General features: G+C 40.6%; 1 protein-coding gene across 2 annotated transcripts; it reads left to right on the forward strand.

Annotated features, from left to right (window-relative positions):
- Positions 1-34,682: 34,682 nt before the first annotated feature.
- On the forward strand, positions 34,683-111,097 carry HMG20A (high mobility group 20A). Of its 2 annotated transcripts, none has more exons than XM_023195967.1 (10): positions 34,683-35,036; positions 83,499-83,591; positions 89,276-89,423; positions 92,083-92,295; positions 95,921-96,053; positions 96,802-96,833; positions 102,996-103,071; positions 103,784-103,999; positions 104,665-104,807; positions 108,486-111,097. In XM_023195967.1, the coding sequence occupies exons 2-9, from the start codon at positions 83,503-83,505 to the stop codon at positions 104,799-104,801; spliced, it is 1,044 nt and encodes a 347-aa protein (XP_023051735.1). In that variant the 5' UTR covers positions 34,683-35,036; positions 83,499-83,502; the 3' UTR covers positions 104,802-104,807; positions 108,486-111,097. The 2 variants fall into 2 exon arrangements, with proteins under 2 accessions (XP_023051735.1, XP_023051736.1); XM_023195968.2 differs by lacking the exon at positions 34,683-35,036 and adding an exon at positions 82,822-82,971.
- The last annotated feature ends 33,082 nt before the right edge of the window (positions 111,098-144,179 follow it).

Raw genomic sequence — 144,179 nt, forward strand, 5'->3', positions numbered from 1 at the left:
TTATTAAATTCTCTCTTCCTGGAAACAAATACATCAATAGATTTTTTAAATGGTAAGTTATCTGATGCTTTCCTCTCTTCAAAGACTGGCTGTTCATTGCCCAGGTGTAAATATAATTAGCCTGCTCCCAAAATAATTTTGTAGGGTAAGAATTCCCTTATACTAGGTTACAAAAATACTTGTCTTCATGCATATCTTACCTTTTGTTTAAGGTAAAACAGATGGATTTGTTGTTCAAATTCAAAACAATCACATAAGCAAAGTGATTTGCTAACAGCTGATGTTTTCAACTCCTTTTATGACAACCCTAACTAATGTGTATGATCTCCTCTCTTAGCAGAACTGAGAATTACATTCCCAAGAGGGAAGTAGCTCTCCAGTGACACACCTAAGCAGCCAAATAAGGTTATATAACTAAATTAAGCAAAAATGAAAAAGCATTATCCAGGAAAATGTATTAAAAAATTACTTGAGACAGTTATGAGAATTCCCAAAAAACAAGCAATAATTATCTTTCCCTCTATAGCAAAAAGAATCAAAAATTAAAAATAAATAAAATAGTGACAGTGAAGGGAAAGGAACAAGCTACATACTCCAAAGGAAGAACTACTAGACTTGGTCAGATATAAAAATAAAGCACTCAATGAATAAAAAGTGACCTCAGCATTTTGGTATCTGGCCAACTATGTGGATGGCAGCCTTGTTGACAAACCTAGAAGTCAGAGGAGAGCCGGTTGGTAAGGAGGGGAGGTAAGGCCAGTTTTATCCTGTTGAAGTGAATGTTAGCAAGTTGGTATACTTTGTATGTTCTAAGTATATATACCTGAAATTAGCAGGGTGTGGTGGTGCACACCTGTGGTTCCACCTACTTGTGGAGCTGAGGCAGGAGGATCGCTTGAGCCCGGGAGGTAAAAGCTGCAGTAAGCCATGGTAGCATCACTACACTCTAGCCTAGGCAACAGAGCAAGATCCTGTCTCAAAAATATAAAAAGAATTTGAAAAGTATATGCAACTGGATCATGCGTAAATTGAAGGTACAAAACTTGAGTGTCTTGTAGAAGTTTAAACATGTGAAAATGTTTAATTATCAATGTTGGCTTCATAGGTAAAAGGTAAAGCCTCAGAGTGACAGATATGACATGCTAACATGCAGCTAATGAAATTTGTATCCGAACTTTTAGTGTATTACAACACTTCCTCAGATAGGTGCAGTAGCTATTCATTGTCTGCCTTCTTTTCCCCTGCTTAAACACTCCAAATAAAAGAAGCCTCACATTGGCATCTCATTTACAGAAAAATATAATATAATACTATGGCAACTAATTCAGGAATTAACTCCAGAATACTTACCTGAATCAAAAGGTAATGCAAATCAAATAATACATGCAATTTACCTTCTCTGAACCATATCTACATACAGCTATCATTTAGAACATGTATCTTCAACATTTCATGTTGATCATTGTTTTCTGTTAAATATACATAATGGTTCTATTTCTACATTTTCCTTTCAACTGCTAATATTGTCTTCATCCTCTCTTCTACAGTTTCAAGTTTGAATTCTGAGTCTCCAAGTTAAAACTTCACACTACAAAAAAAAAAAAAAAAAAAAAAGGCCTCCAACGAACAGGCCTTATATGAATTGTTTACCAGAGATGCTTGAATAAATTTGTTTCCATCCTATCTTTTATGTTCCACATTTATTAACTTAACTTTCTTCATACCTTCTTTCTGCCTGTTTACCTTCTTTTGCTTATTCTTTTTTTTTTCTTTCTTTTTTGAGATAGTGTCTTGTTCTGTTGCCCAGGCTGGAGTGCAGTGGTGCTACCTTGGCTCACTGCAACCTCTGCTTCCTGGGCTTAAACGATCCTCCCACCTCAGCCTCAGCTAAGACTATAGACGTGCACCACTAACTTTGGCTAATTTTTAAATTTTTTGTAGACACAAGGTTTCACTATATTGCCTAGGCTGATCTTGAACTCCTGGGCTCAAGGTGATTCTCTTGTCTTGGTCTCCCAAAGTGTTGGGATTACAGGCATAAGCCACTGCATCCATTCTCTTTTTCCAGTTGTATCATTTACAAGTTTTTATAGGAAAAATTTTGACCCTAATTTTGGGATTCAGCTTTCTAATTCTGAGCAAAAAGGAAAAAGCTGTAGAGTGAATCAACTCTGTGTGTCACTAGACAGGTGTGCAACTTTAGGCAAATTATTTGACCTTTCTAAGTCTTGCTTTCCTGATTCGTAAATGGGAGATAATACCATCTCTAATGGAGGGATGTTTTGCAAGTCAAAGAAAAAGAAACATAACAAAGCTAGTATGATAACTTGTGGTTATACATGAAAGTTTGTAGGTTATTATGAAAGTAATTATCTTAGAGGCCATTTCAGAACTTTGCTACCAAACGTACTGGATGCATTTCCTAATTCTGTCTTCAATTCCAGGACAGAGTACAAATTAGATTACTGCAGTTTTACTGGAGGAGGCATCAAGGGGTGCGTGTAATAGAAATCTAGGTTACTACCTTTGGGTAGCAAGGCTAGAATACAAAGACAGGAAAGCCAAATCTGAAGGTTTACCATGTTCCACCATCTCTGTATACCCTAGAAGGTAGTAAAATCCTGACTGTAATTGGAAGATTTACAGTATATTTCAAGCAGGGAACTGCTATATTTCATTTAGACTCACAATTCCAAGCAGAAATGGGATTAGTGTAGTCTGTATTTCATTGTTGATTTGAAACAGAATGACGATAATGGATATATTAACTTTACAACTAATATTACATGCCAGGTACTATGTTAAGTGTTTTGTATTCATTACTAATCCTCACAACAACCGTATGAGGTGGATACTTTTATCCCATTTGACAAATGAAAGAAAACTGAAGCCTGGGAAAGCTGGGATTCAAACCCAGATAACAGTAAAAATTTCAAAACAGTGAAAATTTCAATAACACTGCAAGAAGTTATGTGCTGACAGTAAGATACCAATATTTCAGCAGTCAGAGCTATTTGGGTATCTGTGTGGGAAGTGGAGCATCATATTCACCTAACTGCATAAGTAAAAGCCGGAGAGAGGAAGAAGAAAAAGAAAGGATTACATCCAGAGTAGCAATTCTGGAATTTTCACATATTAAAAATCATGACACTGTCAAATTGAGCATGGTCTGCTTTGAGGATAATTAGAGCTTTCCAGAGCTAAAGTTCTCACCTCCTTTCCACCTGACACATGGTGATGGATGACAGCATTAGAAGCTGATGTTATGTGCTATTATATGCTCAACACACCTCAATGGGCACAGGTAGGCCCCTGTCAAATTCCCAGAACATCGGCTGCACCTCTGTGACTTCTCATCTTCCTCAAGAAGCATATTAGAATGAAAATGAGTAAAAGAGGTATGAATTTTTTCTGTATCAAATATGTAAATGTTAATAACTACTGAATATTGGTACTGTGTGCCAGGCATGTTCTAAGCCCTTTGCCTATATTAAACCACAAATTCGACTATAAATTGGTACTATTTTCATTTTAGAGATGAGATAACTAAGAAATAAAATAAGCAATTTGCTGAAGATCATAATAAGGGAAATCACAGTGCCAAGATTTCAACAAGGTGGTCTGGTTGCAGATCCCCAGTTCTTAAACAGGACAATAAACTGTCAACTTTTCCTGGGGCACAATCCGGTAGACAGATGCCCTGGGAATTCCAGGAACTCCTTGCAAGATGACACAACCAAAAAGGTAAGAACTTTTGCCTCTGCAGAATAAGTTCAAAGGGCTCCCTAGGACTGTGAGGGTACACTGTCCCCATCAGGATTTCAGTTTAAAGTCACAGAGACCTTGAATCCCAGCCCCACAGACTTAGAAGACTCCATTTATGACTCTCCTTATACCTGGGTAAGCTGGGCAGTAGGAATCTTCTTAGTTACCCCAGCAAATGATACTGATTGAGGCAGCCCAGACCCATGGTGCTACTGCTGAGCTACACAGTATCCACACAGTTTCACATAAAGAATAGAAATACAACTCCTTGCTCTGAAACAAGAACTGCGCATTAAAGATTCAGTCTTCTGGGCAGCACTGTTCACATACCATTCATTCAACAGTATTTACTGCAAGCTGCTACAGACCAGGCACTATTCTAAGTGCTATAATACCTCTGTGAACAAGACGACCCCTGCTCACAAAGTTTATATTCTAGCAGGACAGAAATATAAAGGTCAGATTCAAATACAAAAGAAAAGGGTACTGGCACCAACCTAACTCAGGGCAAAAAAAAAAAAAAAAAAAAGAGATACCAGGGAAAGGGGGCACTATTTACTCTCTATGGTACAAATGCTAGAATCCTTTCAACTTGAGAACACCAAGCCAGACTACTGCACTGCTATTAAAGATGCTTCCAAATTGAAATGAAAAGCAATATGATTGGATGGCACTATTTCTGGTTCAGGCTAAGATAACAGTACTCACCAGCAAGTATCCAAAAGAAAAAGTGTAAAGCACAAAGATACAGAAGTTTGAATCACTGTTTTTTAGTATCCCTTCCCAAAAAAGGGAAGAGAAATCACTATCAAAGGATCCTAAATTCTGCCAACTCTTGACATTGTATACTAACAGTGTGCAAACTGTTAGTTATACAAGGAAATAAGACAGCAAATAAGTTAAAGAGTTCTCTTTCCAGCAGCAAGTGGAAGCTGAGGTTAGGGAGCAATCCACAGACCAAGAAATTAAAGAGAGGAGAAGAGATGATCACATGCATACTAATATCCAATTATTCACCTGGAAGTTCTTAAAAAGTGATAATACCAGAATGTGAAGTGTGATGAACCATTAGAAATAATTTAAACTCTTAGCCTATAAACTGTCTCTAGATAAGAATGGTCAAATTAACACCAAAGTGCAAAATTATGGTCCTGTATACACCCCTATAATTGTGCTTGACATGTAGCACTGAAATCATCTTCCTGGGCAGTAAGATACAGGAAGGCCAGACTGTAGTTCATTCATTTTTGTACCCGCAGCATTCAGCACCAGGCTTGTCACAAAGAAGGCACTCAGAAAATGCTTGTTAAACTGAACTTAAAATGAGAATCTTCAATATGGAAATAATAGAACCACTGGTGGGATACACACTAAACAATATTCATCATAGTTGTTCACTCTGAATGGTGTGGCCAAAGTTACCTGTGTAGCTTAGATCATAACTTAGATAATGATAATCTATGTGAAAAAAGAGTAATACCTCTAATAGAATAAAGTAAAATACAGCAAAAGAATAAAAGAACTCAAATGTCTGATAATTTATCAAAGAGCTTAACTGCTCAGTATTACAGATGTATTAACACCAGTGCAATTCAAGGCAATCTCTGCAGCCTTAACTGCCAGGGTATTTTCAACTCATGGCCTAAAGATTAATATGCATCATATATATGGCATTTATACATTCATCTATTCCTACATCTTCATGTCTGTGCCATATGAGATATAAAGAGAGGTACAGGGGATCTAACTTTGAATAGGAAAACAAGTTTTCTACCCTCATGGATGGTCTTTACTGCTCTCATTCATCAAAAAAGATCCAGGTTTTGTTGCGGAAGAGGCAGAGTAAGATGGCCAAATAGAAGCATCCACAATCGTCCTCCCTGCAGGAACACCAAATTGAACAACTATCCACACAAAAGAGCACCTTCATAACAAGCAAAAATCATCTGATTTTTTAACTTCTTATCACTGAAAGAGGCACTGAAGAGGGTAGGAAAGACAGTGTTTAATTGCCGACACCACCCCCTCCCTCCTTCCCCATCCTGTATGGCGTGGAGAGGGAAGCTGTGCACTTGCAGGGAAAGAGAGCACACCGCTTGTGGGACTTTCCTTTGGACATCAGTGCTGCCCGGTCACAGTGGAAAGCAATACCAGGCAGAACTCAGCTGGTGCCCACAGAGGGAGCATTTAGAGCAGCCCTAGCCAGAGGGGAATTGCCCAGCCCCGCAGTTGGAACCTGAGTTCCAGAGAGCCTTACTGCCATGGGCTAAAGTGCTCTGGGGTTCTAAATAAACTTGAAAGGCAGTCCAAGCCACAAGGACTGCAATTCCTGGGCAAGTCCTGGTGTGGTGCTGGGTTTGGAGCCAGTGGACTTTGGGGACTACACAATCTAGTGAGACACGAGCCAGGGCCACCAAGGCAGTGCTTGAACTCCAATCCCCACACTGCCCCCACAACCCCAGGCAGTGCAGCTTGCAGTTTGGGGAAAGGCTCCTTCCCTCCTTCTGAGGAGAAGAGAGGGAAGAGTAAAGAGGACTTAGTCTTGCAACTCGGATATCAGCTCAGCCACAGTAGGACAGGCCACCAAGCAGGCTCCTATTCCAGGCCCTAGTTCCTGGATCACATTTCTAGGCACACTCTGGGCCAGAAGGGAACCCACTGCCTTGAAGGGAAGGACCCAGTAATAGCAGGATGCATCACCTGCTGACTAAAGGACCCCTGGGCCCTGAATAACCAGCAGTGTTAGCTAGGTAGCACTTGCCAAGGGCCTTGGGTGAGACTTGGCTTCAGGCAAGACCTAACACCTCACACATTCCCAGCTGTGGTAGCTACAAGGAGAGACTCCTTCTGCTAAAGGAGAGGGAAGAGTAAAGGAGACTTTGTCTTATAGCTTACCAGTGCAGCCACAGTGGGATACAGCACCAAGGGGGATCTTGTGGGGTTCCCAATTTCAGACGTTGGCACTTAGATGGCATTTTCAGATATGCCCTGAGCCAGAGGGGAGCCCACTGCTCTGAAGGGAGAGTCCTGGGCCTGAAAGCATTCATCACAAGCTGACTGAAGGGTACTTGAGCCTGAGTGAACACCAGCAGTAGCCAGTCAGTACTCACCATGGGCCTGGGACAATGGGGGCTATGGGGACAGAATTCTCTGCTTGTGGAAAGGGGAGGGAAGAGTAGGAAGGACTTTGTCTTGTGGCTTGAGTGCCAGCTCAGCTGCATTAGAATAGAACACCAGCTAGATTCCTAAGGTTTCCAACTCCAGGCCTTGGCTCCTGGATGGCATCTCTGGACCTACCCAGGGCTAGGAAGACCTTGACACCCTGAAGGGAAAGACATAAACTTGGCTGGCTTTGCTATCTGCTGATTGTAGAGCTCTAGTATCTTGAGCAAACATAGTAAATAGGCAGGCAGTGGTTACCATGGGCCTTGAGTGGGACCCGGTGCCATGCTGATTGCAGGTCTGACCCAGCACAATCCCAGTGATGGTGGCCACAGGAATGCTTGTGTCACCCCTCCTCCACTTCCAGGCAGCTCAGCGCAGAAAGAGATTCCATTTGTTTGGGAAAAAGTAAGGGAAGTGAACAAGAGTCTTGGCCTAGTAACCCAGAGACTTCTTCCGGATCTTATCCAAGACCACCAAGGCAGCACCTCTACTGAGTCTGCAAAAGCCAGTGTTACCGGCCCAGGGTGCCCTCTAATGCAGACATGGCTGCAGGAACTAAAAACTTAGATTACAATACCCAAGTCCCTTCAAATACCTAGAAAGTCTTCTCAAAAAGAACGAGTACAAATAAGCCCAGACTGCAAAGATGACAATAAATACCTAACACTTCAATGACCAAACACCAATGGACATCCAGAAGCATCAAGACCATCCAGGAAAATATAACCTAATTAAAACAAACTGAATAAGGCACCAGGAACCAATTCTGGAGAGACAGAGATAATGTGATGTTTCAGACATGTAATTTAAAATAGCTGTTTCAAAGGATAAATGTTTGAGGGGGTGAATACCCCATTCTCCATGATGTGACTATTACTCATTCCATTCCCGTATCAAAACATTTACTGTACCCCATAAATACATATAACTCCTATGTACCCACAAAAATTAAAAGTTAAAAATTTAAACAAACTAAAATTGCTATTTTTGAGGAACACAATAAAATTCAAGATAAAATAGAGGAGGAATTCAGAATCCTATCAGATAAATTGAACTAACAGACTAAAATAATTAAAAAGAATCAGGCAGAAATTCCGAAGTTGAAAAATGTAACTGACATATTGAAGAATGCATCAGAGTTTCTTAACAACAGAAGAAAGAGTCAGTAAGCTTGAAGACAAGCTCTTTGAAAATACACAGTCAGAGGAGAGCAAAGAAAAAAGAATAAAAGACAATGAGGTACACTTATAAGATCTAGAAAATAGCCTCAAAAGACCAAATCCAAGAATTATTGGACTTAAAGGGCGGGGGCGGGGGCGGGCAGGGATAGAAAGTTTATTCAAAGGGATAACAGAAAACGTCCCAAACCTAGAGAAAGGTATCAATATTCAAGTACAAGAATGTTATATAACACTAAGAAGATTTAACCTATATAAGACTGTCTCAAGAGATTTAATCATCAAACTTTCAAAGGTCAAGGATAAAGAAAGGATCCTAAAGCAGCAAGAGAAAGATAACAAATAACATATAATGTAGCTCCAATAAGACTGACAGGAGACTTTTTAGTGGAAACTTTACAGGCCAGGAGACAAGAGGCATAACATATTTAAAGTGCTTAAGGAAAAAAAAAACTTTATCCTAGAGTAGTTTGTATCTAATGAAAGTATCCTTCAAACATTAAGGAGAAATAAGGGCTTTCCCAGACAAACAAAAGTCAAACAATAGGGATTTTATCAACAACAGACCTGTCTTATGAGAAATGCTAAGGAGTTCTTGAATCTGAAAGAAAAGGACTTTAATGAGTAAAAATAAATAATCTGAAGGTACAAAACTCACTGCTAATAGTATAGAGAAAAGCACATACTATTACAACACTGTAATTGTGGTGTTTACTCATATTTTGAGTAGAAAGACTAAAAGATAAACTGATCAAAAATAATAACTACAACTTTTAAAAACACAGTACAATAAAATATAAACAGAAACAACAAAAAGTTAAAAAGCAGGTGGGATGACAATAAAGTGTAGAGTTTTTATTAGTTGTTTTCTTTGCTTGTTTGTTTATGCAATCAGTGTTATCATCAGTTTAAAATAATGGGTTATTTAAAACCCATTATCAAACGTCTATCTATAGATAGGTAAGTAGGTCGCTAGATAGATATTATTTGCAAGCCTAATAGTAGCCTCAAACCAGAAAACATACAACAAATACACAAAAAATTAAAAGCAAGTAATTAAAACATAACACCAGAGAAAAATTACCTTCACTAAAAGGAAGACAGAAAGGAAGGAAAGAAGGAAGCAAAGACCACACCAGGAAACAAATAAAAATATGGTAGGAGTAAGTTACTTACTTACCAATAAGAATATCGACAGTAAATGAACAAAACTCTCCTATCAAAAGACATAGAGTGGCAGAAAGGATTTAAAAAGAAAAAAAACCACAAAGTCCCTTCTATCCGTTGCCTATAAGAAACACACTTCATCTATAAAGACACACATACTGAAAATAAAGAAATGGAAAAAGATATTCCATGCCAATGGAAACCAAACAAGAGCAGGGGTAGCTATACTTATTTCAGACAAAATAGATTTCAAGACAAAAACTATAGACAAATAAAGTGATTAAATAATGATGAAGGGGTCAATTCAGCAAGAGGATATAACAATTGTAAATATATATGTACCCAACACTGGAGGACTCAGATATATAAAGCAATATTATTAGAGCTAAAGAGTGAGAGTGAGAGAGAGAGAGAGAGAGAGAGAAAGTAGAGTTAAAGAGAGATCTAGATCCCAAGATGATAATAGTTGGAAACTTCAACATCCCATTTTCAGCACTGGACAGATCATCTAGACAGAAAAGAAACATCAGAATTAATCTCACTTCTATAACAAATGGACCTAAAAGATATTTACAGAACATTTTATTCAATGGCTGCTGCATACACATTCTTCTCCTCAGCACATGGATCATTCTCAAGGATAGGTCATACATTAGGCCACAAAACCACTCTTTAAAATTCAAAAAAAAAAAAAAGAAATTATATCAAGTATCTTATCTAACCACAATGGGATAAAACCAGAAATCAATAACAAGAGGAATTTTGTAAACTATATAAACACATAGAAATTAAACAATATGCTCCTGAATGACCAGTGGGTCAATGAGGGAATTAAGAAAATTTTTTTTTTTTTTTTTTTTTTTTTGAGACGGAGTCTTGCTCTGTCGCCCGGGCTGGAGTGCGGTGGCCGGATCTCAGCTCACTGCAAGCTCCGCCTCCCGGGTTTACGCCATTCTCCTGCCTCAGCCTCCCGAGTAGCTGGGACTACAGGCGCCCGCCACCTCGCCTGGCTAGTTTTTTGTATTTTTAGTAGAGACGGGGTTTCACCGTGTTAGCCAGGATGGTCTCGATTTCCTGACCTCGTGATCCGCCCGTCTCGGCCTCCCAAAGTGCTGGGATTACAGGCTTGAGCCACCGCGCCTGGCCAAGAAAAATTTTAAAACTAATTGAAACAAATAATAGAAACACAACATAACCAAAAATCTATAGAATATAGCGAAAGCAGTACCAAAAGGAAGATGTATAGCTATAATCACCTATATAAAAACAACAGAAAAATTTCAAATCCTCAAGCTAACAATGCAACTTAAAGAACTAGAAAAGCAAGAGCAAACCAAACCCAAAATTAGTAGAAGAAATAATAAAGATCAGAGAAGAAATAAAATATAAACAAAAAATGATTAATGTAATGAAATGTTGGTTTTTTCAAAAGATAAAATTGACAAACCTTTAGAAGACTAAGAAAAAAAGAAAGAAGACTCAAATAAAATCAAAGATGAAAAAGAAATTAAAACTAATACTGCAGAAATTCAAAGGATTATTAGAGGCTACTATGAGTAACTATTTGTCAATAAATTGGAAAATCTAGAATGGACACATTCTAACACACATACAACCTACAAAGACTGAATCATGAAGAAACCCAAAACCTGAACAGACCAATAACAAATTATGAGATTAAGGCCAGGCACAGTGGCTCACGACTGTAATCCCAGCACTTTAGGAGGCCAAGGTGGGTGAACTCCTGAGGTCAGGAGTTCGAGACCAGCCTGACCAACACAGAGAAACCCTGTCTCTACCAAAAATACAAATAAATAAATAAATAAATAAATAAATAAATAAATAAATAAATAATTAGCCGGGCATGGTGGCACATGCCTGTAATCCCAGCTACTCAGGAGGCTGAGGCAGGAGAATCACTTGAACCCAGGAGGCGGAGGTTGCAGTGAGCCAAGATCATGCCATTGCACTCCAGCCTGGGCAACAAGAGCAAAACTCCATCTCAAAAAAATAAATAAAATAAAACAAATAATGAGATCAATGCCATAACAAAAAGTCATCCAGCAAAAAAAAAGCTCAGGACTCAACAGCTTCACTGCTGAATTCTACAAAATATTTAAAGAAGAACTAATACAAATGCTACTCAAACTATTCTTTTTTTTTTTTTTTTTTGAGACGGAGTCTCGCTCTGTCGGCATGATCTCAGCTCACTGCAAGCTCTGCCCCCCCAGGTTCACGCCATTCTCCTGCCTCAGCCTCCCGAGTAGCTGGGACTACAGGCGCCTACCACCATGGCCGGCTAATTTTTTGTAGACGGAGTTTCACCGTGTTAGCCAGGATGGTCTTGATCTCCTGACCTCGTGATCTGCCCATCTTGGCCTCCCAAAGTGCTGGGATTACAGGCATGAGCCACCGCGCCCGGCCTGCTACTCAAACTATTCTAAAAGATAGAGGAGGAGGGAATGCTTCCAAACTCAGTCTTTGAGGCCAGTATTACCTTGATACCAAAACCATACAAAGACACATTTTAAAAAAAGAAAAAGAAAAGATACAGGCCAACATCTCTGATGAATATTTACGCAAAAATTTTCAACAAAATACTAGCAAACTGAATCCAAGAACACATTAAAAAGACCATTCATCATGATCAAGTGGGATTTAACCCAAAGATGCAAGGATGGCTTGACATATGAAAATCAATCAATGTGATACATCATATTAACAGAATGAAGGACAAAAACTACATGATCATTTCAATGGACGCTGAAACAGCATTTGCTAAAATTAAACATTCCTTCATGATAAAAAACATTCAAAAAACTAGGTACAGAAGGAACATACCTCAATACAGTAAAAGCCATATATGATGGAACCACATCTAGTATCATACTGAACGGAGAACAACTGAAAACCTTTCCTCTAAGGTCTGGAATACACAGATGCCCACTTTCACCACTGTTATTCAAAATAATACTGAAAGTCCTAGTTACAGCAATCAGACAAGAGAAAGAAATAAAGAATATCCAAATTGGAAAGAAAGAAGTCAAATTATCACTGTTTGTAGATGACATGATCTTATATTTGGAAAACCTAAAGATTCTACCAAAAAACTATTATAACTAATAAACAAATTCAGTAAAGTTGTAGAATGCAAAACCAACATACAAAAAAATCAGTAGGATTTCTACATGCCAACAGCAAAAAATCTGAAAAAAAATCAAGAAAGCAATCCCATTTACAATAGCTACAAATAAATAAAATACCTAGGACTTGACTTAACCAAAGTGAAAGATCCTTACAATGAAAACTATAAAACAATGATGAAATAAGTGGAAGAAGACACTAAAAAATGGGAAGATATACCATGTTCATGGATTGGAAGAATCAATGCTGTTAAAATGTCTACACAACCTAAAGCAACCTATAGATTCTTCATGGACTGGAAGAATCAATATTGTTAAAATGTCCATACTACCGAAAGCGATAGACAATTCAATGTCTATCAATATACCAATGACATTATTCACAGAAACAGAAAAAACAATTCTAAAATTTACACAGAACCACAAAGACCCAAAATGGCCAAAGCTATCCTGAGAAAAAAGAACATAACTGGAGGAATCACATTACCTGACTTCAAATTATACTACAATGCTATAGTAACTAAAACAGCATGGTACTAGCATAAAAAATAGACTCACAGACCAATGGAACAAAATAAGGAACCCAAAAACAAATACATACATCTACAGTGAACTCATTTTTAACAAAGGTGCCAAGAACATACACTGGGACAGTCTCTTCAGTAAATGGTGCTGAGGAGACTGGCTATCCATATGCAGAAGAATGAAACTAGACCCCTATCTGTCACCATATACAAAAAAAATCAAATCAAAATGAATTAGAGACTTAAATCTGAGACCTCACACTATAAAACTACTACAAGGAAACATTGGGAAAACTCTTCAGGGCATTGGACTGGGAAAATATTTCTTGAATAATACCCCATAAGCACAGGCAACCAAAGCAAAAGGGGACAAATGGGATCACATCAAGTTTAACAGCTTCTGCACAGCAAAGAAAACAATCAATAAAGTGAAGAGACAACCCACAGAATGGGAGAAAATATCTGCAAACTACCCATCTGGCAAGTGATTAACAACCAGAATATATAAGGAGCTCAAACAACTCTATAGGAAAAAAATATAATAATCTGATTTTAAAATGGGCAAAAGATCTTATTAGACATTTCTCAAAAGACATGCAAATGGAAAATAGGTCTATGAAAAGGTGCTCAACATCACTGATCATCAGAGAAATGCAAAATCAATCAGATATCATCTCACTCCAGTTAAAATCGCTTTTATCCAAAAGACAGGCAATAATAAATGCCAGCAAGATTGTGGAGAAAAGGGAACCCATATACATTGTTTGGGGAAATGTAAATTAATTAGTACGATCACTATGGAGAACAGTTTTTGGACGTTCCTCAAAAAAACTAAAAACGGAGCTACCATATGATCCAGCAATCCCACTCTCAGGTATATACTCGTAACAAAGGAAATCGTATATCAAAGAGATATCTCCACTTCCATGTTTACTGCAGCATTATTCACGATAGCTAAGATTTGGAAGCAACCTATGTCCATCAACAGAAACAGATAAAGAAAATGTGGTACATATACACAATGGAGTACTATGCAGCCATAAAAAAGAATGAGATCCTGACATATGCAACAACATGGATGGAAAGGGAGGTCATTATGTTATGTGAAATAAGCCAAGCAGAGAAAGACAAACTTTGTATGCTTTCACTTATTTGTGGAATCTAAAAATTAAAACAACTGAACTCATGGGGATGAATTTTTAGGATATAATCCCATTATAAGTTGAGGAGCATCTATATTTAATATTGAGATGGGAGGTAAAATGTAGAACAACATATGCAATATGTTAAACATACAGACACAAAATAAAACTACATATATACACTACAATGCTTGGAAAGATATCAGGCTGACTGCAATGATTACCTCTGGAAGGTAAATAGAAAAATATTGAAGGAAGATTTCTCCTATTTTTCAATATATTGTTTGGATTTTTCTGAGATATTATTCGTCTATCACTTGCTCAATTTAAAACATTTTTCTAATGTCTAAAATGAAATAAATAATCAAGATTCTGCATTTGGTCCTTACTATTTCAAACACTACATAACAATCTTGTGTATTGTTTATGTCAGAATAACTGACGAAACATTTAGATCCAACAAAACCCAATATACACAATAAATGGCATGAACTTATAAATTTTAAATTTTAAAAGGGGTATGTCAGAAGAAAAAAAAAACTTACACTTTCAAAACTCACATTCTACCCACTAGAAGTAGGCTGGATACTATAAAAACTGCTTTTGTACATACCCTGTAATTCACTTATAATAAATGTGTTTTACAGATTAATGGTTCACAATAATATCATCAAACTGCAAACTACCTCCAAAATAATCACCATATAAATGAGCAACTTTTCTTCTCCCTTGGTTTTGCTATACATACGATCTCCTTTCCTGATAAATGTCTAATTTGCTGGCAATTTAAGCAGCAGTTTAATTTTAGCACTAATTAAAAATATATTTTTCTTGCTCTTTCAACATTTTTCTAGAAATGATACCCAAGGACCAGACACCATGAAAGTCAATCTGCACCGGTCATAATACAATTGTTAAGAGTATAAGAAGCACAATACTTACCTAAAATCACATTTCTTTTGTTTCTTAAAAAACTCAACACAAAAATTGTAGCTCATAGCTCAATCAAATTCCCAAATCAGCTACAAACATATCTTTGATTTTCCACAGATTATTATTATTCATCAGAACTTCATTGGACATTGCCACAAAAGAACTCAAAATTAATACACAGCAAAATGTCAAATGCAAGAAATGCAATTTGGCATACATTAAAGGTGCCAGTTTTACTTTCTTAGAGAGCTTTTGCTGATTTGTATTGGAATTTTAAAGTTCCAATAATAAAAAATAAAAAAAAAATTTTTTTTCCAAAAAAAAAAAAATTACATTTACAACATAATTACAAGTAGTCATTAGGTACATCTTGCTTTATTATATTTTCTATGCTAAGAATGAGCAGAATCAAGATACAGAAGTAGCAAGACTAAAGAAAAGGAGGGCTGGGGGCGGTGACTCACGCCTATAATCCCAGCACTTTGGGAGGCTGAGTTGGGCAGATGACCTGAGGTCAGGAGTTCAAGACCAATCTGGCCAACATGGTGAAACCCCAGCTCTACTAAAAATACAAAGATTAACCAGGTGTGGAGGCACACACCTGTGGCTGAGACAGGAGAATTGCTTCAACTCGGGAGGCGGAGGTTGTAGTGAGCCGAGAGGGACACTCCATCTCAAAAAAAAAAAAAAAAAAAAAAAAAAACAGATTTCAATCCTCTTCCCCTGTGCCTAAGCACAACAACAAACAGTAAAATTCAGAATGGAACAGAAATAAGCCGAGGATTTTCAGTAATAGAATTGCCTTAAAATACGTATCTAGACATCAGGGAGAAAAGAAGATCAAGGGAATAAATCAAGGGAAAAAAGGCAAGTTCCCTCTTCTCCTCTTTAAATGAGACCAATTATTTCATTCAATCAACATATCACCCATTTATTTAGCCAAATGGTCTTCAATGTCACCGTATGTCTTTTAGTAACATGCTATATTATCTCAATATTTAAAATATTACATATTAAAATTATTAGTATATAATTATCATGTAAAGAAAAATAGGAAAAAAATAAAGTTTAATCTGATTATCTTTTAGTCATCAAATACTGAAAGTTATGCTCCAGTTTTGAGTGAAGGTACAAGTGGGGGAATATAATGAAAACAGAAAACTGCCAACTACTCCCAGAGTGTATCATTTAGTTTAATGGTTCCTAGTACACTGATAATATTCAACTGCTTCCTAAAGTTCTTCATTTATTCCCAGGAAACAATAAAGCAGACTTTCATACTGCACATGCCATTTTATATGAATCTTGCTTGCTTCATTCAGGATAGATAAAAGCCACATTGTATGAAAAAAATACCCTAACAAATGGGAAATATCTAAACTTTCAATTGCTATAGATGACTCAGTGAGTGGGCAGTTGCAGAAACTCATAGCTGAGGCTAGAAAAAGCTAATGTTTTCATGAAGATCACTTTGAAATGCAGTTCTGGGTATACATTATTTGCTCCTGCATTATGATTTTGTTATACTTCCACCCTAAGTAATGATGAAATGTTGCATCCCATTGCAGAAGAAAAAGATGGAGTTTTTCTCATCATTATAGAAATAAGAAATCCTTTCTAAATTGGAGCCTTTTCTGGTTACTAGAACCATATTCCAGTATTTAAAATATTGCTACTTTGCCTCTATCATCTTGGCCTCCAATGACATTGTATTTGTCTCTCAAATACTGCTGATTGGGTATGGTGAAAGCAGTCGTCTATCTCCCAATACCAACAACAAGATTTTAAATTGTTTACTCTGAAGAAAAGCAGAGACATTTATTTTAAGTATGAAACATCTTTTAAAATAAGATACTAACATATTTTTAGAAATATATTTATCTACAGATAAGATTCAATGAATAAAATATTACAGGTAAGTAAAAATACAACCACAATAGGCAACCTTACTTACTGATTGTACGGGCAAATAATTATTAAAGAGTTATCATATTCCAGTAAAGAATTTAAATAATAAGAAATAGTGCAAATCAAGTACAGTAATAACAGCTTCCACTGGTAGCATATTTATTTTGAAAGTTCTTCAATATATATTCAGCCTCTGAGTCCAATATTTATTGGATGTTCACATATCGAACTCTATACTAAGTCCTGGGGACATGAAGATGAATAAAACACATCCCTTTAGTTTCCATTCATCTCATTCGACAATCAAAATCATATTAAGAAAAAAGGGCAGGATTATCTCCATCTTACAGAACAAAATAAAGCCTAAGATGTTAAGGAATATTTTTCACATGACCACAAACTCAATTAAAAACAAAGCTTATTCAATTCTATTCTATTACATTCAGTTTATATCACTAACCTTTATGACCATGCCACATATTTATTACAATGCCACAAATTCATTTCAGAAACAGAATGACTTTTTTTTTCATTTCCGGTTTTTAGGTTCAGAGGTACATGTACAAGTTGGTTACACGGGTAAACTGCATGTCACAGGGGTTTGGTGTACAGATTATTTTATCACCCAGGTAATGAGCATAGTACCTGGTAGTTAAAAACAGAACTTTAGAATATAGAATCAATTTTACTGACCATTCTAAGAGTTACTGCAAATAATATGTCCAGTAGGCCTTTAGACAACTACAAATTTAACACTTGCTTGACATGAAGACCCATAAATACAGAAATATCTAATTTTATTGAGGCAAAGGTTTAACATCTTATGAGACAGCAAAGTGAATGTTCAGGATCCATGGTGTAACTTGGCTTTGCTGTTTTCTTCTCATATAACTCTCCAGAATACCTGCAAAATGATATTTTACTGCATCTTCTGGGGGGAAATTCTATGTTCTAGGACTGTGCTAATACTAGCCACCTATGGCTACTAAGCATCTGAAATGCAGCTAGTCTGAAGTGAAATGTGCTTTAAGTGGAAAATATACATTGGATTTGGAGGATAGAAAAAATAGAACGTAAAATATCTCAATAATTCATTATATTGATGGCATGTTGCAATATACTATTTATACTAGAATAAAATATATCATTAAAATTAATTTCACCTGCTTCTTTGTACTTTTTAAATTGTGGCTACTAGAAAATTTGAAACTACATATGTGGTTTGCACTATTTCTATTGGACAGCACTGCTGTAAGATATACCCAAATATTTGAGACATATTCTTTGAGACTATAGAGAGTCTGCTCTACTAATATATTCTATATGATTGCCAGTTCTCAATACACTGGAGAATGATCACAGGAGGAGGTAGGATTTATTAATGATAAAGTCTGTGATACATTATCAGAAAAGAAAACAGGCTATCAGATTATTAAAGGTACGTACGCTGCTTCAATATGTATTCAACTTATCGAATGTGCTTAGCAACATGAAACAAAGAAAAACGCCAGTTCCTGCAGTGAACATAAACCTGCTCTCTCCACAGTCAGTCTCAGCTCCTCTATGCCTTTCACAGTGTGATCACTTTACTGCATTTATTATAACTGATAAACTATATCCCTATTATAAGTAGTATGAGGTCAATTAGATTTTTTTTTTTTTGAGATGGAGTCTTACTCTGTCACTAGGCTGGAGTGCAGTGGCGCAATCTCGGCTCACTGCAACCTCCTCCTCCCAGGTTCAAGCAATTCTCCTGCCTCAGCCCCCTGGGTAGCTGGGACTACAGGTGCACGCCACCACTCCCAACTAAGTTTTTGTACTTTAGTAGAGATGGGGTTTCACCATGTTGGCCAGCATGGTCTCAATCTCCTGACCTCGTGATCTGCCCCCCTCAACCTCCCAAAGTGCTGGGATTACAGGCGTGAGCCACTGCGCCCGGCCGAGGTCAATTAGATATTTTCAGATGTATATATACACAACAAGACTGAGGAGAAGGGCACTACGTTATTAGCACTAGTTATGTCTGGATGGTAGCATGACAGATTTTCTCCTTTTTACCTATTCTACGTTTTCCAACTTTTCAACAATAAAAATGAACTATATTCTTATCATAAAAGCTATTAATTTTCAAAAGATGTGTTGTATAATATGTAACATTCAACTCCACTTGAGCTCTTCAGCCAAAAAGGACAGAGAAAATTAGAGGGAAATCGTTGCATATAGCAGGAATCAGTCTCCTAGTAAGACAGCAAGCCCATAAAAATCCAGATGATACAGGCCCATAGAAGATAAGAAAAGATCAGCATTCACACCTTAATAAAGCTCTGCCATTGCCTTTTACAAAAGAATACAAAACATATCCTTTCCTAGATGACAAGATTTTTTGCTAGACATTTGGAATACAAAACTGACAACTACAAGTTGCATTTATAAGATTCAAACTTTATTTATATATATTTAATTTTAAAATATGTGAAATAAAATCTAAGTCAATAATTAAGGAATTCAGAAGTCTAACTCCCTAAATTAGAAACCATTGTATCTATAAATTATTTCAATGCTGCTGATGGTGTGATTTACATATTCACTGATAATATCATTTCACAAGCTGCATTTGTATGGGCAGAGGTATATAAGAACCATTTAAATTTGCTGTTATACTGTATAGAATAAAATAGGTTTTTCATTTTTCTCATCACTCTTAGATTATAATACCTTCCTCACTGAATCTGGAAATGAACAAGCTCTTTTAACGTCAGAACCAATAGCTGAATTAAGACCCAGCAGTTTACTTGAAGTATCTAGTTTTGAGGTTTAGCACTATGGATGCAGCCAGATTCCGAAAGGCAAACAATGAAAAACAGCCTAGCCTAGCCAGAGCAACCAGATAAGAGAAAGAAATAAAGGGCATCCAAATTGGTAAAGTGGAAGTGAAACTGTCACTGTTCACTGATGATATAATTGTACACCTGGAAAACCCTAAAGACTCATCCGAAAAGCTCCTAGGTCTGATAAATGAATTCAGTAACATTTCAGGATACAAAATAAATGTACACAAATCACTAACACTGCTATACACCAACAGCGGCCAAGCTGAGAATCAAATCAAGAACTCAACCCCTTTTATAATAGCTGCAAAAAATAAAATAAAATACTTAGGAATATACCTAACCAAGGAGGTGAAAGTCCTCTACAAGGAAAACTATAAAACGCTGCCGAAAGAAACCATAGATGACACAAACAAATGGAAACACATCCCATGCCTGTGGATGGGCAGATCAATATTGTGAAAATGACCATAGTGCCAAATGCAATCAACAAATTAAATGCAATTTCCATCAAAATACCACCATCATTCTTCATAGAACTAGAAAAAATGATCCTAAAATTCATATGGAAACAAAAAAGAGCCCAGAGAGCCAAAGCAAGACTAAGCAAAAAGAACAAATCTGGAGGTGTCATGTCATATTACCCAACTTCAAACTATCCTATAGGGCTACAGTCATCAAAACAGCCTGGTATTGGTGTAAAAACAGGCACACAGACCAATTTGAACAGAACAGAGAATCCAGAAATAAAGCCAAATACTATAGCCAACTGATCTTCGACAAAGCAAATAAAAACACAAAGTGGAAAGAGGACACCCTATTCAACAAATGATGCTGGGATAATTAGCTAGCCACATGTAGAAGAATGAAACTGGATCCTCATTTCACCTTACACAAAAATCAACTCCAGATGAATCAAAGATGTACATCTAAGACCTGAAACGATAAAAATTCTAAAAGATAACATCAGAAAAAGGCTTCTAGATATTGGCTTAGGCAAAGACTTCATGTCCAAGAACCCAAAAGCAAATGCAACAAAAACAAAGATAAATAGGTTGAACTTAAATAAACTAAAAAGTTTCTGCTTAGCAAAATAAATAACCAGTAGAGTAAACAGACAACCCACAGAGTAGGAGAAAATCTTCACAAACTATGCATCTGACAAAAGACTAATATCCAGAATCTACATGGAACTCAAACAAATCAGCAAGAAAAAAAACAAATAATCCCATCAAAAGTGGGCTAAGGACATGAATAGACAATTTGCAAAAGAAGATATACAAATGGCCATCAAACATATGAAAAAATGCTCAACATCACTAATCAGGGAAATGCAAATCAAAACCACAAAGGAATACCACCTTATTCCCCCAAGAATGGCCATAATCAAAAAATCAAAAAATATTAGATGTTGGCACGGATGTGGTGAAAGGGAACACTTTTACACTGCTGGTGGGAATGTAAATTAGTACAACCACTATGGAAAACAGTATGGAGATTCCTTAAAGAACTAAAAGTAGATTTACCATTCGATCCAGCAATCCCACTCCTGAGTATCTACCCAGAGGAGAAGTCATCATGTGAAAAAGACACTTGCATGTGCATGTTTATAGCAGCACAATTCACAATTGCAAAAAAAAAAATGGAGCCAGCTCAAATGCCCATCAATCAAGTAGATAAAGAAAGTGTGAAATATATATATACACTAAAAATATATATATACTCTAAAAATATATCTATACACACTAAAAATATATATATATACACACACACACCCTGGAATATTACTCAGCCATAAAAAAGAACAAAATAATGGCATTTGCAGCAACCTGGATGGAACTGGAGACCATTATTCTAAATGAAGTAACTCAGGAATGGAAAACCTGAGAACTTACAAGTTTTCACTTCTAAGTGGGAGCTAAGTTATTAGGATGCATAGGTATTTGAATGATAAAATGGACCTTGGGGATACAGGGGGAAGAGTGGGAGGGGGTGAGGGGTACACATTGGGTACAGCATACACTGCTCGGTGATGGGTGCACCGAAATCTCAGAAATCACTACTAAAGAACTTATCTGTGTAACCAACAACCACCTGCTCCCTGAAAACCTATTGAAATAAAAATAAATAATTTTTTTTAAGAAAACAGTCTAGGAATACCGCTGCAGAAACAGTTTTTCAAATGAAGGAGAGAACTGGCATTAGGAAGATACTTTCTCCTGTTTCTCCAATGCCTTAACTCTTCTTTCACACAAACCTCCACAATTAAAAAACTACTTCATACCCATATAAAATCTACAAATACTGTAGCACGCCTAGAAAGAAGGCAGTTTTTCAGCATTTGAAATATTCAACTAATTATTCCAAAATATTTAAGAGTTGAAGCAGGATGTGGTGGCTCATGCCTGCAACCGCAGCACTTTGGGAGGCTGAGGCAGGAGGATCACCTGAGCCCAGGAGTTTGTGATCATCCTGGGCAACACAGGGAAACTGTCTCCAAAAAATAATTCTAAAAATTAGCCAGATATGGTGGCATGCAACTGTGGTCCCAGCTACTAAGGAGGCTTAGGTGGGAGGATCATTTGAGCCTGGGAGGTCAAGTCTTCAGTGAGCCATGATCATGCCACTGCACTCCAGCCTAAGTAATGGAGTGAGACCGCATCTCAAAAACAAACACAAAAATATTTTAAGAGTGGTACCATGGCATCTTCCCTTGCAATAACAAAACTGAATCTACTTTGAAAATTAAGGGGGGATTCTAACTTTAAACAATAAAAGTGCTTCTGTCAATGTGGGTGAAAGTATAAATATACTGGAAAATTAAAATCTTTATTTATTTATTTATTTATTTATTTATTTATTTATTTTTTATTTTTTGAGATGGAGTCTCGCCCTGTCACCCAGGCTGGAGTACAGTGATGCGATCTCGGCTCACTGCAAGCTCCGCCTCCTTGGTTTACGCCATTCTCCTGCCTCAGCCTCCCTAAAATCTTTATTTTTAAATGATGTAATATTTCTATCATCTTTTATATTATTTAGCACACACATGATACTATGCTTCAAGCATTACTTTAACTACTTTTCAAATATGAGCTCATTAAAAACCCTCTGAGGTTGATGATATCACTTCCCTCATTTTACAGATAAGAAAACAAAGGCACCAAGAAAGAAAGTGATTTTCCCAAGGCCACACAGCTAGTAAGTGGTAAAAATGAGATTCAACTCCAGGCAGGCTGGGTCCCAAACCCATGCTCTTAACCACAATATTGCTTACTCTCAGAAAGTAATATGCTTATTAAAGCCCAGTGTTTGACTCATAGTTGAGTATTTAATAAAAATCTGCTCAACAGGGCCGGGCGCAGTGACTCACGCCTATAATCCCAGCACTTTGGGAGGCCGAGGCAGGTGAATCACAAGGTCAGGAGATCGAGACCATCCTGGCCAACATGGTGAAACCCCATCTCTACTAAAAATACAAAAAATTAGCTGGGCATGGTGGCAGGCACCTGTAGTCCCAGCTACTCGGGAGGCTGAGGCAGAAGAATGGCGTGAACCCGGGAGGCGGAGCTTGCAGTGAGCCGAGATCGTGCCACTGCACTCCAGCCTGGGCGACAGAGTTAGACTGCGTCTCAAAAAAAAAAAAACAAAAAAAATCTGCTCAACAAATAAAAGAAAAAGTGAAGATGGCGAAAAGCAGAAAACCCATTATTCACTGTCTCAACATATCATTATGAGTATACTGGTATACTTTCTGTCAGTGTTTTTTCTTGTTCACAGAGGGATTTGTTTTCCTTTAACACTCAGTATATGCAATTTTGAGAAAATAAAAAACTCTAAGATACTAGCCTCTTAGCATTTTTAGAATAACAGTTAAAAACTGAACACTTGTATATATGCGTGACATATATTCTAATTTCATCTTACAACCCCATAAAGTAAGTACAAGTATTATCCTTAATTTACAAATGAGGAAACTGACGCACAGTTAAGAAACTAACATAAAGTCGCATGGCCAAGAAGTGGCTGAGTTGGTAAATTCAAATTCATGTAGTGTGACTTCTGAACTAGAATTCTTGACTATTCTTGGAGGGCAGGTTTATGAGTTACCTGAAAGACAGTAATCATGGTTTGTGTTTTCGTTTGTTTGTTTGTTTGTTTTTTTGAGACAGAGTTTCGCTCTTTGTGCCCAGGCTGGAGTGCAATGGCACGATCTCAGCTCACCACGATCTTGGCTCACTGCAACCTCCACCTCCCAGGTTCAAGTTATTCTCCTGCCTCAGCCTCCCAGGTGATTCTCCTACCTCAGCCTCCTGGGATTACAGGCATGCACCACCATGCCCAGCTAATTTTGTATTTTTAGTAGAGACAGGCTTTCTCCATGTTAGTCAGGCTGATCTCGAACTCTCGACCTCAGGTGATCCGCCCACCTTGGCCTCCCAAAGTGCTGGGATTACAGGTGTGAGCCACCGCACCCGTCCGTGATAACGTTTTTACAGAGTGGTATGATTTGTTTGGCTTGGCCTAAAATGAGGATGTTACCTTACAGATTTATTTTGTTTTGCACTAACTCTGACTTAAACAATGAAAATTTTTAATATCTTGAGTTTTCTTTAACAAGCTAAACAAATCTTCATGTCTTAAATTTTATAAGGGTCAAGTACCTTATTGAAATCTTTCATTCAACAAACATTTGAATATTCACTACTTGTTGGGAAGTGTGCTAGTAAGATACAGTCTTTGCACTCAATGCATAGGCTCTTTCCACTCAGCATATAAATATGCTCAGATTTCTCACAACTAATAAATACAACACACTGGTCCATAAACATGGATAATAGCTTTGTCAACCATTCGGAGGTAGGAATAAGAATGGAATCCTCTAATTATCTGCCCCCATCCTACAAAGTAGGTACACCTGTTATTTTTCTTGTAGTTCCTAAAGAGTGACTGACACTTAAATAATTACTAGATAGGTGCTATTTGCCTGCCTCATGCCATACTACCACCTCTTATCAGCTGGCAATGAAAGTCTACCTATTTTTAATGCAAAGTGGTTGAAATTAAAATGTTTTACTAAAACATTGGCTTACCAGGGTACATGTTTTAACTGTTTTTAAAATTCTAAAATTGTTATTTTGGGTTTGACTTTAATAACCAGATGATAAATGTGAATGTCTAAGACCACATGTGAAAGAAATAGTTAAAAAAAAAAGGGGGGGGGGGCATATTCACAGAAGATGGTAAGGCCAATCCTGCTTGATTTACAACCCTGCTTGTAAATGGAAACATTTGATTGTATGCAGTCCCAAGTCAAATCCTATTGATTGTGAAAAGGTAGCAGAGAGCCAAGTTAAAAAGTCGAGGGCAGCAGAAACACTCCTCGCCAGTTCACTGAGTGGCTTAATTGATAGCCAATGACTACAGGTACAATTACCAACTCAAGACCTAATAATGGAAAGGGAGCAAGAACAGAAACAACCTCCAAAACCAAGGTTAACATATGGAGAAACTTCTACTGGTTGACAATTACTAGTGTGTACATAAAGCCTTGACAAGTTTCTTGGCTGACACATGCTTACATCAGCATTTAAATATAGCTGGCACATATTTGAGTTATAGTTTCTTACATCCACATTCTCTAATAAGCTTCATTAGTACTTCATACCTTTTTTTTTTTTTAATAGAGACAGTCTTGCGATGTCACCCAGGTTAGAGAACAGTGGTGCGATCATAGCTCACTGCAGGCTTGAACTCCTGGACTCAAGTAAACCTCCTGCCTCAGTCACTTGAATAGCTAAAACAGGCATGGGCCAGCACACTCAGCTAATATTTTTTTACTTTTTGTAGAGATGTGGGATAGGGGTGGGTCTCACTATATTGCCCAGGGTGGTCTCAAATTCCTGGCCTCAAGTAATCCTCCTGCCTCATCCTCCAAAAGAGCTGGGATTACAGGCATGAGCCACCACACCCAGCCCCTAGTACTTTATATCTTTTTCAGGTATGTGGCCTTCTACTGCTATTCTCAAGTCTGTAATTTGTCTTATAAATTTATGGAGGGAGTGATGTTAACCCCAAACACAACTTGGTATCTTGCAAACAATAGATACTAAAGTGTTTATTAATGATATGAAATCCACCCTATAACTAGCCCTTAACATTATGTAGAACTGCTCCTCCTTATCTCTCTGACTGGAATGCCCCATGGGCCAGTCCTTAAATCTCTTCTCTTCTCTAGCTATCCTCACTCCTCAGGTGATCTAATCTACACTGACAAGTTCCAAATGTAACCTGGACCATTCTTCTCTGAACTCTAGATTCCCATGTTCAACTGCTGACTTAATATCTCTATTACTTAGCATGTCTATTAGACATCTCAAAAACTTAACCAGTTTAGAACAGAACTCCTAAACTCTCCCCAGAAACCTGCTCTGCACTGTCCTCAAGTCTTCCTCATTTCTATTAATGACAATTCTATCCTTCCAGTTGCTCAAATCAAAAACCTTGGAGTGATCCATTACTCTTTTCTTTTCCCATTCTACATCCAATCCATCAGCAAATCTATTTGTAACAAAACATATCCAGTTAGAGTCACAATCAGTATATTTATATTTTTATACACAGAAATACAGATTTTAACGTAATTATACGTGGATACATGGATTAGTATACATACATGCATTTCCTAGTTCTTTCCACTGAGAAAGCCTAGGAGCAATGACACTCCACAGCAATGAGCACACTTAGCATTCAGATCCTGGCTTCAAAATACCATCCTCCATTGAAAGGAACCAAGGTTCCTTAGAGAAATAATTGATTCTAGTGCTAAGGCCGGAAAAAAACCAAGATGAACCCGAAGCATGTGGTAATGTCAGAAAGTAAGGAAGTGTGCATGTACATACCTATAAAAAAAGAATAGATATATGCCAAAAGGACACAGAAGTAGACCTAAAAGAGATCCCAAGGCCCAAAACTGGAATAATTCGAGCAACAAAATAATGATAGCTTTTAATTCTAACACTAAGAATTAAATAAATATCTATGAATTTGAACTGAGATAAATTATTAGATAGAAGAGAAGGGACAAACCTTCCTTATACAGTTAATAAATGTAGAAAGAATGAGGAAGAAAAAAAAAAGTAGCTTCAGAACCCATAGCAATAATTGCTGCAGGCAAGATCCACTAATGAATGCTGAAATTAGTGGGCAGAAACAGGATACTGGCAAAGCCTCAAATATCTCTCAAAATATTTACCAATTACTGTGGTGGTTTTAATATATGTCCACAAATTCTTTTATACTTCTCCCTCCAGGAAGCGGAGTTTAATTTCCATCCCTTTAAGTGTGGGCTAAACTTAGTAACCTGTTTCTAGTGCACAGAGTACGGGAAATGAAAAATGGTAACTTCACAGTGGACAAACCTGGCAGAAAGCACCTTAACAGAGTGATCACAACTGATAAATTATTTGATATCATGTACCTCCTATATGAAATAATAAGGGCACCTCACCTCTATGGTACTCTCCTCCAAAATCCATAACCCCAATCTAATCATGAGAAAACATCAGACAAACCTAAACTGAAGAACATTCTACAAAATACTTGTGTCGGCCGGGCGCGGTGGCTCAAGCCTGTAATCCCAGCACTTTGGGAGGCCGAGACGGGCGGATCACGAGGTCAGGAGATCGAGACCATCCTGGCTAACACGGTGAAACCCTGTCTCTACTAAAAAAATACAAAAAACGAGCCGGGCGAGGTGGCGGGCGCCTGTAGTCCCAGCTACTCCGGAGGCTGAGGCCGGAGAATGGCGTAAACCCAGGAGGCGGAACTTGCAGTGAGCTGAGAGCCGGCCACTGTACTCCAGCCTGGGCAACAGAGCGAGACTCCGTCTCAAAAAAAAAAAAAATACCTGTGTCAAGGTTATAAAAGATAAGAAAAGACCAAGAAACCGCCACACATTGGAAGAGACAAGACAACTAAAGCAATGTAGTATGGTTTGGATAACAGAATGCAAAAATAATATTAGAAAAACTGGTAAAATATAAAAGAAGTTTGAAGCTTGGTTGAAGCATCGTACCAATACTAATTTTTTAGCTTGATGAATGTACCATGGTTATGCAGGATGTCAACATTAGAGGAACCCAGGTGAAGAGTACATAGCAGCAATTTTTCTGTTTGTTTTTTGAGACAGGGTCTTACTCTGTTGCCCAGACTGGGGTGCAGTGGTGCAATCATGGCTCACTACAGCCTCTACCATCCAGGCTCAAGTGATCCTCCAACCTCAGCTTCCTAAGTAGCTGGGCCCACAGGCACATGCCACCACGTCCGGCTAATTTATTATTGTTTTGAGAGATGAGGCCTCCCTATGTTGCCTAGGCTGGTCTTAAACTCCTGGGCTCAGACGATCTTCCCACTTCAGCCTCCCATAGTGCTGCGATTACAGGAATAAGCCACCACACCCGGCCTGCATTATCTTTCTTTCTTTCTTTCTTCTTTTTGAGACAGGGTCTTGCTCTATCACCCAGGTTGGAGTGCAGTGGCGCAATCACAGTTCACTGCAGATTCAACCTTCCAGACTCAAGTGATCCTCCCACCTCAGCCTCCTGAGTAGGTGAGACTACAGGTGTGCACCACCATGCCCAGCTAATTTTTTGTATTTTTTTTTTTTTTTGTAAGAGACAGGGTTTCACCACGTTGCCCAGGCTGATGTTAATGTCCTGACCTCAAACCACCTTGGCCTCCCAAAGTGGTGGGATTACAGGTGTGAGCCACTACGCCAGGCCCAATTACTGTATGTTCTATCTTATCCTCTGACTTGAAATGAACACGGTTTGGACAAGAAAGAATGAAACAAACATGGTTTGGACAAGAAAGAATGAAACGAACATGGTTTGGACAAAAAAGAATGGGCTTTGAATCCTGGTTCCATCACCTGACAGGGTGTGTCTGGATATGTTATTTAACCTTTCTAATCCTCAGTTTCTTCATCGGAAGGAGAAAAAAGGAAATAATATAAGGTAAATAACAACATTGTTGAGTTAGTGTTAGGGTCAGAATTAGGTATTAAAGTGTATAGCACATAGGAGATACTCCATAAATAGAAGCTAGTATTATTTGCTCTTCATTTGCTCTTCAGCTTCATACTGACTTCTAGCATTTCATGCTCCTCATTTTCTCCCAACTGGATCACCTCCTTACAGGCTTCCAGCTCGTGATCCAGAAGGACTCCACAGTTCTTCAGCAGTGTTGTAATACTCAATATCATTAATTCCCTCAACCAACTGTCCTTCAGATATCTCTACCAAACAGATATCTACAAAGCAGTGGATAACAGTCTGGGCAGGATTTAAACCTGAGCTGTTCATCTTACAAACAAGGAGAGTAACAGTAACAATATGTATTAACTCATAAGGTTCTTGTGAGTATTAAATAGTTTCTTCAGATAATCTGATCACTCATTGCTGGAGAAAAATCAACCATGCAAATTGGTGGTACTGCTACAAATATGAGGTCTACAATCTGAAATAAACAAGTCCTCAATGCTTAACTAACAATCCTTCTTCAGTTTCCTAGTCATGTGTCTGTCTGTCTACCTCTCTCTCCCTTACCTCCACCCCTATCCCCTCTAGCCATTCCTTGGAAGCTGTTTACAAAGAGTATGTATAAACTACAGACTGTCTTTTTTTCCATTCCTTTCACAGGGGTGGATTAATTTTACCTGGCTTTTTTGTTTGTGTGTGTGTTTTCTAAGAGATAGGGTCTCCTTATGTTGCCCAGGCTGGCCTTCAACTTCTGGGTTCAAGAGATCCTCCTGCCTCTGCCTACTGAGTAGATGGGACTACAGGTACATGCCACAGCACTTGGGCTCACATATTGTTTGAAAACCTCTATTCTACCACGTTCCCTTCACTCTTAGCAGATGATTAAAAATTATACAAGACATGTCATCAACTCTTCCTTCCTGCCCTGTCAGTTACAAACTTTTACACCGCCATCCATCTCCTTCCTTTCTGCTCACTGGAAAAGTGAGACTACCTTCTACTTAAGGCCAACTTCTCTACCTACACCCTGGATCTCATTCCCTATTACCTTCAAATCCTTGCCTCCATCCACCAGTCAGTTTCCCAAGCCCATCAAACACACACATATACACTCTTCTTCAGTTTCTCCTCTCTACTGGCTCTTTCCAGGCTTACATTAAGCATGTCCAAGATTCCATTTGTAAAAAAGGTAAACTTCTCTAAAGTATCTCCCCCTACTTACAGACTCCTTCAGAGTCCTTGGTTGAAAACATTGTATCCCTCTCAATTAGCTACACTTACAGTTGTTATTCACTTTTCAACACGCACCCCCATGCATTACAATGTAGCTAAGTGCTCTAGCAGAAGTTACAAAAGACATCTTAATCACCAAGTCTCAGAGACTTTATTCAGTCTTTATCTTACTTTTCCTTTTGGAGGCAGGATACAGTGTTGACCACTCCTAGGCCTTGAAAGAATATTCTCCCTCAGCTTTCATGACAAATCTCTATTTCCTTTTTTCATCTTTGGTCTGTCTGGCACAGATGGTTGGCTTCTCTTCCGCTGCTTGCCCAATCTACTCAGCAGATCACAACAGAAATGTAGGAATCATCCAAAATCTTCAATCTTGCTCAATTCTATAATCTAAATAGATTTTTCCTGTCCCGTTAATAATACTTCCTAAATCTCTCATAGAGCCACTCCCTCTTCTACACTCTTCATCATTTCTCACCAGGAATAGCTTCCTAACTGGTCCTTGCTTCCAGTTTTGTTTCTAATTCAATATTCACTTTACTGTCAAAATGACGGGTCTAAAATACAAATCTGATTCTACCACAGCATAGCTTAATTTTTTCCCCCACTAAATTTCCACAAACTTCAGAATTAAGTTAAAGTTCCTTAACTTGGTTCACAAGACAATCACTGATTTGGCTTATTACTTCATCCACCCCTGTTCTAAAGCTGTGTTGTTGCTGTCCACTCACCTGCAGTTATCGAGTATGTGACTCTAGTTGTCCAAATTGAGATGTGCCATAAGTGTAAATTACATACCAGATTCTGAAGACAGTAGAAAATTATGCACGGGATTCTGAAGACAGTATGAAAATGGAAAAGTCGTATTTCAATATTACTTTTTATACTGAATGCATGTTGAAATGATATCTTGGATATACCAAGTTTATATTATTAAAATTAATTTCACTTTTTACTTTTTCAAATGTGGTTACTAGAAAATTTTAAGTTGTATATATGACTTATATTTGTGGCTTGTATTAAATTTCTACAGGACAGCACTGGTATAAGCTGTATTTCCCTCTTTCTGGACCCAGTTAACTTTTACCTATTATTGAAAACTAGCCCAGGTAACACTCTAAGATGCATTCTAGACACCCTCCCCCCATCCCCCAAGTCTGAGTCAGCTACCCTTCCTCTGTGCTTCCATCCATAGGAATGTGTGCACAGCCCTGTCATACCATAATTATTGGTTATCACCTATCTTTTCCTCCTCAACTGTAACCTCCTTGCAAAAAGGAATATCATATTCTATAATACTCAGGTACTATCTACTACCATGCCTGGCACTTAAAAGGTACTCAAACATTTGTCAAACAAATGTAAACTATCTATTCCTGGCCTAAAGATTACTAGAATTTACAGTTCACCAAGGAAAACAAACCAGCCTTGAGGGAACCTAGACTGTACCAGGAGTTTCAGTAATGAAAAGATTGGGAAGGAGAGTGGGGTGGGGGGTGCGGGGGATGGGGAAGATTGTAGGAATCACAGTAAAGAGATCAGCAAATGACAGAACAATGCTCATCATACACATCTGCCTCTTACAGTGAAAACAGCGATTTGCAACACTGATATGGAGCCTTGTACTCACACTTGGCATGCCAGGGGTCACAGTTTGGTTCCTAAATTACTTAACCCATCCAACAAAAGGGTGTTGATTTGGCAGGTATCAACACAAATGGCTAGGGCCCAGCACCTGCTCCACTTAAACAGCACATCAGTACAGTTAAAAAGAACAACAAATCTCTCTCACGAAGCAAATGCTAATTTCATGATGCTTCACCACGGAACAATTTAGAAGAGTTATTACATGAAATGTGCCAAAGCATGAATTTATTGCTGATGCTTATTTGGCAAATACGGTTGGCACTGTTAGACGTTGAAAAACATGTATGCAAATAAGCAAATAAAAGTTTTTAAGCTCTCAGGCTTAAATATTTACATTACCATAAATGTACAAAGATAAATGTTTATATGAGTACACGTATAATGCATTCCAGGAACACATTTTTTAATGCGATTGTCGGGAAACAGTTATGAAATGGCATTATTTCTTAATGGGCCTTCAGGGTAGACTCCTAAAAATGAATTTTGAATGTTAACAGGCTACAAACATTATTGTGAAAGTTTCTGTGTAGTATCAACTGGATAAAACGAATAGTTGAGGTATAATAGTTCAAAGTGATCTTATCTTTTTCACCAAAACATTTCTCTTCCAACCCTAGAATACAGTCACACATAAATTTTAGTCCCTAAATTGGGGCGGGAGTGGGGGGTAGTGAGGGAAGAGAAGGACCACACATTAAAAAGCCTTAAAGAAAATAATTTGACATTTTTCCCACATAATATAGTCATGTTAGAGAATCCAAAACAAAGACATAATAAAATATTCCCCCTTTCCTCCCTGACAGCAATGAAAAGGGGATGTTTGTTTTTTCACATAGTTTGTGAGTTGGTCATATCCAAAATTCACTAGCAGTGCTATGAATTCTACTTACATTGTTCATCTCCGAGCTGAGGCTATAACCCTCAACTTTGAAGCCAAGAAAATGTACCATATCTGCCATTATAGTTTACTAAACAAGTCACCAAAGAGAAGTCCCAGGCAAGTCAGAAAGTAATTAGGGTAGTCAGTGAATTGAGCTATCTAGAAATGCTCTGAGATTACGGGAGAAGCCATCATGAAGTGAGTATCCAAGATTGCTCATGGAAAGTTTTACCCCTGTGGATAATTCACGTTTTTCACTTCCATACTGCAGAGAGCAGTATGGGTTCTCTGACTACACACATCACTACATCACTTCATTTATCGGGAAAAGAAGACGCTGTGGCTGAACAAAAATCAGTAGCTAGGCCCCAAAACAGAATCCTCAAGGCAATCCCTGTTCAGGTGAAAAGCTGTTCTCGTACATCATCCAGTGACCTAAAAATAGTCTTTTATGTAAGTCTCTAAGTATTTAATTCAGCGTATGATCTTACCACACTCAATAGAGGCAGAAAAAAAAATGAATTAGGTTTTCTATAGCAAGGCCAATAAAGATGAAATCATAGTTTTCCTCTAGCTCATCACTACCCCCTCAACGCCAGCCTTCCAATAACTCCATTCCACAGCTCTCAAATTCCTGAACTTGGATCTTTAAAAAACAACGAAATGCAAAAAGTAACCTTTAACACGCCAGAGGCAGGCGGGGTAGGAGGGTCGCTCCCGGTGCTCTCAGCAATCTTTAAAGCAGCCAAAGGAGGAAAAAATGAAATCAAGCTCCCAGACGGATGGTGCATACGAGGGGGAAGGGGGCAGACGCGGTTCAGACGGCAAGTCCCCATCGAGGGAGGAAAGAAAAGTTGCAAGAACGGATGAGTCAAAGGGCAGAGAAGAAAAAAACTGAGCAGCCGAACCACTCACAACCCCCAAACGACCCCGCCAGCCCACACGTTCGCAAGCTCCCCAGCCGCGGCGCTAAGGGAGCAGGCAGGGAGCCACCCGGTTCCGTCCCGACGCTGCCGGCAAGGCTGCAACGACGCTCCCGGGTGTGGGAGCGGGCTGACCGTGTGGACCCGGCAGGAGCCAGAGAAGTCCTTTCTGCCCCGGCCTCCCAGCATCCAGCTCCTCCAGGCTTCACTTTACCCCGCAGCCTCCCTGCCGCGCCGGGGGGCGTCCCTCGCGGCGGGTCCCAACTTTCCTTCCTCTGGGGGGCGCCGCGCTCCCTGGGCCGCCGCCGAGGGAGGGGGCAGGGGAGGCGGGGGGCGCGCGGCACCAGCGGGGCGCGGGGGTGGCCGGAGAGCCAGAGCCCGCGCCCGGCTGGACGCACTGGCCGCCAGAGCCCCGGCGGCGGCGCCACCCAGAACCCGCGCCGCCCCGCCCGGATTCCCCCGGGTCGGCGCCCTCAACCCGCGGCAACCCTGGTCCCACAGCCGGCGGGTGAGTAAAAGGCAACCGAGGGGACACGGACAGCCTGGCCGCTGTTACCTAAGGGGCGCACACGCCGCCGCGGCGACCACCATCGCCGTCCGTCCCGTCCCTTTCCTGGTGACCACGGCCGCCGCCGCCGCCGCCGAGCAACTGACACTGACTAAGAACAACTAACTAACTACTCGCCGCGGCCGAGTCCACCGCGCGCTCCCGGCCGCTCGCCGCCCGCCCAGCCCACCAGCCTGCCCGCCTCCTCTCGGCCCCGCGCACCGCCCCTCCGCGCGCGCCCTCGCCCGCTCGCCGCGCTCCTGGAGCCGTGAGCACGCGCGCGCGCGCGCACGGGCTCCAGTTGTCTCCCCCGTCTCTCTCAGCCCAGCGGGAGGAGTCGCCGCCAGGCCCCTCCTCTCTGCGTTCCAAGCTCCAGAGGACGAGACCTAAAGTGCGCCTGATTGGCTGTGGAGGGCGGGGCCAAAATAAGGGGCGGGGCTGCCGAGACCTTGGGCCCGCGAGAGCGAAAATTTGGGTTCGATTAAGCCCCATAGGAAAAGACCAGGCAAGTCTGGGCCCATCTGGGCGTCGGAGCCCGCTAGGTCAGCCGTCATCGAATACAGAATATGTTTTCGACGAAGCTAATATATAGTCATGACCAATTTCAGTTCCTCTACTTTCTGCGGGCCTTCGCAATAAAAAAAAAAACTACATCTCCCAGAAACCTCCACGAAAATAAGGCTCACCTTGCGTAACCACGTAGTCCTTCGCCGCATTGGGGCAAAATAATCCCTTCATTTTTCTGAAGGGACCGTGGAAAATATTTCATTTTTCTCCTCACCGGAGCAATTGTAAATGCTGTGCGGTAAGAGGAGTTACCTGTGCAAAGGTGGTTAAGAGATTAGGTAAAGAAAAGGAAAGGACACCAAAATAAAGTGCTGCGGAAGAATTTTTGTCCAGCTGTGAGACGACGAGCGCGTGAAGTGAAGGCGATTGAGAGAGGCTAAGGGAATTGTCCTCTGTGCAAGGGACTTTCTTTAGGCCACAGGCCCCTTCCTGCCCCTGTCGTCAGCAGGTCAGTAAGCAAGGCGAGCTTGGGGATGGCCCCAGTCGAGCTGCCTTTCACCACTTGAAGATCACCCCTCTTTTGGTGGTGGTGGTATTGGTTTGTCTTGGTTGGAGGCCGGCTGAATGGGGGCGCCTCAACTTCCGGTTGGGGGAGGGGAGGAAGGCCGTCCTGGGGGAGGGGGGACACCCTCACTTCCTGTGGGGGGTGGTGATGTTTTGGGGGTGTCCAACCCACTTCAGTGCTGGTGAGGGCTTGAAAAGGTAGTGCTTGGTGCCATTCGCGGAGACCGTATCTTGCCGCTTGGGGGTTGTGTTTTATGTGAAAAGTTAGGTTATTCCAAGTTGTGCTGAATACCAACCTGCAGTCAGAATTTATGAGTTTGTTTCCACGTGGAAGATGAAGCATTTCCTCCCCAGCAAAATTGTCGCAGCGTTTTCTTCAAAGAATTGGAAAGCCCTTGTTAAAAAAATCTCTATTCACCTCTGCAAGACCACGTAGCTTGTGTGACTGATGAATTGCTAACACCTGCACCCCCTACTCAAGTCCAGCCTTGGATTGGTGAAGTGTGGTGCCCTCTGCCTTGACATGCAACGGGAAATCTAGCTTCTCTTTTAAGGAGATAACTTTTTATTTAGGGAACTGAATATTTTACAGAAAATCCGGGGCGTTTTCTTCTTAGCAGAATGAAAATATCACACTGAAGTACTCAAATTTGATGTTAACTGATAAAATTGACATCTTAAATTATTAGGCCTGTTGATTTTGGGCTACAGGTTTTGCCCCGTGCCTGAGAACAACTTCCTCAGCCTTAAAAATTGTTATGCGTAGCTTACACGTAACATTTGTGAAAGTTGCATTTTATTACATTTTCCTCCTTTGTAATTTAATTCATCACTGATTTTTAAATGGTATCTGTTATTTGTGGTATTAAAGTATAGCGCAAGGGTCATGAGACTCAGCTCCGATTCTAAACAGGAAAAAGTTGGCTCACAAAGGACAAAAGATCAATAAGAACTTTCTGGTTTTCAATATCTCGTTTGTAATAAACTATATGTGAGGTGGTAATAAACACTCAATAATTTTGATTCCTTGGCTTCTGTTGTCAGATAACACAATACTTAGAGGGGTGTGTGTCCGTGTGTTGAAGGAATCGATCTATTTGAAGCTTGCTTTGTGAAATCTGAATAATGTTGGTAATTTTAGGTTATGTATCAGTGAACCTAGAACTGTATTGTCTTTCAAGAATTTTTGAAGTAATAAGGCCTGTGTACTTTTTCTTTTGGGATTGTACTTAATCTAGCCTCAGACTCTGCAATTATTTTAATTCTATAGTAGTTTTTTTAAAAAGCTGTTTGGTCACGCCTCTAATCCCAGCACTTTGGGAGGCCAAGGCTGGCACATCACGAGGTCAGGAGTTGGAGACCAGCCTGGCCAGCATGGTGAAACCCCGTCTCTTCTAAAAATGCAAAAATTAGCTGGACATGGTGGTGTGCACCTGTAGTCCCAGCTACTCAGGAGGCTGAGGCAGGAGAATTGCTTGAACCTGGGAGGCGTAGGTTGCAATGAGCCAAGATCCCGCCACTGCACTCCAGCCTGGGCTGACAAAGCGAGACTCCGTCTCAAAAATAAATAAATAAATAAATAGCTGTTTGATTTGGAGTTCATTAGAAAATATGTTTTAAACCAAATATTACAGTTCAAAAAAAAAAAATACACGTTTTGACCTTCTGTTGTCACTTTAAAAAAAAAAGTCTAAGACCTTAAAATCAAGTATGATTTATATTTTGAAAGACCACACAATTGCAGTAGTTGACTGAAAAGACAAAATATTGTCTTCGTGGTTATTAATAGGTTAGGAACATGTAGACTGCCCCAAGTATTAATTGATTAAAGAAAAAGTGTTCACTAACTTCTGTATTAATGTAGTACAGAAGAAAATATAGTCACTCTGGCAAATGAAACTATAGTGTTAGGAAATATTGAAGTATGGAAAGATTGTAGAACTAAATGGAAAAAATAGAGAATATCATGTTAAAATACTGATTGAGGTAGAGTAATATTGCCTTTTGGAAACTATCTTTATTAAATTGGTCTTTATGATACTCCATGGAAGAAATACAGTATAATAGAAATAAGAAAAATTGCTGCAGCTGAAAGACTTGAGCAGCTTGAAGAACTGTCTGTTTAGAAGAAAGCAATATATAAAGTACATATCTGAAAGAAGGTATTTTGTGATAAGTGGCAGTTATTTATTGGTTCCATCAAAGAAGAAATATTAGAAAAGCCTGTGAAAAATAGAGAGGGAAGTCCATAGAACCTGTTTTTATTCTTTTTAAAAATGTTTCTTCGGAGAGGCTTGCTGTCCTCCAAAGTTTTGGTTTTTTTTTCTTTTTTTTTCCTTTTTCATCAATGCCGTTTGTGCAGTTTTCTTTGCATGTTTAATAGAAATATAGTATCAAAATTTAAAGAATTAAGGTTTTTGTACATGTACTGTTACTTCAAGTTAATGAATTTGAGATTTCATTCCATTACTTGCCAGCTATATAATAAAGAAATTGTCAGTTTTTTTTTTCAAATACTTGGATTAGATAACCATTTTGTTTCTCAAAGACAGTCATTGGATACACTGCTCACAGCAGTTTGAAATATTAAAACCGTAGGTCACAATTCTGGCTTCCATCTGACTGAAATTCGATTATCCACAGAGATGTTAATACATAATACAGAAGTGTCTTTTCATTCTTTCATCTACTTTTCTTTGTAAAATCAAGCTAATGTTTTGCAACTATTGCTTTCTTTGTTTGTCGTTTTGATGGTGGTTTGTTTTTGTTGTTGTTTTTGCCATAGGGTTGAGGATTAAAGGAAGTATCTTAAGAACCTAAATGGTTTTTCAGCTTACTGCTTTGCTGTCTTTATTTCATAGACTTCATGGGTGTTCAAATGAGAATACCCCTTACATAACTTTTCATTATTTCGGCAAAAGTTTAGAGTGTCTACTATGTGCCAGTCACTGTTCTCAGGTCTATGAATACGGTAATTACGGCCAAATATTCGTATTCTCTTGTAGTTTACTCTCTAATTTACAAATTAAAACTGGAATTTTGCTCACTTGGTATTCCTAGATAAGATCTATGTTATGATCCGTGTTCAAACTGGATAAAGAAGCAGCCCTAAACTTGATCTCTCCTGGTCTTAATCTCTAAGCCATTCTAAACCCAGATTTGAATGTTTCATGCTAATTTTTCTCCAGACCATAGAAGCCCCTGTGTTAAATATTCAGCCCCTTTCATTGAAATATGTATCATTTTCCTACCATTCTAGCTTCGTTTGTATTGTGAAAACAAGTAAGAGTGAACAACGGGGAAAATATGGGATCAGATAGGCCCAAATTCAGCAGTGGTTTCTACATTTTACTAGCTGCGCTTACTAGCTTGGTAACCATGAGCAATTTATTTGACCTCCCTAAGCCTCCCTTTCCTAAATCCAAATGGGCTTGTTTGGTGGAATCAGAATGTTATATGTAAATCTCCTGGCCCAATGCCTGGTGCTTACCCCCAATCTTGCTTCTGCTTTTCTGGCTATTGTGATTTGCCCACATGTCTGTTTTAAGCTGTACATTTTCCCCACAGTATGGGATGCAGTGGTAGACTGATTGAGCTTCAGCCTTGCCCCCCTATCAGCATGCTCACATAGTTGTCAAGATTTAATTTTTTTTCCTTGTGGGAAGGATAAATCACTAATTTCCATGATTAGGAGATATACAAAATAGAAAAGTTTCAAGGAAAGATTAAGAAATCTTAATCTTGGCACAAATCACTAAAGTAATTTGAATTGTTACAGGCAGACTTTCAACTCATTCTCCTAAACTTATTTAAATACTAAGACCAACAATGAAGACCTTTCACATTGTGGTCATACTTCTCATTACTCATCTACACATCCAAAAGGGACAGCCTCTGGAAGGAAAAAAGAATCTGTACTGCACCCAGCTTTAATATTTTTGCTCATGCTATTTTCTGCCTGAAACACTCTTTTTTCCTTGGAATCCCCATTTATCAACATGCCACTTTCTTTGAGGTTGTTTCTCAGGTACCACATTGAAGAAATATTTTCTGATATCCATCCTCTTCTACACTCTCCCAAACTGTACATGTTGTGTCCATTAGCTCTCCAGAGCATTATACCTTTCTTACAGCATTTACTGTCCGGTGCTCCTCTTGTTTGTTTTTATTGCGTTATTGTGGTAGGTAGAGTTTATGCCTTCCCTAAAAGGCTGCAGATTAGATCTTATTCCACTCTCTGCTGTCATACCTGGCACAAGACCATTCACATCATAGGTATTCAGTAAATATTTGTGGAGGTGAGCTGGTTCTTGGAGTATGATGAAACTGATCAATAACTTTTGTCCACAATTATGCCCAGCATCAGCACAATGGCTACCATACATTAAACACTCAACTATCTATAAAATGAAAGAGTAAATAGTCATCATTCTCTCATTTGGGAGCTTCTTAGGGTGTCAGATAAGCATATATTAAGCACCTACTATATAACTGGAGCCATAAGAACTGATCTCTGCTCCTCAATTTAATTGGAAAAAAGTAAATTGTTACTAATATCTGCAGACTTTGAAGATGGTAGGTGTTTGAGTAGGGATGGCATGGAGAGCTCAATATAGAGTTGTTTGCATTGTGAGAGATATCCTCTGTTACCTGAACTCAGAAACCAAATAGATTTTGATATCAGGTATTTAGACACTTAACTTGTATTTCCACTCCTAGGTATATGTCCAAGAGAACTGAAAACATGTTCACACAAAAACTTGCACACAAATATTTGTAGCAGCTTTATTTGTAAAAGGCAAACTAGAATGTCCATTAATTATTGAATGACTAAACAAAATGTGATATAGCCATGCAATGGAATATTATTCAGCAACAAAGAGAAACAAAGTAGCAATACCTGCTGTAACATGGATAAATCTTGAAAATATTAAAGTGAAAGAAGTCACATACAAAAGGCAACATATTGTGTGATTCCATTTATTTGAGATGTCTAGATTAGGCAAAACTAATAGAGACAGAAAGCACATTAGTGGATGGGAATGGGAGTGACTGCTAGTATGGAGTTTCCTTTGGAAGTGATGAAAATGTGCTAGAATTAGATAGTGGTGGTGGTTGCATAACCTTATATACTAAAATATCTTGTGTACTAATGTACAGTTGACACCTGAACAACGAGGGGGCTAGGGGTGCTAACCCCTGTGTTGTCAAAAATCCATGGATAACTTTTGACTCTCCAAAAAGTTAACTATGTAAATAGCCTACTGTTGATTGGAAGCCTTACCAATAGCATAAATAGTTGATTAACACATGTATGTTACATGTACTGTGTACTGTATTCTTACAATAAAGTAAGCTAGAGAAAAAATGTTACTAAAAAAATCATAAGGAAGAAAAAATATGTTTACTATTTATTATTCATTAAGTGGTGGTGGATTATCATAAAGGTATTCATCTTTGTCATCTTCACATTGAGTAGGCTGAGAAGGAGGAAGAGGAAGGATTGGTCTTACAGTCTCAGGTCGTGGAGGCAGAAGAAAATCAGCATATAAGTGGACTCATGCAATTCATCCCATGTTGTTCAAGGGTCAACTGTACAAAAAAAAAAATCCTGAAGTGTACACTAAAGGGGTCAGTTTTATGGTATGTGAATTATATCTAAAAGAGAGATACTTAGACTTGAAGAATAGGGGATTTTGAATGGGGCCAGAAGAAAGAAGCAAGAGGTATGAAAGCAAGGAAATGATCGTTCTTTCTCAGATCCTAGAGAGAAATGTAAGCAGCTAGGTACAGGGCTAAAGATATGTTAAGGATCAAGTGAGGATGGATTTGAGGATAGCTTCATGGCTTTTTGTCTTAATGTAGCAGGGATTGTGGTAAATGCTTAGACTACAGAGGTATTAACAAAGGAGAAAGACATCTTATGACCTTGAAGGAAGCTTCAGATTTCTTCTTGACTAGGTCAAGGATGTGGTATATAGTCTTTTTGGTTTCTGTGTTACAGTCAGCTGAGTTTAAAGAGTGGAAGTATTCTAAGGTAAGGAGTCTAGTAGCAATCAAAACAAAGTTACTGGGGAAGATGGGAGAACAGGGACTAGACAAAGATGTTAGAATTTGATTCTAAAGCTCTCCCCAGGTAATGAAAATAGATAAATCTTAATGAGGAGGAACCAAGAGCAGTAATTTGGAGAAGTCAGTACAAATAAAGGTATTCATTTGGAGAAATATTTGAATGCCTTGTATGTGCCAGGCACTATTAAATAAAACTATAGCTATTTTCCTTATTTGACTTTTTTTCTGAAAATAAAATCTTATGAGTGTGATTAATGGTTCTACAAGCATGGGTAGTTCTAGATATGATACCTACATTTCCCTAAAAGATCGTACTGATTTTTGATGATACCAGCAATGTATAAGGATGTTGTTTTCACCACGATTTTACCAGCAAAGTTTTTTGGCTAATTGAACAGACATAAAATTATTCTTCTCTTTGCTTATAATCTGATAAGTGTTTCCGTATCATGGAGCCTGGATCTGTTGGAACATGAAGGAATCCAAGCCCCTTATACGTGTTACCCCATATGGCTTCTTTAAAGGATATGGATTTTTAAGGATCCTAGAAATCAAAATTCTCTGATTTTATTCAGCTCAAAAAAATACTTTTATTCAGTGCTGCTGTCCTTATTTTCTGAATAATACTCAGATTCAGACCACACTGAGCCATAATTCCAATTTCCACTTGACTAACATTTATTTAGTATTGTGCTGGGCACTACATATTATCTTAATTCAAATAGTTTGGCATTTTTCCATGTGAGAAAAAAAAAGTTTAGAGAGATTAGGTTACTTGCCCAAAATCACTTAACCAGTAAGTGGTAGAGACAGGATTTGAATGCCGATCCTCTAAGGCCAATGTTTATTCTCATACTCCTTCAGTATTACCACTAAAATTTACTGGAGGATAATGGAAGTTGGAAAATAAATCTGAACTGAAACTTGGGCCAATCAAGCACTGACTTACCTCTGTACATAATGAAGCATTTAGCAGAGATGTTGTTTGTTGTTTTGTTTTGTTTTGTTTTGTTTTTACTGGGGAGGCTATAGTACATAAACAGAGCAAAAGATCTTGGTATAGTTAAACCCACATTTTCAAGGCGTTCTGTATTTTCCCTGATGATCAGGTACCTACTACCCCAAAATCTGTGATGGTAAGAAGAAGGAAGGCAGTGGTAGAAAAGCAACTGCCTTTGGGTATACACAGTAAGATTTATGTGATTGTAGAAAGAGCAGGCAAATGATGTGGCCTTAAGAGAATCCCACAAAGTAACCTTTTAAAATAGTAACTTAAAGTCTGACACAAGATTCATAACAGGATGTTCATCACAAGATAAGATACTCAAAGCATAGCATGTAAGATATTCAAAGCATATCAGCAAAAAAGGAGAGATTCCTTCATTTTTATTCGGGTGTGGTATACTCACAAAGCAAATTTAATATCAGGAATATAAAACAAGAGATACCATGTTCCAATTCTGGCTTTAGTCAGATATTATAAAATTTAATCCCAATTTACAGATAAGGCAATTCAGGGCTCAAGATTACACACCAAATAAGTGGACTGTAGGCTGGGCGTGGTGGCTTCTGTAATCCCAACACTTTGGGAAGCCAAGGCAGAAGGATCGCCTTAGCCCAGGAGTTTGAGACCGGCTTGGGCAACATAGTGAGATGCTGTCTCAACAAAAAATAAAAAATAACCAGACATGGTGGTGTATACACATGTAGTCACAGCTACTCAGGAGGCTGAGGCCAGAGGATTGCTTAAGCCTGGGAGTTGAAGGCTGTGAGCTGTTATCGAGCCACTGCACTCCAACCTGGGTGCAGAGCAAGACTCTGTCTCAAAAAAAAAAAAAAAAAGGATTCGGGGGGCGCTGTAGAACATAGGTCTTTAATCTGTGTGGTTGTTTTGCAGTTTATAGGTATAATTTTTAAATAATATGTTGGCCAGGCACAGTGGCTTGTATCTATAATCTCAACATTTTGGGAGGCTGAGACAGGAGGATTGCTTGAGACCAGGAGTTTGAGAGTAACGCAGGCAACATAGCAAGACCCCATCTCTATTAAACAAAATAATAATAATTTAAAAGGATTTTGTTTGTTTGTTTGTTTTGTTTTTTTGAGATGGAGTCTTGCTCTGTCTCCCGGGCTGGAGTGCAGTGGCACTAGTGAGCTCACACGATTCTCCTGCCTCAGCCTCCCAAGTAGCTGGGATTATAAGCACCTGCCTGTTTCAAAAGAAATGATATCCAGCACTCCATTTTTTCTTTTTCAGCCTCAAAATTCATATCTCCTTTTTTTCCCCATGTCCATATGTCCTTCATTCCTATACTTCGTAGCTTTAATTCCTATTCTTTTGACACAAACCTTCATTTTGGTTGCTGGTGGCATCGTAATTACCATAACTTTTTGGCGTAATAACAGTAGCAGTTATATCAACAAATAATAACATGTTCATAAACTCTTAAGCCAATAATTCCACATGTAAAACTTTATTCTGAGAAAGTATTTTAAAGAAGAAAAATAATTAAAGGTACAAAATGTTAATAGCACTGATATCTATACTATACTGTCTAAAGACTTGAAATCTTCTAAGCATTCAACAATATAATCATGCTTAAGCAAATTATTGCCTGTCTACTCAGTGGGCTATAGGACATTCATTTTTCACAATAGTGTCTTTAAGAATACGTTGAAAGATGTTGTAAGAATGTTTTTGCAAAAATGAAAAGGAGAAACAAATCAGAAGGAAACAAAGTAGAAAAACTAATGTGATTGGTGTCTATTTCTAAAGCATTTATATTTTCTATATAATAATAATTTACATTTATTGACAACTTACTGGTGTCAGGAACAATACTCAAGCAACATAGAAGTAACATTGTGTAGTTATTGAAAACTAGTGTTCTAGAGTCAAATCTTAGCTTCATCACTTACTAATATGTGATCTTGAAAAGGAAATGGAAGATAACTATGTCTACATTAAATTATTAAATCTGTATAAAGTATTTGGCACATAGAAAACCTGCAATAAGAATGTTTTTGTTATCAGACATTTTATAAATATGTCTCATTTAATCTTCACATCCTCACAATAATCTCATTAGATAATGTTATGTTCATTTTACATGAAAGAAAATTGAAACTTCAAATGTTTAAATACTCTAGGTTAAATAACTTGCCAAATCACTTAACTAATAAGCAGTAGAGTTTTGATTCAGAGCCCAAGCTGTGATTTCCACTTAGGACTCTGAGAGATGAGGTTGCTGCAGACTAATGCTTTTGCTAAGAACAAGAAAGATGAGATTTAAAAAGAAAAGTGAGGTCATCAAAGACCTGCTGAGGCATCCAGGACTTAAGAAACCACAATCATAGAACCAAAGGAGCTTCAGAGAAGTGGGCTGATGCTCCATGCTTCTCTTTTTTCCTGGGAATTTGCTAATTCTTAAGAGCATGACAAGATGCTATGAAACTTAGCAGAGGGTTTCTTCTAAAAGCAGAGAAGCTGTTAGTTTTATGGGGCTGAGCAGACAGAACTTGGATTTTAGAGATCTCCAGGTAGCTAGTACTTAGAGAAGGATGGTACCAAGAAACTATTTTTTAAAACTTGTTTTCCCCTCACAATGTTTGCTACACTGGTCTATAACTGTAAGAAAGTTAATTTGTATTGCTTTAAGCCAATAGCTTTAAATAACTTGTTACAGCAACAATATGAAACTATTACAGAGACATGAGGAAATGATGAGGAAGTCTAACATATATATGACTGAAGGAGAGAAAGTTAGAAGCAGTAATATATATGTACACATATATACATGTATACACACATATATACATATATATACACATGTATATATGTGTATATATATTTTGTTTATATATGTATATATATTTTGTTTATATATATGTGTATATATATTTTGTTTATATATATATGTATATATATATATTTTGAGACAGAGTCTCACTCTATCTCCCAGGCTGGAGTGCAGTGGCGCCATCTCGGCTCACTGCAAGCTCCGCCTCTCGGGTTCACACTATTCTCCTGCCTCAGCCTCTGGAGTAGCTGGGACCACAGGCACCCGCCACCACACCAGCTAATTTTTTTGTGTGTTTTTAGTAGAGATGGGGTTTCACCATGTTAACCACAATGGTCTCGATCTCCTGACCTCATGATCTGCCCACCTTGGCCTCCCGAACTGCTGGGATCATAGGCATGAGCCGCCACGCCCAGCCTAGAAGGAGTAATATTTTAAGAGACAGTGATTGAGAATTTTCCAAAATCGATGAAAATATCAAGACGTGGATTTGAAAAGTGCAAGAAATGCCAAGCAAAATAAATACAAGGAGTACCACACTTTCATTCTTCATAGTAAAAATAAAACTGCTGAAAGTAACCAGAGGAAAAAAAGACACGTCATCTTCAGAGGAACAATTAGACTGACATCTGACTTGTCAGTAGAAATAATGGGGGCCAGAAAACAATACAATGTAACTTTTTTTTTTTTTGCTTTTACCTACTTGGTTTATTTATTTATTTATTTATTTATTTATTTTTTGAGATAGAGTCTCCCTCTGTCACCCAGGCTGGAGTGCAGTGGCGTGATCTCATCTCACTGCAGCCTTTGCCTCTTGTGTTCAAATGATTTTCCCGCCTCAGCCTTCCAAGTAGCTGGGATTACAGGTGCATGCTACCACACCCAGCTAGTTTTTGTATTTTTAGTAGAGACGAGGTTTCACCATGTTGGCCAGGCTGGTCTCGAACTCCTGACCTCAGGTGATTTGCCTGCCTTGGCCTCCCAAAGTGCTAGGATTTCAGACATGAGCTACCACGCCCGGCTGCCTTTTTTTTTTTTTTTTCTAATTGACAAAAATTATATGTATTATGTACAGCATGGTGTTTTGAAATATGTATATATTGTGGAATAGCTAAATTGAGCTAATTAACATGTATTACCTCACACAATTTATGTGGTAAGAACACTGAACATCTACTGTCTTAGCAGTTTTTGAGAATATAATACATTGTTATTAACTATAGTCAATATGTTGTACAATAGCTATCTCAAACTTATACCTCCTGTCAAACTGAAATTTTGTGTCCTTTGACCAACATCTTCCCAGCCCCACCCCACGTATGAGATCATGTGGTATTTGTCCGTACCAGGCTAATTTCACTTAACAGATAATGCCCTCCAGGTTCATTAATTTTGATGCAAATGACAGGATTTCCTTCCTCTTTAAAGCTGAATAGTATTCCATTGTGTATATATACCATATTTTCTGTGTTCATCTGTTGATGGATACTGAGGCTGATTCTGTATCTTGGCTATTGTAAATAATGTGGCAATAACCCTGGGAGTGCAGATATCTTTTCAACATAGTAATTTCATTTCCCTTGGATATATTCTCAGAGAATGCAACCTTTAAGTTCTTTAAAGAAAATAACTGCCAATCTAGAAATCATGATGGCAATTAGAATACATTTGCAACAGAATAATGAAAATACATATGAAAATGTGTGAATCAGTTAAAGCTATACGCAATGAAAAATGTGTAGTCTTAAATGCATATATTAGAATAGAAAAAAGGAAAAATCAGTTATCTAAATACCCATCAAGGTAGGAAAAGAACAGCAAATTAAACCCAAAGTAAGTAGAAGAAAGGAAATAATAGAAAATAGAAATCAATGAAATAGAAAACAAATTGTCGGCCAGGCACAGTGGCTCATGCCTGTAATCTCAGCACTTTGGGAGGCTGAGGTGGGTGGATCACCTGAGGTCAGGAGTTTGAGACCAGCTTGGCCAACATGGCAAAACCCCATCTCTATTAAAAATACAAAAATTAGCTGTGCATAGTGGCGGGCACCTGCAATCCCAGCTACTCGGGAGGCTGAGGCAGGAGCATCACTTGAACCAGGGAGGCAGAGGTTGCAGTAAGCCGAGATCATGCCGTTGCATTCCAACCTGGGTGACAAGAGCGAAACTCTGTCTCAAAAAAAAAAAAAAGACAACAAATTGGCAGTAGGAAATAACAAGACCAAAAGTTGGTTCCTTAAAAAAATTAGTAAAATGCGTAGACCTCTAGCAATATTGATAAAGAAAGAAAAAAAAAGAGCATAAATTACCAATATCAGGAATGAAAAGGGAACATTTCTTTACAGATTCTACAGATGTCAAAAAGGTAGGAAGATATCACGAACAATCTTAAATAGACAGATTTGAAATTTCAGATGAAATGGACAAATTATTAAATACTTTATTTAAATTGGCATAAAAAATTGACTTGAAGAAATACAGTATCTGAATACTGTTTTTATCTGTTAAGTAAATTGAATTCAGTATTTAAAATTTTTGCTGGGCATGGTGGCTCATGCCTGTAACATCAGCACTTCAGGAGGCCAAGGCCAGAGAATCATTTAAGGCCAGGAGTTCAAGACCCTGTCTCTACAAGAAAATTTTAAAAATTAGCCAGGCATCGTGGTGTGCACCTATAGTCCTAGCTACTCGGGAGGTAGGAGGATCGGTTGAGCCTAGGAGTTCGAGGTTGCAGTGGGCTGTGATTGTGCCACTGCACTCCAGCCTGGGTGATAGAGAATTCTGTCTTAAAAAAAAAAAAAAATTCTACAAAGAAAACCAGGTCTACCTGACTTCACTGATGAATTCTTACAAATATTTAAAGAAGAAATAACCCCAGTGTTACTCAAACTCTTCAATAGAATACAAGTTGTTTTATGAGATCATCTAAGCCTTAATGCCAAGACCTGGCAGCTATATTTTGAGAGGAGATATTTATAGAGCAGTATCTTTCATGAACCTAAATGTGTTACTTGGGAATATAGGAACTCTCAAAGAATCTATAGACAAACTATTAGAATTAATAAGCAAACTTATACGAGCAACCAACAGTTAGAAAGTGAAATATTTTAAATACCATTTACAATAGAATCAAACAAATCAAATTTAAGTCTTGTAAGATCTTTACACAGGAAACTATAAAACAGACAGAGAAGCAAGATGTAATAGGTAGTCATAGATTGGAAGACTTGGTATTGTAAAGATACCATTTCTCTCCAAATTGATCTATAGATTAAATGGAATCCTAATAAAATCTCGGGATTTGTGTACATGATGGAAGGAGGGACTAACAAGTTGATTTTAAAATTCACATAGACATGAAAAGGACTAAATAGTCAAGGCAATCTTGAAGAACAAAGTTGTAAGACTTTATCAGATAACAGGATTTATTATAAAGCTACGGTAATTACAGTGTGGTAATGGCGCAAGGATGGACAGATCTGTGGAACATAATTGAGAGCCCAGAAGCAATCCCATATGTATATAATTAATTAATGACAACAGCAACATCCACCACAGTAGGTGAGGGATGGATTTTTCATTGAATGGTGCCTGTTGTGTGTGGAAGGGGCAGGGAATGAATCCTTGACCCCTTACCTCACAACATATACACAAAAATCACTTCTAATAAGTTTCTAGTTGGATTATAGAGCACTAAATGTGAAAGAAAAATTTAAGGAGAAACCGGAAAACACCTTTATGATCTTGGAGTAGGTAATGATCTGAAAAGGAAGGAGAAGGTTGAATAAATTGGAGTTTATGAAATTAAAAACTTCTCTTCATTAAAAGACATTATCATGAGAATGAAAAGACTAGTTGCAGAGTGAGAATACATATTTGTAATACATGTATTCAACAAGGGACTTGTAGAGCTCTTACAGATCAATAGGAAAAAACAAATAATAAAATTTCAAAAAGGACAAAATACTTCAATAGGCACTCCACAAAAGAAACTATCCAAAGGCCAATATGCATCCACCGATTTTATTTACATCAAATGAGTGCAAATTAAAGCCACAATGAGATACTGGAGACCTCTCAGTATCTTGAGACCCCTCCCTACATCCCCACTGAAATGGCTAAAACTAAAAAGATTGAGAATATCAAGTATTGATGATGTGAAGACACTGAAACTCGTATGTTTCTGGTAGGTGTGTATATTTTTACAGCTGTTTTGGAAATCAGTTTGGCTGTATATTCCAAAAGGTGATTATACACCCTCTGAACCTCTGACCCAGCTGTTCCTAGGTAAACACCCAACAGAAATTTATATATATGTTCACCAAAAGACACAAATGGACAAGAATATTCGTAGTAGCATCGTTCTTTTTTTGTTGTTGTTTTTTGGTTTTTTTTTTTTTTTTTGAGACAGAGTCTCGCTCTGTCTCCCAGACTGGAGTGCAGTGGCGGATGGATCTCTGCTCACTGCAAGCTCCGCCTCCCAGGTTTACGCCATTCTCCTGCCTCAGCCTCCCTAGTAGCTCGGACTACAGGCGCCCGCCACCTCGCCCAGCTATTTTTTTGTATTTTTTAGTGGAGACGGGGTTTCACTGTGTTAGCCAGGATGGTCTCCATCTCCTGACCTCGTGATCCGCCCGTCTCGGCCTCCCAAAGTGCTGGGATTACAGGCTTGAGCCACCGCGCCCGGCCGTAGCATCATTCTTAATAGCCCAAATGTCCATCGAAATAGAACGGGTAAACAAATGTTTCTTATATCTACATGGATGATCATATATCGAGCATAATATCGAGCAAAAGAAGCCAGATAAGTGCATGTAAGTACAAATAATTACATAGTATTTGAATAAAGTTCAAAAACAAGCAGAACAAATCTTAGAAGTCATAGTAATTACTTTTACTGGGATAGCGAATGGGAAGGGGCATAAGGTGGGGGACTTCTGCTTGTTGTAATAATCTGTTTATTCTGATAGGGCTGCAGGTGATACAGTCTATGAAAAGTTGTCAAGATGTACACTTACAATTTGCATAGTTTTTGTTGTATGCTCTATTTTGGAGACAGTCTTCTCTGTCACCCAGGCTGGAGTGCTGTGGCACGATCTTGGCTGACTACAGCCTCCGCCTACTGGGCTCAAGCAGTTCTGCCTCAGCCTCCCAAGCAATCCCATGTGTATATAATTAATTAATGACAACAGTGGCATCCACCACAGTAGGTGAGGGATGGATTTTTCATTGAATGGTGCCTGGTTGTTTGTGAATGTGCCTGGGACTACAGACACATGCCACCATGCCTGGCTGAATTTTTTTCTTGTATTTTTTTTTAAGTAGAGATGGGGTTTCACCATGTTGGCCAGGCTGCTCTCAAACTCCTGACCTTAAGTGGTCCACCCACCTCAGCCTCCCAAAGTGCCAGGATTACAGGTGTGAGCCACTGCACCCAGCCATTTGTTTTGTACTTTAAGTTTACTTAAGCCCTTCACTCCCTCAACGACCTGAAGGACTGTATTATTTTTCTCTACATTCCCTATACGCAAACCATATAGATGGTATGCTTCTACCCCCGCCACTCTATCAAAAGGGCTCTACTAGGTCACTAATAACTTCCATGTTGTCAAAAAACTTGGGCATCTTTTACTTTCTCATTTAATCCCAGTAATATATAGGTGCATCTTTTTTTTTTTTTTTTTTTCTTGAAATAGTCTGACACCATGCACTCCTGGCTCTCTGCCTACCTGTGTTCATGTCCTCTTTGCAATCTCCTCCTCTACTCATCTTCTAACTGTTGAGTTCCTCAGGACACAATTCTAACTCCTTTTAACCTGTTATCTCTCCCTAGGTTATACCTTATATTCATGCTTTAAAATACTATCTACTATACTTGCTGGAAACTCTACTATACTTGCTGGAAACTCCTAAACTCCTATCTCCATCTCAGACTTTTCTTCTGTATACAGAGTACAACTTGATATTTTATCTCAAAGCCATCTTAAAATGAACATGCCTAATCTTAATACTTTTTCTACTTCTACATTTCGAGTATTCCTTATCTCCATAAATGACGACTCAATCTACTGATTTCTTCGTTAAAAATCTTGGGCTCATTCTTGAGACCTCTTACTACTACCCTTACCCTTCAACACATACCCCTATCCAGACCACTGCACGATTCTATTGATTCTACCTCCTAAATATATCTCGGATTCACCCTCTTTGCTACATCTCCACTGTTGTTATCTTTTTCTAAGCCACCGTCATGCTAAGGAGGACTGGTGGACTATTGGAGTAACTTCCCTACTGATCTTTATAGATCCATTCTCTTTTTTTCTCCCCCCCCCCCGCCAAGACAGAGAGTCTCACTCTGCTGCCCAGGCTGGAGTGCAGTGGCATGTTCTCGGCTCATTGCATCCTCTGCCTCCCAGGTTCAAGCAATTCTCCTACCTCAGCCTCCCACAAAGCTGGGGCCATGGGTGTGCACCACCATGCCCAGCTAATTTTTGTATTTTTAGTAGAGACGGGATCTCACCATGTTGGCCAGGCTTGTCTCGAACTCCCAATCTCAAGTGATCCACCTGCCTCAGCCGCCTAAAGTGCTGGGATTCAGGTGTGAGCCACCACGCCTGGCCTCTAGATCCATTCTTACACATTGATTCTTTACACAGAAGTCAGAATGACCCTTTAGAAAGCATAAATTTCACATCATGTCCCTCCTTAAAATTCCTCCTTAAAATTCCTCAGAGGTTTACTCTTATACTTTGGGGAAAACCTGGATTTCTGACATAGCCCTAATTCTGTTCAGGATTTGGTTCCTGTCTACCTGCATTTGTTGCTTTCCTCTCTGGGTCATTTTTCTCCAGCCGCAAGCTGCCTTTCACTTCCTCCAAAGCATCAAGTTCTCTCTCACCCCTGGGCCTAATAAGCTAGTTCCTCAGTATGCAACGTACCTGCTTAACATTTAGCTCACAGGTTATGTGTTCCTTCTTCAAAGAGGTCCCCTGTCTAAATGAACTCTCCCCTGTTATTCTATAGCTTTCTGTTCTTTTCCTTCAGGGCATTTTAAACAAATTTAAAGTTTATTTATTAGTATATTTGCTGAACATCTTTCACCTCCAACTCTAGCTTTTCATGAGGGAAGAGACAATTTGTTCACCATTGTATTGCTGGTATCCTAACCATGTACCTGGTACATATTATTGAAAATATGTAATGGCACTTCCGGATATCTGGAGCAAGATGGCCGAATAGGAACAGCTCCAGTCTCCAACTCCCAGCGCGAGCGACAAAGAAGACTGGTGATTTCTGCATTTTCAACTGAGGTACTGGGGTCGTCTCACTAGGGAGTGCCGGACAATCGGTGCTGGTCAGCTGCTGCAGCCCGACCAGTGAGAGCTGAAGCAGGGCGAGGCATCGCCTCACCTGGGAAGCGCAAGGGGGAAGGGAATCCCTTTTCCTAGCCAGGGGAACTGAGACACACAACACCTGGAAAATCGGGTAACTCCCACCCCAATACTGCGCTTTAAGCAAACGGGTACACCAGGAGATTATATCCCACACCTGGCTGGGAAGGTCCCACGGCCACGGAGCCTCCCTCATTGCTAGCACAGCAGTCTGTGATCTAACCGCAAGGCAGCAGCGAGGCTAGGGGAGGGGCGCCCGCCATTGCTGAGGCTTAAGTAGGTAAACAAAGCTGCTGGGAAGCTCGAACTGGGTGGAGCTCACAGCAGCTGAAGGAAACCTGCCTGTCTCTGTAGACTCCACCTCTGGGGACAGGGCACAGCTAAACAACAACAACAAAAAAAGCAGCAGAAACCTTTGCAGACGCAAACGACTCTGACAGTTTTGAAGAGAGCAGTGGATCTCCCCACATGGAGGTTGAGATCTGAGAAGGGACAGACTGCCTGCTCAAGTGGGTCCCTGACCCCTGAGTAGCCTAACTGGGAGACATCCCCGACTAAGGGCAGTCTGACACCCCACACCTCACAGGGTGGAGTACACCCCTGAGAGGAAGCTTCCAAAGTAAGAATCAGACAGGTACACTCGCTGTTCAGCAATATTCTATCTTCTGCAACCTCTGCTGCTGATACCCAGGCAAACGGTCTGGAGTGGACCTCAAGCAATCTCCAACAGACCTGCAGCTGAGGGTCCTGACTGTTAGGAGGAAAACTATCAAACAGGAAAGACACTTATACCAAAACCCCATCAGTACGTCACCATCATCAAAGACCAGAGGCAGATAAAACCACAAAGATGGGGAAAAAGCAGGGCAGAAAAGCTGGAAATTCGAAAAATAAAAGCACATCTCCCCCTGCAAAGGAGCACAGTTCATCGCCAGCAACAGATCAAAGCTGGTCAGAGAATGACTTTGACGAATGAGAGAAGAAGGCTTCAGTCCATCAAACTTCTCAGAGCTAAAGGAGGAATTACGTACCCAGCGCAAAGAAACTAAAAATCTTGAAAAAAGAGTGGAAGAATTGACAGCTAGAATAATTAATGCAGAGAAGGTCATAAATGAAATTACAGAGATGAAAACCATGACACGAGAAATACATGACAAATGCACAAGCTTCAGTAACCGACTTGATCAACTGGAAGAAAGAGTATCAGCCATTGAGGATCAAATGAATGAAACGAAGCGAGAAGAGAAACCAAAAGAAAAAAGAAGAAAAAGAAATGAACAAAGCCTGCAAGAAGTATGGGATTATGTAAAAAGACCAAATCTACGTCTGATTGGGGTGCCTGAAAGTGAGGGGAAAATGGAACCAAGTTGGAAAACACTCTTCAGGATATCATCCAAGAGAACTTCCCCAACCGAGTAGGGCAGGCCAACATTTAAATTCAGGAAATACAGAGAACGCCACAAAGATACTCCTCGAGAAGAGCAACTCCAAGACACATAATTGCCAGATTCACCAAAGTTGAAATGAAGGAAAAAATCTTAAGGGCAGCCAGACGGAAATATCGGGTTATCCACAAAGGGAAGCCCATCAGACTAACAGCAGATCTCTCGGCAGAAACTCTCCAAGCCAGAAGAGAGTGGGGGCCAATATTCAACATTCTTAAACAAAAGAATTTTCAACCCAGAATTTCATATCCAGCCAAACTAAGTTTCATAAGTGAAGGAGAAATAAAATCCTTTACAGACAAGCAAATGCTTAGAGATTTTGTCACCACCAGGCCTGCCTTACAAGAGATCCTGAAGCAAGCACTAAACATGGAAAGGAACAACCGGTACCAGCCATTGCAGAAACATGCCAAAATGTAAAGACCATCGAGGCTAGGAAGAAACTGCATCAACTAACGAGCAAAATAACCAGTTAATATCATAATGGCAGGATCAAGTTCACACATAACAATATTAACCTTAAATGTAAATGGACTAAATGCTCCAATTTAAAGACACAGACTGGCAAACTGGATAAAGAGTCAAGACCCATCAGTCCGCTATATTCAGGAGACCCATCTCACATGCAGAGACATACATAGGCTCAAAATAAAGGGATGGAGGAAGATCTACCAAGCAAATGGAGAACAAAAAAAAGCAGGGGTTGCAATCCTAGTCTCTGATAAAATAGACTTTAAACCATCAAAGATCAAAAGAGACAAAGAAGGCCATTACATAATGGTAAAGGGATCAATTCAACAGGAAGAGCTAACTATCCTAAATATGTATGCACCTAATACAGGAGCACCCAGATTCATAAAGCAAGTCCTTAGAGACTTACAAAGAGACGTAGACTCCCATACAATAATAATGGGAGACTTCAACACTTCACTGTCAACATTAGACAGATCAACGAGACAGAAAGTTAACAAGGATATCCAGGAATTGAACTCATCTCTGCACCAAGTGGACCTAATAGACATCTATAGAACTCTCCACCCCAAATCAACAGAATATACATTCTTCTCAGCACCACATCACACTTATTCCAAAATTGACCACATAATTGGAAGTAAAGCACTCCTCAGCAAATGTAAAAGAACAGAAATTATAACAAACTGTCTCTCAGACCACAGTGCAATCAAACTAGAACTCAGGACTAAGAAACTCAATCAAAACCGCTCAACTACATGGCAACTGAACAACCTGCTCCTGAATGACTACTGGGTACATAACGAAATGAAGGCAGAAATAAAGATGTTCTTTGAAACCAATGAGAACAAAGATACAACATACCAGAATCTCTAGGACACATTTAAAGCAGTGTGTAGAGGGAAATTTATAGCACTAAATGCCCACAAGAGAAAGCAGGAAAGATCTAAAATTGACACTCTAACATCACAATTAAAAGAACTAGAGAGGCAAGAGCAAACAAATTCAAAAGCTAGCAGAAGGCAAGAAATAACTAAGATCAGAGCAGAACTGAAGGAGATAGAGACACAAAAAACCCTCCAAAAAATCAATGAATCCAGGAGTTGGTTTTTTGAAAAGATCAACAAAATTGACAGACCACTAGCAAGACTAATAAAGAAGAAAAGAGAGAGGAATCAAATAGACGCAATAAAAAATGATAAAGGGGATATCACCACTGACCCCACAGAAATACAAACTACCATCAGAGAATACTATAAACACCTCTACGCAAATAAACTAGAAAATCTAGAAGAAATGGATAATTTCCTGGACACTTACACTCTTCCAAGACTAAACCAGGAAGAAGTTGAATCCCTGAATAGACCAATAGCAGGCTCTGAAATTGAGGCAATAATTAATAGCCTACCAACCGAAAGAAGTCCGGGACCAGATGGATTCACAGCTGAATTCTACCAGAGGTACAAGGAGGAGCTGGTACCATTCCTTCTGAAACTATTCCAATCAATAGAAAAAGAGGGAATCCTCCCTAACTCATTTTATGAGGCCAACATCATCCTGATACCAAAGCCTGGCAGAGACACAACAAAAAAAGAGAATTTTAGACCAATCTCCCTGATGAACATCGATGCAAAAATCCTCAATAAAATACTGGCAAACCGGATTCAGCAGCACATCAAAAAGCTTATCCACCATGATCAAGTGGGCTTCATCCCTGGGATGCAAGGCTGGTTCAACATATGCAAATCAATAAAGGTAATCCAGCATATAAACAGAACCAAAGACAAGAACCACATGATTATCTCAATAGATTCAGAAAAGGCTTTTGACAAAATTCAACAGCCCTTCATGCTAAAAACGCTCAATAAATTCGGTATTGATGGAACGTACCTCAAAATAATAAGAGCTATTTATGACAAACCCACAGCCAATATCATACTGAATGGGCAAAAACTGGAAAAATTCCCTTTGAAAACTGGCACAAGACAGGGATGCCCTCTCTCACCACTCCTATTCAACATAGTGTTGGACGTTCTGGCTAGAGCAGTCAGGCAAGAGAAAGAAAGAAAGGGTATTCAGTTAGGAAAAGAAGAAGTCAAATTGTCCCTGTTTGCAGATGACATGATTGTATATTTAGAAAACCCCATTGTCTCAGTCCAAAATCTCCTTAAGCTGATAGCAACTTCAGCAAAGTCTCAGGATACAAAATTAATGTGCAAAAATCACAAGCATTCTTATACACCAGTAACAGACAAACAGAGAGTCAAATCATGAATGAATTTCCATTCACAATTGCTTCAAAGAGAATCAAATACCTAGGAATCCAACTTACAAGGGATGTAAAGGACCTCTTCAAGGAGAACTACAAACCACTCCTCAGTGAAATAAAAGAGGACACAAACAAATGGAAGAACATACCATGCTCATGGATTGGAAGAATCAATATCGTGAAAATGGCCATACTGCCCAAGGTTATTTATAGATTCAATGCCATCCCCATCAAGCTACCAATGAGTTTCTTCACAGAATTGGAAAAAACTGCTTTAAAGTTCATATGGAACCAAAAAAGAGCCCGCATTGCCAAGACAATCCTAAGTCAAAAGGACAAAGCTGGAGGCGTCACGCTACCTGACTTCAAACTATACTACAAGGCTACAGTAACCAAAACAGCATGGTACTGGTACCAAAACAGAGATATAGACCAGTGGAACAGAACAGAGTCCTCAGAAATAATACCACACATCTACAGCCATCTGATCTTTGACAAACCTGAGAGAAACAAGAAATGGGGAAAGGATTCCCTATTTAATAAATGGTGCTGGGAAAATTGGCTAGCCATAAGTAGAAAGCTGAAACTGGATCCTTTCCTTACTCCTTATACGAAAATTAATTCAAGATGGATTAGAGACTTAAATGTTAGACCGAATACCATAAAAACCCTAGAAGAAAACCTAGGTAGTACCATTCAGGACATAGGCATGGGCAAGGACTTCATGTCTAAAACACCAAAAGCAACGGCAACAGAAGCCAAAATGGACAAATGGGATCTAATTAAACTAAAGAGCTTCTGCACAGCAAAAGAAACTACCATCAGAGTGAACAGGCAACCTACAGAATGGGAGAAAATTTTTGCAATCTACTCATCTGACAAAGGGCTGATATCCAGAACCTACAAAGAACTCAAACAAATTTACAAGAAAAAAGCAAACAACCCCATCAAAAAGTAGGCAAAGGATATGAACAGACACTTCTCAAAAGAAGACATTCATACAGCCAACAGACACATGAAAAAATGCTCATCATCACTCGCCATCAGAGAAATGCAAATCAAAACCACAATGAGATACCGTCTCACACCAGTTAGAATGGCAATCATTAAAAAGTCAGGAAACAACAGGTGCTGGAGAGGATATGGAGAAATAGGAACACTTTTACACTGTTGGTGGGATTGTAAACTAGTTCAACCATTATGGACAACAGTATGGCAATTCCTCAAGGATCTAGAACTAGAAATACCATATGACCCAGCCATCCCATTACTGGGTATATACCCAAAGGATTATAAATCATGCTGCTATAAAGACACATGCACACGTATGTTTATTGCGGCACTATTCGCAATAGCAAAGACTTGGAATCAACCCAAATGTCCATCAGTGACAGACTGGATTAAGAAAATGTGGCACATATACACCATGGAATACTATGCAGTCATAAAAAAGGATGAGTTTGCATCCTTTGTAGGGACATGGATGCAGCTGGAAACCATCATTCTTAGCAAACTGTCACAAGAACAGAAAACCAAACACCGCATGTTCTCACTCGTGGGTGGGAACTGAACAATGAGATCACTTGGACTCGGGAAGGGGAACATCACACACCGGGGCCTATCTTGGTTGGGGGGGGGGGATTGCATTGGGAGTTATACCTGATATAAATGACGATTTGATGGGTGCTGACGAGTTGATGGAAAAAAAAGGAAAAAAAAAGAAAATATGTAATGAGTAAGAAAATAGATCATGCCATCCTAGGTAAACTACAAATAGGGGAGTACTTCATAGGTGTGTCCTGTGCCCTGAGAGCATGAAGGAGTTGCTTGTTTCCTCTGGTTTGGTACTTTATTCTTAAAAATTCCTCTCTGAAAAAGGGACCAAGTGATCACTGTACTGCCTGGAGACAAGTTTTTGATGATTAGTCAGTCTTCTCAGTGCTAAGCTAAATTGGCCATGTGTACAGATTTTATTTAAGCCCCCAGAGAGGAATGCACCTGCCTATATTTTTTAGATTGAAACTTTTTTTTTTCTTTTTTTTGAGATGGAGTTTCACTCTTGTTGCCCAGGCTGGAGTGTAGTGGCGCGATCTCGGCTCACTGCAACCCCTGCCTCCCGGGTTCAAGAGATTCTCCTGCCTCAGCCTCCTGGGTAGCTGGGATTACAGGCATCCACCACCATGCCTGGCTAATGTTTGTATTTTTCTAGTAGAGATGGGGTTTCACCATGTTGGCCAAGCTGCTCTTGAACTCCTGACCTCAGATGATCTGCCCGCCTCAGCCTCCCAAAGTGTTGGGATTACATGCGTGAGCCACTGTGTGCAGCCCTAGATTGAAACTCTTTACAAGTAAAGGTAGAGAGTTCTCAGTAGCAGTCTTGAATAACTTGTCTTCTTTTCTAGAACTGCAATTTTGTTCATTTTTTTGAGACAGGATCTTGCTCTGTGGCCCAAGCTGGAGTGCAGTGGCACGATAACTCACTGCAGCCTTGAACTCCTAGGCAAAAATGATCCTCCCACCTCAGCTTCCCGAGTAGCTTAAGACTGCAAGCACATACCACCACACTAAGCTAGGTTTTTAGTTTTAATTTTTTTTTTTTTTTTAGAGACAGGATCTTGCTGTGTTGTCCAGGCCAGTCTCAAACTCCTGGGCTCAAGTCATCCTCCCACCTTAGCCTCCCAGAGAGCTGGGATTATAGGTGTGAGCCACTGCACCCAGCCAAACTGCAATTTTAAAAAAACATATAAGGGCCCTACAAAGGAAAGGTAGTCTAATCGCATTTGGTTACTCCTAAGATTTACAATATTGTTTGTAAATATTACTAGCTATTTTAGTCACATAAATATGCCATAATGCAACCATAGTATGTATATGACGTGCCTTTTAATCAGAATAATCAGAATAACACAAAAAATGACCATACTTCTCAATATTAATGTATTCACGTGTTTTATAAGTTATACACATCTATTATGATTTGATATTACAAGATACTCTGCATTTTCTTATATAGCTTATGTTTGCTTTCTTCATCCTAGGTATAGTTTTTAATTAAATTATTGTTTTTGAAGCAGATTTTAGTACAATAAGATGTTTAATTGCACATTTGATAGAAAATTATAAACACAACAATTTGAAACAGCTTTCAGGCTACTAGGATTTCCCAAAACCCATAAAAAAATGTTTGTTTACTGCCAAATTTAAACCAGATAAATTTCATTTCAAGAGAAAATGTTTTCGAGGTTCTTTTTTTTTTTGAGACGGAGTCTCCTCTGTCTTACAGGCTGGAGTACAGTGGCGCGATCTCGGCTCACTGCAAGCTCCACCTCCCGGGTTCACGCCATTCTCCTGCCTCAGCCTCCCAAGTAGCTGGGACCATAGGCACCCGCCACCACACTGGCTAATTTTTTTGTTTTTTTAGTAGAGACAGGGTTTCACCATGTTAGCCAGGATGGTCTTGATCTCCTGACCTCGTGATCCACCCACCTCGGCCTCCCAAAGTTCTGGGATTATAGGCGTGTGCCACCACGCCCAGCTGTAGGTTTGGAGTTCATTATAAAGAAAAACTTTCCAATTGTCAGAGCTATTGAGAAGTGGGAGTAGACATTCCCAAGAGACTTTCAGGTTGGGGGCTGAGCCTCGGTTGTATGGTTGGATTCAGTGGTCTTTATGGGACCTTCTAATCCTGGAATTCTCATCTTAATCAATGCTGCTTTTTTTAATTTTACTTTCTAAAACTGTGGCATATGCAGTAAAGTATAAAAATCAATGAATATTTACATAGATATATATATACAGAGTGAATATTTTCATCACTCTGGGAGGCTCTTCAGTCATTACCTTCTCTCTCCCCACCAGAGATAACCACTATTCTGATTTCTGTCACTATACAGTTGTTTTACTTGTTATTGAGCTTCATATAAATGTATTCATAGAATATTTATTCTCGTGGGTCTGGCTTCTTTTGCTCATGATTATATCTATGAGCTTCATCCGTGTTGCATGTAGCAGTAGTTCAATCTATACAGTATTCCATTGATTTCATTGTAAGACTATATCATAACATATCCATGCTACTGTTGATGGACACATGGGTTGGTTCCACTTTGAGGTTATTATTTAAAAAGCTGCCGTGAACATTCTCATACATGTCTTCTGTTGGTTATATACACTCATTTCTCACTAGGAATGGAGTTGCTGGTTCATAGGATAGGTGTGTTTTAACAGGTATTGCTAAATAGTTTTCCAAAGTGATTGTCCCCATTTAGATTCCCAGTAGCATCCTAAGAGAATTTCTGTTCTTCTTCATCCTTGGTACCTCTGTGTATTGTCATTTTTTTTTTTTATTTTAGCCATTCTGGTGGGTATATAATACTAACTCTTTTTCTATAGCTATTTATAATTTGGATAGTCTCTTTATGAAGTGCTTGCTTTGTATTTAACCCCCCTTTTTTAAAAAAATGGATAATTTATTTTTAATCTTAGTGATATTTAGGAGTTCTTTGTATATTCTAAATATGAGTCTTTAGGGAATATATGTATTACAAATATAATTTCCCAGTCTGTGACTTGCCTTTTTACTCCTTTAACATAATCTTTTGATGAACAGACATTCTTAACTGTAGTGGACTCCAATTTGTCACTTTTCTCTAATGTGGTTAGTGCTTTGTCCTCTTCAAGAAATCTTTGCCTAGCCTAAGATCATGAAGACATTTAGACCGATAATTCTTAAATTGTAGTATTAAACTAGATAATAGCGAACTTTTGTTGGTTTACACAAAAAGAACTAAATGGATAGAAATGTACTATTTTCTTCCATAATTTATTTTGAAACTTTGGGTATTAACTATAAATAAGTAGATAATGATACTTAAATCTGAAATTTATTAACTGAGAAAGTGTCAGTTAGGATAGGCTAAGTTATTGCTATTTATATTGCTGTGGTAATAAAACAACCCACAAAATCTCAGTGGCTTTCTTTTCTCACTTACGCTATTTGTCCAAAGTGGGTCAACATGGAGCTATGCTATTTGTGGTCACTTAGACAACCAGGCTAATGTAAACTCCATCACAATATATACTTTCACAGTCACTGAATTCAGAGGAGGGAAACATGGCAAATTGCTTATAGACTCAGATTTTCTGCCCAGAGGAATCATATGTCACTCACTGTCATTGCCCATGAGTTACATGGGCCTTGTATCTTCTCTGAGGCAGTGAGGAAGTTTCCTCTTATGTTTCTGAAAGGAGATCTAAATATTTTTGAATAGCCATAGTGACTATTACAGTTAAACATGAGTAAGTTACTTAACCCCTCTGTGGATCAGTTTGTTCACTATAAAATAGGAGCTAATGATAATATCTACTTGATATGGTGGATGTGAGGATTAAGTGGGATCATACATGTATAGCTCTTAAAATAGTGCCTGGTACTTAGTAAGCAATAAATTCTTGCTACAATTATTGCTATCATTGTTGTTATTAGGCTCTTACTATATGATGACACCATACTACCTGCTTTATTTACACAGATTAGTTCTTGAGATAACTTCTTTATAGTATATACTATTGCTCTTCTCATTTATAGGATAAGAAAACATTGGTTCAGAGCTTTTGACTAGCTTGCCCAAGTTCCACAGCTAAAAAGTAAAATACTAGATTTGAATCTAGGCAGTCGGACTCCAGAGCCCTCAATATAAACTGAGACTCCCTCCCAGATAGCAAATAAATATGAACAGAATTCAGAAATGCATACCATGCTTAGAGAACTCTGTGTTTGTGTACATATATGTTTATGGTTGTGATTTTATATTGAATTTTTAATATATTCCTATTTTCTGCTAGTTTGTTAGTGTTTCTAGTTCATATAATTAAATACACTGTTTCTCGGTATTCTATGTAGTCTGACAACTAAACAAATTTGAAGTTGATTTTGTTCTTCATCAACAGGTGAAAAAACTTGAGCCAGAGTCGTTTAGTGATCCCAGAAACCGGTTAGTTGGTAGCATATCCTGAACTCAAAGTCAGATTTCCTGACTTCGATTCAGAGCTCTTCCTACTGCCTCAGGTTGTCTCCTTATAGTTTATACTGCACATCATCCTTTATCAAATATTTGAGGGGCTTTTTCTCCCCAAATTTTGAGTGAATTTGTTGTAGAAATCACAGGTAAGCTATTTTTCTTCATAGCTCACATTACTACGTCATGATTGTAATTTATCAATTTTGTCTTTTAAATATTCTAATGTTACTAAACACCCAGGGCCAAATTAAATATTTGGAGAGAGTTTCTAGTAAGAATAAATGCCTCCAGAGAAGAGTCTGTGGAAAAATGTTGTCATGATGAGCTTAAGAGTACCAATAACTTTTCTTTTTCATGTAAGGCAATTTAGAGTCCAATTTCTGAAGGCACAGAGATGCCACTGGAATTAGAAATGAATCGAACACATTACATTTTAGGTTTATCTTAAGGTATATTGGCAAGAAGTAGAACAACAACTTAGCAAAAGCTTGTTACTTTTCCTTCCAGTGGCATAAGAATGTACAAATAACAATCTCAGATGTATTGTAATTTTCAGAGTTAAACCTCTTAAGGAAATGCTCATTTTCATGGTCTGTTTTCCCATAATTAAATGGTATTCTTGTTTGGTAATTTCAGTGTATTTTCATGTAACTTATCTGGAAAGTTAACAGGATATAAATTGAGTTACAACTTCTCAATCTATTGCTATATAGTGGAGATATTCAATAAGGAAGTCACAACACTTTTTTCCCCTCAGTATCAAAATATGTTGGTTATCTGTCAAGAAAATGAACTGAATCTGTGCTGTGTGTTATTGCATTCATGGGGAAATAATTGTTTTGAGGCTACATGATCCTTGTTCTGGCCTCATGCAATTTAAAACATTAATTTTTGTTAAAATACTGCTTTATAAAACTGAATGCAGAATTTAAGGGAATTTTTAATATAAAGCATGAGGTTTATAAATTGTGCCCTTACTCTGCCTGTTAAACATGCTTACTCTTCTCTGCCCCATAGTGCTAATTCTGATGAGAAAGAGAAAGAATATATCATTAGCAACTATCTTTAAGGCATTTTTTCAGCTATAAGCTAGAAACTCTTCTGTTTGTTTGTTTGTTTGTTTTTGAGATGGTGTCTTGCTCAGTCACCCAGGCTGGAGTTAGAAACCCTTCTAATGGTGTTTGTCTGGAAAGGGGAGTATGGAGAGTCTGGCAAAAAGGGAATTTTAGCTCTACGTGTAGCCATATTTTTTTGAAAAGGAAACTATCCAAGTATTGCATGTGAAATTAAAATTTAATTTTAAAACATCTGTGATCCTTGATGGTACTTTTCCTCTTTCTTTAAAGTAACATAACCATACTGCTGAAGGTTGAGTTTAAAACAAAGATTGGAAAGTAATTATTCATAATTTCACCACCCTGACGTAACTACTTTGAACTTTTTTGTTTTTGTTTTTGTTTTCGAGACAGAGTCTTGCTCTGCCACCCAGGCTGGAGTGCAGTGGTGCGATCCCAGATCACTGCAACCTCCACCTCCTGACTTTAATCGATTCTCGTGCCTCAGCCTCCAGAGTAGCTGGGATTATAGACTCCTGCCACCACACCCGGCTAATTTTTGTATTTTTTGTAGAGACAGGGTTTCACCATGTTGGCCAGACTGGTTTTGAACTCCTGACTTTAAGTGATCTGCCCACCTCAGCCTCCCAACACTTTGAACATTTTGATGTTTTTCCTTCCAATCTTTTTTCTTATGTATCTGTTGTTGTTGTTGTTGTTATTATTATTTAGGGTCTCACTCTGTCACCCACACTGGAGTGCAGTGGCATGATCTCAGCTCACTACAACCTGCACCTCCCAGGTTCAAGCCATTCTCCTGCCTCAGCTTCCAGAGCACCTGGGATTACAGGCGCCCACGACCACGCCTGGCTAATTTGTATTTTCAGTAGAGACAGAGTTTCACCATGTTGGCCAGGCTCGTCTTGAACACCTGACCTCAAGTGATCCACCCATCTCTGCTTCCCAATACTTTGAATATTTTGATGTATTTCCTTCCAATCTTTTTTCTTACGTATTTATTTGTGATGATGATGATGATGATGATGATGACGACGACGACGACGACAAGGTCTCACTCTGTCACCTAGGCTGGAATGCAGTGGCACTGTCATGGCTCACTGAAGCCTCGACTTCCCGGGCTCCAGCAATCCTCCCACCTCAGCCCAGCCTCCCTAGCAGCTGGGACCACAGGCACATGCCACCATGCCCAGCTAATTTTTGTATTTTTGGTAGAGATGAGGTTTTGCCATGTTGCCCCAGCTGGGCTCAAATTCCTAAGATCAAGTAATTCACCTGCCTCAGCCTCCCAAAGTGTTGGGATTACAAGTATAGCCAACATGTCCGGCCTGTATCTGTTCTTTTAATATAATCCATATACTTTCTCATAAATATTTCATTGATAACTTTGTAATATAATTTTTAAAATAGCTTTCACATACTTTTATTGTTTGTAGAGCTTGTAAAGAAATATTTGATCCTCACAGTATCCCTTTGAGGTAAATAGAATAAGTTTTAGCCCCATTTTGCATATAAGGATATTGAAGCAGATGCTCCTATAATGCCTCTACTTGGTACTGTAGTAGACTTCTGTTCATGACAGAAGTACTTGCTAACACAGGCAAGTGAGTGCATTTAATGTTGAAAGAAGAAAACAAATCGTTCTGTAGACTCTTATTCCCTGGACTTAGTCCTTCCTTCCTGGGCTAAGTGAACCTTTGAACAGCAGTAGGCAATGCTGAAAATACAGATTTTGTCAGATTTTAGTAAGTGCTGTAAACACCCAAGAATCTTGAAGTGATATAATGAAAGTTACAGCTAATGTGGTTTTAAACTTTTTTCTTTTTTGTTTCACCTTGAAAAAAAAGAAACAATCAGTAGCTTTTAAACATAAAATATTGAATCTGGCCAGGCGCGGTGGCTCAAGCCTGTAATCCCAGCACTTTGGGAGGCCGAGGCAGGTGGATCACGAGGTCAGGAGATCGAGACCATCCTGGCTAACACGGTGAAATCCCGTCTCTACTAAAAAAATATAAAAAACTAGCCGGGCGAGGTGGCGGGCGCCTGTAGTCCCAGCTACTCCAGAGGCTGAGGCAGGAGAGTGGCGTAAACCCGGGAGGCGGAGCTTGCAGTGAGCTGAGATCTGGCCACTGCACTCCAGCCTGGGCGGCAGAGCGAGACTCCATCTCAAAAAAAAAAAAAAAGATTAAATCTAACTACCCTATGGTAGGGTGAGAACTGAGACTCTGTGTATGAAAGCTGAAGTCTTATCATATTGAGTAGGTTATCAGTGGAGAAATGTTCCTAGGAAACTGTCTTGTAGAACTTAAATGTGTCAAATTTGAATTCTGTGGCTATTTGTAACTTTCTGAAGTCCTGAGCTTTGTTACTAGGTTTCAAAGGCAAAATATAGCAAAATAATTCTGAGTTTTTAAATTTCTTTCAGTTTAAACTATAAGGCATGTTACAATTGTGCCTATTCATCTTGTGAGGAAAGCTCTAAATTTCATCTTACTGTTCAGAGTAGTAAAGACCACTAGCTGCTTTGCCTCCCTGTGACTACAGTTTTCTGTCTTCAGCTTTTGGCTGAGGAAATTTCTCTGCCATCGAGTGAGTGTCCTGTTTTTCTTTTAGGAAATCTTCTTGGAAGAAAATTTAATTTATAAGTCAGTTGATGAAAATGAAAAACACTTTGATGGGATTAATTTCCGTTTATTATATTATAGTTTTTTATAAATGTTCTTCAATTTTCCTTCTCAAACATGTTGTCTTTTACTTGCAGTCTTCATTGGCTTTTGAGAGGGTAAACGATTTAGGATTTATTGCCTGTAAAAGAAAGAAATATTCTTTCTACCTCCTCTCTTCAGTGTTGTCTCCCAGCTGCAGGTTTGAGCTGAAGAGCCATGTAAAATGTAAGAAAATAGAGGAGCAGTGTTCCTTGAACTAATAAGGACCCTTTCCCTGAAATTGTTAACTATGAATTTTATGTTTGAGTTCAGATACTAGGGACCTTTGTTACTTCTGCTTTCTCATACAGTAGTTCCCCTTTATCCATGGGGATACATCCCAAGACCCCCAGTAGGATGCCTGAAACCATGGATAGTAACAAATCCTATACATATGGTATACATGAATTTCTCTTTCTTCACAATTTCACAGATTTATCTTTACCGTAGATCTTAGCAACCTCAGCATTTGTATTTTTTTCCTGTTGTTAAGTCGGGAACTTTTACCTTTTTGCTTGAAGAAGCACTTTACAGCTTCTCTTTGGCATATCCAAATCAGCAGCCTTACTGCTCTTCTGCTTTGGGACCATTGTGAAGTAAAATAACACCAGCCCTGTGATACTGCCACAGTCGATCCGATAACCTAGAAGGCTGCTAAGTAACTAATGGGCAGGTAGTGTATACAGCATGGATATGCTGGACAAGGGGAGGATTCCCATCCTGGGTGGGATGGAGCAGGACAGCATGGGATTTCATCACACCACTCCAAACAGTATACAACTTAAAATTTATGAATTGTTTATTTCTGAAACTTACCATTTAATATTTTTGGACTATAGTTGACCACAAGTTAACACACCTGGCAAAGCAAAACCACAGATAAGGGGGGACTACCATGTATGCTGATTACGTTGCTTTTCGCACACTCCAGCCTTGAATTATATTGTTTTAGAGCTACCTACCTTAGTATGAATCTGGATTTCCAAACGTGTATGGACCCAGAGCTGTGTGGTCCTTCTCAGGTGTTTTCTCGGATGGTGTTTTCTGTTACCTTCAGCTTTCTAGTGCATCTATGAATTTATTAGGATAATGAACAGTTACTTTAGCTGGTTACCCCACCCATTCAATTCCTGTTTCTCTGTTTTTCTCGTGTATTTAAATAAATACCATTACACACATCAGCCATCACCCTCTTTCCACGTCCCCTACTAGATTATGAACTGTAAAATAATAAGGGTTGCTGGGTTTTTTAAATCTTATTTACCTCTGTATCTTTGATGCGTAACATAGTGACACGTGATAAACTGAAAAACATTGTTTTTCGGCTTTAAAAAAAAAAACTCGTATCTCCTCTTGATAAATACATAAATTCCCTTTTCTGATATACCCTGCATGATATACCTTTCATGATATACCTTGGTGTGGTTTTACTCACACCAAGATGTGAGTAAAAAGTATACATATGTATCTTTACCAAACAAGAACATTAACTTTTTGTACTTTGTGTACTTAACAAGCTTGGTTATGTTTTTTGCTTTTTCTCCAAATACAAAATTGACTGTCACTGAAAACACCTTTTCATATATCACATGGCTTCCTAGAGGGAATAAGGCTTTACTGGCATTCCCTATCCCAGCTTATATGTACCCACCTTTTTACTGTTTCATAGTATACCCATGTCCCAGGAAACTGGGGAAGTACTTTACACTAAGGAAATAATTCCAGGTTTTACTGGATTACTTTAACTCTTAGTTCAGGCACTGGTCCAGAAGTCATCTTACTTGGGCAATCACCTTCTTGTTTACTAATAATAAAAGCAGTGCTTAGATTGCCTCTGTAGGAAGGGCAACTTGTGACCAACAGGCACCATGAAAAAGCCAACGAGGTGGACTGTGACCTCAAAAGGCAACACTCTGGTTGTAAAACGACAACTTTTGCTTTGGAAGAGAAAGTGTTTTTTAATTTCCCTGTGTTATCACCGTGCTTTACAAAAACTGATATAAAATACTATTCCTAGATATTTTGGTTTTGTGGAGTTTTTTTCTTCACAACACATTTTGTGTCCTAATATTGACAGTTCTCCATCAAGGTTCCATTGAGGGGGCAAACGGCATATACAGTGATCCAGTTGCCTAGCAAAATATCTGAACTGTACCAGTTTCTCTTTTGATGATCTAGTACTTCTGTGATTTGTAAGAAAACATCTGATTTAAGTTTCTAAAATTTTTACTTCAAAAAAATCATATACCTTCACATAAGGAATTTGGAGAAGAAAATCACAAAGATAGAAGATTAATTTTTGTTTCTAATTCTGGCCTCTTTTTCTCACTTTTTATTTTTCAAAAACAGAGTCTCTATAAGGAAGATAACAGACTGTAAAATTCTATAAAGCAAACCTCCACATCACTTAACACCAAACATCATCTTGGTTACATAATGAAGGTGATCAACAAATGTTTGTTGAAATATAAACTCTCTGGGCATTTGCGTTAGATGGAGGCTGGATTATTTCTTTTGTGGCCAAAATCCCCCACTATATTTAGCTTCAAAAAATTTGCAAGTAGTATATTGTTAGTACAACTCACCCTTTTTTACTAAACTGATTATACGACTACAGTTAAAGTATATGCAGGCCACAGTGTATAGATTCTAGTCCTGGTGTTTTTCCCAGTTATTTTGAACTTAGAAACTAGCTTTACCTTCAAAATATATTAAGAATCTGATCGCTTCTCACCATCTCTACTACTGCTATTCTGATCTAATTCTTTCAGCTGTTTTGTTGCAGTCGCTTCCCAAATAATTTCCTTACTTTCCCTTTTCCCTCACCACCTTCATCCAGTCTGTTTTCAAAATAGCAGCCAGAATGATCCTATAAACTTGTTAAATTTTATGCCTTATCTGCTGAAAACCTTCCAGTAGCCCTAGTTAGCTTTCAGATCTCATCTCCTTTTGCCACTAGTTTAGTCCAGCCACATTTGCCACCTCCTCAGTCACACCAGGTGGACTCCTTTGCTCTAGTTGTTTCCTCTACTAGGGCCACTCTTTCTCCACATACATGCATAGTTCTTTCATCTCCTTCAGGGCTTTCCTCAAAGATTACCTCAGTGAAGCCTTTCATGGCCTCTGTATATAAAATTGCAGACACCCCCTTTCCTTGAACTGTTCCTAACCTCTTTCCCTGCTCTGTTTTTTCTTGGTACTTCAAACTATGTATCATTATTCATTTTACTTATTTTATCTTGTTTTTTGTCTATTTCAGTACACTGTGAGCTCTATGAGTGCAAGGATCTTTGCCTGTTTTGATCATTACTGTATTCCCAATGCATAGAAAATGCCCAGGATGGTAGATAATATTTGTTGAATGAATGGATCCGTTTCTCTATAGTTTGGTTCCTAGGGTAGCCTACCAACATTTTAAAATAAATAATAAGGCTGGGCGTGGTAGCTCACGCCTGTAATCCCAGCACTTCGGGAGGCTGAGGTGGGTGGATCATGATGTCAGGAGTTCAAGACCAGCCTGGCCATGATGGTGAAACTCCATCTCTACTTAAAAAAAAAAAAAAAAAATAGCTGGGCGTGGTGGCAGGTACCTGTAATCCCAGCCACTTGGGAGGCTTGAACCAGGAGGTGGGGGTTGCGGTAAGCAGAGGTCAAGCCATTGCACTTCAGCCTGGGCAACAGAGCGAGACTCATCTCAAAAATAAATAAATAAAATAAAATAAAATAAAAATCAATAATAGTCATAGTTATAGGAGTCTGGGCTATCAATTTTAGGTCTAGAGAGCCGTATTTTCTGTCCACCCCCACCCTAGTGCCCAGCCAAACACACCCCTCCCTATGCCCTTCTCTTGAAGCAGCAAGCCTTATATTTAGACCTTAATTGTCTCTCCCTACCCCAATCCTCCCCCAAAACCTAAGTACTTAATTACTCCCAAATTGCCTCTTCTCTCTCCTCATCTTTTTCCCTCTCATCTCTCATATAAAAACCTACGGTGAAAGAGTTTTTAACTGAACCCCAGTTAACTGCCTGGCAGGATTAGCCAGTGTTCTCATTACCACTGTAAAAATTCCCACTGTAAAACATATTGATTAATGTCCACAGCCTACTGATTGCTTTTAGCTAAACGTTCACAGCTGGTAGACTACTCTCTAGTAAGCCTCTTTTCCTTTCTCCAGTTAAATTGTATGCATATCAAAGTCAGTTGTGTTTATTCCCAAACCTCTTTATACCAGTTCTCTGGCATAATAAAATATATAATTATAATATTCTAAATATATAATATGGTAATTTTAAAATGAATGAATGTTATATTTTAGAGCGCTTTTAGATTCACAACAAAAGTGAGCAGAAAGTACAGAGACTTCCCATATATTCCCTGTCCCCCCGCACACACACAGCCTCCCCCACTATCAATATCCCTGGCACCAGAATGCTGCATTTGTTAAAATCAATGAACTGGTATTGACACATCGTCACCATAGTTTACATAGTGTCCGTCACTCTTGGTGTTGGACAATCTGTGACTTTTGACAGATTTATAATGACATGTATCCACCATTGTATCACATAGAAAGTTTCACTGCCCTAAAAATCCGGAGTTCCACCTATTCATCCTACTCCCCTGGCAACCACTAATCTTTTTACTGTCTCCATAGTTTTGCCTTATCCAGGATGTCAGATAGGTAGATGGATTCACAACATGTGGGGTGGGGTTTTCCTTATCCAAAATGCCTGGGACCAGAAGTGTTTCAGGCTTCAGATTTTTTCAGATTTTTGAGTATTTGCATACACATAATCAGATAATGTTGGGAATGAGACCCAAGTCTAAACAGGAAATCCATTTATGTTTTATCTATTTACCTTACACATGGCTTGAAGGTAATTTTATAACAATGATTTTATTAATTTTGTATATGAAACAAAGTTTGTGTACATTGAACCATGAGAAAGCAAAGGTGTCACTCAGCTACCCACATGTACAGTCTGATTGTTTGGCATCACCATTATTCCTGATTCTGAATTCATGTGCTACCAATAAGCAAATCATTTTTTTACACTGATTTGCACATGAGCACTTAACAGTAAAAAATGTGACATACCATTATTATAGTGAAAAATAATGTGTTCGGGGTAAGCAGCACAGTAGTATCACCAGTGCTCCTGTGCCAGCTGTTAACAACAAACAATGGCAAGTTGAATAAACTAAATATCATGTGCCAGTGTTTTTATTGTGACCCATGACGTGAAGTCCCATGTGGAATTTTTGTGTTTTGTATTTTCATACAATGAAAGAGAGCTCTTGTTCCACATCCTTGCCAGCATTTGGTGGTATCAGTGTTTGGGATTTAGGGCATTCCAATAGGTGTGTAGTGGTAGCTCGTTATTATTTTAATTTCCTCTTGGGTCATCAAGTGGGCACTCAGGAAATTTCAGATTTTGGAGCATTTTGAATTTCTGATTTTCAGATTAGGGATGCTCAATTTATATAGTCTTTTCAGATTGACTTCTTTCACTTAGTAATATGCACTAAGTTTCCTCCATGTCTTTTCATGGCTTCATAACTCATGTCTTTTTAGCAGTGAATAATATTCTGTTATCTGAATGTATCACAGTTTAGCACTCACTTACTGAAGGACATCTTGGTTATGCCCAAGTTTTGGCAATTATGAATAAAGCTACTCTAAACATCTGTGTGCAGGTTTTTGTGTGGACATACGTTTTCCATTCATTTGGGTAAATACTAAGCTAAGAAGTGCAATTGCTGGATTGTATGGCAAGAGTGTGTTTAATTTTGTAAGAAACTGCCAAACTGTTTTTTGAAATGTCTATACTGTTTTGTATTCCCACATAACGAAGGAGAGTTCCTGTTGCTCCACATCATTGTCAGCATTTAGTGGTGTCAGTGTTTGGGATTTTGGCCATTCTAATAGGTGTGGAGTGGTAGCTCATTATTGTTTTAATTTGCAGTTATAGTTGGCCCTATGTATCCTTGGGTTCTGCATCCACAAATTCAATCAATTTGGGGTGGAAAATACAATATTCGAGAGACACAGAACCTGTGGGTACAGGGCCGACTTTTTGTAGTCATGGGTTCTGCAGGGCCAATTGTGGGACTTAAGCATCTACAAATTTTGGTATACACTGGAGTCCTGGAATCAATCCCACATGGGTATTAAGGGACAACTATACCTAATGACATATGATGTTGAACATCTTTTCATATGCATAATTACTATCTGTATATCTTCCCTTTTTTTGAAACAGTGTCTCACTCTGTCACCCAGGATAGAGTGCAGTAGCGCAATCACGGCTCACTGTAGCCTCAGCCTCCCAACCTCCTGGGCTTAAGTGATCTTCTCACCTCAGTCTCTCTAATAGCTGGGACTACAGATGCATGCTACCATGCCTCGCTAATTTTTGTGTTTTTTGTAGAGATGGAGTTTCACCATGTTGCCCAGGCTGGTCTCACGACCCTGGGCTCTGCCTGGGCCCTGGGCTCCCTCACCTCCACCTCCGAAAGTGCTGGGACTACCGGCATGAGCCGTCACACCCAGCCCAAGTGTCTGTATGTCTTCTTTGGCGAAGTCTGTTCAGGGCTTTGGCCCATTTTGGGTTATTCATTTTTTTTGTCTAGATTTAAGCATCCTTTGTACATTTTGGATAACAATTATTTATCAGCTGTGTCTTTTGCAAATATTTTCTCTCAGTATGTGGCTTATCTTCTCATTTCTTGATGTTGTCTTTCTCACAGCAACATTTTTTAATTGTAATGAAGTCTAATTTATCAATGATTTTTTTCATGGATTGTTCCTTTGTTGTCATATCTAAAATAACATTGACATAATCATCTAGGTTATCTCCTATATTATTATGTTATCATCTAGGATCTTATAGTTTTGTGGTTAACATTTAGGTCTGTGATTCATTTTTAGTTAATTTCTGTGAAGTGGGTAAGGTCTGTGTCTAAATTCATTTTTTTGCATATAGATGTCCAGTCATTCCAGCACCATTTGTTGAAAAGACCATCTTTGCTCAATTGTATTGCCTTTATATTTGCTCCTTTGTCAAAGATCAGTTGCCTATATATATGTGGGTCTACTTCTGGGCTTTCTATTCTGTTCTATTAATCTATTAACATTTTCTTTCACTAATACTACATTATCGTGATTATAGTATGGTATGTCTTTAAGTCAGGTGGTGTCAGTCCTCCAACTTTGTTCTTCTCCTTCAGTATCAAATTGATTATGCTGAGTCTTTTGCTGCTCCATGTAAACTTTAGCATCTGTTGTTTATCAGTAGCCACAAAATAACTTGCAGGGATTTTGATTGGTATTACATTGAATTGTTATTGCATTGAATTGAATTGATAGATTAAGGTGATGAGAACTGACATCTTGACAATATTGAGTCTTCCTACCCATCAGCATGGAATGTCTCCACTTATTTAGTTCTTCTTTGATATCTTTCAACAGAGTTTTGTAGTTTTTGTTATATAGATCTTGTATATATTTTGTTAGTTTATATATAAGTATTTCATTTTGGGAGGTGCTAATGTAAATGGTAATATGTTTTTAATTTCAAATTTCACTTGTTCATTGCTGGTATATAAGAAAGCAGTTGACTTTTATACCTTAAACTTTTATCCTGCAACCTTGCTATAATTGTTTATTAGTTCTAGGAAGTTTTGTTTTGTTTTTTTTCCCCCCAATACTTTTAGTATTTCTCCATATAAACTCATGTCATTTGCAAGCAAAGTGAGTTTTCTGTGTTTCCAATCTGTATACTTTTTATTTCTTTTTCTTTTTTCTTTTTCTTTTTCTTTTTTTGAGACGGAGTTTTCGCTCTTATTGCCCAGGTTGGAGTGCAGTGGCGCTACTTCAGCTCACTGCAACCTCCACCTCCCAGGTTCGAGCAATTCTTCCACCTCAGCCTTCCGAGTAGCTGGGATTACAGGTGACTGCCACCACGTCCAGCTAATTTTTTATATCTTTAGTAGACACGGGGTTTCTCATGTTGGCCAGACTGGTCTCGAACTCCTGACCTCAGGTGATCTACCTGCCTCAGCCTCCCAAAATACAGGGATTACAGGCATGAGCCTGGCCTTTTATTTCCTCTTCTTATCTTACTGGATCAGCTAGTACTTCCAGTACAATGTTGAAAAGCAGTGGTAGGAGGGGACATTCTTGCCTTAATGGAAAAGCTTTGAATTTCTTGCCATTAAGTATGATGTTAGCTAGAGATTTTTTGTATAGATTCTTCATCAAATTGAGAAAGTTCTCTTTTCCTAGTGTGCTCAAGTTTGTCTGTTTTTAATGAATGGGTGTTGATTTTTGTCAAATGTTTTTTCTGCATCTGTTGATACGGTCGTGTGACTTTTTTTCTTTAGCCTATTGATGTGATGTATTACATTACTTGAATTGTAAAATATTATAGGAAAAAAAATCCTAGAAAGATTCTGCACTCAGATTGCTTTTTAAGTTCTTGTCATATTTTAAAAATCTGAAACTAGAAATTATAGGCAGGACATTCTGGATGTGGAAAATGCAATGTTATAGGACTCCGGTTAGTGGCTGAATATGCGAAGGAAACTTTGGACCTACATAAAAAGATTGGTGAATGGAAAAATATTAATGTTTTCAATTAAAATATTTAAGTGCATTTTTTTTTTTCTGATTCCTTCAATCAGCTTTTTCAGTTAACCAGCAGCTAATTGTTTGGCTAAGTGAATTTCTACTTTACTTCCTCCTATCCAGATGGATCTCTGATATTGGATGTCTACTTGGTTGAACTTCTGGGTTTTTGCTTTCAAAGAGTTTGCTAGTAAGGCAGTAGAATCTTAGTTGATGAAATGTTTAGGCAGTATAAAGAAGTGAAAAGAAAACTTTCGACTAAAAGCAAAAACAATTGCAGGGAAAGATTCTGGGGACTCACTGAGAAGACTTGCCTTACCAAGGAGTCTTTCACAAAAGTCTCTTCCTTCTCTTTCTGCTTAGAGTGTTCTCCTGTCCCCAACCATTCCTTTTTGCTTAACCTACTACTACTCCTATTCTTAGAAGAGATCCCAATCTTATATGTCTATTAAACAACACAGGTAATGTAAATGAGTGAAGCGAGCAGAGTGGAGACTATGTTAGAGACAGCTGTTACTCAGGACCAACCAAATGTTGCCTTTGTTTGATGTAGGCTGGTTTGGGCAGATTTTTTTAATAAAGGAATTCAAAGATTTGTCTTATAACTGCCCATTTTTCTATATTGGCAACTTATTCAAATATTTTAAAAAATACATTGCAGACTCCCCCAAAAATGTGCATGTTGAATGTGGCCTGTGGGCTTCCAGTTTATAGACTCTACTTTTTAAAGCACTCTCAGGCAGCTTTTTCCTGTCGTAGTATTTGTGTATATTTGTGTACGTCAGTATTGCATTTAGCATGTTTTTTAATGATTATTTCCCATCTACTGAAAGTGAATTATACCTTGAGGGCAGGATCCATATAGACAACATACTACTCATATTTAAATTTCCAGCCCTAGTATAGTGACTAGTATTTGGTTAATTTCAATCAGTGTTTGGGTAAATGAACAAGCAGACACATTTGTTAGTTTTCCTCTTTTTTTTTTTTCTTTTTTTGAGACGGAGTTTCGCTCTTGTTGCCCAGGCTGGAGTGCAATGGCACAGTCTCAGCTCACCACAACCTCTGCCTCCCAGGTTCAGGAGATTCTCCTGCCTCAGCCTCCCGAGTAGCTGAGATTACAGTCATGTACCACCATGCCAGGTTAATTTTCTATTTTTAGCAGGGTTTCTCCATTTTGTTCAGGCTGGTCTCAAACTCCCGACCTCAGGTGATCCACCCGCCTCGGCCTCCCAAAGTGCTGGGATTATAGGCGTGAGCCACCGCGCCTGGCCCAGTTTTCCCTTTTTTTTTTTTTTCTTTGAGGCATAGTCTCTCTCTGTCGCCCAGGCTGGAGTGCAGTGGCCTGATCTTGGCTCACTGCAAGCTCCGCCTCCTGGGTTCGTGCTATTTTCCTGCCTCAGCCTCCTGAGTAGCTGGGACTACAGGCGCCTGCTACCACGCCCAGTTAATTTTTTGTATTTTTAGTAGAGACGGGGTTTCACCGTGTTAGCCAGGATGGTCTCAATCTACTGACCTCGTGATCCGCCTGCCTCGGCCTCCCAAAGTGCTGAGATTACAAGCGTGAGCCACCGCACCCGGCCCAGTTTTCCCTTTTTTACTGGGTAAGAGATTGAAGTCACTTGAGTAAATGTAGAGCAAAATTGATGTGAAAGATTCAATAATTAGACATGAATATCTAACATAAATGGAAAGTTGAAAATTCCAGTACAGAATATACATCAATTAGCCATGTTCACTAAAGTAGACATGAACACTGACTCCATTTTTTGAAGATAGTCTCGCTCCTTACAAATAATAAAGGTAAATGTATATATGAGGAAACATTTAGAGAATGTATTGAGTGTCCCCCAGTTTCAGAGTTAATCCATTTAAAAGATACATAATCTGCACAAGTGCCTGCTTGAGCAATAAATAAATACTAATTGAATGAGGAGCCTCCTTCAGTTGAGGGGTAAGGTGTGGCTTTAGGCAAAGTCTGGCCACAATATTATGATGAAGCTATGAAATACGTAATTGTATTTGCTCATCAAATGTATATTTAACGAACGCCCATGATATGCTCAAAACCGGAGTGGGGAAAATTTAAAGGTAAACAAGGCACTGTTCATAACGTAACAAAACATAAAACTAAGGTTTAGAAAAGGTAAGTGTAGTACAGTGAGTCAAGTATTATGATGGGTGTTTAGTACAGAATGCTCTGGTAGTACATAAAAGGGGCATGTGATACATTCTTGATTGATCCAAGAACACATGCTGAAAGAAGACACATCTAAGGTGAGATGTGAAGGATAAGAAAGTATAATTGGCCAGACAAGAGAGACTGGGGTACTAGGAAGTATTCCAACCAAAGACAACAAGTGGCAGTTGCAGATGTAGAGGTCAGAGAATATGGTGCATTTTCTCAGAATGAATCAAAGACATAAATGTAAGAGCTGAAATTATAAAGCTCTCAGAAAAACACATAAGGGTAAATCTTCACAACCTTTGATTAGGCACTAGTTTCTTAAATATGACACCTAAAGCACAAGCAACCAAAGAAAGAAAAATAATTTGTACTTTAAAGTTAAAAACGTTTGTACTTCAAAGAACACTATCAAAGTGAAAAGACAACCCAGAGAATGGGAGAAAATATTTGAAAATAGTATATCTGGGCCGGGCGCGGTGGCTCAAGCCTGTAATCCCAGCACTTTGGGAGGCCGAGACGGGCGGATCACGAGGTCAGGAGATCGAGACCATCCTGGCTAACACAGTGAAACCCCGTCTCTACTAAAAAATACAAAAAATGAGCCGGGCGAGGTGGCGGGCGCCTGTAGTCCCAGCTACTCGGGAGGGTGAGGCAGGAGAATGGCGTATACCCGGGAGGCGGGGCTTGCAGTGAGCTGAGATCAGGCCACTGCACTCCATCCTGGGCGACAGAGCTAGACTCCGTCTCAAAAAAAAAAAAAAAAAAGAAAATAGTATATCTGATACGTGTCTAGTATCTACAATATAAAATGAACTCTTGCAATTTTACAATAACAATGCAATTTTTAAAATGGGCAAAGGAGGCCGAGTGTGGTGACTCACACCTGTAATCTCAACACTTTGGGAGACTGAGGTGGGTGGATCTCTTGAGGCCAGGAGTTTGAGACCAGCCTGGCCAACAGGGGGAAACCCTGTCTCTACTAAAAATACAAAAATTAGCTGGGCATGGTGGTGCATACCTGTAATCCCAGCTACTATTTGGGAGGCTGAGGCACAAGAATCGCTTGAACCCAGGAGGTAGAGGTTGCAGTGAGCCAAGATCACACCAGTGCACTCTGGCATGGACAACAGAATGAGACTCTATCTAAAAAACACACACACAAAACACAATTTGAAATAGGATTTGAATAGACAGTTCTCCAAAAAAGATATACAAATGCACAATATGCATAAGAAAAGATGCTTAACATCAGTACTCATTAGGAGAATACAAACCAAAATCACAATGACATACCACTTCACATCTACTAGGATGGCTCTAATAAAAAAGACAATACCAAGTGTGCTGAGGATATGGAGAAATTGGAACCCTAATACATTATTAGTGTGAATGTAAAATGGTAGAGGTGCTTTGAAAAACAGTTTGATTTTTCCTCAAAATATTAAACATGGTGGTACCAGATGTTCCAGCAACTCCACGCCTAGGTATATGCCCAAGAGAATTGAAAACATGTCCACACAAAAATTTATACACAAATGTTCGTAAGCAGCAGCATTCATAGTAGCCAAAAATTAGAAACAACCCAAGTCTATCAACTGATATGTGGATCAACAAAATGTGCAATAGCCATGCAGTATAATATTATTCAGCTGTAAAATGGAATGAAATACTGATACACGCTACAATGTGAACCTTAAACTTTATGCTAAGTGAGAGTAGCCAGACACAAAAGGCCACATATTGTATGATTCTGTTTATATGAAATATCAGAATAGGTACATTTATAAAGACAGAAAGTAGGCAGGCATGATGGCTAACGCCTGTAATCCCAACAGTTCGGGAGGCTGAGGCAGGAGGATTGCTTGAGGCCGGGAATTCAAGACAGCCTGGGCAGCATAGCAAAACCCTCTTTCTACAAAAAAAATTAAAAATTAGCCAGGCATGGTGGCACAAGCCTGTGGTCCTAGCTACTCAGGAGGCTGAGGCAGAGAGATCACTTGAGACAAGCACTTTGAGGCTTCAATGAGCTATGATTGTGCCACTGCATTCCAGCCTGGGTGACGGAGCAGGACCCTGTGTCTTTAAAAAAAAAAAAAAAAAAAAGGTAGATTAGCGGTTGCCCAGGCCTAGGAGGACTAGTAGGAAGGGAGAATGGGGATTGTTTGCTAAAGGATATGGTGTTTCTTTTTGGAATGATGAACATGTTCTAAAATTGGTTAGGGTGTTGGTTGCACAACCTCGTAAATACATTAAAAACCACTGAGTTGTATGTAGTAAAGGGGGGAACTTTATGGCATATCAATTATGTCTTCCAAAAAAAGCAACTTAGTATGCTTTTTGGCATGAGTTGGGGTTGAGGAATATGAAAAGATAATGCTGACTGAGTTGGAGGGATTTGGGTGAGTTTGGTTGAAAAACTTTGACAGAGATAATATGGCAATTGGGAAATATCCTAAGAACATATAGTGATTACTAAGAGCGTAGAGGGCCCAGTTGTGAATGGATACCGTACATTTATAGTAATACTCTTTATTTTGTCTTTTTTTTTTTTTCCTCCACCATCTTGAGCCAAAACTCAGAGTTGATCTACTTCTGGTGTATAGAAAGATATAATGCAAGAGAATTGAGTGCTGGCAAAAGAACATTTGCAATATAGCCGTCGAATCTAAGCTGGACAGAGAAGGGGAAATCAAGGGCCATAAGAATAGGGGGTTGCATGTTTAAAGGTCAGTTGTAATAGGAGAATTAAGAGAGCTGAAATGATGGGAGATAGTGGTAAGAGATTTTTGGGTATGAGGTTGATAAACCAAGCAACCTGATGTTTTAAAGGAACCAAGGATTTTGCATAAAGGCTGTAGCATGGAAAATGAAATGGGCAGAATCCCACCTCTCAATTCTGAGGTGTATGGTTGGAGAGGGAGTGGTGGGGAAGAAATATGCTGCATCTCTATGTGAAGACTTAGGGAAGTGGGGTTAGCATGTGTAAACTAAGAAAAGGGCGCTTGAAAAGAGCCAGCCCCAGCAACCGGAAGTACAAATATGCTTCCAGCACTGTCCAACACATTTGGAATAACATAGTCACATTGGTGTGATCATCCCTATTATTGGGAAAGATTACTAGAGCAATCTTAGTTGAGGAACATTTCTTCAGTTCCACCTAATTTCCTTTGTTCTGGCCATATATTGACCATAGCAATGTTCTGATTATGATCTGGCCTACTAGATGACTACAGAGAGAGAATGTGTTCACTGGTCAGTAAGTATCTGGTGCGCTTAATATAATTCTCATTACAATCTTTGTAATCATTAAAATATTTTAAATTGGCACTCTTTTATATATCAATTTTTTTCAGTGAGTGGTTAGTGTTAGAGGGAATTTTGGGATTTCCAAAGCTCAGGACTAGACCCTGGTTCAAAGTAAGTGGCAAAGTAATACCATTTTTGTGAGGCTTCCTGGTAGAAGCTGGATAAGTCCCCTCTACTAAGAAACATCTGCATGATAGACCTATTTATATAAAGTGCAGTGAAGAGCCAAAGTTGTATATTGCTTTGCCTTTGAACAAATTTCTCTTCTTTCCCCTTCTAGAGCAGCATTCATCACATTTCTTAAGTGCTTTGCATAAAATTTCAAAGTTCACTGTGACCCCTGTACTGGGACATCATCAGGCACAGATGCTACATATGAAGGGCTTTTGGCAATCAGTGGCTTGGTAGCCATGAATCCATTTGAATCACTCCCTCGTGGACCATATGAAACACATTCTCCCAGGATCCCAGACATATTATTGGGAATCCAACTTACTGGACTAGTTTAGAGGCTTTTGTATTTCCAACTTACTGGACTAGTTTAGAGGCTTTTGGGTTTCACTGCACTTTTCTTCATTTCCTTCTTTTGTTGATCTTGGCCCCTTAACCTTCCACCCACTTTATTACTCATTTCTTAGGGACCCGACTACTCAGTAACACTGAGAAAAATGTATCTGAAACCGTATGGGTTTGAGTACAGCAAACTTAAGAGAGGGGAAATAAAAAAGGAAAAAATGTGTGTTCTCTGAACTTCCTTTGTTTATATGATCTGTTTATATGTTGTTAAGGTTATGTTATCCAGCTGCCTCCCCACATTTCAGAAATGACTAAAGATATCTGGAAAACACTCTAACAGGGTCATGTTGGCATAGTGAATGAAAAGACACTTCATGTGTCCCCTCACCAGACAATATATCTTCTTTTGAGGCATAGGAGCAATGCCAAGAGCTTTAAATGCCGAATCTCAAGGTTCTTGAAAGGCCCTTGACTTCTAGGGATTCTTTTAGAAAGAAACTAGTCAATGCCAGGCGCGGGGGCTCACACCTGTAATCCTAACACTGTGGGAGGCCAAAGCAGGCAGATCACTTGAGGCTAGGAGTTCAAGACCAACCTGGCCAACATGGTGAAACCCCATCTGTACTAAAAATACAAAAATTAGCTGGGCATGGTGGCACATACCTGTAATTCCAGCAACTTGGGAGGCTGAAGCACAAGAATCACCTGAACCTGGGAGGCGTGGGCAACAGAGCGAGACTGTGTCAAAAAAAAAAAAAAAAAAAAAAACAGTCAAGTGAGTTCCTTAAGGTATATACCTGGCCATTTGAATGTTTGCTCACTATGGATAGTCTATATGGTACCTAACAGATATTACAGTTTTCTTTTCGTAGAGTGAACATTGGCATTGGTGTGAGGTGATGTTAGCAGCCGTTAAAGCCCAGGCTTTAATCTGGCATTTGTATAATGTGAATTAAAACTTAAGTACACTTGAGTCAGAGTTATTCAGTAAAACATGTAGAATGGAATTTTGTGGCATTTATTAGAGCTATTCCACTTGTTAACACCTTATCTTGAAGGAACTGAAAAGAGGTAGCAAGTGTTCCTGCAGTAGAATAAAGTGCTTACTCTGGTTGAGTGAGAAGTTCCTCTCTACCTTGCATGCTCTACCCACTGTAATGGGTAATATTTGTACAAAGATGTGTTTTTCCCATCAAGCTATTTATGGAACTTGGCCTGCTAAATCATAAACTTAGAAGTGAGAATAAGTAAGAATAAGGAATAAAACATCAATGTTATCTTTTGGAAATAAATCACCCCATTGAACATGGAGAATGTGGTCTTCATGTCATCGGCATTTTCTTCATATTTCCGCTTTAGTGGAATGATCCTGGCTCTACTTTGCTGCTGTGCTTTCCTTTTAATTGCTATTTCACTAGGTCTCCTGAGCAGCAGCACCTGAAATAACTCCTGAGGAAGCTCCTAAGTGAATTCTCATAATTTGCTTCTCAATTCTCCCAGTTGATTGAGGCACTCTTTTTCTTGAGTGCTTTGCAGTTCTACGTAAGTGACTGATGTTTGGGGTCACTGCTGAATGTTTTGTTTGAATATCCCTTTCATGATGAAGGGAAGTCTGCTGCTTTTAACTACATGGGATGATGCCCTTGGTGGTAAGCCTTGAAAGGCAAAGATCATTTTTCATAGTGATATGATAAATGAAATTATTCTTTGTCACTTTGTCCTTTTATCCGTTCAGTCTGATAACCTCAGTTCTTGCGATTTGTTTGTTTTCTTCAATTAAGCTTAGTTGTTTCCTGTACCCAGGTGCATGCTATTTCTGCTCTTGGTTATGATGGTGTGTGGAGCATATTTCTGACCTGGAAGTGTGGTTTCTTTGACTCAGAGCCACATCAGCATGCCTTCCATCCTCTACTTCCTTTGCATTATTTCCTTTTGGAGGGCTCAGTTTGCCACCATTTAATCTACAGATGATTCATCTGGGACTGAGAACTGGTAATGCTATAATAACAATACCTTTCTTTATATAATACTCAATGCACTTACTACCTTAGACTTTCTCTGTTTATGAAGCACTTTCATTTTAATCCCTCACAGTAACCCTTTGCGTTAAGTCAGCAATTTTGTCTTAGTCTAAGATGGTGAAATTGTAGCTCAAAGAGCTTAAATAACTTGCTCAGAGTGGCAATGCTTCTGAGTTACCCTGCTTAACAATTTCTACAGGAAATGAATACTTTTGAAGATACTCTGGATAAATAAAAAGGAATTTTCCAAACCACGTCTCAGTTGTTAAAACCTAACTTGTTTTCAGTCTGGTCAGTTTATGAGACCAAGGTTAAAAGGCCCATTCACCATACAGTTTAAATTGATGTGGCCAAGTCAAGAAAATAAATATTTAGGTCAGTTTTTATTCTGTTGCTTATATGATAAAGTTCAGGAAGGCTGGCTCTTAAATTAGTGGAACTTGAAATGGAAGTAATTAAGCCATTAATTTTTTTATTATTATTCTCTTTTCCTTTCAGAGAGATGGAAAACTTGATGACTAGCTCCACCCTACCGCCTCTTTTTGCAGATGAAGATGGCTCCAAGGAGAGTAATGATCTGGCTACCACTGGGTAAGCAGCTGCTTTGGGACATTGGACTTCTCTGTAGGCCTCAAAACAAAACTTCTAACAAAGGAAGAAGTCCTAAAGAGGCAGTTTTATATCATAAGAATAGAGGATGCATTTGTTTCACTTTGCAAAGAGAGTGACAGCCATCATAAACCACTTTGTAATCTGCATTCAATTATCTTTTGCAGTGCTCTGGTTTTTGTGAACTGGTACAACAATATGTGGAATCTAGCAAACATTGGTGACTCCAGTTAAGAAAATTATATAGTCACTGTTAAGGAAATACCTGCCACAGAGCTAGCTCTAAAAAACAAATGCATTTTCTGTTCAAATTGCCATAGATATTAAAATAGTTTTTTCCCAAAGATCAGATTTTTTAATGTGGTTCTTTATTCAAAATGCTTAGTAACTTCAGCTGACTTCTGTTCTTTTCCCCATCCCACCTCGTTCTCCATTCTGTGGGATCTTTTGAGAAATATGTAAAGAGATATAGAAAAGGGTTAATAACAGTAGTCTACCTCTTCCCTTAAAATCTCTGTTCCACTTGAATTTTTGTCCTTTCTAGATATTTAGAGGTTATTTGGCAAAGAGAAAATGTGTTCACTAATAGACTGAAGTGCTAGCTAATCCCTAAGATGAATTATTTTAATATTCTTTAGAGCTCTTTAAAAAATAGACTATACTTTGTAATTCTGTTTCCTTCCCTCACATTTATTTCTTACCTCATTGATACCCGCCTTTGACCTCACTACTCAGATGAAAGTGTTCTCCCAGACTTTTCTAAAGGCTGCTTAGTTACTATATTCATTCAGTAAAAACTTTCTGAGTATCTACTATGTGCCATTGTTCCAGGCATTAGATAGAAAGCATTGATCAAAACAGATAAAAATCATAGGCCCTTTAAAGTTCAAATTCGACTTGTTGAATCAGACAATAAACAGGATAAATAAGTAAAACACATATTATGTTGATAAGAACTATAGTTTTAAAAAAGAAAAAAGTGGAGAAAAGGGATAGGAAGGGTTTGAGGATGCAGTTTTAAACAGGATGGCCCAGAAAGTGTTTAATGAGAAAGTGACTTGAATAAAGACCTGAAGGAAGTAAGGCAACTAGCATGCAGTTTTCTGGGGAAGATCATCCTAGGCAGAGGGAGCAGTAGGTGCAAAAGCCCTGAGGCAGGAGAGTTTCCATCTTACCCAAATAGCCAGGAGTCTGGTGTTGCTAGAGCACACATAGCAGCAGGAGAGGCAGTAGAGGATTACATCAGTGCTTCTCAAACATGAATTGCCAAGACAGCTGATGAAAATGCAGATTCTGATTTAGAAAATCTGAAGACCAGATTTTCTACATTTCTAACAAGCTCCCAGAGAATGCCAGTTCTGTTGGTATGAGACCCATACTTTGGGTAAGAAGAGACTAGATCATAGGGATCAAAATGTTTTTTAGAGATCAAAATAAACCCTTTAACTTTTACTCTGAATGAAGTGAGAGAGCATTGGAGGGTTTCAAGCAGAATTATATGATCTGACTTACGGGTTAATAAGATCCCTCTGACTGTTGTATTGAGAATAGAGTGAAGGGAGCAGGGGCTGGAACAAGGATACCAGTTAGGAGGCTCTTAAAATAATTCAGGAGACAGGTGATAGCCTGAAGAACCATCATCTAGTGACTTTCACAAGAGTGTTTTTGGTGGAATAGTAGGGGCAGAAACCTCATTGGAGTGTGTTTCAAAGATAATGGGAATGAGGGGTAGTGAGAAGTATAGAATTCTAGGTATATTTTGAAGGTATACCAAACAGAATTTGCCTGAAAGAAAGGATGAGGAATGTAAGAAAGGAGAAAAAAAGCAGTCAAAGACAACTCAAAAGTTTTGGCCAAAGCAACTGGAGGGATGGAGTTGCCGTTAGCTTAGTTGGGGAAAACAGAACAAGTGTGGGAGGGAGTTGTAGGAGCTCAGTTTTGGAAATTTTACATTAGAGATGCTTATTGGATATCTAAGTGGAGATGTCACATAGGCACTTTGATATCAGGTTCTGCTATTAGGGGATGTTTAGGTGAGACAGAAAGTTGGGATTTATCAGCATATAACATTCAAAGCCATGAGACTGAGTGAGATCACCAAAGAAATGAGCACTCTATAGATGGAAGAAAGAAGAGATCTAAAGCCTGAGCTCTGGGATACTCCAGCATTTAAAAGTCAGACAGAGGCTGGGCACAGTGGCTCATACCAGCTCTTTGGTAGGCTTAGGTGGGTGGATCACTTGAGGTCAGGAGTTCGAAAGCAGCCTGGCCAACATGGTGAAACCCCCGTCTCTAATAAAAATACAAAAATCAGCCCGGTGTGGTGGCACGTGCCACTATACCCAACTACTTGGGAGGTTGAGGCAGGAGAATTGCTTGAACCCAGGTGGCAGAAGTTGCAGTGAGCCGTAATTGTGTCACTGCACTCCAGCCTGGGTGACAGAGCAAGCTCTGTCTCAAAAAAAGAAGAAAAAAGAAAGAAAGAAAGAATAGGAAGAGTCAATAGAGTCTAAAGCGAGTTGCTAGAAAGGTAGCAGAAAAGCCAGAAGAGTGAAGGGTCCTGGAACCCAAGTAAAAAAAAAAAAAGTATTTCAAGGGAGGGGAAGAGATAAACGTGTCAGATCCTTCTGGTACATCAGGTAAGATGGGGGCTGAGAAATGACACTGGATTTAGCATGGGTGTCATTGGTGGCTTTGACAAGAGTTGTAAGCACACATCTCCTTTGAAGTGGGCTTAAGGGAGGAGAAGTCAGTAAGTATAAACAAGTTATTTCCAAGGGTTGTGCTATAAAGGAAAGGAGAAAAATTGGGACCTTAACTGGAAGTGGGACTGAGTTTTTTTCTTTTCGTTTTGATTTGTGTTAAGAGAATTAATGTCATATGTATATGCTGATTAGACTGATCCTGTAGAGAGAAAAGAATTTGTATTGCCAGAAAGAACAGAATTGCTGAAAATCTGCCCCTGGGTAGGCAAGAGTGTGTGAATAGAAGGGTTGTTGGCTTTAGCTAGGAACATGGATAGTTTATTCATGGTAACAAAAGATCCCCCTTTTCTTTCCAGTCTTCATCCAACTTGTCATCAAGAAGGCAAGTGATGCCTTTGGCCATTCCTGTTCACTTAAGTCAGGGATTCATGGGATTCTGTTTTCCCGTGTGAATTCCCAAGTGATTCCTGTCCACTTAAGTCAGGGATTCATAGGATTGCTACTCTTTCCCAAACCTAGTTCTTATATTTTACCGAAATAAGAATGTACAAGAATTAGTAACTTAAAAATTGATGGCACAGTTGAAATGAAAATGACAGTGAAAGAACAAGTTGCCTAATACATCCAAAATGATTGAAATATTTGGAAAACAGCCCTGCAGAGATCAAACTGGATCTCGATGGTGCCTCTTTTCAGCGAAAATGATTGGCATTGATTTCATAGCTTCTTTTACTTACCCTTTCTTAAAGGACCTCAAAAATGTAGGAATCTCCTGCTAAAATCACCTATTATGTTTCCTAGAAAGGGTCAGAAAAGTATAATTGCTTTCAGTCCCAAGACAGTCTGCTTCCTGTTTTCATCCATTTCTTGGTCCACTGTAATCTGGGATTTATTCTCATAATTCCACTAAAACTATACTTAACTAAAATTGGCAGTGACCTTCAGGTCTTCAAATTTAGCAGATATTTTTTGGCCTATCTTATTTAACATCTGCAACTTTTTACTTGATTAGCCACTACCCTTCTCAAAAGTCTTCCTACCTTGGCCTCTGCAGTCGTCTTCTCTCCAGTTATCTTAATGCCCTTCTCAATCTCCTTCCTAGTTTTTCTACCTTGCTCATACAGTGATATTGCTTCAGCCGAGTTCTATCCTGACTTTTCCTTCTTCTCACTGTCTTTCTGGAGAATATCTAGCACTGCCCATTATTTCCATGGGCTAACGACTCTCAAGTCTATCTTTATGCCCTTTTGTTCCACTTCTGTTCTCCTGGGGCATGTTTCCAGTTGTCTGTGGTACATTTCTACTTAATTATGTTACAGGTGTTTCACATTTATCATTTTCTTGTCTGTCTGTCTGTCCACACACACATACATACCCCTGTTCTTACCTTGGTTAATATTAAGTACATAACCATCAATTGGAAGCCTCAGAATTACGTTTGACTCTTCTTTTCTTTCACTATTAAAGGCAATCAGTCATTAAGTTCTCTCCATTCTACCTTTTTTTTTTTTTTTTTTCTTTTTTTGAGACAGAGTCTTATTCTGTCACCCAGGCTGGAGTGCAGTGGCGTGATCTCGGTTTACTGCAACCTCCATCTCCCAGGTTCAAGTGATTCTCCTGCCTCAGCCTCCCCAGTAGCTAGGATTACAGGCACTGCCATCATGCCCAGCTAATTTTTTTATTTTTAGTAGAGACAGGGTTTCACCATGTTGGCCAGTCTGGTTTTGAATTCCTGACCTCAAGTGATCCACCTGCCTCAGCCTCCCAAAGTGCTGGGATTACAGGCGTGAGGCACCTACCCATTCTGCCTCTTAAGTATCTCTTAGCTTTCCTTCTGCTCGGCATCCTGACTGCCTTTGTCTCTCACTTAATCTATTACAGTAACCTCTTGATAGTCTCCCTTTCTCCTTTTATACCCAGTTCTTTCTATCTGGAATGGTGTTGTTTACCTTGATGAATACATACTCATCTTTTAGGACCTCCTCTATAAATTCTTTCTTAACATCCCTCCTTACATACAAAATTCGTCATACGCTCTACCATACCTCTGTGGTACTTTTAACAAGCCTTTATTTTAGTACTTATGTTGCATTGTAATGATTCTCTATAACACTATGGGTTGTGCATTCTTTCAGAATAATGACTGAATATTATTCTATTATCCATCTTTCTACCACTCTTGCCTTCCCAACTCCTCCCTTGGTCAAAAACGAAAACAAAAATACTCACTAGCACATGGTGTTACCTTTCCTTCTATTCCTTTGTCCACATGTAATAAGATAAGTCCACCTAAGACCCTACCATCATCTGTAGCTTCTTGTGTTCGCTCTTCAGAAGGGTGAGATCTGGTTTGCTAACTCATCTGGAACAATATAGTGGGAGCAGGAAATAAGTACATCTGTCTGATTTATTAACATGTATACCTGAACTTACTGAACTTCATATTGTTCTTAGATGATCTGATTGTCAGTAAACGCTATAATCCAAGAAGAAATAGCCAATGAAATGTACCATTAAGAGATTTTTCTTACACCCTTTAAGAACTCTTTTGTGATAGTTGGCAAACTGCCTCTACAACTCCCATTGCTATTCACTTTTTTCGTTAATAGTGTTTTCCCTTTACATTGGAGATACATGAAAGGTAGCATGTAAAAGATTCTACTGCATATTCAGAACTGAAACATGAAGTCTGTGTTTAGAGGAGATCATCTTTTTGAAGAAGATTATAGTTGTTTTTGGTAGGAGGTGTCTTCATGGAACTGACCTGATTTAATCAAGCACTGAAACCAGTTTTTCAAAACACCCTGTAACTTCTGTGAAGACATTGTTTACATTTATACAGATTACTGGGGGAATTAATTCAAGGACTGGCATGTGCTTTTTGCTGGCAGGGAAATTTATCTAGAACCTTAGTAAACAGGTGGAGTTTTTGTGTTGTTGATACTTCTGCCTATTTTTCAGGTTAAATCACCCAGAGGTTCCTTACAGTAGTGGCGCCACATCATCCACCAACAATCCAGAATTTGTGGAGGATCTCTCCCAAGGTCAGTTGCTTCAGAGTGAGTCTTCAAATGCAGCAGAAGGCAATGAACAGAGGCATGAAGATGAGGTAAGCTGAAGTATCTCCTTCTGCTCCTATCCTCTGAAACTTCTGAAGAAGCAGTCACAAGGAAGGTGTGTTGATCAAAGTGTTGATCATCTAACCTTCTTACATTCTTAGGATGATACCTGCAAAATTTTCTGTTTTCTATTTCTTATTTTATATGGAACCATATTAATAATTTTAATGGCATAGACAGGTAGACTCTTCTTTCCCTGTTCCCTAAGAAATACCTACCTCATATTAGATGTTCAACAAATACTTGTTGAATGAGTGAATGATTTAATCACTAATAAGTAAGTAATGAGAAGTGTACATGCCCTTGCTCAAGGCCACACTCTGCTCACGAAGCCCTGCTGCCTGGAGCCCTATGTGCCCAAAGGATTCATACTACTTACCAAATCCTTCACCCTCCCATAGGGAGTACCTTTCCCTAACTCACACAAAGGCATATGAGCCTGGGCAGTCATGCCCTTGTTGGACTTTCAGTGTTTCTTACAAATAACTGATTACATTGTTAGTGTTTTAAGGCACTCCTTTTTTTTATTTTATTTTTTGTTTTTTAGCCAATAAAGAGTGTCACCATTGATTTTTGTCTTTTTTCTTATTTTAAAAAAGCCAACCGGGCCTGGTAGCTCATGCCTGTAATCCTAGCACTTTGGGAGGCCAAAGCGTGCGAAAGAGGAGTTCAAGACCAGCCTGGCCAACATGGTGAAACCCCGTCTCTACTAAAAAATACAAAAAATTAGCCAGATGCAGTAGTAGGTACCTGTAATTCCAGCTACTTGGGAGGCTGAGGCAGGAGAATCTCTTGAACCTGGAGGCAGAGGTTGCAGTGAGCCAAGATACTGCACTCCAGCCTGGGCTACAGAGTGAGACTTTGTCTCAAATAAAAAAAAATTAGTTTTTTATCTCTCCTATTGGCATTTTTAAAGATGATAATGAATACTTAAAGCTTCTTAAATACCTTAAAACCAAATTGGTTTTTTTTTATTTTTTGAGACGGAGCCTTATTCTGTTGCCCAGGCTGGAGTGCAGTGGCACAATTTCAGCTCACTGCAAACTCTGCCTTCCCAAGTTCAAGCTATTCTCCTGCCTCAGCTTCCCAAGTATCTGGGATTACAGGCGCATGCCATCATGCCCGGGCAATTTTGTATTTTTAGTGGAAATGGAGTTTCCCCATGTTGACCAGGCTGGTCTCGAAATTCTGACCTCAAGTGATCCGCCTGCCTTGGCCCTCCAAAGTGCTGGGTTTACAGGTGTGAACCACCATGCCAGCCCATAGTAACTTTAATGTAACTAGGTAAAAAAAAAAAAAAAAAAAAAAGAAACTAATACCAAATACATAATTTGCCCAATGGTGAATTATACCATTTTATTTTATATACATTTGGAGGAGTAGAGTACTACAGTTACTATTTAGATATTTTTGTCCTTGTTTATTTATCTTTCTCTTGTCTGAAATAAGAATTATTGTATCCATGAAACATTAACTGATAGGGCTGTGTGTATTTGTAAAATTATGAGGTAAAAATATGATGTATCTTACATCTTATTTAAGGTACAAGAAAAAGGGCTCTGGTGAAACATCAGTGGTACCTCAGTCCTTTTCGTTTCTTTAGTTTTTTTCAGAGGTGATTCAATCTTTTGATTTAACTGGTAACTCAACATATAAAGACCTCTGACTACGAAACGTACATCTAGGCTGGGTGCAGAGGCTCATGCCTATAATCCCAGGACTTTGGGAGGCTGAGGTGGGTGCAGTTCGAGACCAGCCTGATCAACATGGCAAAACCCCATCTCTATTGAAAATACAACAATTAGCTGGGTGTGGTGGCGCATGCCTGTAATCCCAGCTACTTGGGAGACTAAGGCAGGAGAAACGCTTGAACCTGGGAGGCAGAGGTTGCAGTGAGCCAAGATAGCGCCATTGCACTCTATCCCGGGCAGGAAGAGCAAAACTCTACCTCAAAAAAAAAAAAAAAATTAAAATTAAATATATATCTAAAGGAACAAATTGTCAAGCCAAAGACCTCATCTTCATTTCAGATATACTTACTGAAATTTTTCTGAGACTTAGATATTAATGTAATATTCCATTTGCTATCTGCTATGGGAAATAAGCTAGTCTTTGAAAGTTATCAATGAGCAACTCCCTTTGTGAGTTATTTTTAATCTCTGCTACAACTTATTTCTTCCTTTGCCTGGTGCATGTGACACCATCTAACTCTGATCTGACAACGTCTGCCTCCCTACCACAATGCTGCCTGTGCTGCTGTATTTCCCATTTGGATACTCTCCTGTCAGGAATCAGGACCTCAGAGTTGTCTGTGGGACAGTCATATGCATATGAAGGTCAAAGCTGAGTGATCATGGCACCTTTTATTCTCATACATTGCGATTAGCACAAAAATAGCTGTTTAATGCAAGATTTTGTAGTGTGGTACATAAAAGAGTTTGCAAGTGAAGCATTTGGAGTTCCTCGAAAATTGCATTGCTGTCATTTGTATAATATCTACAACAGATATGGAGAGCTTTGAATATCCAGAGCCAAATTGCAACTCTTAATCCTGTTTTGTTTGTTGTTGTTTATTTTTGTTGTTGTTGGGTTATTTTGGGAGATGGTTGTTGTTTGGTTTTTGGTTTTTTATTTTGTTTTGTTTTGTAGCAACGAAGTAAACGAGGAGGTTGGTCCAAAGGAAGAAAGAGGAAGAAACCTCTTCGAGACAGCAATGCACCCAAATCCCCTCTTACAGGATATGTTCGGTTCATGAATGAGCGTCGAGAACAGCTTCGAGCAAAGAGACCAGAAGTCCCATTTCCAGAAATCACAAGGATGTTAGGCAATGAATGGAGTAAACTGCCTCCTGAGGAAAAACAGGTAATTGTTCTTATTCCTGACTCTTTGGTTTTGATTATATCTCCGAAATAACTTCCAAAAGAAAAGCAAAGAGGATGGACAGTTGATTCTGCAATTTTGTCACAGTGCCTAGGAGACCAGAAAAGCAGGGTCCATCATAGCAGTTTTCTCTAACTTAGTGATTTTTAAACTATTTGTTCGAGGGGTGTGAGCAGGGAAGGAGTCTAGGACTCCCCTCAACCAAAGCAGCACCACTTTTTATGCGCTGAGTTCACATAAGATTTTTATAAGTGGTTCAGTATTAAGAAATCTACCAATAAAATATATTCCACTGAGTTAAATGAAAAGTTGTGAATTAAATGAGAAAAAGTCACTTGACACAATTCTGCAGTTCACATAAGATTTTTAAGAAAAAAATGTTACTGCTTTAATACATTTTTTAAACTAGAGTTCTGGCAAATTAACCTGCTATTGAAAATAAAGCAAGAACAACTTGAATTCTTTCTCCTCTAAGATAGAAACTAACCTGATGGCAAACTGAAATGAATCCATTTGTTAGAGATTTGAGAGGAATTAAGGACAAGATAGCCATGAGCTGGTGGAAATACCACTAAAGCAGAGCAATGGTCATGATTGTGGGAGTTGCTTTGGGTTAAAAGTTCCCAGCATTCCCAGCATCTGAAAGATATCTATATTTCTTTTATGTCTTAAACTCTTTTATGACTTACACTTTTTAGAAAGGATTCCAGACACACTAAAACCAAATTGAAAAATACTCTCCTGGGAATTAATTGACTTCAGAAATTTTCAAAGAGATCAGATTCAGTTGCAACTTTTGAAGCTCTGTATTAGTGGTAGCAAGCTAGTAGAAGGCAGTGAATATCATCCATTGTTTTGGCACTACTGTAGAAAAGGATAGTGGGCTGTACATACTATGTTATTCTTTTCTTTTTTATTTTTCTTTATTTTAAAATTAATGTGTGATCTTTTTTTTTTTTTTTTAGATCCTTTTCAGAGAATACAGAAGTGTATTAACAAAAATGTAAAAATAACAGTGGTTATTTCTTGGGATAACCACTATTACGTAGGACAAAGGTTTTGTGTTTGTTTTTGCTTTACTAACTTTTTTTTGGAAATAATTTCAAATGTACAAGAAGTTACGAACATAAAAATAATACAAAGAACATCCAAACACTCTTTGCCCAAATTCACCTGTTGTTAACACATTTTATTCCATTTCTCCATTTGCATATGCACTTACAATATTCTCAGTCTTTCTTACACTTTTGCATGCTCAGTCTTTCTCTCTCTCTCTCTCTCTCACTCACACACAAACAAACACTTGCATGTGTACACCCAGACACACAAAATTTTGTTTTAATCATGTGAGGATAAATTATATACATTGTAGCCCTTTACCCCCAGAATATTTCAGTGTTTATTTCAAAGAATATTTTCTTATATAACCATAGTATAGTCATCAATTTCATAATTTTTCATTAACAATACTTTAATCTGTCATCCATATGTTGACCTAACCTCATTTCTTTATAACATTTTTCCCTTCCAGAACAAGTTCCAGTCTAGGGTCAGATTTTATGTTTAGTAGTCAAGTTTCTTTTTTTTTTTTTTTTTTTTTTTTAGTAGTCAAGTTTCTTTAGCTTAAACTGGGATATTTCCATAGTCTTTCTTTTTCTTTTATAACATTGATTTTTTTAAAAATACAGTTCCCTTCTGCTTCCCCCGCTTCTTTTACCTTTAACAGAACATTGGTCATTGTGTATTTTTCAGATGTTTCCTCGTGATTAGATTGAGGTTACGCATTCTTGGTGGAATGACTTGCATAGGCAGTATATCACATATGCAGGCACACAATGTCCTTTTGTTTCTCACCGGTAATATTAATTTTGCTTACCTGGTACATTATTTAAATTCTCCTTTGTCATTAGTAATCTATGGGGAGATGATTTAAGAACATGCAAATAGTGTGTTCTACATCAACATTTTCCTCTAGATTTAGCATCCATTAATTATTTTTGCCTGATTTAATCTTTATCATTATGGTTACAACGTGATGATTTTTCCAACTCCAGCACTCCCTTCATATTTACCAGTTAGCCTTCAGCATTCTAATCTAAGCAAGATCTTGGCTTACTGCAACCTTGACCTCCTGGGCTCAAGCACCCTTCCCACCTCAGCCTCCTGAGTAGCACATACCACCAAACCTGGCTAATTATTTTATGTTTTGTAGAGACGGGATCTCACTTTGTTGCCCAGCCTGGACTCAAACATCTGGGCTCAAGCAATCCTCTTGCCTCAGCCTCCCAACATCCTTTGATTACAGATATGAGCCACCATGCCCGATGCCCTACCCCCATTTATTTATTTGTTTGTTTGTTTGTTTTTTGAGATGGAGTCTTGCTGTGTTGCCCAAGCTGGAGTGCAGTGGCGCAATCTCAGCTCATTGCACCCTCCGCCTCCCAGATTCAAGTGATTCTCTAGCCTCAGCTTCCCACGTAGCTGGGACTACAGGCATGCACCACCACGCACACCCAACTAATTTTTGTATTTTTAGTAGAGATGTTGTTTCAGCATGTTGACCAGGCTGGTCTCGAGCTCCTGACCTCAAGTGATCCACCCACCTCGGCCTCCCAAAGTGTTGGGATTATAGGCATGAGCCACCATGCTCAGCCTCTACTCCCATTTATACCCCCATTTATTGTATTTGTATGGTAACAAATCATTGGTATTATGTCTATTATAAGTCATACTAATAATCGTATGAAGTTTTTTCTACTAGTTTATATTTTATTACTATACTTAATTATTTTGGTGCTTAAATTGTACCAGATTTGGCCAGTTGGGTATCCCCTACATCTGGCTCTTATGTGGGACAAGGTGTTTAACATAATTTCTGAGTGTGTTTTCCGTTCATTTAGAAGCAGTATTTTTATACATTCTTATACTTCCTTTTGATGAATGAAAAGGGCAAAGCATTAAACAAAATAATCCTGGTAGAGCAATGAACTTTGTTTAAATAATTAATAGCACAAAGCAATCAAAGCATGTAGATATAGGTTCTCTCAGAGTAGTCCATTTTTAAGTCCATAGGATGAGGTCATTATTTTTATGTTCTTTGTGCCTCCTAGCTTCATTGCTCCAATCTTCTGGCTCTTAAAGGGCCAATTGATGTATGACATCATCCCCTCAAAATGGGCTGGAGACAGCAAAACAGTAATATTCTATTCGTTCCCCTGGGAAGACTTTAAGTGTGCCTGTGTAGTGTGCAGATCTCATGAGGATGACTCTAGTGGCCATGTAGAGTTCTATCTATAGAGTTAGAAGAATAACTCTAATCATCTTCATGAATTTTTTATAAGAATGATCTCAATAGAACTTGTCTTCATTAGGTTAGAAAAGGCAATAAATAGTCTAAAAACTCATAATGACCTATTTCTTTTATAATTGAGAGGTTATATTTTATTCTATTCATACAACTCTTGTTTTCCTGATTCTTTTTTAAGGCATATTCCCTATATTCTTTTCTTCCCATGTTCTAATTGTCCCATTTTCTTCAAATAGGTAGTTTAATTTTATTTAAATAAGATCTCATTTTCTTGAAAATAATTCTGTGTTTCTTTCCTAGCGCTACCTTGATGAAGCAGACAGAGATAAGGAGCGCTACATGAAGGAACTAGAACAGTATCAGAAAACTGAGGCCTACAAGGTCTTCAGTAGGAAAACCCAGGACCGTCAGAAAGGCAAATCTCATAGGCAAGGTATCAAAACCAGAACCAAATGTATTTGTAGTTTGTTGTGGGTGATGGAGTGTCATAAAGCCAACTGTTAAGAGTGGTAACTAGAAAAGACGTGTTTCTGTTTTCTCTGCACTATAAAGTATTCACTTAAAAGCATTATTTTGGAATTTTATTAAAATCACACTGCTCTCATTTAGAAATTTCAACTGGGTTTCCATGTCTGTTATCAATGATTTTGGCTTGTCCTCCAAGACCCCTGTTAGTTGCCTGCCTGCCCTTTTCCTGATTCCCAGTTTAGGCATTTCTCTGCCTATAAGCAAACCTATCTAGAAAATCATATCAGTAACAGTAACTTGCCTTTAACACTTCTGAGACTTTCGTGTGTCATTTTTGAAGCACCATCCACAACTAGTCTATTTTTCCTTAGCCATCACATCTTCTCTATACTTGGGCATCTAGCCTGCTAAAATTATAGATGTTGTACAAGTAGTCTTTGGTTTGTGTCTTCTGTCTACTTTTCCACCCTGTTCTCCCTAAAGTTAAAAACTGTGTCTGCTGTTTCTCTTATGCCTAATTATGAATTCTAATTCTGTAGATATGGGGTTCCCTTACTTTTGTTGGCTGACCGATTAATAAAGCCTTAAGGAAAAATATGTTATGAGAATCTACATATACCAGCAGGTTTTATAGTTTGGCACAGTCATACACTTCAGTTTGGTTATTGCTTTCTTTTTAAATGTAATGTTCTCTTATTCTTTTATATTTTTAGATGCAGCCCGGCAGGCCACTCATGATCATGAGGTAATTAGCCATCTGTCTACATACCACATATATGTATTTATAATAACGTTGCTTTTTGAAATGCTACTGGATTTTTTTTTTTTAATGAATGCAGAGTATTTCCTATATCATAATTCAGATTAAATGAGATACTTTAGCTTGGGGGTTCTTAGCATATGGCAGACACTTACGTTGTGTGTCTGTCATTGAACTACAGCCCCTAACCTCAATCCTTTCCTGTGATCTAAGAATTTTATTGGCTTTAAATGCCAAAGATGGCTGGAATTTGGAATGAAGTATAGAAATCAGGGCTAGCTGAAAGCTATAACTTGACCATAGTTTATCATCACCACATGCTTTAATCTGACTCTCAGAAAAGTAGTTATTTAAAGAATCCAGCATTTGCTTAAAGTGAACTGTTCAGCTACAATGTCAATAGAGCACAAGCACCAGTATCTCATTTTTTTGTTTGTTTTGTTTTATTTTGTTTTGTTTTGTTTTTGAGATAGAGTCTCACTCTGTTGCCCAGGCTGGAGTGCAGTGGCACAATCTTGGCTCACTGCAACCTCTGCCTCCCAGGTTCAAGCGATTCTCCTGCATCAGCCTCCCGAGTAGCTGGGACTACAGGCTCGTGCCACTACACCCGGCTAATTTTTTGTATTTTTAGTAGAGACAGGGTTTCACCGTATTAGCCAGGATGGTCTCGATCTCCTGACCTCGTGATCCACCCGCCTTGGCCTTCCAAAGTGCTGGGATTACAGGTGTGAGCCACCGTGCCCAGCCATGTTCCCATTTTTCTATGGTAACAGAACCCTTATTCTATTCTGGGGAGCAAGGTACCTCTCTAAAAGACTAAATGGATTACAGGCATGAGCCACCATGCCCTGCCCAGTGTCTCAGTTCTTACACCTCCTTTCCTCTTCCCTCACTTCACTAGCACATGTTTGTATACTGGCTTCTTTCCTCCCACTTGGTTCAGCCCCATTGATAGGATTTAGGCCTATGTTTCTGTGTGTATGGGATTTAGGTGTGTGTGTTATTTCAAATTATGTTTCTTCCTTCAAACTTTTGTTTCCTCCAACTTCCTTTAACCTTCATGGCTCTCTATACTTCTCTTATGTGCTTAGCTGATCTGACCTAGGGGTTTTGAGGTAATTCAAGGACTCACACTCTTTGGTTGTAATCTCTTTGCAGACATGCACAGTCTAGTTTCCATCTTTATATCCAACCCTATACCACCTATCATGATACCCTTACCTTGAGAAGGTATTCCATAAGTGATTATTTTTATACAAGAATCTATTCAAAGTTGACCTGAAATAACTGGGAATTTGAACAAAAAGAATTTTCTAGTGTACTATTTTACATGTATTTGTTTTTTTACCAAATCAAGGAAATGTTGGTTACCTTAAAACATAGAGAAAAGATTCAGATTCACAGGTCAAATAGATGTTATTACCATCTATGAATTATAAAGTGAGAAACATAGTAAATATTTGCATTTTATTCTTCAGATAGATCCTATATAAATGTAATTATATATGACATTCTGTGCTCTAATTCAGATGAAATGTTATGTTTTGTTGCTGGAGAAACTTTGTATGTATTTGTATTTTAAATCATAATAATACTGCAAATTTTTCATATTAGCAGACTTTTGTATAATTACTTCTCTCTTTCTTTGCCTGTGTGCCCAGCTATCAATATCATGAAATTTCTGTACTTCTTTTTTTCTCTATTTTATAGCTTCTCTATCCTTAACAGTTACCAAAGAGAATTTGGACAGTAATCTGAAACATTAGAGCTCACATTTTCTAGTCAGTCGTCTAAATAGGTGTCAATCATCTGACTCATTTCTTCACTATGAATTTTGCTGGCCAAACTATATGCGACATTTTTGTCTTCAGTAAACTTGATAGTTGCAGTCAGAAAAGATGTAGATTTAGTCTGTATCGTAGAACCTGCTGCTGATAATTTGAGAAGTGAAGGTGTTTATTCAGATACATTAGTATAACATGAATTTCTGTAATGTCTGTGATTTGTGAAAAGAAGTGAGTCTCTATATTTCCCTGTTACAGGATTAGACTAGACCCATGTTAAGCCAAACAAAAAAAAGGAGTGAGCAGATGGAGAGCCAGCAGTTGTTTCTTAAAAGGTTATACAGTAGGTTCTGTAAATCCATGTGTTGGTATGCCCACAACAGGATAAAGCTCCTTTAGTAAGCGTGTTGACCCAATTAATGTCCCTTACTTTACCATTTTTATTTTTCACTGAATAATATGTTTCCTAAGTTAGATAATTTTAGAACAATTGCAATATAAAAGAACTGATTTGAAAGTTTTAAAACTGTTTTTAAACATTGTTACCCAGTAATTTTCTTACATATAACTTCTTAGTAAAATAGAAGCTCAGAAAAATAGAAAGCACTGTGGGTGAAAAGCGGCCACAGAAGGAGCCCATGGAAAGGAGTAATTGAATCAGGACTTTTTTTTTTTTTTTTTTTTTTTTTGAGGCGGAGTCTCGCTCTGTCGCCCAGACTGGAGTGCAGTGGCCGGATCTCAGCTCACTGCAAGCTCCGCCTCCTGGGTTTACGCCATTCTCCTGCCTCAGCCTCCCGAGTAGCTGGGACTACAGGCGCCCGCCACCTCGCCCGGCTAGTTTTTGTATTTTTAGTAGAGACGGGGTTTCACCGTGTTAGCCAGGATGGTCTCGATCTCCTGACCTCGTGATCTGCCCGTCTCGGCCTCCCAAAGTGCTGGGATTACAGGCTTGAGCCACCGCGCCCGGCCGAAATCAGGACTTTAAAATGACCTAGGTTTTGTGGAGACCTCAGGGTGGGTAAAATGGCTCGAGCAGAGGTATGAGTAAGTTTTTAATAAAAGAGCAAATATCTTGCATTGTCTAAAGACCATAGATCCTAAATACATACTTATTTCCCTTTACTTATTCTATGAGAAGTAAAACACTGAGACTTAGTGATCCTGTCAAGTGACCACCTCATTTTGTCAGTGGGGAAAGTGACTTGCCTAAGACAGTATATAGAATGGAAAGAATTTACCCAGAATCACTTACTGAATTAAATTGGAGGCAGAATTGTGACGGAAACCCAGGCCTTCTGTGTCATAGTCTAGCATTCTTGACAGCACAGTGCCATGCTACATAGCATAAACTTCACAGTGTTGAAAGTAAAAACGGGCCAGGTTGCTCGAGATGTCAGCAAAACGTGTTGCTAGTTAAGTAAACTATTTGGTTTGTGTATAGTAAAGAAACCTATTGTATTCCTAAATGAAACTTGGATCCCTAAGTCATTGTTACCAAGGCAGGTACTAGAGAGAGCATATTAGAGCTACAGAAATGCTGACCTGAAAGCCATTCTGCATAGCAGTGGGGCACTTCAGGCTGGTACACAATGTTAAGAGCATTTCCCAAAGTAAAAGGCTCTTCAGAGAAGCACATATCACACTCTTTGAAATTCTGGCCCTGGGCCTAGATCACAGCAAAATAGATTCAGTTCAGAAGGGCCTCTTTTCTCTTAACCTCCATTCAATATCCAGAATGGAAAACCAAAGTGAAGAATATTCTTGCTCCTCTCAAATCGAAAGCCAGCCCACTAGACCCAAGAGTTAGCTAGTATTACTCTCAAGAAAGTGTCTGTATCTCATGTGAAAACTAAGATAGAAACAATAATTTTGTTTCTCCTTTAATTTATGAGAAATGACAGAATGACACTCAGCCTGAACAAATTAGACCCTTTCAGTGAAAGGGTAAACAAATCCTTATGATTTTAATCCCTTGAGCTATCCTTGGAGCAGCTTAAGTACACCCAAGCCCCCAGGAGGATCCTCTCCATGCCATGAAATGTGCTCAGTAATGGAAGAGCGCTGATGTTTTTTATTACCACTCTTCCATTAAGTAGAATTTCTCTGTTACCTTTCAGAGACTGAACAGTTTCGTTTAATTGCTTTAATGTTTCTTAGTTTGTGCTCTAAGAATCTGTACCAAGGAGCAGTGTGTTAATGCACATATGTGGTGCTGTCCTCTGCCCTTACATAATTAGCTTAGTTTGGACTGCTCTGGCAAAGGAGAGAAAAGATTACCAGTCTGAGGAGAGTCAAGACCTTGGAGAGGGATCTTTGTACCATGGTAATGGGAGCCAAGCGTCTCCACTTTACCCATCTAACTGGCAGATATTGAGACGTATAGCTGGGTAACTGATCTCATGTAACTGCACTTAAGTTGGAGGCTGAATAAGATGGGATGATAATGTCCTAAGTCTTTATGCTAAGTCATCTGTGGACTTATGTTTGTATCTGTTATGCCTTGTGCATGTTGGGATTGTGTGTCATAAGTTTTGTTTTCCTGCAGCAGCCCAGTGACAGTTAAAGCATATGGGAAGCCAGCAAATTTGAGAGAAAGCCACTGCAAAATGTGGCTAAGATTCCTTCTGGAACCAGCCTTTCTTGTTCATACATTAATTTCCATTGAAATCCCGTAGGAACTGGCTCGAGGTAGAGCTTTGCATGTTGAAACTTGGGACTTTCAGTTGATAATTTTGTTGTTTGTTTTCAAGTTATTCTGGGAAACTTTGCTTTCTTTTGTTAGGAAGAAAAATACAAAGTAGAAATTAAGTGCTCTGAAATTACATAGCTTTTCAGTGTCTTTCTTGCTCAGCTGCCATTGGCAGGTGGTTCACACAGCCCAGCCCCCTTGCTAGGCAGCCACCATTATGAAAACAGGAGCTCGGGTGTCAGATTTCCCTCTTAAGCTGTGAATTGCTTAGCTTTTCTACTGGGCACCAAGTCATTTTGGGGTTCAAAGATTTAGAAAACTAGTGGAGGCCGGGCACGGTGGCTCAAGCCTGTAATCCCAGCACTTTGGGAGGCCAAGGCAGGTGGATCACCAGAGGTCAGGAGTTAAGACCAGCCTGGCCAACATGGCAAAACCCCATCTCTACTAAAAAAAAATACAGAAAATTAGCCAGCCATGGTGGTGGGCACCTGTAATCCCAGCGACTCGAGAGGCTGGGGCAGGAGAATTGCTTGAACCCAAGAGACGGAGGTTGCAGTGAGCTGAGATCGCGCCACTGCACTCCACCGTAGGCAACAGAGAGAGACTCCGTCTCCAGAAAAAAAAGAAAAAAAGCAGTGGTGACAAGAGTAGGAAAGATACATTCTATCTAGCTTTAAACAGTTGTTTATAGGAATGAAATCTAGGTATTATGTTTGCATGTTTTTCATGTTATAAAGGTCCTGGGATCTTAAGATTTCACTAACAGTTTCTTCACTTCTCACTTCCTGCCATTTTACCACCTTTGTTAAGGAAAATTTTGAACACTATGCCAAGACACTTAAAATTAATATTCACAGTGCTTTCAACCTCAAATTCATTTTAGAAGTGACAGTCAAAGCATCTTGAATTATTGACTTTATTCTTAAAGATCATTGTAGAATATATTTTGCGATGACCTTGTGAGGCTTTTTTACTTTTAATGGCTTATTGTTGAATTAATTTTAGGCTTTGTTACTCTTTTGTATCTCACATAATCCTCTGCTTTCTAATTTTTGGAGCCTAGTTATTTCTGATTTCTTGGTCTTGTATGTATGTTTGTTTGTTTGTTTGTTTTTCCTGTGTCTAAAGAAAATCTAAAAGACCCCAAAGATAGGCGCTTCTCATAAGTAAATAGAAGTACCAATGGAATATCATAATTATTGCTCGTAGTGGTCAGATTTCTGCTTAAAATTCTTATTGTCCACTCTGCAAATTTATATTGCATAATCTTAGGGAGCATTTTACATGCATAACCAACAAAAGTGACTGAAAAAAAACACTCTTTCTCAATTCTCACTGCAATCGCTTTCACAGCTGTATACTGTTGACTATTCAAAACACAAGGCTAAGAATTGGCTTCAAATTCTCCATTAGGAAAATTTACGTAACGTCGTTTAAAGGTTTCTAATTACACAGTAGTTGTACACCTTGAGAGAAGTGAACACTTTACCTGCTTAAGCTCTATGAAAGTTGGATTCCAATGGAAAGATGAATACATTTCCCTCACAGACTCACGTGGACTGATTCCTGCTCACCCTAATCTTTTTTAAAGAAGACATGATCATTGTCTTCAGGCACTATTATTTAATTTAGCTTCTATTAAGAATTAACTGTTTTGTTCCTCTTGATTCGCAGAAAGAAACAGAGGTAAAGGAACGGTCTGTTTTTGACATCCCTATATTTACAGAGGAATTCTTGAACCATAGCAAAGGTGATTACTGAAGTTTCTTTTTGTGTTTCTCAGATTTTTGACAGGGGACTTACTTCTCAGAAGAAATGCATTGCTCAAAAGCAATGGTAGTGTTATCCCTCCTTAGGACTAGTCTAAAGGAAGAAGAACTGCCTCTATTTCACTCTATGGTAAAGGTAGCTGCTCAAAGACCAGTGAAGGAAAGTTAGGCCATTGTTGTCAAAGCTTCTTTGGTCTCTGGATGAAAGGAAATAAATGCAAATCACAAATTCACTTGTCTTCAGACTCTGAGCCTGGAACCCTTTGTACAAATAAAAACTTACACGGGAGTCCAAAATATAAAATAACTAAGAGCAAATCTGATCCCATTGTAGTAAAGATGGGTACCTACAGCTGTGCTTGGCCAGTCTCCCAAGATCCCCCTGCAAAACCCCTTAGGCTTCTCATTGTACCATTTTAAAAAGCAAAAACTAACAAACAAAAAAATACTGGGAATTGAAACTATTGCAATCTTACATATGAAATGTGACTAACTTTAAGAATTAAAATAGCTCTGGGGAGTCAGGCGTTTCATTGCTGAAATTGCTATCTGGAATGCCATAATGAGAATAGGGAGATGAGGTGGGGTAGCTAAATTAGAGGCAGCTAAGCAGAACTTCCCTGTAAGAGTCACTGGGACTCCTCAGAGACTCCTTCTAGTGCTGCATGTGTTCTGTGGGATGTATGTCCTCAGCTCGGGAGGCAGAGCTCCGCCAGCTTCGCAAATCCAACATGGAGTTTGAGGAGAGGAATGCAGCCCTGCAAAAGCACGTGGAGAGCATGCGCACAGCAGTGGAGAAGCTGGAGGTGGATGTGATCCAGGAGCGGAGCCGTAACACAGTCTTACAGCAGCACCTGGAGACCCTGCGGCAGGTGCTGACCAGCAGCTTTGCCAGCATGCCCTTGCCTGGTAAGTCTTCCTGCCTGAGAACTGTCAGTGACAGGGGTGTGTGTGTTGTGGGGAGCAGGATGCTATTTATGTTAGTACTGGTGTGGAAAGGTTGAAATCTCCTCCAGAGGAAAATTAATTAAAATACATTTTTTCTCCTCCGGATATAAAAGAATGTCAGTATTGGCTAAAATCATCCAATGTTTCAGGCTCTCTGGTCATTCAAATTTTTGTCTATTTATATTTTAATATCTATTTTCCTGTCTTTTAAGCTTAATTTGCTATTCAGAACACTGGAAACTGAGTAGTAAATCTTGAGAAGAGTGCTTCCTCTTATGTATGTTTGTTTGCTTTATAGTTTTTGTTTTAACGGGAAGGAGGGGAAAATGAACACTGGTATTTCTTATATGCTGTTTCATTTTGAGGATAGTCAGCAGAAAGCTGAGAGAGTCTAACCTTCTGTTACATGCAGCTACTCATATATCCAATCAGCAATTATATAGCCCATCTGTTTATTTAGAGTATGTGGACTAATTTCATTTCTTCGAGATCGAAAAGTCTCTCCTCTAAAATTAAAAGCATGTCTGTGGAGCAGACCACATTAGAATCACTATTTCTTTGAAATTGTGTTTTATGGTAAAACTGAATAGGGAGGATTTTCTTACTTTATTCTTATCTCACTTCAGGAAGTGGAGAGACACCTACAGTGGACACCATTGACTCATATATGAACAGACTGCACAGTATTATTTTAGCTAATCCCCAAGACAATGAAAACTTCATAGCTACAGTTCGAGAAGTTGTGAACAGACTTGATCGTTAGGGAATGGTGAGTGCTCACTGATAAATATTTATATGCCAGCACATCATCAAAAATAAGATGTCATCAGACTTTATCAATACTACTAAAACCATGGGATTACATTGGATGAATGAGTTGGAGACTTGGTTAAGATTCCTGTTGCGTGGTTGTTAAATGTAGTAAATAATATTAGAAAACAGAGTCACTGTAGTCCCAGCTACTTGGGAGGCTTAGGTGGAAGGATTGCTTGAGCCCAGCAGTTCAAGTCCAGAGAGATCCTGTCTCTAAAAATAAAATAAAACAGACTCAAGACAGTTTTTTCTCATGCTTGCTTCAGAATGGTTTAATGGGAAGAGCATGGTTTTTGTGGTTTGGCCTCAGTTCTAGCTGTGTCACTTTTTAGCTGTATTCTTGGGCATCAGTTTCCCAAAAGATTTTGAAAAGTGAGTGGGAAACTTAGAGGAAATCATCCCCAAAACAGCACTCAGAACAAAATAAATATAACTTAATTTTTAATCTTCCTTTTCTCTGGAAAGTACTAATGGTAATTTAGAAGTAGTCAGTGAGACATTGTATGTATGTGAGCCTACATAAGTAGGAAGCTTTTATATTCACCACTCAATAACACAGTGACTGTTGTCTGTTAAATGGTGATGTGGACTTACCATACAAATAGGTAACTCCCTGGTTTTGATAGATTAAAAAATAAACTCTTCAGCCGGGTGCAATGGCTCACACCTGTAAGCCTAGCACTTTGGGAGGTCAAGGCAGGCAGATTGCTGGAGCCCAGGAGTTCAAGACCAGTCTGGGCAACATGACAAAACCCTACATCTATAAAAAATACAAAAAAATTAGCCAGGCATGGTGTCGTGTGCTTGTGGTCCCAGCTACTTGGAAGGCTGAAGTGGGAGGATCACTTGAGCCAAGGAAGTCGAGGCGAGGCTGCAGTGAGCCATTATCACATCACTGCACGCCAGCCTGGGTGATAGAGCAAGATACTTTCTCAAAAATTTTTTTAAATAAAAAATAAATAAATTCTTGGTGGGGCATAGTGGCTCATGCCTGTAGTCCTAGCACTTTGGGAGGTTGAGGCAGGATTGCCTGAGCCCAGGAGTTCAAGACCAGCTTGGACAAAATAGTGAGACCCCTGCTTTTAAATAAATGAAAAAAATTAGCTGAGCATTATGGCGCACACCTGTAGTCCTATCTACTCAGGAGGCTGAGGCAGGAGGATCACTTAAGCCCAGGAGTTCAGGTTTCAGTAAATTAGGGTCACACTAGTGTATTCTAGCCAGGGTGACAGAGCAAGAATCTGTCTCAAAAAAAATAAAATAGAATAAAATAAATAAAAAAAATAAAATTCTCAAGCAAAAAAAAGAGGAGAGAGAAAATAAGTTTTTAAAATATATATTCAACAAATGAGCAGTAGTATGTATTCCTTTTTTTTTTCCCCCCCCCCAGAAGGGATCTACATATACACTTTTTGGTACTAATGGTCATTTCTTAAATGGAATTGCTATTTGTTCATTCAAATTCCTAAAGATGGGATACCCTTTTAGTATGCCATCCCACAAAATTGGCATCCCTTTGCTTTATTGGTTAAGTTATTCCATACCTGCAGACATAGAAACTGTGTGGAAATTTTAAGATTGGACTCTACAATGAGGTGGCCATATATGGCTACTAAAATGAGAGTCAATAGCAGGATATGTTCCTTAGATTGGTCATGGGTTTGAATCTTTATTCATTCTGTGAGTACATGAGCACACTCATATACATAATTTATATTCTGGCTCGGTTTGGACTTTGAGCAACATACGTAAAGATAAATGCCTAGTAGAGACAAAGGCAGAAGTCTTTATACTTGTTAGTGATGCCGTTGGATGGTAACTGTACAAGGCAATGCATTATATTTTAGCCTCAGCCTCTGATGGGGAAAGGATTACCATCCTTCTAGTGAGTAGCCAGATGGAATGGACTGTACTTCTTAGAGATGGCTGGACTCCCTGCAGAATAAAGAAGTGGCATTACTGCTGCTGATTATGAAGGGAACAGCTTGTAAATCTAGGCCTGGGATTTTCAGGAGCTCATCATCCTTCCCATTTTCGTACAGTGTTTTCAATTAGCACTCTTGTATGCTTGAAAAGTGAGAGCTGGGAGAAACTGTGTGGAAGATTGTGAAAGAAAACATTAATTGATAACATGGTGTCTCTTCACATAGATATAGGGCAGCTAATTAAGTATTGACCCAAAAGTGGTTTTCCATTTTGAGCATTTTGCCAGTAAGACTCTCCTAAAGCTTTGTTCATCTCAAGAATTTGTTTGAACAGATAAACTATATTATTTGTTTTCTGAGGAGTCTGTAAACTTAGAATATTACTATTATCCTTGATTTTAACCTACAAATATTTTGCCCCTGAAAAAATAACTAAAAGTGTGAACTGTTACATTACTACAGATTCTTACAATCTAGCCATGCAAACATAACTAACAATAGATGGTTCCCCACATCCCCCAAAACTGCCAAAGGAAACAATTACAAAGACTATGATTAATACTGGTTTGGCCTCATTATACAAATATGTACAGACAGCGAGGCTGATGTCCCCAGCACTCATGGTGCAATTAATTACTCTGACAAGAGTTTGGCAAAGGTTTCATCCACTGTCAGGAGCCAGTGAGTGAAGGGAAGCTAATGGTCTACAAGTTTCAGAGGAGCATATTAGAGTTGGAAGGGACCTTTAGAAATCCAACATTTTATATATGAAGAAACTGAATCCCAGAGAGGAGAAACATCTTGCTTGAAAATATCTGCATAGATGAGTACAGAATCCAAGACTAGAACCACAGATATCTAAACTCTCATTCACTGGGTTTCTAAAACATTGCTCTAAGAAAGAGGTGGATGGGGGAAGGGGAAAGCACTAAAAAGTCCTGAAATAGAGCATTAAGATACATAGGAAGTAAATAGAAAAAAATTACAATCCAGGAATTATAATGTTACAGAGTTTTAGCCCATTTTAAAATTATTTTGACAAATATACAGTGGAAGAATTACCCTACCTGTCTCTCACCTTTCTTGTGACTGAGTAGTACCTAGAGACAAGTGGAACTGGGAGGAAGCCATGGGGGTGATTTTAAGTTGAAAGGTGACTACCTTATATAAACTACTAAAATGCATGTGTTGCCTGATTTCAGTGATTATATTTGGCTGTTTGAGTTTAGGGGAAGAAAATCTTATGTGACTGTATTTTTATTAATATGGGAAATGTTCTTGATTATATGCACATAATACAGACATGCAGATATCCTTAGTTAACACGTGAAGAAAATTGGTTTTGATTGGCCGTACATTCTTCAAACTAAAGTAGGTTACTAATTTTCCCTCCTCAGGTTTGTCCCTGATAGTTGCTTTTCTGTGTTTAGCTGATGATTTTCCTACCTCCCATTGTTGCTGAACTGGAGCAGGGTTATGTTTCTCATTGAAATGTTATGTAAAACATCTCAATGAGGTTGCCTGCTTGCAGCTTTATGAGTTCTTTAGTTTACATATACCCTGCACTCACTGTAACGCTTATGAAACCAAAGCATTTTTAAAATCCATAGTGCTAACCCCTTCCAATCAATACTTACTTTCTTGGTGTTATTTTCCTTGTTTGTTTTTGTTTTTGTTCTGTTTTGTTTTGTTTTCTCCTGATTCTACAGGTCTTAGAGCTCCAAGATGTTCCATAAGTGTTTTTACTTGTAAGGAATGAGAAGCCATCCATGGAAATTTGAACTGAGTGGGGGCAGAGAAAGAGTGCAGATCCCTTTGCTTGTGAAAGAATTTTCAGTGAGTGAAAGGCCGTCACCCCAGGAAGCCATATGAGGGAGCAGCAACATGTATATGAGCTTCCTATGGAATTGTCCTTCTGTGAAACTTTGAAGGTATGCAGCCACTCTCCCAGGTCTTCAGGTTCCTACCATTTCCATTTCTGTTAAAGTGGAGCTGCATATCTTCAGCTTACTGGGTGACCCTGATGCTGACATCTGCTGCAGAAAGGAAGACTTCTCATGTTGTAATTTCGTTTAGACCCTTTTATCAGTGGAGCTCCAGTTTTCTTACCTACTTGTCACTTTTTACTCTGGGGGTTATTTTTGCTTCCTTGGCCCCCATCAGTTTATACATCTCCATTTTCTGACCTCTGAACTTTGTTGCTCAGCAAGGTTCTGAAGGAGAGTTTCTTGCATTAGACAGGCCCAGTCTTCTCCCATCATTGCCCCGCTGTGACTCCAAAGAAAGGAGCTTCTTGTTGATAGTGCCATGTGGAGCAAGGCTGTGTTTCCTACCCCACATAGTGCTCAGTGGGTGCCAGCCTTAGTGTGGCTTTGTGATTGCTGCCCTAAAGGAGAATGCTCTTTCCTTCCTCACTGGTACTGCCTGCTGTTTTCTAAGCATTGCTCCTGCACAGACATGGAGTCCCAGCCCCAGCAAGGCTCTTCTGTTCCCATCCATTGACAATGTCTTGTGGAGCATTTTTGCTGAGGAAAAGGTCACTTGTAAACAGAGGAGAAAGGGAAAGAGTACAAAGCCCAAAGTTTATTGTAAGTGAAAACTGAGGGAATTCCTGTCTTCTTTAGGAGTAATGATTCATGGATCTACATAGGTGGAAATACCATTCAAAATAGTCACTTGAGCTCACAAAAAAAGCCAGGAAGAATTCTCATGTCCTTTGTCTTCCTTCTGTAACCATTAACTGCTGAATCCATGTGAAGAAGACAGGCTTCCCTTCCTTCTCCCTCCTTAGTGATTTTTTTTTTTTTTTATTTAACAGCATAAGTAAAGAGGACTTTCTGGTTCATTTTTGTTTGTTTGTTGTGTTTTGTTTAGAGATGAGGTCTCGCTGTGTTGCCCAGGCTGGAGTGCGGTGGCTATTCACAGATGCTATCATAACACACTACAGCCTCCAACTCTTGGGCTCAAGCATCACGCCTAGCAGTTTCTGGTTCCTTTAACAGCAAAAGGAAAGAGAGGTTCTGATTCTTACCTCAGGGTTTTTTGGTTGTTCGTTGTTTTTGTTTTTGCTTTGACACTTGAGCCCAAGGCTAAAGGTTACAGCTGAGATCTTTGGAACCAAAGCAGGGCAAGCAGAGCCCATTGTCTGGGCACCACACCACTGCAGGCAGGTGGATAGAAGTGTGACCCCTCTCACAATATGCCCGTAAGTCAGAGTGTACGGCAGAACTCCCTGTCAAGTTGCTACACCATCCTGTCTTCTCAGCATCTCCTTGCCTGTTTTCTTTATTAGTCCAAAGGAAAACAGCAACAAAATCTGTTTTTAAAATGTCTTATGTGAACATACATCAGATGTCCATGTGCTGAAACCCACATACCATCACTTGGCAAATTTTTAGAATAAGACCCCATTATTATCTATTGCTATAAACCTAGCCAGCTCTCCTGCTTTTCTGCATTTTCCTATTTCCCTGCCATCATCTGCTATTTCTGCCACTTCTCTTAGACTCCTTGTCTGCAAAGTCCAAGGCAGAATTCACTGTCTATGGCAGAAGGACATCCAGAGCCCATTCTGGAGGTTTGTTTCTTCCTTCTGCCAGATGCTTTCTGTCCTCTCTTCCTTCCTCCTCATATTTCTGTTACTCATTTGTGTTCAGTTTTGTGCAGCATTGTTAGCGCTGCTTTTGTGACCAGAAAAGGCCGTAACGTGGTCCAGGATCATCATTCCCCTGACTCTAGATGGGACACTTGACAGTGACTTGAAACATTTGCATATTCAGGAATACGTGAGATCTCAAGAGAGCCTACAGTATGAAATCATTTTCAGAATATAAGCAGCTTGCTTTTGAAATGCTCTCTTTCCCAGTAGCTACTCACCTGCCTCTGGTGGCTGGGATTCAGATGCCACAAAACTGTCAGTATCTGTAGAGCAGGCCTTGGCCACCTCCTCTCTCCTCTGTGCTCAATGAGGAGGCAGTAAATGAAGTTACAGGCTAGCACAATACCTAATTCATGTTTCCCAGTACACCTGCAGATATTACTGTACTTTATGTTCTCAAGAAATAAGCTGTTGCCTGTTCAGTGTTACAGATTTCTTTGTTTCTTTTTAATTAAAACACAAGGAGCAGCTGAGGAAAGAGAGACAAGGTATTTTATTTCTGACTAATTTTAGAAAAAACTTGTGTACATGTGTTTGGAACTGTTGAAATGCCAAGTTTTCTGTATAAGTGTTTTTGTAATTAAACTTTCAGATTTTCTTTGTTTTTTAAGAAGTTGATATGCTTGTTTGGCATTTGTCTCATTAAAACTTTTCTATGTTGAATGCACCTGTTTCAATTTTACTTGCTTTGTAATAAAAAGTCCTACCTCTGGCCGGGCGCGGTGGCTCATGCCTGTAATCCCAACACTTTGGAAGGCCGAGGTGGGCAGATCACGAGGTCAAGAGATGGAGACCATCCTGGCCAACCTGGTGAAACCCTGACTCTACTAAAAATACAAAAATTAGCTGGGCATGGTGGTACATGCCTGTAGTCCCAGCTACTCGGGAGGCTTAGGCAGGAGAATCGCTTGAACTTGGGAGGCAGAGGTTGCAGTGAGCCGAGATCGCGCCACTACACTCCAGCCTGGCAATAGAGCGAGACTCCGTCTCAAAAACATAAAAAATTTTAAAAGAAGGCCTACTTCTGTTTTTTCCTCTTAAAGACTTTGTCAACTCTACATTAATCATCACGTCTGTTATGCTTTTAAAACAGTAACACATTCATTTTACTAATTGCTACTTCAAAATGTGTCTTTATCTGTTTGAGAAGTCAGCTCTTTTAGTGTATGCTGTAACAATACAGTGAATTCTAATTCATTTTAATATAGCAGTAGTATTCTGGAGACAAAAGGATGTTTTTAAAGTCAGTGACTCTGATCTCTGATGTCCCCTTGATAGAAGATCATTTGATAGAAGAAAGGAGATGTGCTTAAATGCTTGCTTTTTTTTTTTTTTTTTTTTTTTGAGTTGGAGTTTTGCTCTTGTTGCCTAGCCTGGAGTGCAGTGGCGTGATCTTGGCTCACTACAAACTCTGCCTTCTGGTTTCAAGTGATTCTTCTGCCTCAGCCTCCCAAGTAGCTGGGATGACAGGTGCACGCCACCATGCCCAGCTAATTTTTGTATTTTCAGTAGAGACGGGGTTTTGCCATGTTGGCCAGGCTGGTCTCGAACTCCTGACCTTGTTATCCACTGGCCTCGGCCTCCCAAAGTGCTGGGATTACAGGCATGAGCCACCACACCCGGCCAAATGCTTGCTTTTTGAAAATAACCAATCAAAATGTTTTTAAAGGAAATTTGTCACCTATTTCTACTATGCTTTTAAAAATCCTAGGGGTGAGGCACCCTGGCTTCCAGAGCCTGCTGCTTTCCAAGTAGCCAGTTGTGTGACATTGGGCAAGTCTTGATTTGTTTCAACTCCAGTTTCCTCTTCTGACATAACACATGCCTCAGCTCTCCTTTACTGTCGTAAGAAGGATAGAGTAAGGTACAGAATCCACCTTGCTTTGGAGGATAGGAAGATAGGAAGTATCTGTTACATGGTTGCCAGTATCTCAGTTAGGATTGAGTTTGACTCTATATTAAGCAGAACTAGCAACAGCTTAAATAGTTTTCTCATAGAAAACTATGCCAAAGTTGGGCAGTTAAAGGCTAGTATGGAGGCTCCTGCCTGTACCACAACATGATCTTTCTCAAGGTCACCCCATGGTCCAAAATAGCCACTTGACCATCGGCTGTCACTCTGAAATTCCTGGCAGCATGAGGAAAAGAGGGCAAGGACAAAATGAGCAAACCTAGCTGAGTCAGGGCCCTCTAAAGAGTCTTCCTGGAAATCGTATTCAACACTTTCACTTGATTTGGCCAGAACTCAATCATGTGACTATAGCTAGCTATGAAGGAGGCCAAGAAATGTCATTCTTGCATGGACATTACTGTGCCCAACAATATACAGGTTTTAGTAAGGAAGGAGAAAATGAATATACAGTAGGTGACTAACATTAATTTCATAACTATGTGTGACTTCATTTATGCACTCTAAGCCCAACCCCGCCATGCTAGTGAATGGAGTGCATTATCTTGCCTTTGCCTTTTGGCCATTTGAGAATGACCATGTACTCCCTTGATACCTTTTTTCCGCTGGAGAGCCAGAAAGCCAAAAACTAGCTTCCATCTGAGTTGGCATTTCCTGTTCCCATCTAGCTCTTCCCCTACCCTGCAACAGCTGGTGGCCAGTCTTGTTTAGTAAAAATCAAAATAAACAGGTAGTAATACTTCCCCTAGTTGTTTGTTCCCTTTCTCTAACTGCTCAGCATCTGCTGAATTGAAACAACATCAGGGCAAGCTTTCCCTAAGGGTGAGGAAATTGAAGTATTGGTTAGCAGAAAAGCACATAGCTACTTCCTGCCCTCTGAAAGAATTTCCTGCCTTGCAACTGAGAGTTCCAAGTCAGGGGTTTTTTCTTTGTTTTATTTACTTTACTTTGATATATAGCCTGCACTCAGATATATACTTCAATATCTATGGATATAAGCAGTAGTTTATATGCCAGCCCATTAAAGAACTTGGGATTGAGAGTCAGACTAGGTGAAATTGTTAATGTACATCTACTCATCCAGAAACCATTTCAGTTTAGTTTTCATAGGACTATGTGTCTATAGGAGTAAACTTTTGCCAGAGGTAGAAATGTACATTCTCTTAGCTTAGTGAAATGCAAAAGGAGGAGCCACAAGGAGACAGGAATGGCATTGGGAAATAAAATGCATGGCCAATGCAGATTTTCCAGATAGAAGGATTTTTGTAAACCACCTGCAACACCAGATCTGTGGGAGGATGTCTTACATGTTTATGTGAGAATATGTAAGATTCTCTTATTTGAATCTCTCTCTCACACACACACACCATCCAACACTTAAAGAGCCAGAGTTTTTAATACCAACTTCTCTTATTTAACTTTAATTTGGGCCTACAGAGACATTTATAAAACATGGTTTCTGCCCGCCATAGTTTCTGATAATCTAGTGGAAAGGACAAACTTGTATATAAATGTTTCTAACATAGGGCAGCTTGTATTAATAGTTTTAATAGAGACAAATACTTTTTGTAGAGTGAAAGAATTATTTGAATCTTACCTGATGAGATATTTTTTCCATAAGCGCAAAAGAGTTTGCAATAGGGAGTAGATCTGAGTCAGGGTGGGGGATCAGTATCTTTAACTAATTAATAAGGACTTTATCTGGAATGTAAATGAAACATGAAAATCTGAACTGATAGCCATCAGAGTTTTTCTGGTAGAAGTTGAGGTAGCTGGAAGGTCAGAACAATTGGATTAACTGTAATTTAGACAAGCAGTTTTTCAAAGTGCAGTTTTGATTCATTTAATAGATCATTAAACCAGTAAGTTGGTCAAAAACATTTTTAAAAATTAAAATGAAGAGAAACTATCAGAATGCACTACAGGTGTAGTAAGGGTATTATTTTGTAAAACTTCAGATACAGTCATATGTCTACATACACTTATAATGTAAAATGTGTTTCTTACCATGGGATCACAATAAAGATAGTCGATGACTGTTTTATTACCTCTGAAATTGGACAACACTGCTAGGTTCAAGTCTGGATTCTGCTGCTTTCCTCTTATATGACCTTAGGCAAGTTGCATAAACCACTATATGACTTAAGTTTTCTCATCTGTAACATAGTGATATTTATCATTTCTGTCCTGTAGAGTTTTTATGTAGATTGAATTAGTCAATCCATGTAAAACACTTAGAATCGTGCCTGTCATAGAGTAGAAGACATTTAAATATAAACTTATAATTTGTGGAAGACTAAAGGGAAAAGAGAACTAACAATTAGACACATACTGTAGGCCACTCTGCTGTGCTTTTTATATAAATTATGTAATTCCACAACTTTACAGAGTAGGACTACTATACTCATTTTTACAGTAAGTAAATTAAGACACAGATCTGATAAGTGACTTGTGCAGTTACAGAACAGGGAACAGGTAGAGAAATGGTTTATACCCAGATAACTGTGACTTTACGTTCCACTATAGCCATATTGTCTTAGAGATAACTAATGAGAGTGGCGTGAGTTCAAAGCTGTAGCATAGTATGATGGGTCTGAGAACTGAAATTAGACCTATTCAACAATATTTGTTGAATATCTTTCTTGTGTTAGAAACTGCTGGATCCTAGTCCTCATAGAGCTCTTCTCCTTGCTGGGGAAGAAGAGACTATAAACAACCTAACTCATCTCAGCTAATTACCTAGATAAGAGGAAATGATATAAGATGCTAATTACCTAGATAAGAGGAAATGATATAAGCTAGGGTAGAGAAAAGGCCTTTCTGAAAAAGTATCTTCTGAAGAAAGACAAGATTGATTTGAAAGAGCCAGCCCGGTGAAGGGCTGAGGGTATAGAAAGTCTGAAGTCCTGAGGCAGGAATGAGCTGTGGAATTTCAAGGCATAGAAAAAGCTGGTGAGGCTGGAGCAGAGTAAAGGAGAGGCAGAGTGGCTTTGATGAAGTTGCAAGGCAGGCAATAGCAAGATCACGTAGATCCTCAGAAGTGTCATAAAGAGTTCGCAGTTTGTCATAAGTGTAATGTGAAGAGAGTTCTACACAACTAAGTGACAAGATCTGATTTCTGTTTTTAAAGAGTCACTCTGGGCCAGGTGCAGTGGCTCACGCCTCTAATCCCAGCACTTTGAGAGGTGGGAGCGGGCAGATCACTTGAGGCCAGGAGTTGGAGACCAGCCTGGCCAACATGGTGAAACAATATTTGTATTTTTCTACTAAAAATACAAAACAAAATTAGCTGGACATGGTGGCACGCATCTGTAATCCCAACTACTCAGGAGTCTGAGGCATGAGAATCCCTTGAACCCAGGAGGTGGGAGTTGCAGTGAGCCGAGATTATGCCACTGCACTCCAGCCTGAGTGACACAGCAAGACTCTGTCTCAAAAACAAAAATAAAATAAAGGGTCACTCTGGCTGCTGTGTAGAGAATTGTGGGGGAGATAAGAGAAGAATCAGAGAGACTAGTGAGAAGGCTGGCACAGGAGCCCAAGTGAGAAATGACAGTGGCTTAGCCTAGAGTGGTGGGAAAGGGCAGATTAATTCAGGATATAGTTTGGGAGTATAATGGACAGGATTTGCTGATGAGTGGGATGTGGAGAATGAAAGAAAAAGAATCAAGAATGACTCAGTTTTTCGTGGGCACAGTGGCTCACGCCTGTAATCCCAGTACTTTGGGAGGCCAAGGCGGGTAGATTGCTTGAGCCCAGGAGTTCGAGACAAACCTGGGCAATGTGGTGAAACCCCATCTCTATAAAAGAAAAAAGAAGAATGACTTTTGGCTTGGGAAACTGGGTAATGGGAAGAGGTGCCATGGCCTGAGATTGCAGACTTAAGTATGAAACAGTCATGGAAGAAAAATCAAGGATTCTGTTTTGGACTGGCTAAACTTGAAGTCCCAACGACAGATGAGCCCTGGGCAAGACACACATCTCCTCTGCTATCAGTTAAAAAGTTCCTTTCAGTTCTTAAAAGTCTGTGGTTCCTTGAGATTCTAAGTTCAGGTCAGTGTTTGCTAACATTCCTTCTATCCTCAGCGCATGTGCACACATATAGATCCAGTTACGCTGTGCGTTGAACTATGAAATTAAGGAATGGTCTCCTTTTTAATTCTTCAAGCTCCTTAGGAAAAGAATTTTTAAAACCTTGCATCTGCATTTGTTTAAGATTGACATAAAGCAGCTGAATGTTCTAGGATATAAAAATCATGTCATAACCTGACCATTAGAAAATCCTGGGCAAGAAATGGAAAGCGTCTGCTTAAAGGAGACTGGTCAAAAATATATTTGGCATCATTCAAAGAAGGGTAATGTGAGAAGACATCACTGATACAGTCAGAAGGTTTAAAGACTCAGCAAATGGGCTCCTGCGAGGGGTGCTTTTGCTATCTTCAAGGATGGAAGTCAACTGAAGGCAGCTGGCTCCAGGCAGTGGAATGTAAGACAACAACCTATTTTTCTTGGGGCCGGTGGATTTTTGAAGTAGACTTATGTTATATTTATCAAAAGAATTTCTTGGTTTAAAGGACAAACTAATATAGTAATTAGGGATTTTATTCATCCCTCTGAAGAATGAATATTTTAGATATATTCATTTATTCAAGCATTTCCAAGTACTCACTCTGTGTTTTGGGTGTAAAGCTGAGGAAGTCCCTCTCCCTGGAAGCTCACAATATAACAAAAAATAGATACAAAGCTAACTACAATAGGGTCTGATAAATGATCAAGCAGCTGTGAGCACAGTATTCTGGAAAACACAAAGGAAAGATTCAGCAGTTTTGCTTGGGGGAAGGCAAAAGAGCTTTACCAGGATTAACATTTTGAGTTGGGCCTTAGAAAAAGAGTAGTTCCTTAAGCTAGAAATAGAACTAGAGATAGAAGTACATTTTTGGTGTACTCAAGTAATTCAGCGTGACTGGAACACAGGTTATATCCAGGGCATTGACCAAAAAGAAAGATAGTGAGGTGTTCTGCAAATGGATTGTAAATAGGCCTTGAATGTCATGCCAAGGGTTTTAGCTTTTGTTTTGCAGGCAGAGGGAAGTCATAAGGGCTGTTTTTGCAAGGCAGTGACATGAGAAAAGAGAAACTACGCCACAGCCTCTCAACCATTTTTCTGCCATGAGCTGCTTTGGCAATCTGGTAAAGTCTATGGACCCTCTAGGAATGTTTTAAGTGCATAAAATACAAATAAAATTGCAAAGGAAATCCACTATATTAAAATATAGCTATCAAAATATTAACAATGTGTTATGTAGGAGTACCTGTGCTTCTTGATGAAGCATTAAATAACATGATTTAGCTCTAATAATGACTATAATTTTAAAGTAGTGATCATAAATAATATTTCAACATCTGCAATGGCTATTATATAGCATGAAAATATCTGTGATCTTGTTGGTGGCAAAGTCACAGGTCCTGCCAATACTACTGGAGTTTGTTGACAATGTTTATAATCAAAAGAAATGCAAATTTTTCAATTAGAGGTTTGTGAAAATCAAAATGTAATTTCCCCCCATCCATTATTGTGGTCCTTAGCATAAATACTCTTGAATTCAAGGCAGTATGGAGATAGACTGGTTAGGAGAGTGTTAAAATAGCCAGGATGGAAGGTAAGAAGAGCATGCAGTTGAGGGTTGGGTACGGTGGCTCACACCTATAATCCCAGCACTTTGGGAGGCTAAGGCAGGAGGATTGCATGAGCTTACAAGTTCAAGACCAGACTGGGAAACATGGTGAGACCTCATCTCTATAAAAAATTTTTTAAATTAGCCAGGCATAATGGTGCTCCCAGCTGCTTGGGAGGTTGAGGTGGGAGGATTGCTGCAGCCCAGGAAGTCGAGGCTGCAGTGAGCCATGTTCACACCACTGCACTCCAGCTTGGGTGACAGAGCAAGACTCTGTCTCAAAGGAAAATGAATACAGAAAGAAGAGGAAGAAGAGCATGCAGTGGGGATGGAGTAAAGGAGCAAAGGAGGAGATTAGAGACATTTGGGAGTTTGACTTGGTTCCTCCCAAACCTCAGTGAGGAGTTCTTCAAGGAGGAATTTTGGGTAACTGTGGTCTGGTGGGGCGGGTTCACCGGGAAGCAGTGTAAATACCCTTTAGGCAGCTCTCCATGTGCAGTCTACTTTCATTACTTGGTTCAACTAATATGCATTACCCTCTGGAGCAGGTAGTAGGAATACAGCAAAACAGATAACAGTTCTCACTTTCATGGAGCCTAGGATCTAGTGGAAGAAATGTGATTAAACAAACAAGTAGATGTGATGTTGCCATGTGGTATCAAATGCAGGAAAAGAGTAGTAGTGGTGTATGTCAGCATATTGGCAGGGAATGGGCAACTATTTTTTCAACAGCGGGGTCAAGGAAGGCCCCTTTCAAGGAAGTGACAGTTAAGATGAAAAACCAGTAGGACTTAGAGTCAGGAAAAGAGCACAATCCATTTTTCCTTGGGGATTTAGAGGAGCTCCAGGGACCTGGAGCAGGGAAACGTAGGGGAAAAACAGCAAGAGATAGGAGAGAGGCCAGGTGCGGTCTTATCACCAGCCCAAGGATCTAGGATAGTCTCCTCAGTGCAGGGGGAAACCACTGAAGGTTTCAGAAAGGGAAGTGATATCATCTAGTTTGTGGTTTTAAAAAAATTATTCTGACTACTCTGTGAAGCATTGAAATAGGGAGCTAAATTGTGGCTGTGGCTAATAATCCCTCCGGAGGTGGTGGTATCATGGACTAAGGGTGTAGCAGGGAAGAATGACGCGGGGAAGAGGATGGAATACAACCATTTTTGGTGGTGGAAGGAACAAGATGAGTGACAGATGAGAGGGAGGCAGGAGGGAGAGATCATCCTGCAGTTATCTCGTGCTTCACACGGATGGTCCAGGCACCAGTTACTGAAACGGAAGGACTAGAAGAGGAGCAGACTGGGGCAGGGGAATGGCTGGAAATCAGACAGCCTTGTGGGAAAGTTTATTTGAGATGCAAGTGTTAAGTCAGCAGATGTAGGTGTTAAGTAAGCATTTATATTGACAATTCTAGAGCTTGAAAGGCGGGCATGGACTTGGAATGACTTTTACCAAAGATTTCCGAGGAGACTTTTTTTATTAGAACTTTTCTCCCAGATCCTGGCACTACTCTGAAGGCAGATAGTCAAACCCTACCAACTGCTGCCACTCCTGGCTAAAGATTTCACTGTTTTATTCTTTGCCCTACTGCTAACTTTTTTTGTTGTTCTTGAGGCAGGGTCTTCTTTGTTGCCCAGGCTTGTGTGCAGTGGTGCGATCATAGCTCACTACAGCCTTGAACTCCTGGGCTCAAGGGATCTTCCCACCTCAGTCTCCTGAGTAATTAGGACTACAGATGTGTACCACCATTCCTGGCTAATTTTTCCATGTTTTATAGAGATGGGCATCTCAGTATGTTGCCCAGGCTGGTCTCAAACTCCTGGGCTCATGGGATCTTCCTACCTCAGTCTCTCGAGTAGTTAGGACTACAGATGTGCACCACCATGCCTGGCTAATTTTTCCAAGTTTTATAGAGATGGGGGTCTCACTATGTTGTGCAGGCTGGTCTCAAACTCATGGGCTCAAGCAATCCACTTACCTCAACTTCCCAAAGTGCTGCCCCTACTGCTAACTTTCACTATTCTTTCATCCTGCCCTTGACATCAGAACAACATCTGGACCTAAGTAAGACTTTTCCATGGCTTAAATCAGGTAGTACCTCTAAAGGTGTTCAGAATATTTAAACTTACATGAGTCTCCCACATGAGATTTCTACAGGGGGAGCTTTGCAGCCATAAAGAGGATGCTAAACATAGTGGCTTATAATGAAATAATATGTTTATCTTGGCTGGTTTTATAGCAAATGTGATCGGGATATTTACTGGTGGTTTCTTAGAACTAGATGAAAACAATAGGACAGACCAAATGAATTACAGCAACAAAACATACTAACAACATAAAGGAAAGATACAGATTATGGAAAATTATAAATTGTGGTCATGCAAAGAGAGATCTCACTGTAGCCGAACACTGGTGACCCACAACTAAATGGGGCCAAGATTAATCATGCCTCGATCTTATACATAAGCCAAAGGATCTTTTCTAAAGATCATGCCTATTAAAGCAGCAAAGACTTTTCTGCAAGATATATCATAATGAGCTCCAGGCGTTTAATGAGAGACAAGTGCTACAGTTGAAAGTGGTAACCTTCAGCATCGAATCTGAAAATGAAGTGGGCCTGCTTGCTCTGCAAAATGAGGCCACAATCCAGTCTGCTTCGGTGAAGAGAAGTCTCACATTTGTAGATGCTCTGTTGCAGGCAAACCTTAAATCTTCTGGGAAAGGGGGAAAGGCTTTTGTTTGTTTTTATTTTTCTAATTAGGTAAGGATTGTACATGCAAGGAGCAAGCAGCTGACTCCGGGCTGCAGGCCCAGTAGCTTCCAAAGGCAGTAAAGCCGGCAGGCATGGTGGCTCACGCCTATAATCCCAGAACTTTGGGAGACTGAGGCGGGTGGATCACTTGAGGTCAGGAGTTCGAGACCAGCCTGGCCAATATGGTGAAACCCTGTCTCTACTAAAAATACAAAAATTCGCTGGGTGTGGTGGCATATGCCTGTAGTCCCAGCTACTTGGGAGGCTGAGGCAAGAGAATCGCTTGAACCCGCGAAGCATAGGTTGTAGTGAGCCGAGATTGCACCATTGCACTCCAACCTGGGCATTACAGCAAGACTCCATCTCAAAAGAAAAGAAAAACAACAACAACAACAAAAAAAAAGGCAGTAAAGTGGAAAACAGAATCAAGGAAGAAACCAGCCTAATGAGTTGGATAGAGTGTCCCAAAAGCCTCTGGAAGAATATGCAGCACTCCAAGGCCAGGAGACCTCAGCTTCCATCTCTGTTGTAGGCTGCCTCAGATGAGGACAATTAGCAGCATGAAAGAAAAGGGTCATCCCCCCCTTATTCCTTGTTTTTCATCCCCTAAAAGCCCCTCATCCAAGGACTTGTGTTAAGTTGTGCCCGCCCCTACTTTGATCTGCAGTAGGAAATACTGGGATGCATGTCCTGACCCTCCTTCCCCCACTGCAGCCCTCACGAATGGTAGCCTTCTGTCCTGAACCTCACCACAAATTCCTGTCCCACTGGCTGCTTCTGGCTTCCTCTTGCAATCCCAGGAGACAAAGGACTGTGAGGGAGGAAGGGAGCCCAGCATGGTCTCCCAGGCAGAAACCCTTTGGGATGCCGGAGCCTCAGCCTGCTTGCTGGGGTCTGCCTTTCTGGGTGGGAGGAGGGGCAGTCTCCCTACTCCCTCCAAATGTCCCTGTCTTAAACCCATTCTGCACAAAACAAGCCAGTTCATTGTGTTCTTGGATATAAATATTGATTCTAGGTGATGTTAACATTCTGTTCGTAAAAGAATAACATATTTCTCCCACACCATATTAGACTGATGTGTTGTTTGGCCAAGAGAAGTACAGATTGCTGGCTTCTGCGAGAAAATGTGGACATTTAAATGCATGCAGCTTTCAGAAGTCTAGGTAGCAGCCTCAGAACAGCAACCAGGCCCCTGGGTTGGCTTCAGCTCTGCCCTCCTCCATCCAGTTTCTCCTTTCCCATCTCCATTGTTTGCACATGCCTTTGGTATTTCTAATCACTCGTAATTTAAGAAAATGCTTTCTTGGAATTATATCTTCTTTCTCAAGGACCTGTTAATGTGGGACATTTGCTTTCTTCAGGAGGGCCCGGAAGGTCAGGACCAAACATTTTCAGTTTTCTTCCCCAGGGGAAAAGATCTGGGAGGTCCTGTTCTGTTTTCTTTTTCCCCCCTCCCTCCATGTCGGAGGGAAGGACAAAGGCTTCAGACCAGAGGTGGTCCAGCCAAGCGCTCCACCAAGGCCTGACCAAGCCCAGAACTCAGATGTGCTGGCCGCCTTGGCAAGGCAAATTCCCCACATTCCACAAGTGCTCTTGAGGGGGAAATAGAACTAATGAGAAAGTGGAATTCTTGATGTGTATGCGTGCTCACTCGGGTGCCAATTCATCTGACACAGACAGATCCCTGGCCCTATTTCGCAAGACAGTGATAGAGCCCATTTCCAGATGTTGCGGGAGGGCGGCCCGGGACCCAGTGCTGGCAGGAGAACCGGCGCCCTCTGCTGTTCCGGCCAGGAAACACTGCAATGGTGGGAAAGAATCTGGGGTTCCTGAAAGCCGACTGTTAAATCTACAGCCGGCCCTCGCTGGTGTGGAAGGGGCCTGCAGCTCCTTGCTGTTCAAATGATGAGCCTGCAAGGGGGTGGATTCCCTCCTTCTAGCTGGCTCTCTTTGTGTTTTGTGGCTCTAAATGAGCCAGAAATGATGAGGATTTACAATAAAACCCCAGCCTCCCACAGCATCTGCTGGTCCCATTCCCAAGAAGGTGAGGAAAAGTGGCACTGTCTCTGGCCTATGAACCTGGCCAGCAGGCCCAGGCAAGGCGAGACAATGAGGGCAGCTTGCCCAAGAGGAGGCCTCCTGCTGATTAGCAGCCCTCGGGCCATACCCTTGCCTAAGAATGCAGCTTCTGGAGGCCTGGCTGGCTCCAAGGCTTCCAGCCGAGTGGAAGCTGCAACTGCTCCCACTCAGGCATACTGGCATCTCTAAGGGGCCTCAGAGCTGACACAGCCAAGAGACTGGCTCAGCTTACAAGCTTAGACAGAACTGCCACCCCCTCTGCCCTGCTGCCTGCCAAGACAGCAGCACAGCAGTGGGTCTGGGGCCAGGGCCAGGCTTGCTGCTGCAGGAGAGAGAAAGAGATATTAATAGAGAGAGAATGTGTGCATGTGTGTGTGTATGTTGGTGAAAGGTGGGGTTGGAGATATTAGGGGGATGCAAGGGGCATGGCTGGTGAACTGTACTTCTTGGACAGCCTTTCAGTTCTGCAAAAAGGCACAAAACAATCAGTTTTTGTTTTCTGGCAGATTTTTAATTTTTTTTTTTTTTTTTTTGTAAACCAATCTCTTCCCTGCTGGGAGAAGAAAAACCCAACCCGCCAAACAATCCCCTAACAACCCCCTAAAAACAATGCCCTTCTCTCTCTGGGACCAATTTTCAAGCTGCACAGCAGTCCTGACAAGGTCAACAAGCTGGAGCTGTAAGTGGAAGATCTTTATCTATGTGGGAAATAGGAAAATCATTTGACTGATAAAAGGAAATACAATAAATAGCATCTAAATTCCTGGCTGCATTCCCCCCAGGCCCCTCCTCTGCTGGAGAAAGTGCGTGGGCCAGGGATACATGTGCTGCTCCAGCATGTTTAAAAATAGCATGCAGCACACAGCCCTTTCTTACCTTCCAGAAAGACTTCATTACCGGATCCTCAGCCCTGAGCCTGCAGAGCTGCTGCCGGCGCTTTCTTCTCCCTGCGCTGGATTTTTCTCTTTGGAAGCATTAAGGGAGTGCATGTGATACATTTTACTCACGGGCCAGCTCCCGCTCAGCTAGTTTCAATCTAGGCACGTCTAGAGCTCACGTTGAAAGTCCATTGTATTTAATGGGGTGTTAACTCTGTTTATTCTCTGAGACTTGTGCAGTAATTTTACACTCTGCAAAACTAGCAACTTGAACCAGAAATGATATTCCTCTTTCCCCATGTCCACCCTAGTGGGCTGCAGTCCCTGGGCACCTCTGGTCCTGCCTCCTAGGGTTCCTGTAGCTCAGGTAGCTGAAGAAGTTCTGCATACGGTGGGAGATGGGAACTCTGGGGTTCACATCCAGTTCTGCCTCTTGTTAGCATTGGCGCAGCCTGAAGCAGGTCTCTTCAGCTCCTGGAGACATTTTTCTCATCTGCGAAAAGGAGATTTTAATCTGCCCCATGTATCTCAAAATGCATACAACAATCTCATAGTGCAAAAACATTCCCCTGGGTTCTACAAAGACACCGCCCTATTATTCCCAACTGGGCCACTTCAGCATCACCTCGGGGGCCACTTAACCCCTTCAGATCTCCATCTCTCCACTAAAACCTTGGCGGTCTGGGTAGGACTATAAAGTCCACTATTCAGGCTGTATCTTCACCATGCTGTTGCGATTTTTTCTAAGTCCATTATTCCTTCCACCTTTATTGGCTGGCATTCTACCTCTTGGGAAGACTTTCTTGTCTCCCCAGTTACATATTCTCAGGGCCTGGCCCTAGAAGGTGCTGAAGACTTCATATAGGACCAGATGACCCCCTCTAGCTCTCAATCTCTGAGTCTCCAGCAAAATAAATGAAGCACATACTATTCTAATACATTCTACCATTCCGTGGGAACTGTGCCTTCCATTATTCCCACCTGATCTAAAATCCTGACATTTAGGGAGCTTCCAGGGTCCTTATTGATCAAACATCACCTGGACTTTGGCATTCCTCCTCCAGTGCTAGGCCTTCCCTCCTGCATGAAACAGCTCAGAGCTGAGTCGCCCTCGCTGGAGTTCCTGATCTCTCTTTCCAACTCCCTCAGGGCTCCTCCATCTGGCATCTTGCAGAATCCTCAACTCAATTTGTCCAAAATTAAATATGCATTCTCCCCAAACCCACATTTTCTCTAATATCTGTCAGCTCAGTTAAAAACCCCACTGCTCTCCGAAGCTGGAGAGCCTGGAATCCTTCTACACGCCTCTCCCCAGCTCTTTACCCTGCTCCTAGCCCCTCACATCTCTCATTCACAGAATCCTCCACCCCACCCCACTCAGCCCTGGAATCCCCCTAACAGCTGGCCCTTCTCATCACCCCCAGGAGAGGCCTTTGTGGGGGTCTTCAGCATTCAGCTCTCCCCAGGCTCTCCTAATAGCCCATTGTTTTGTTTTTCCTTTTTTTTTTTTTTTTTTTGCTATTAAGTAGTTCTATAATAGCCTTTTAACTAGCCTTGGTATACCCAGTCTCATTTGTACCCCTCTTAACTCCCCTCCACCAATTTGTCCTGCATACCACTACAAAAGCAACCTTTCTAAAATGCAAGATTAGTCTTGCAAATATGTTTTTTGTTTTTTGTTTTTTTTTTTTGAGACAGAGTCTCACTCTGTTGCCCAGGCTGGAGTGTAGCAGCATGATCCTGGCTCACTGCAACCTCTGCCTCCCAGGTTCAAGGGATTCTCCCGACTCAGCCCTCCCTAGTAGCTGGGACTACAGGGGCACACCCCCATGCCCAGTTAATTTTTGTATTTTTAGTAGAGACAAGGTTTCACTGTGTTGGCCACGCTGGTCTTGAACTCCTGACCTCAAGTGATCTACCCGCCTCGGCCTCCCAAAGTACTGGGATTACAGGCGTGAGCCACCGTGCCCAGCCATATCACTCTATTTTAAATGAGATCATAGTTGTGGTATTTGCTTTTATTTTTAAGCCTTACAAAAATTCTATACGGTAAGAATTATTAACATTTAACAGATGAAACTAAGACTTAGCTAGGTTAAAGGAGCTAAGGCCACACAGCTATCACACCTTGCAGAACCAGAATTTGAACTCAGGTCTGCTTTACACTGTAAAACCCATGTTCGAAAGTATTTAAGGTAGGTTGCTAGCTCGGTACCTGGCACAGAGCAGGTGGACCAATGTTACATTCTTTATATTCCCCCTTTTTTATAAACTTCAGTCTCTTCAGCAGGGTGCAAAGGCCTATCCCATGGTGGGTGGCGTATGTCTCCAACTGCATCTCCTGTTACTCTGTGGCCCATCGTCACCACTACCCATTAGGCCACATCAGACCAATCACTGTTCCCCAAACCCTACCTGTTATTTTTTTATTATTATTTATTTATTTATTTATTTATTTATTTATTTATTTATTTTTAGACGAAATCTTGCTCTTGTGCTCTTGTCTCCCAGGCTGGAGTGCAATAGCACGATCTTGGCTCACTGCAACCTCTACCTCCTGGGTTCAAGCAATTCTCCCGCCTCAGCCTCCCGAGTAGCTAGGATTACAGGCGCCTACCACCACACCCAGCTAATTTTTGTATTTTTAGTAGAGACGGGATTTCACCGTGTTGACCAGGCTGGTCTTCTGACCTCAGGTGATCCGCCCACCTTGGCCTCCCAAAGTGCTGGGATTCCAGGCATGAGCCACTGCACCTGGCCCTCCCTGTTCTCTTTTTTTTTTGAGACGGAGTCTCGCTCTGTCTCCCAGGATTGCAGCAGCGCAATCTCGGCTCACTGCAAGCTCTGCCTCCCGGGTTCATGCCATTCTCCTGCCTCAGCCTCCCCAGTAGCTGGGACTACAGGTGCCCGCCACCATGCCCAGCTAATTATTTTTGTATTTTTTTAGTAGAGACAGGGTTTCACCGTGTTAGCCAGGATGATCTCGATCTCCTGACCTCGTGATCCGCCTGCCTCGGCCTCCCAAAGTGCTGGAATTAAAGGCGTGAGCCACTGCCCCTGGCCCTCTGTTCTTTTTTAAACTGTCTTTTTGAAATCCTCTTTCCTACTGCTTGGCAAGGCTTTTCTTACCTTGTCCTTCCTGCTCTACAAGCCCAGATCAGATAGCACCCATTCTGTGATGCTTTTCCTGATCCCCAAACTCAGAATTCGTGGCTCTAACATCCCTCTTGCCAGCACCACTTGTTACGTATGCGTATTCTGATACTGATCATATTGGGGGGTGGCTTTTCAGTCCTGTCTCTTCTCATCTTTGTATCTCCAAGCCTGGCACTGTGCCTGGGACAAGGTAAGCACTCTATAGTAAGTCTGTTGAGTCTAGTTCAATCCTTCATCCTTCCCTAGGACTAATGCTTAATTTCATCTGTCTTGCAAAGGTTAGAATGTCTCTGAAGACTTGTTTGCATCACCTCCGCTCTCTCTGATTTCCACACCCACCACCCCATTGAAGTTGCTCCTGGCAGGTCTTGAGAGACCTCCACGTTACCAGAACACTCTCTTGTCCTCACCCTTCAAAAGTTGCAGTAGCATTGGGCATGGTTTCCTCCCTTCTTTTAAGTGACTCCTCTCCCTCAGCTTCTGCCATCACAGTCTCCTGCTTTCTTTTGCCTCTCAGGCTCTCTTGGGCCTCCATCTGAGCCCTGGAAGTAGAGAACCTCAGGGCTCCGACCTGGGTTGCATTCTCTTCCCTCTACTTTCCTTCCTGAAGAGACTTGTCTATTCCCATCATTTAAAGTAGAACCACTATCTTCAGCTCTCAGCTCTAGATTCAGATATGTGACAAGCTATTTGACATCTCACTTAGATCATCCTTAGGTATTCTGGGCTTGAAAGGCTAACAATTGACCCCCAGGTTTATTCCCAGACCCTTCCTCCCTTGGTGTTTCTCTGTTCACTAAAAGGCAACATAACGAAGGGTCCCCTTCTTGGGATGTTGGGAGCCACTCTCTAGGAGGGAAGGTGCCTTAGAAGAGGGGGCAAATCTGGGGATACCTGAATATCATGCATTCCTACCTCTGACTTAACCTTGGAGAAATACCAGATGCCTTAACCATGTATTCAATGCCTGGCATGATCTGGCCCCAGCATCCCTTTCCAGGCCCAGCTTTCCTCTCACCCCTAGATCAGAAATGGGTGAAGTATGGTCCATGAGCCAAATCTGGCCCACATGTTTTTATACAGCCTGTAAGCAAATAATACTCTTTTATATTTTTAAGTAGTTGAAAAAAATCAAAAGAAGAATATTTGGTGACACATGAAAATTACATAAAATTCAATTTCAGTGTCTGTAAATAAAGTTGTATGAAATACAGCCATGCTGGTTTATTTACTTATTATCTGTCTCTGCTTTCTAGCTACAAAGGCAGAGTTGAGTCGTTAGGACTTAAGACTTATACCTACAAAGCCTAAAATATTTACTATCTGGCCTTATACTGAAAACATTTGCCAAGCCCTGCTCTAAACCAGTCCCCTGCTCCCTAAAGACACCTTGCAAACTTCTAGTTTGGCACACACTGATGTCTGCTCCTATCTAAATCCTACCTCTCTTTACCCCTTGCCAATCCAGCATCTTCTGGAATCGTCTTTGTCTCCTCCATTCAGTGGTTTCTCATCCTTCTCCAAATCCCTCTGCTAACATGTAAAGTTGAGGGACTTGCCACCCAAGACCTTAGATGACTATTAGTTTCTGGTGTATGTCACATGTCCTGTCCAGATTGGGAGCCACATGAGGACAGAGACGGTATCTGTTCATCTTGTATACCAGGGCCCAGCACAATGCTTAGCAATATCATTAGTGCTTAGAAAGTAGGTGTTAAAGGCCAGGTTCAATGGCTTATACCTGTAGTCCCAGCACTTCAAGAGGCCAAGGTAAGAAGATCACTTGAGGCCAGGAGTTTGAGACCAGCATGGGCAACATAGTGAGACCCTGTCTCTGCAAAATATAAAAAAAATTAGCCAGGCGTGGTGGCATGCCCCTGGAGTCCCAGCTACTCAGGAGGCTGAAGTGGGAGGATCATTTGAGCCCAATAGTTCAAGTTTGCAATGAGCTAGGATCCCACTGGACTCCAGGCTAGGCAACAGAGTGAGGCCCCGTCACAAAAACAAAAGCAAAACGAGCAACAAAAAGTCGGTGTTGATGTACTCCTTTCTGAGTGGTTTCATCCTTCTTGACATTCCCCTATTTATCTCTGAAAAAGAGCTGTCTACTTATTTGCTTAGGTATTCTTTTTTAAGGAAGATGCAACTTCTATCCAACCTCCCTCCAGTTCATCCCCATGAAGTGCTGAAGACAAGGCATAGATAGATAAGTTGCAAGGACAACTTTACACGACTGCCAGGGTTTATGGGGAGATGAGGCAGTGAGATGGAACTGGGCTGGACTCCAGTCCCAGCTCAGTCACTGATAGCAAAATCTGATAGCAAGACCATCAGTTTTGCTATTTCACCTGTCCTTCCTCAGTTTCATCATCTGTAAAATTGTTGACTGAAAGTTGAATGTCTGCTCAATCAAAGGATTCCCTCAAATCCTTTCCAGCTCCAAAACCTGAGGATCGTGTTTTTCCTATCAGCCCTCAGGATGGTGAAAATTCCCAAGCTCACCTCCTGAAAGAGGCAGGCTTGTCAACCCTAGCTGACCCCATTTAAACACTCTCCTCAGGAGAAGCCCTCTGATGCTTATTCCTTATGTAAGCAGTGCAGCCACCCTAGGGGAGAGGCATTATATCCCCACTTGGCAGACCCAGAAAATGAGACCCAAAGAGAAGTGATTTGCCTGAGCAGGAGAGCATGTCACACACAATTCTAGGGGTGGTGCTCACACCCTGGTCAGTGGTGCTCCCTCGGATCATAATACACCAGTGATTCTCCGACTTGGGTGTTTAAATCACCAGAGGATCTTGTTAAAACAGATTTTTATTCAGTCACTCTGGGGTAGGGCCCAAAAGTCTGTACTTCTAACAAGCTCCCTGTGATATGGAGGCTCCGGTCTCTGGATCCCACTTTCAATAGCGAACTAGTGTATAACCTGTACAGCTGCACATGGCAGCCGTACACACAGCTCAAAAGCAGCACCACCGGGACTTAAATTTAGGTCTTTGGACTCAAAGTCCAGTGTCCTCTATGCCGAGCCAGGACTTTGCAAAAAGCACTTCTACTCTGGGCATATGAGTGCCTGGGGGTCTGGAGGAAATTTGACAGGGAAAAAATCTCTTTAGTCAAAGAGAAACAAAGTCCTGCCTTTGCTGGCCAAGAGTCCTCTGCCAAGGCCCTCTGGGGCAGGCACAGATAGATGTCTGCATAAGTGGGGAGCCCTGTGGGAACAAGAGGAAATCAAGGGACCCCACACCTAGCCTATTGGCAACCTGGGGTCCAGAGTAAGGAGGAAAGGCAGCTGGGCTCTTGGTCTGTGGCTCCCAGGGTGGCTAATGAGCAGGGTGTTCTTCCTTGCAGGTGCTGAGAAGTGGGATGAGGCTTGTAAGGAGACAGAGTACCAAGCTGCAGTCTGGGAGGCCTTAATTCCCGGAGTTCTCCCTGCCACAGCTGAGCTGGCTCAGGGCCCGTTTCTGTTTGCTTGGAACAGTCTGACATTTTGCAAGGAACCCTTTGCGTAGGGTGTGCCTTCTGGCCTCTCAAGGGTAATTGCCCAAGAGAAGCAGGTGCTCCCCGCTGGGGCTGGAGTTTCCGTTGGGGAAATCAACCTGACATAATGTACTGGGGAAAGCTTTGTACACGATAGAGAGCTGTGCAAATGCCAGCAGCCCTGGGGTGGAAGGAGGGCCTGCAGTAAGGGGCAGCACTGGAGGACTGCTGGAGGGGCAGTGCTGAAAGACGGGCTTCTGTTGGAGATGCCTGGGAGGCCTTGGGGGAAGTTGGCAGGAGACAGCTGGGTGTTACAAATGGGGGGATACAAAGGGCAGTGAGCTTGCAAGTGGGAAACTGGGCTTCAGTGCTGGCCCCACCACTTACCAACTTCAGATAAGTTTCTGCAGTTCTCTGGGGCTCCATCATCTCCTGTGTCTACGAGGCAATGAAGCAATAGGGGCCAGGACATCACTGCTGTATTATTGTGGGATTTTAGTGTCCTTGGGGGTGCCTGGCACAGTGTATGTTAGTTGACTCACTGAAGTTCAGGGTCATGTGTGGCAGACCCCTGAGCACTGAACAGGGTATGTGAACACCTGTTTGGACACCGAATCCTGGACTGGCCTTGATCAAACGCCTTCCTCTCTTGAGGCCTTGGTTTCCCCTGTGTGAATAGGAGGAAGCAGTGGAGTGGCTGCCCACAAGTGCCCTTCCAGCCCTGGGTCTGTGCTCCAGGTGGCTGCAGGTCCTGGTCAGCAATGCCTGAGTTGGGACGTCCACTCTGGAACTTTGCCTCATCAACAAGGCTGAAGCAGGCAGAGATGTCCAGGTTTGAGGTGAAGGGCCTCAGCCTCTTTTTGGGCAGCTTCCCAGAGCCAATGGAGTTCAGACACATCTTCCCTAGGACATCTTCAGTCAGGGGCCTCAGGATGGCCCAGTCACCAGATGCCCAGCTGGACAGAGCAAGAGCCTGGCAAGGCCATGTAGGGACAGCATGCTGAGCCCGGTGGCCTTGATCATAGGGCTCTGCCTCACCCTCTCTGCTCCCACATCCCATGCCTCCCATGCAGGAGAACCAGCAGGACACACTGGCGTCTGCATCCTCACCAGCCAGTGCCGCTCCTCTGCATGTTCGAGAAATAGAGGGCAACCTGGGGCCTGGAGGAAGGAGGAAAGGTAGCTGAGCTCTTGATCCGCCACTCCCATCACATTTCACCAGCTAGAGAAATGTGATGTGTGCAAGGGTATAAACCAGGCTGATGTGGGCTGCAGGGCTGCAGGGCCGGAGGGCATGTCCACGGAGAACACCTGTGATTGACAGTTATGCAAGCTCAGGGGCCCTGGGGAGTAGATGGCAGAGCCAGATCTGCAGCCCAAGCTGTGTCTTCCTTCTGCCACACCACTCTCTTCTTAAACAGACCAGGTAGCTGCTATTTCAAAATGCAACCATTCCATCTTCTAGTGCAACTCTCCCAGAACAGCCCTTTTGGAATTGGAAGCAGGTGCCCAGGGTCTGCCAGCTGCTGGGATAAACTACCTGAGTTTCTTCAACCAGTTTTCCCATGTGGGATTTCTACCCCCCACCTAGGGTTGGTAGAGTTAGCAAACAAACAAACAAACAAACAAAAAACCATTCATTAATCAATACAGGACACCCAGTTAAATTTGAATTTCAGATAAACAACAAATAATTTTTTAATATAAGTATGTCCCGTGAAAAGTTCAACTTTAACTGGGCATCCTGTATTTTATCTAGTGATCTCACCCACATCCCACCCCGATCCCAGCCAAGCCCTCTCTGGGAAAAGCTAGAGAAGGTTTAAGAAGGTCATGGGAGCCGGGCGCGGTGGCTCAAGCCTGTAATCCCAGCACTTTGGGAGGCCGAGACGGGCGGATCACGAGGTCAGGAGATCGAGACCATCCTGGCGAACACGGTGAAACCCCGTCTCTACTAAAAAATACAAAAAAACTAACCGGGCGAGGTGGCGGTCGCCTGTAGCCCCAGCTACTCGGGAGGCTGAGGCGGGAGAATGGCGTAAACCCGGGAGGCGGAGCTTGCAGTGAGCTGAGATCCGGCCACTGCACTCCAGCCTGGGCGACAGAGCGAGACTCCGTCTCAAAAAAAAAAAAAAAAGAAGGTCATGAGGCCTCGCATTAGGATCAGGGTGTCTTTAATGGGCAGTCCTCCCCTGTGCACTCCCTTCCCTCTCGGCCAGTTGCTGGTTCAGGATGAAGCCAGCGATGCCCCTTTTCTGCTCCGAAGGCAGTGCGTTCTCCCCACGGGGCGATTGTGTTTATTGTCTCTGCACCAAGCCCAACCTGGAGTGTGCGCCTGCCCTCTTGACTCCCTGTTCTTGCTATTCATTAGCACTGCCCAGCCACTTTGCCTTTGTTGCTGAGTACCTAGAACACAATTTATTTTTCTTTTCCTCCCAAAGTGGGGGTTCTGGGAAGGAAGCCAAGGATTTGAGCCAGGCCGCCAAAAACAGAGCTCCGCCTCTGAGACTTGCGCCTGCCACACTGCGCCCAGCCCACGTTCTGGTTTTCATGCCTGCGGAATGGGTGTGACCTGTTCAAGCCAAAGGCAGAGGCTCCCAGACCCTGGAGGGAGCCATCTGTGGAAACAGGAAATGTCCTTGCATTCCAGCCATGGCCCCAGTAGGCGTTTCAGTGCCCCTTATGCCAGTGGGGGATGTGATGAAGAGAAGGAAAGTTGGCCAGCGCCTCCACACCACACTGCAGAGGCAAAGGCCTGGGCAGCCCTGGTGTGGTTCATGCTATGTGTCCACTTGATTAGGCCACCATGCCTGTTTCTGGATGGAATTAACACTTGAATCCGTAGACTGAGTAAAGCACAGGGCCCTCCTGTGCTTGTGGATGGGCTCCATCCAATCAGTTGAAGGCTTGAACAGAATAAACACCTGAGTAAGAAAGAATTTGCTTTCTATCTGACTGTCTTCAAGCTGGGACATCAATCTCCTCCTGCTCCCAGACTCACACTGGAACTCACACCATCAGCTTTTCTGGGTCTGGACTCCTCAGTTCCCATAATCCTGTAAGCCAATTCCTTATAACAAATCTCTCTGTTCATCGTGTTGGTTCTGTTTCCCTGGAGGACTCTGAGTAATACAGACTTCTTCCGTCCTCCTCCGGGCTCCCCGCTGTACAAGGCAGAGTCTAGGCAGGTGCATGTACACCCCCCACACACACCGCTCCCAGAAGCAGTCAAATGACAGGTCTCTCCAGGTGCCTCCCTCCGCTGTGCCTAGTCCTGAGGTTGGAGACTATCTTAGCTGAGGTTCCCCTGGGGCAAACTGAGTCTAGATTTATGTGAAAATGATTTCATAGGAAGAAATCTAAGTGGGAAAAAACAGTTGAGAAACAAGGATGTGGGACGCAAGCAAAGAGAAAGAAGCCAAGCCAGGTGTGGCATCAAGCCAAGCCACGTGAAGGGCTGCGTGTCTCATACCCCAGGGAGCTGTAGGGACACTTCAGAGGTGCCCCAATCGGGGGCAAGCAGGCAGGGGCAGTTTTACTTCCTCCCTCCCCCCGATTGGAGCACATAAATGTCCAGGTACTTCCTGTTCTCCATAGGTGTGGACAGAGTGGTTCTAGCAGCTCAGCGTCACTCTTCAACAGAGAGAGCCGGCTGTTGGGAGTGAAGGCACAGGGGTGGGTAAAGATAGTTGACTGGAGGAGACGTGAGGATAGAAAGCATTTGGGGGCGGGGGCAGTGCTGGGCACAGGTCTGGAGAGCAAGAGAGGGGCAGGTTGGGGAGGTCTTGCCTTTGGGGGGCCCACCCCAAGCACACCTCAGTCTGAGCTTCCCTTGAAAAAAAAGCCTCCCTCAAGAAGCAAGTAGCCCACTGCACTCAAGCCCTGCGCACACAGTCTCCAGGCCAAAGCTATTTTTGTTTTACTCTAATAACAATGAGCACATTGTGCACACTTCCTGACTAATCTGCTCAGTGTGGTTGGGAGGAGGGACAAGGAGGTCCTAGGACTGAGGGCCCATCTTAGGCTGAGAACTAAGCCTGAACTGCCCAGCTAAGTCAGGTGTGGGAAAGACCCCAACTCCCAGGTCCAGCCACTGCCCCTTCCTGTCTACTCAGCACCTACTTGTCTCGGATGGCTGCTGGGGTTCTGCTCTCAGTGCAGAAAGCTAAGGACCTGCCAACTCCCTGTGTTGCTTCTTGCAGGTAATAGGTGCTTCCTGAGCACCCACTGTGCACCAGATCCCATGCGAGGCCCTTTGCATGTTGGAGTTCATTTTCCCTCATGCTCACTCTACGACGTAGCGAGTGTGAGCCCCTTCATTCAGACAAGGATGCTGAGTCTTGGAAAGACTAAGTGACTGATCCAAGTGTACACGGCTGGTCAGTGGTGGGGGCCTTTTCAAATCCAGGCCGCTGAACCTCACCGCTGGGGTGAGGGTTTTTCTGCACCTCTGAGACCTTGTGCCCAGGAATCCACACTGAAGTCCATAAGAGGTGGTGGCACCAAGCCAGGGCTGGATGGGTCACTTGGCAGGCCACATATATGCTTTGGCACCAGTAAAGCAGGGCACGCCCCAAATGAGAAGTTTTGGAGAAATTATCCATTTTTAAAAATCATTGCAGATTCAGTGGGAAACCCTGGAATACTGTAGGACTTCCTGACTCTTATTCTGTGGTTTAGGACTAGCTTTATTTTGATTTGCACATGGTAAGTGGGGGATACTTGATCCTTTTCCAGGCTTAAGACCCCAAAATAAAAGTCTCCATCTGGCCCTGCCCAACCCTGCAGGGAGAAGCTGCTTCCCGTGGCCTCTTTGGCCCTTTTGTTAACTCAGCAAAGATGGATTGTGGACTTTTTATCTGCCAGGACCTGTGTAAGAGGTAGGGACACAGGAGTTTCAGCTTCCCTGCCTGCTCTTGGAGATGACGACACCTATGGACATGCTTTGTAAACTGTCAAATGCCATAATGTGGTGAACTTCTGCTTGATGCTACTGTCATGAAGCTGAAAGCCTTGCCAGGACAGCTGGGAGTCGAGGGATGGCAGTCCAGCTGAGCAGTCTCCTTCATTTTCCCTTTCTTTCTTTCTTTCTTTCTTTCTTTCTTTCTTTCTTTCTTTCTTTCTTTCTTTCTTTCTTTCTTTCTTTCTTTCTTTCTTTCTTTCTCTCTCTCTCTCTCTTTCTTTCTTTCTTTCTTTCTCTTTCTCTTTCCCTTCCTTCTTTCTGTCTTTCTTTCTCTTTTTTGAGACAGGGTCTCACTCTGTCATTCAGGCTAGAGAGCAGTGGTCACAGCTCACTGCAGCCTTGATCTTGCTGGGCTCAAGCAATCTTCCCATCTTAGTTTCTCAAGTAGCTAAGACTATAGGTGCACACCACCATGCCCACCTAAATTTTTTGTATTTTGTAGGGATGGGGTTACACCATGTTGCTCAGGCTGGTCTTGAAATCCTGACCTCAGGGGATCCACCTGACCTCGGCCTCTCAAAGTGCTGGGACTACAGGCATGAGCTGCTGTGCCCAGCCTTTTGTGTGTATGTGTCTTAAAGAACTATCCAGGCTGGGCGCAGTGGGTCACACCTGTAATCCTAGCACTTTGGGAGGCCAAGATGGGTGGATCACCTGAGGTCAGGAGTTTGAGACCAGCCTGGCCAACATGGTGAAACTCCATCTCTACTACAAATACAAAAACTTAGCCAGGCATGGTGGTGCGTGCCTGTAATCCCAGCTACCTGGGAGGCTGAGTCAGGAGAGTTGCTGGAACCTGGGAAGCAGAGGCCGCAGTGAGTGGAGCTTGCACCACTGCACTCCAGGCTGGGCAACAGAGCAAGACTTCGTCTCAAAAAAAAAAAAAAAAAAAACTACCCAAATTATATATGTTTCAGGCCCCTAAAACCTGAATGCATCCAAGATCATGTTGGAAAGGCTGGCCTGTCTTTCTGGAAGGTTTCTACCATGGTTTCCCATCATCCTTATCTTTCCTGTTTCCATCACTCAGAGCGTGGCTGTTCTGTGATTCCTAGCCCCGCACAGGGGCATCTGCGGGTGTAGGGCTGCTGCTGCTGCTCTTGGTGGGGCTTGTGACCCTAGACAAGTTTTGAGCTCCCTGAGGGTGGGTTCTTCCAAACACTCCCTGGAAGGTTCTGCACATAGCATGCCTCAGTGAGCTCTCTTGCCCACACCCCCAACCCTGGGGAGGTAGGCTGGGTACAGGGGTGATCTGGCTGCCCATGGATGACTGAAACCTGGCAGGGGGCCTGAACCAAGGCTTCTGTAGGACAGAGACACTCCTCCTGCTTCCAGGTGTCTCTGTGGTGGTGGAAGCCACAGTAGCAAGCAAAACCTTTCATATTCCAGGGGCCAGGATGAAAAGGAAACCTCTAAGCCATTTGGATTTGTAAGGTGCAGCTTAAATGCACTGGGGGAGAGGAAGCGGTACTCAGCTAAGAGCTTCTGCATGAGTTATGAGTCTCTTCCAGTTTCCAGCCTGACCTCCTGGAATAGGCCTTGCCAGGTCTCCCTGAGGCCCAAGGCCCCAGTCTCTTGCCTGACCCTGCCAGGTTCAGGGTTCTGGTCAGGGTTCAAGTGTTGGGTGGGCCCAGGGCAACATTGTGGCCTCCAGCAGCTGCCAGCAGCTCCGGCAGTAGTCTGTCCTTGGGAGTGTGGAGCCTGAGCAGACCGGCTCATTATGGTCTGGTGGGCATCCCTGAGCCAGGGGCTGGCCCAGGAACTTCCCAGAAACACTGGAGTAGATGGGGCTGTTAAAAGGCATGTCCCTAAGCTTTCAGCCCAATTACATGGGGCGGAAACGTGCTGAGGCTGTCTGCAAACTTCTTCAAGATCCAGCCCTGTACTTGCTTGCTTCCTTCCTTCCTGAATAATTGAATAATTCCCTTAAAATTCTGTAGGACCTCCTTTCCTTCCCCCAACACTTTGTGAAAGCAGCAGGGGGCGTTAGTGTGGAGCAGAAAGGTGGCCAAGTGAGGGCAGCAGCCCATGGATTCAGGAGGCTAGCTACATGCAGGGGCATTGGGCAATACATAAATATAGTGGGGAAAGTGGGAGCCAGGTTTCTTGCTGTTGGAGAAGGAAGTTGAAAATATGGGGCCGGGCGCGGTGGCTCAAGCCTGTAATCCCAGCACTTTGGGAGGCCGAGACGGGGGGATCACGAGGTCAGGAGATCGAGACCATCCTGGCTAACACGGTGAAACCCCATCTCTACTAAAAAATACAAAAAACTAGCCGGGCGAGGTGGCGGGCGCCTGTAGTCCCAGCTACTCCGGAGGCTGAGGCAGGAGAATGGCGTAAACCCAGGAGGCGGAGCTTGCAGTGAGCTGAGATCCAGCCACTGCACTCCAGCCTGGGCGGCAGAGCGAGACTCTGTCTCAAAAAAAAGAAAGAAAATATGGAAAGGGGAGAAGTTTGAGTGAATCCTATGATGATGGACTGGAAATACAGGTATTGATGTGAACTTACAATTTTTAAAATATAGATCTGGAAATAAATATAAATATATGTGTATACACACACATTCCTTGGCTCTGGCCACTGAGAGGGTCTGGGAGCAACAAGCCCCCAAAAGAAATGAGCAAATCTACAGCCCAGATCTGCCTCTAAATCATTCACCACTGAAAGGAATCAGGGCTCCTTGGAGAAATGACTGATTCCAGGGCTGGGACAGGGGAAATAGAGCACTTGAAACATCTTGTTGTTTCAGACAGAAAGAACTCAAAGAATGATGGGGACATGTCGAAAGCACATAAGATAATATCCAGAATATATAAAGAACTCCTATGTCCAACAACAGAAGAAACACCCCAATTAAAAAGGACTTCAATAGACATTTCTCCAAAGAAGATATACAAATGGCTGAAAAGAACATGAAAAATGATCAACATCGCTAATCACTAGAGAAATGTAAAGCAAACCCATAATGAGATGCCACCTCACACCCATTACGATGGCTACTATCAAAGAAAGAAAATAAGCATGGGTGATGATGTGAGAAATTGGAAGCCTTGGGCACTGGGTTGGTAGGAATATAAAATAGTGCAGTTGCTATGGAAAACCGTATGGCAGATCCTCAAAAAATTAAAAGTAGAATTACCATATGATCCAGCAAGTCCACTTCTGGGCACACATCCAAAAGCATTGAAAGCAGGGACTTGAAGAAATATCTGTACACTCATGTTTATAGCAGCATCATACAGCCAAAATGTGGAAGCAACCCGAGTGTCCCATCAACGGATGAATGGATAAACAAAATGTGGTATATCCATGCAGTGGAATACTATTCAGTCTTCAACAGGAAGGAAGTTCTGAAAATAAAAAAAAGTAGAATGGTGGTTGCCAGGGGCTGGGGGGAGGAGTCATTGTTTAATGGGTACAGAGTTTCAAGTTTGTCAGATGAAGAGCCCTGGAGATGAATGGTGGTGATGGTTGCACAACAATGAGAATGTCCTTAATGCCATTGAATGGTACACTAAAGCGGTTAAGACGGTACCTTTTATGTGTATTTTACCACAATTTAAAAAATAAAAATGTAAAATTAAAGAAAAAAGGACGCAGGAGCCAACTTGAAGAGGCTCTCAATGGCCACATCGGGGACAAGTTGAGCATCAAAATAAATAATGATCTGTGAGTCAATATTAATACAAGTAAATAAATGAATAAAAAATAGTGAGAAGAGAAACTCTTACTTAGAGTAGAATGCAAACTAAAAAATGTAGAAGGGATAATGGAATTAGGAAATCACATTTTGCAAGCACTGTAGAAATATTTGATTTAGTCAAGAATCATTAATGGCTATTAAAACTATCAGGTAAAATTTTGATGAGAAACAGGATATTTACATAATTTTAAACTTACTCTATATAAAATATTAATTAATTAATTACAAGTTAATTAATAAGTACAATATACTCATTAATTAATTTAACACTGGTGAAGCCTGATAGACACCATCTTAACCAAAGAATAAGAGTTAATATCTCCAGTAATGGGGCAAATTGACCACAAATAACCTGACAGGATGCAATGCAAAGAACACCACATCACGTTTGCACATTCCTGCCCAAAACACATTAACATCAGAGCTCCTCAAATTGTGAGCCACTCTACAAAATGACCAGCCTGTAACTGTTCTAGGTGTCAAGTTCATAAAAGTAAAGATGAAGGAACTGTCTAGGACCAAAGGAGAGTAAAGACATTTGACAATTAAATCAACACGGATCATGGATAGGACCCTTTTGATGTAACAGATATTATTGGGATAATAATGAAATTAGGATGGAATCTAAGGATAATAATGAAATTAGGATGGAATCTAAAGATTAGATGGGAGTAAGAGAGCATCCTACCTTCACTGGCTGCAATGAGGTTTGGGAGAGTGTATCTGCTTAAACTTCTCAAATGGTTCAGAAAAGAATAATTCCTGTCTCTTTCTCTTTCTCTCTGTCCTTCTATCAATGCCTCTACCCTATGACCCACTCCTGGGGACAGAGCCAATAGAAAGAAGTGCTTATGTTCACCAAAAGTCATGTAGAAGAATATTTATAGCAGCTGTGTCATAGCCCTCAATTAGAAACTACCTGCATCAGTCAGCCTGGGCCGCCTTAACAGAATGCCACAGGCTGGGTGGCCTAAACAACAGACATTTATTTCTCATAGTTCCAGAGGCTGGAAGTCCAAGATCAAGGTGCCGACCAGGTTCCAGGTTGGCTTCTGGTGAGGTCTCTGTCTCTGGCTTGCAGATAGCTGATTTCTCACTGTGTCCTCAAACGGTCCTCTTGGTGTCTCTTTCTCTTCTTATAAGGACACCAGTTCTATCAGATCAGGGCTCCACCCTTATGACCTCATTTAACCTTCACTACCTCCTTTTTTTTTTTTTTTTTTTTTAATGGAGTCTTGCTCTGTTGCCAGGCTGGAGTGCAGTGGTGCGATCTTGACTCGCACAACCTCCACCTCCCAGGTTCAAGCAATTCTCCTGCCTCAGTCTCCCAAGTAGCTGGGACCACAGGCGTGTGCCACCATGCCCAGCTAATTTTTGTATTTTTAGTAGAGATGGGGTTTCACCATATTGGCCAGGATGGTCTCGATCTCTTGACCTTGTGATCCACCCGCCTCAGCTTCCCAAAGTGCTGTGATTACAAGGGTGAGCCACCATACCTGGCCTTTTTTCCAACTGTCTACATAATTGCAAAATTTAATTACTTCCTTAATGGTCCTGTCTCCAAATACAGACACATTAGGGGTTAGGACTTTATTCCATAAAATTTGGGGGGGACACAATTTAGTCCATAACACTACTCAAATGCCCATCACCAGTAGAATGCATAAACAGTGGTGTATCTATACAACAGAAGACTCCACAGCAAAGAGCATGAATGAATTATCATTATTATTATTATTAATTTTTTTTTTTGAGACAGAGTCTCGCTCTGTCACCCAGGCTGGAGTGCAGTGGCGCCATTTCAACTCACTGCAAGCTCCGCCTCCTGGGTTCACGCCATTCTCCTGCTTCAGCCTCCCGAGTAGCTGGGACTACAGGCGCCCACCGCCACGCCCAGTTAATTTTTTTGTATTTTTAGTAGAGACGGGGTTTCACTGTGTTAGCCAGGATGGTCTCGATCTCCTGACCTTGTGATCCACCCACCTCGGCCTCCCAAAGTGCTGGGATTACAGGCGTGAGCCACCGCGCCCAGCCATGAATGAATTATTAATACGCGCAACAATGTGGGTGAATTTCACTGACATAATATTAAACAAAAGAATCCAAGCACAAAAGAACATATACTATATAATTTCATTTCTATGAAGGATTTAATGATGGGTGGGTACTGCCAGAAAGGCACATAAAGAAGATCTCTGGGGTACTGAAATGGTCAGAGATCATTTGTAACCACCAGGAGAGTGGTTACACGAGTGTTTACATATATAAAAATCATTCAAGCTATACATTTAAGATGTGGATGGTTTACTCTAAAAAAGTTACACGTCCTGTTTCAAAAAGTGAAGTGTGGAGTGAAGTGTTGAAGGGAATGGCATGAACTGAAATAAGGTTAATGAGTATGCCGTGGAGAAGGATGCACTGTGGGAAGAGGCTAGGGAGGGAGGCAGGCCCTGATATTAGACCTTTGTGGAGTTTGGATTATGGGTGAAAATGGGAAGCTGTGGAAGCTATAGAAGGGGGTCTAAGAGGGAAGCAACATAATCACATTGCATTTTACAAAGGCCTCTCTGGCTGCAGAGGGTGCAACAGCTTAGAGGGGCTGGAGTTGGAGCAGACAGACCAGTCATGAGGCTGCTGTGGTCCCAGCTGGGGGTGACGGTGGCTTGGCTCTGCATGTGCTGTGGGGTTGCAGAGCAGCAGGCAGCTTTGCAGAATCATCAGGTTGATGACAAATCGTAGGTGGGACAAGGGGTAGACAAGGAGTCCCAGAAATGTCCAGGTTGTTTCCTTGGATGACTGGGCAGATTGTGATGTATTTCCTGAGACAGAGAATATTGGAGGGGAGGAGGTTTTGGGGACAGCGGAGGAGGATGTGGCTTCAGTCATGGTCGGGTTGAGTTTGAGATACCCATGGAACCTCCAGGAGGCAGTAGGAAATAAATCAGGAGAACCTAAAGACAACTGGCTTGAATGCCTGTCCTAGGGGCAGGACAGGTACACAAATGAGGGGAGTGGCCGGAGGTTACAATAGACAGTGGTGGAGACTGTGGAAAAGGGGTAGTGTAGGTCTTTTGTGAAGCAGGCAGCTTCCAGCTAAAGCTGATTTAGGATAAATGCGTAGTAGTACTGGCCTTCCAGGTGTTCAAGACAGGGTGGAAGTCTGGATTTCAATGTGGAATCTGCTGTTTTGTTTTTTTTTAAGTATCTTATTTTTAAATATTTATTTATTTATTTATTTGAGGCTGGATTATGAGACTGGCTAATTTTTGTATTTTTGGTAGAGAGAGAGTTTCGCCATGTTGCCCAGGTTGGTCTTAAGATCCTGGGCTCAAGCAATCCTCCCACCTGCTGCCTCCCAAAGTGCTTGGATTACAGGCGTGAGCCACCATGCCTCACCTGAAATCTGCTGATTTAAAAAAGAATTTTTTTTTTTAATGGAAGGATACATGCAGAAAAGCATAAATGTTAAGCATACAGCTTGAAAGGTGATCACAAAGTGAATTAACTCATGCTGATTTTCAAAATACTCTCAACATTGTAGGCCAAACAGAACATACCTGCATGAATGTGGGGCCACCATTTGGGAAACCTGAGACAGAGGTTTGAGAAGCAATGTGGCTGGCCTTGGGGTCAGGGTTGTGGGTGAGACAGAAGGAGCACATGGATAGTGAGGGGGAAAGAGCGGCGGTGGAGCTGTGAGAAAGGCCAGATCTGATTCAAAGGTGTGGGGAGGAGAGGAGCCTGCAAAGTTCCCATGAGACCCTCCAAGGGCCCTTGGTCTCTAGTGGGCTGATGCTGCAAGTTGCAGATGTGGGGTTGGGCCACCCAGGGAGGCATCAAGGAGGAGGTGGTCTCAGACACTGAGGGGAAAAACCTGAAGTTCCCTTAGGACCCCCTAGACACTGGGGCAAGGTATAAATACTGCTTGAGGGGAATTGGATTAGAGAAATTGATGGTGCTCTGATTTTATTTTCTCTTGATGAAAAATGTATGACTTTTACACTGTGGCAGAACAAGAAGAAGCACACGCTGGCCATGGTGGATGGCCAGCACAGTCATTGCTGGCATCGATGGCATGCATAGTCAAGGCTGTGAACTTATGCCAGTTCATCATTTCTCACAGTTAAGATAGTTATTTGAGCCGGGTGCAGTGACTACCACCTGTAAGTCTCGGCTACTCGGGAAACTGAGGTGGGAGGATAGCTCGAGTCCAGGAGTTCAAGGCCGCAATGAGCCATGATCGAGCTACTGCACTTCAGCTTGGGCAACAGAGCAAGACCCTGTGTCTAAAAAAGAAACAAAGATATTTTTCTCCTTTAGGATGCGATGAGGTCACACACCCTCCACTGTACTACCCCTCCATGTGTGTCTCACTTGTGGCTCCAAGACCCAGCCTCTCCCCAAAAGACAAACAAACCAACCAGCTCACCATGGCCGTCCCCTCAGGAGTCCCCAGGGGAGATGTCTGAGTGGTGAGGAGGGCACTGAACTCAACCCCAAGGCTTTGTGAGGAGGGAGGGGAGGGCTAAGCTGAGCCTTAAACAAAGTTTCCCAGGGGAAGAAGGGGAGTGGGGTGCGGGCATTCTGGGAAAAGGCAACAGCAAGAGCATAGGCTGGAAGTGAGACACCGGCCTGGTTGTGTGGGACACCACGGGCAGCTGAGCTAAGGGTGTGTGACACTAAATAAGGGGACGAAGGCCAGGTGCCAGGCAGGGGCACTGCTGCAGGACCAGCGGGGTGAGGGCTGCTGCGATAGGCCAGGCAACAAAAGCCCAGAGCCGATCACCTGTCCCCCTCGCCTACCTGCAGCATGGCAGCCTCACCATCCCACACATGCCAGTCCCTTGTCCAGACGCCTGCTCAAGTCACTCTTGGCGCCTGGAGTTCCCTTCCCCTCCACTAAGGCTCACCTTGGTCCTAGAAGACCTAGGCTCCTTGAGGCCCTGGCCAGGGCCACTTGCCTATCTGAATCCCTATGGGAATCCACGGGCATTCCTATCACTTAGCCCACTTCCACCCCTGCACAGACCATCAGGGGTTACCCCAAGCGTCTCTCAGCTCTTTCACATTACAGAGGTCCTAATCCTCTACAATGTCTGCTTGTCTTTGTAGCCACTGAGGATCTCATGGTCTACATGGGTTTCATCCCCATC

This window comes from Piliocolobus tephrosceles, chromosome 6 (assembly GCF_002776525.5).
Source record: "Piliocolobus tephrosceles isolate RC106 chromosome 6, ASM277652v3, whole genome shotgun sequence".
Taxonomy (NCBI): domain Eukaryota; kingdom Metazoa; phylum Chordata; class Mammalia; order Primates; family Cercopithecidae; genus Piliocolobus; species Piliocolobus tephrosceles.

Coding starts and splice junctions, on each gene's coding strand:
- HMG20A (XM_023195967.1), top strand. CDS start 83,503: ATGGAAAACTTGATGACTAGCTCCACCCTACCGCCTCTTTTTGCAGAT. Junction 96,054..96,801: donor AGGCAAATCTCATAGGCAAG/GTATCAAAACCA, acceptor TTATATTTTTAG/ATGCAGCCCGGCAGGCCACT. Junction 104,000..104,664: donor TGCCAGCATGCCCTTGCCTG/GTAAGTCTTCCT, acceptor ATCTCACTTCAG/GAAGTGGAGAGACACCTACA.